Here is a 144,179-nt window from a genome sequence, read left to right as displayed (position 1 = left end):
CCATTTAAAAAACAATGGGATTTTCTCGGTTTCACTTACTTACTTAAAAAATTTGAAAAAATTAAATTTTCAAAACTTACTCAAAAAGATTAATTGGACCTATTTTGGGTAAAATTTATCAATGATTTTGGCTAAAATCGATCAATTTTGGTTAAATTTTAACAAAATTTGGGTAACCGAGAAAATCCCATGTTTTTTTAAATGGAGAGGTCAAAAACATTTTGGGTTGCCAGAGGAAAACTAAAGCCCATTGCAACTTTTCCCTTTGGCATAAGGTCTACCGAACATCCGAGTTTCAACAAAATCGGTGATAACCACCTCGGGTAGTCTCCTTTGTTAGAGGTATCATAAACTTATGTTAAAACTTATAGTCCAGTAACTTAAGTAAAAATATTGGACAAACTTCGGAAAAATTGCAACCGAGCTGAATTTTGCAGACATCTTCCTTTAGTCATAATATATAAAATGTATAAAGTCCCCATCATTTAGTTGTGTGCACAATTTATAATGGTGGGAAATAAGCGCACTAAAATGGGTTTTGGCTAATTTCTGAGTTTGTAAACCCAATAGTTGATTTTATAAAATAAAAAGTGGTCTTCCCCAGCTTGTTTTACGTCACAAGACCCAGCTTTATGACTATATTCTTCGCACGAGCGATTTGCACGCGCGCTAGAAAAAGCTATATTGCTCTGGCGATTGTAGCGCGCGCTCGTAGACTTGGCAAAGTAAGAGACTGTGACGTAAGAGCAACATTTAAACAAGAAGGCCAGGTTACTTTTTAAAAAGCACTATTACTAAAATTAGGGCCCAGCTATTTCCTAGAAATTCCTATAGGTTTTTAGTTAAATAAGGCGCTAAATTGTAAAACCAGGAAAAAATATAGATATACACTTAGAATGTCTAAGGAAGATTTTTACGGCCGTGATGAAGCTCGTAGAAAAGGGTGTGTCTTAAAGCGGGAAAACTCACGAGAAAACCTCTCGCGCCTCGCTACCCTAATTCGACGAAAACTCTTCATTAAGCCTAGTCATGGTTATTATATTATTAGCTTACCTGATTATCTCTTTTATAACCATACAAATACCTGAAATTAGGTATCACTACGCTTCTTTCGCGAAGAACATTATAATTACTTCCAAATATTAAGTAAGATAACAAATTGAGGTTTTTAAATCCATTGTTTTATAAGCCTATTTTGCGCCGGAAGATCGCCTATTTGTTACCATGACGACGCATTCTTTTCGCGTCAAACCTCGAGCCAATGAATTTGAAATGTCGCGTTACGTCTAACACTTGACGTAGTTAAGCCCCGCCTTTTTCTCGACGCGCTTTCCAGGGGCGGATTAACCCTTTCGGCGCCTTTAGGCACGGAAAAATTAGGCGCCCCTTGGCATTGGTCAGCTAAGGAGAGGCGTATCGGTTTTTAATAAATAAATAAATATATTTTAGTTTCCCCAAACCTTTTCAGCGTTATTTTTAGTAGGGGAAAGCCAAGTACATGGACCGTGGGGCTTTATCAGAGATTTGGCGCCCCTAGAAAAATGGCGCCCTAGGCACGTGCCTACTTTGCCTAATGGTTAATACGCCCCTGGCGCTTTCGTATCACCGTCCCATTGGAACCTTAGACATTCCAAGTGTATACCTCTATAGTTTCCTGGTAAAACGCGTTTCGGGTACAACGTTCAAAGTGCGATTACGCAAAAACGATGGCTCGTTCCGAAATATTCCTTAAAACCGTTTTTGTAGTAAATAGCCGGGTCCTAATTTTCGTAATTATAGCCGTAAATACAATACAAACGGAGATATCAGATAGAGACCTTTTTTGCGCGCCTATTTCCCGCCATTAATAATTGTGCCCACAACTGATGGGGACTTTTGGCCTTTTTATACAGGGTGTCTCAATTTGCACGATCAGGCCATTGTTCTCAAAATGTATTTATGCTAGGGTTCTGAAATTTTCAGGGTTTATTTGTTAGGTATGGAAGGCTTTGGTTACTAAATTTCAGAAAAATCGAACGATTTTGTGCCGTTTTGGAAAATTTAATTTTTCACCGGTAGGTGTCACGCAAAATGTTTCAATAGAAAAGTTGTAGGGCATAGTCGAAAGTGTAAAAATAATTTTGGTTCGGTTGAAAAAGACCTATTTTTCACTGAGTTTGGAGGTCGGGGGGAAAAACAAGTAGTACTAGCAGGCAATCGCCTTTAACGTAAACAATCGTACATAATCACAACACACATGTACATTTATTTTAGGGAACTTATGCTTTCAGCTATGTAGTTAATAATCAGATCTGCAAAAAGTTATTGTTAAAGAAAATTATTACGTTCAACACCTAATTAGACAAAGTAGACAAAGACCGCGTCTTCCATTTCGACGTGGTTACGAGTAAGATCATCAAACAAAGATTTGTAGACCAAAAATTACGCTTATTTTTCTTTTGTTGTTTTTTAACGTGAAATATCAATTGTCCGAGTAGTATTTAAAGCGTTTACATTTCAAAGTTAAAACATTATCTCAGCTTGGCCGATTGTTGTCCAGTATGCCTCTTTACACTCGAGATCAGCGCGCTCATATGCTAGAATTATTTTACGGAGAAGGTCGTCGTAATGCTTCTCTAGTAAGTCAGTTATTTAGACGACGGTTCTTAGAGTGGTCCGCGACTTCGACAACTGGGGTAATATCAATCCGAGGTTTCGTGGTCGTGGTCTCCAGGACATCGACATGGAAAACACCATACTTGCCTACTTCGTCGCCTATCCTCGAGCCCAGGACTGCCAGCTTTGACTTAGGGTTGGATCGAAACTACGTTTGGAGAACACTCAAAAGACACCATTTTCATCCTTATCGAGCGACACTTCACCAAGGACTGCATGACGGTGATAGACAGCGCCGACTCGACTTCTGCAATTGGTTTTGCCTCATGGCTGACGCACACCAGGATTTTCACGATCAACTACTGATGTCCGACGAATGTTCATTCGGAAGAGATGGGCCTTTCAACCGTCAAAACCAACATATGTGGGACTACGAGAATCCACACTGGGGATTTCCTCACCGCCACCAAGTGCAGTTTCGCTTAAATGTGTGAGCTCGTCTGTTAGGTGACAGAATTATTGGCCCGTTCTTCCTGCCAAATCGTCTGAACGGTCAAAACTACTTGGAGTTCCTTCAAAATGAAATATCCAACGTGTTGGACGACATTCCTCTGGCCGAGTACAGACGCATCTGGTTCCAGCAAGATGGGGCGCCACCTCACCAATATCGTGACGTGGTTGCATATCTAAACGACGAGTTTCCTGGAAGATGGATCGGAAGAACTGGTCCTGTTCGTTGGCCTGCAAGATCCCCTGATCTAACACCACTCAACTTTTTTCTTTGGGGATTCATAAAGGACTACGTATACCAAACACCTGTGACGAGCGTTGAAGATTTACGACAAAAAAACATCGAAGCATGTCGCCGGGTGACTCCAGAAATGGTTCGGGGAGCATTTCGCAATTTGCAACATCGTGCATATTTGTGCATTGCATCAGAAGGTGGCATTTTTGAAAACATTTTGTAGAAGTCATTAAAAAACATTTGTCACTTGGGCTAATTATTATTTGTTTATTTTTCGAAATCTTATAACTGAAATGCATGTTACCTACAATTCGTTAAAGGCTATTGCCTGCTAGTACAACTTGTTTCCCCCCCCCCGACCTCCAAACTCAGTGAAAAATAGGTCTTTTTCAACCGAACCAAAATTATTTTTACACTTTCGACTATGCCCTACAACTTTTCTATTGAAACATTTTGCAAGACACCTACCGGTGAAAAAATTAATTTTCCAAAACGGCACAAAATCGTTCGATTTTTCTGGAATTTAGTAACCAAAGCCTTCCATACCTAACAAATAAACCCTGAAAATTTCAGAACCCTAGCATAAATACATTTTGAGAAAAATGGCCTGATCGAGCAAATTGAGACACTCTGTATATTATGACAAAATGGATGTGCCTGTAAAAATTCAGCCAGGTAAAGTTACTGGACTGGGACGGTTTGATAGAGCCATATGGAATCACTGGAGCAACTGTGGAAAAAGAACTACAAACAACAAGTAAGGGTGGCATCAAGCTCTGAAGGAAGAAGAAGTAAAGGTGGTAGACGATTTGAAAGGAACTTAAGGAAGAATAATTCGTGGATGTGACCCAACGTACATCAAACTGGATTTGCACCTTGTGGGGTTGAAGAAAATGGTAGAAAATTACAACTTATCCTGGTTAGAATATTTAGACGCGGCAAGCCATCTTATCAAACATTGTGAATCATGTACTGTAAAAAAATAAAGGCAAATAAATATTGCTTGCGGTAAAACGCTTCTATGATTCTTATAATAAGGCGGCGAAATGAAGCGGCGGCTAAATGGGACTTTTGCGGCGGCAAAGTGAAAAGCGGCGAAACGGGACTACTTGGCGGCGAAATGAAATACTCAAATTCCGGACGTACAAACGTTTTGACGCGCGTAAAGAAATATTCATTATGATGCCTTCTAGTGAAAACCAATCATTGCGCCTCACGGGAAGTTTCGGCCATAGCAGGGCTCCCACTAGGTCCCTCAAATACCTCAAGCCCCTACTTTCTTTCGAGGTCCCTAAAACACCCTATTTCTAGTAAATTTGGTGAAAAGTACCATCATCTTATAATATTGAAATAGAATTGTATCGATTCACGTTTATAGCTATAATTTACTACATTAGGTGGCGCCACGAACCTGGTTAAATTGAAATATTCGGTATATTTCATAACTAACCTCCCGGTCGTAAAGTTTAACTATAATTTTTAGTAAAGATTGGTCAATTTAGTGATAAAATATTTTAAATATTTATAAGTCGCTATCGACTTGGCCCTCAACCACCAAATGTAAACAAAAATAAATAAACCAAAATTGAATTGAACTAATTCAGTTTTAGAAATATCCAAATTTAAATAAAGATCTAGTTTTTTATTAAAATGGACCCTATTTGGTTCCTACTTTTCAAAATTTGGTTTCAATTTCACCCTATTTCTAACCTGAAAAATCCCCTATATATTTTTTTTAGGTTTTGGTGGGAACAATGTTATAGCCAAGACCAGCAATAATAAACTAAATAAATTAATTCTATATTAGATAAAAATGTTACCCGAAATTAGTAAGATGGTTTTCTAGCCTTTGCTAGTTTTAACTGGTAGATTTTTAGTATAATTGGCATCCCGCTGTCCCACTACATCATTCGTTTTTCCCTATTTCCCACTCTCAATTTAATCCTAAAAACATTCGATCGAAAATGGCTATTTTAGCTGAATTTCGTTCCCACCTATTTAAATAAAAGCATAAGCCTATCATAGGGTCTCATTCATCACGATAGGCTTATGGTAAAACCAATGTAAGGCAAGTGTCGCTATTGAAAGCTCTATAATTAGGCGGCTTTAAGCACGACGCGTTGAATGGAAACGATATAGGCTATAATAGAAAGCTTCGTAGATTGATTACCGATTGGCGTTTAGAGGCGTGGTACTTAAACTCTCTATTAACTTAGCTTCTATTAAGCGTAAAATATCCGATGGGGTCTCTTTTTTTTACTATTAATCACCATTTTAATAGACACGTTAAGCTACGGCTCGAAAACGTGAAAGGGGGAACCTATGAGAGTTCTATACGTCTGCACTCCTACAAGTTTCTCGTACACGTTTCCTAGCGCGAGCTTAACCGGCGTAGTGCGTACGTTAGAGGAAAATATATATGCCTTCAAAAACAACTCGGACTTTTAATAGCAACGGAGTTTTTAATGGTAAAATTTTGTAAGCCTAATTGAAGATTGGTTAAATATGCCTGTTTTTCAGACCTTTCGCGATGAATTCCGTCATTAATTTGGTACCTTTTTCAGCTAGAAAAATCGATGCGGTATTTTAAACAGATATTTTCTTCTTCTGTTTGTCCCACGGGTGCAGAAATTTCAAATTTAAAAGATCGCAATTTTAAACCGGGATGATTTGATAAGGTGGTTTCTTTTCGCCTGTTCTCGGACTAAAAGTGTACTCTTTTTACCCTAAAACGTTTTATTCGCCTGTTCCGGGGATGATAATTACTCCACCCCCCAAAAACTATTCGCTGGTTCCGGAGTATTAGGGCTACTTTTTTTACTCCTTCTGAAATACAGGTGTAAAGAAAGTAAATCGGATTTTGTCGTCTGTAGCCAAAGTGTATCCTAGGAGGATGAAAGTGGACTTCTGGAGTGGAAATCGGGCTGCCAACCTAAAACTCTTGGACAAAAGTTAAAAACTGACATCTAGCGTAGAAAATTTGCAACTTTTTAAAATTTTCCGCTTCGGTTATTTTAATCGAGCTGGGAGTCCGGAACAAGTGGGAATGTTTATTTGTTTTTAACGGATTATTAATTAAAAAAGCATTCTCATATTGAATTTGTTTCCGCTATTAAGATCCGTTCGGAGTTTATTCGCGACTAAAATCATTTACTGCCTGAGAATTTCAAAATTCTAAAGTTTAGAACAACTGGCAGACGAAATTCCAAAAAAAGTATTTGCTCTGGCTGTTATGGGATGGCGCCTTAAAGAGATCGGGGAGCCCGCATAGTGGGAATACAATTTTCTATTCCAGGATGCGTAATCTTCATCTTCCTAGGTGTTTATCTGCTAAAAAGGCCACTTCGACTCGAACTATTCGCCACCACAGAATGACGTCATAGCTTTACTCTTCTTACTCTACTCCGAAATCCCGGAACAAGCTAAAAGAGACCACCTATTGGCATTCTCCCGAAGTATAAATAAATACATTATCGGTAGATATTTTGAAGGTTGAGCTGACCATTTCCTAGATCAAGATCACTATTTACTAAAGATAGCCGTTTTGGGCACCCTGGTCTGTTCTCTTTTAAATTAAAAGGATAATTTAAACAACTTTCAATAAAACGTACCCTAGTAATTGTTACATTTATTTGGTGTTAATTTACGCTATTTGTTTTCCGTTTACAAACTATGCCATACGCAGGGCCGTATTAAGGTATGGGCCATGTGAGCCATGGCACCGGGGCCCCCTGAGGTTAAGGGGTCCCGCTCTTAGAGATAATTGTTTTTTATTTTTTTAATATTATTATTTTAAGTCAAAAAGTAAGGTCTGAATTTTTTAGGGGCCACAAATTCTACTTTGCACAGGGCCCCCAATACTGTTAATCGGGCCCTGGCTATACGAACCATCTATTAAATTCTCCAAAATTCACAGTTTATTCGAAATCCTCGGGGTATAAAATTCGAAATGAAACTACGCTTTTCGGTGTGGGAGTTTGATCATCACAATCGCCTCTCCTTGTAAAATAGCATATATTAGCATAATATTTCAATATATATAATATTGAAATATGGTTTTAATGATGTCGTAGACATTTTAATATCCCCAGCGGAAATCAATAATAGAAGTTTAGTCCAGGAAAATATTTGAGTAAAACTTGGCCTAAAGACTGCGGGGAACCATTATTGGCGCATTTCTCACTTTATCCATTGGGCGAAGTCTTTGGGACAATTCGAATAAATCAATAACTCATGGTGAGACGGCCCTAATAAAATTTTACGCGCGTAGACTAGGTACGACTATCTGAATATTCAGCGAAAATTACCAAAGCAAAAATATATCACTTCTACCGTGCTCGTCCAAACAAATCGTTGAATTAGGATAATTTCCACCACAATCTCCGAAGATAATCTATTGAGGTGTAAAAATAATTATCTCGTATTTCATTTTGCGCTTGGCTAGAATTAAATTACTGCGATCGCTCGGTTTTAGCAATTCCATTATTTTTCGATAGCTGATTAATAAAAAATGTCGTAAAATTGAATGTAGAAGTTTGCCCTGCATGTGTCGTCAAATATAACATTAAATATTAACAAGTTGGCAAGCCAAAATATACCTCTCCTCGGAAGAATTGTCCATAGTGGTATTAATTTCTCGAGATAACCCTTGAAGATATATCTCCGCAATTTAGAGTTATTTGTTAAAAATATTAACCCATTTCTATCCCGCCCGGTATAAAATTTTAATTATAATTAAAATAATTGAGACGAAACGACCAATTTTAATTTATTCAGAATATCATAAGTTAAGTAGTTACAACAGTAAGTTAGACGTACTATAACAATGCACAATTGAATTAAACCCTTTTACAGAACAAGTTTATCAGTTAAATATAATACGAAGCAAATTTTAATGAAAGAAATATCTACAGAGGCTTTTTGGAATTACTCGCTTACGAAATACTTGCCGCATCTTTAACGCTCATTTTATTTCAACACTCGCCCTTGATGAAGATACCGTAGATATCTGGTAGTGGACGACTCGTTCACTTCCTGTTGACGTTGTGACGCATACCACATGAAAAAGACCAATGCCGTCCAATTTCCAATATCATATAATGACTCGCACACCCAAGAAATCATTGACTGCGTTAGAAATCGTAGATATCCAAATATCCACACCAAATGTATTTACAAGAAGCAAAAACCTTACCATCAGCAAAGCACAGAGAGCCACTTGACTAACCGCCACCTCATAAAGCAATTAACGTTAAATTATCTCCTTTGAATTAACAGAACTATATATAGGTCGTTAAGAAAGTGGACCACCCACAGGGTCTACCCTTTAACCCTCTAATCTCGGCTGACTGCGCTAAAACAAGATTTAACCTTTAAAAAATACCAGATTAGGCCTTCATAAATTCATTAATAAAAAAAGACTTTATTACCTATTATGCTTACGATGCCTGTCTTAATTTCAGTGAATCTAAGCAGCTATCGGTGGTTCTGTGGTAGAGCGCTCGACTGCCAAGCCGAATGGTCTGGGTTCGAAACCTGGGTGGCGCATTTGTTTTTAATCAATAGAGAAACGCTAAATTAGAATTTCTTCGATGCAATAATTTCAATTTCAATTCTATTTCAATTAAACCAAAATTTCGTACTCTATTAAATACGCTTCCGATAAAGCTGAAGGTCTAATTTTCAATAAGGCGTAACAAGTGTCGGTGGTTCTGTGGTAGAACGTCCGCCTGTCAATCAGGAGGTCTCGGGTTCAAATCCCGCCCGATGCGATCGCAAATTGATACTAAGACGAATACCGTGTACAACTGGTGGAAACCCTGCCATTGGACGTTGAGAGGTAGCATTACACTCAGCACTCGGTCCGTCCCAAAGTCATTAAGAAGAAGTTGGAGAGAAAACGCCCATATAAACACAACAGACTCAACATGCACAACCATCAGAACACAAACACAACAAATTCAACACTCACAACCTACGCATAAACATTACAAAAACGTAATACACCAAACCGTCACGACGGTGAGCGAAAAAACACCATCCAAACCAAAACGCAAATGCATCCGTTAACGCTCACCGTCGCACGGTGGTTTTGCCAACCCTTTGAGAAACTGCGTACGCAGTGATTACACTTTGCACCGAAAATGCGAACGCGTTCGCAGTCCTGACAGACAGACAGACCCACCCACAGACCCACCCACAGACCCACCCACAGACCCACCCACAGACCCACCCACAGACCCACCCACAGACCCACCCACAGACCCACCCACAGACACGGTCGTTGTATAACCCCTTTGTCCCCTCGGAGAGGTAAAAACAAATTGAATTAAATGGTTATTATTAACAATAGATGAACATTTTCTTTGAAATTATTCATCAAATAAAAAATTTCTCAGACTAAAATCCTATTAATATTATAGTTTTGTGACTTTTTTTTTACATGCTCTAATTTTCAGGCCGTATCGTAGATATAACCAAAAATCATTTTGTCCCTACAATTTACCTCGTTAAATTTCATTTCGCTTACCCATGGTCTTCGATTTTATCATGAAAAGCCACTATAATACTTTTATAATGTTTAATAAATTTAAAGTTTTTTAATTTCTTCAAATTTGTTTAGGATTTAGATATATTATCCCTTTTAATTATGGACTAATCTACTTTTTCGCGTATTTTATCACCCTTCTCACAGTCCATAGGTGGTCTCTTCTAACTTAACTTATCGTATATACTATTCTCCACCACACTCCCCCCTTTTCGGCTTTCCGTTGCTATGCAACGCGTTTTGAAATTTTTAATGTTTAGGCTTAGTTTCTCTTTTCGATATAACAGTCGCCAGCCAGATTTCCCGCACGGTACTGATGAGTTCCAAATAGAACGAAACCGGTCTACCGTTGGAATTTCTGGCTATTTTATTTAGTTTTTATGTAGTTTATTACTCGAAGATCTATATGATCCGAGATTCGCTCGAAGACCTATCGGTACGAGTTATTAGTAATTTTTTTAATTTCTTCAAATTTGTTTAGGATTTAGATATATTATCCCTTTTAATTATGGACTAATCTACTTTTTCGCGTATTTTATCATCATTTAATAAATTTAAAACGATTTAATAATTTAAAACGATTTAATAATTTCCATCACGATTTAATCATTTCAATCACGATTTAATCATTTCCATCATGATTTAATCATTTCCATCATGATTTAATCATTTCAATCACGATTTAATCATTTCCATCACGATTTAATCATTTCAATCACGATTTAATAATTTCCATCACCATTTAATCATTTCAATCACGATTTAATCATTTCCATCACGATTTAATCATTTCAATCACGAATTAATCATTTCCATCACGATTTAATCATCTCAATCACGAATTAATCATTTCCATCACGATTTAATCATTTCAATCACGATTTAATCATTTCCATCACAATTTAATCATTTCAATCACGATTTAATAATTTCCATCACGATTTAATCATTTCAATCACGGTTTAATAATTTCCATCACGATTTAATCATTTCAATCACGATTTAATAATTTCCATCACGATTTAATCATTTTCATCACGATTTAATCATTTCAATCACGATTTAATCATTTCCATCACGATTTAATCATTTCCATCACGATTTAATAATTTCAATCACGATTTAATAATTTCCATCGCGATTTAATAATTTCCATCGCGATTTTATCATTTCCATCACGGTTTAATCATTTCAATCACGATTTAATCATTTCCATCACGATTTAATCATTTCAATCACGATTTAATCATTTCCATCACGATTTAATCATTTCCATCACGATTTAATAATTTCCATCACGATTTAATCATTTCAATCACGATTTAATCATTTCCATCACGATTTAATCATTTCCATCACGATTTAATAATTTCAATCACGATTTAATAATTTCCATCGCGATTTAATAATTTCCATCACTATTTTATCATTTCAATCACGGTTTAAAAATTTCCATCACGAGTTAATCATTTCAATCACGATTTAATCATTTCCATCACGATTTAATCATTTCAATCACGATTTAATAATTTCCATCACGATTTAATAATTTCCATCGCGATTTAATAATTTCCATCGCGATTTTATCATTTCCATCACGGTTTAATAATTTCAATCACGATTTAATCATTTCCATCACGATTTAATCATTTCAATCACGATTTAATAATTTCCATCACGGATTAATCATTTCAATCACGATTTAATAATTTCCATCACGATTTAATCATTATCTTTTAATCCATGTAATCAATATTATCTTTTAATCCATGTAATCAAGATTATCTTTTAATCCATGTAATCATGATTATCTTTCAATCTTGGTTTAATAATTTAATCTATGTAATCAAGATTATCTTTTAATCCATGTAATCAAGATTGTTTTTTAATTTTGGTTCAATAATTTAATCCATGTAATCATGATTATCTTTCAATCTTGGTTTAATAATTTAATCTATGTAATCAAGATTATCTTTTAATCTTGGTTTAATAATTTAATTCATGTAATCAAGATTATCTTTTAATCTTGGTTTAATAATTTAATCCATGTAATCAAGATTATCTTTTAATCTTGGTTTAATAATTTAATCTATGTAATCAAGATTATCTTTTAATCTTGGTTTAATAATTTAATTCATGTAATCAAGATTATCTTTTAATCTTGGTTTAATAATTTAATCCATGTAATCAAGATTATCTTTTAATCTTGGTTTAATAATTGAATCTATGTAATCAAGATTATCTTTCAATCTTGGTTTAATAATTTAATCTATGTAATCAAGATTATCTTTTAATCTTGGTTTAATAATTTAATTCATGTAATCAAGATTATCTTTTAATCTTGGTTTAATAATTTAATCCATGTAATCAAGATTATCTTTTAATCTTGGTTTAATAATTGAATCTATGTAATCAAGATTATCTTTCAATCTTGGTTTAATAATTTAATCTATGTAATAAAGATTATCTTTTAATCTTGGTTTAATAATTTAATTCATGTAATCAAGATTATCTTTTAATCTTGGTTTAATAATTTAATCCATGTAATCAAGATTATCTTTTAATCTTGGTTTAATAATTGAATCTATGTAATCAAGATTATCTTTCAATCTTGGTTTAATAATTTAATCTATGTAATCAAGATTATCTTTTAATATTGGTTTAATAATTTAATTCATGTAATCAAGATTATCTTTTAATCTTGTTTTAATAATTTAATCCATGTAATCAAGATTATCTTTTAATCTTGGTTTAATAATTGAATCTATGTAATCAAGATTATCTTTCAATCTTGGTTTAATAATTTAATCTATGTAATCAAGATTATGTTTTAATCTTGGTTTAATAATTTAATTCATGTAATCAAGATTATCTTTTAATCTTGGTTTAATAATTTAATCCATGTAATCAAGATTATCTTTTAATCTTGGTTTAATAATTGAATCTATGTAATCAAGATTATCTTTCAATCTTGGTTTAATAATTTAATCTATGTAATCAAGATTATCTTTTAATCTTGGTTTAATAATTTAATTCATGTAATCAAGATTATCTTTTAATCTTGGTTTAATAATTTAATCCATGTAATCAAGATTATCTTTTAATCTTGGTTTAATAATTGAATCTATGTAATCAAGATTATCTTTCAATCTTGGTTTAATAATTTAATCTATGTAATCAAGATTATCTTTTAATCTTGGTTTAATAATTTAATTCATGTAATCAAGATTATCTTTTAATCTTGGTTTAATAATTTAATCCATGTAATCAAGATTATCTTTTAATCTTGGTTTAATAATTGAATCTATGTAATCAAGATTATCTTTCAATCTTGGTTTAATAATTTAATCTATGTAATCAAGATTATCTTTTAATCTTGGTTTAATAATTTAATCCATGTAATCAAGATTATCTTTTAATCTTGGTTTAATAATTGAATCTATGTAATCAAGATTATCTTTCAATCTTGGTTTAATAATTTAATCTATGTAATCAAGATTATCTTTTAATCTTGGTTTAATAATTTAATTCATGTAATCAAGATTATCTTTTAATCTTGGTTTAATAATTTAATCCATGTAATCAAGATTATCTTTTAATCTTGGTTTAATAATTGAATCTATGTAATCAAGATTATCTTTCAATCTTGGTTTAATAATTTAATCTATGTAATCAAGATTATCTTTTAATCTTGGTTTAATAATTTAATTCATGTAATCAAGATTATCTTTTAATCTTGGTTTAATAATTTAATCCATGTAATCAAGATTATCTTTTAATCTTGGTTTAATAATTGAATCTATGTAATCAAGATTATCTTTTAATCTTGGTTTAATAATTGAATCTATGTAATCAAGATTATCTTTCAATCTTGGTTTAATAATTTAATCTATGTAATCAAGATTATCTTTTAATCTTGGTTTAATAATTTAATCCATGTAATCAAGATTATTTTTTAATCTTGGTTTAATAATTTAATTCATGTAATCAAGATTATCTTTTAATCTTGGTTTAATAATTTAATCCATGTAATCAAATGTGTTCTAATAATCACGAAGCTCATCATGATAATTATAAATAAACAATTTGCCATACTAAATTGTTTGTTTGGTATTATTCAAAAATAAGGTATACTGGTGTATTTTTGATTGTGTTTAATTTTATTTAGTTCTTTTTACATTTGTTGCATTGTCCTGGCATCCAGCCTGCGTAGGCTATGCCTGAGTGGTTTGTTTTTGCAAAAATAATATTATCATTAAAGGACCGCAAAATATGTTTTTTGGTTATGGGCGACGAAGGTTTCAAAACTCGATCTTAAATATTTTACTTCACTTTTCGAAGTAGCTTCACTAACAACCAACTTAGGTATTGTGTCGTGGTATGAAAAGTTATACCGACCTTTTTATTTTTTTCTTCGAATACACCAATAGATGGGTTTTTTATATCAAAGGAGAATTCGCTTTTATTTTATTGACCTAGAAATAAAACGTCGAGGGTAGAAATAACTTTCAAAATCAAATTCGGAAACTCTCAATATAATACCGTATTGAGAGAGTGCCACGAATTCTGGGATATAAACAGAGTTGCCAGATATAAATGACGTCCTACAGCCCAAACGGAAGTTAAACTAGCCCGAAAACCCGCCCATCGTTAAAAATGTTTCTTCAAAAAAATAGCCTAAATTCTAGCCCATTTTACAGCCGAATTTTAACGAAATAAAGCCCCGTTTTCAATTACGAAACATTTTAGGCTTTTCGCTTTTGCTTTTTTGACGCGCTTTTATTTCAAAATAAGCCTATATCAAATCCATTTAGATATCTGGTTCTCGTGACAAAAAAGCAAATAGAGAAGCTTCTTGCGGTTGGTTTTGACGCCAAAGCGTGAATTTTCTTCGGAAAAATTGTGATTTAAAATGGGGCTTTAGAGTACAAAATTTTATAGAAGCGTGAAGTTTTTGTCAATTAATAACTATATATATATAGTTATATATTTATATAAACAATTTTAAAACCATAACAAATATTTTTCAACATAATTATGTTTTTTCACAAATTATTATTCGTGTTTGTGTCTTTTAAACGTCCACTCCAAAAATTCGCATCCCGCCAAAGCCTTTGAAAAGAAGCCCAATCGAGCGAGAAAATAGCCTCACTGGCAAAATTTTCTGGATATAAATTTGTACGGCTGCCTAGTCACCTTATTTCCGCGCCATATCACTCTTGATAAATAGCGCGGGAATTCCCTGGTTGCGCCGGAAACACGTATGCCGAACCATGAATTTCTGATTTATTTTATCGATATTTTTTTGCTAACTTTCACGTCGTTAGGTGAAATTTTGAAAAATAAATATCGCTATGCCCGGGATACAAATTTGCTCTTCCCTGTACGGTTCTATTCGTTTTATTTTTATTATAATGTTTTTATATAGAAGTGACAATTTTACAAAGCTGTGGTATTTTTAGAAATTATCATTCTGAATATCCTTTTAATTTAAAAATCCGTGAATCTGCTACAGATGGTAGAATAATATTATGTTGTACGCTTACTAGTAAATAACAAAAACATTTAAGGGGGAAGACTACAGTGGCCATTGTCTACTTTCACGCTATTTCAAGCTGAACTCTTTTAATTTTGTACTTTAACTTATAAAATTAATAATTCAGTGTAAAACAGCTTCTTGTTTCGTGCCTAAAATAATTTTTACAATTTTAAATTTAAAAGTAATTAAGTTATTACGTTTTAATTCGGAACCCCGGAGCTAAACAAGTTGGGCAAGCGCCCAAACTACCCTTTTGTTAGGACCTTATATCTCGTTAGCTATTAATATTAGAATTATCAAAATTATTTTAAGCACTAGAGGAAGGTTCAGCCTAATAAGAAAAATATAATTCAATTATGTAATTGTTAAAACAGAAACGTTCAGCTTGAACTAAAAAGAGGCTTTTACTGTATTTTTAAATAAAATAAATAAATAATAAATAATCAGCTAGGCTAATACCCAAGGCACCACCTTAGGCCTAAGTCAGCAAGCGACTTTTGAAGCCTTTAATTCAGGGGGCCGGGTTACAATGCGTAGGAGGGTGGTGGCAAGCCTTGCATGCCACGCGATCGAGCCAACAGCTCCCTACACTAGCTATTACCGTTAACCTCAACGAGTTTTTATGGAAGCATTGTTTTCATGGTCGATTTTTTAGGGAAAACAGCGGAAACGGAAGTGGATTGTTTATTTTTCCACTTAGGCTTACAACTTTTTTATTTTCATGGAATACATAGTTTGCATCCCTACGTCATCAATGACGCAGTTCCAAGTATAGATATAAGAACCAAGAATAAATATTTAATTTGAGCAAGAATGAACGATTCTATGCCGCCATTTTGCCGGTGTAGATTTCTTAGTATAACGGGAGGGTGAACAGTTTCAATCGTCTGTTTGCGGATTTTAATTATTTTCAAATGATTAAGAAATTAGTTTCACGTTAAAAATGGTTATCTGCCTGGTTAAAAATTGTTCGAGTAGTTCAATTACCAAGGGAGAGCGAAAATTGTTTATTTTATTCGATAGTGAAGGTAATTGTAAAAAGGATGACCGCAAAGGCCTAACTTTGATAAGCTTTGTCAACTTCTTTTAGTAGATATTTCTGTCGTAATTTGATATTTTATTTAAATAACCCGGCCTTAGAATCTTATCTGACTTTGTTTAGGGCCCATTTAAAATTTTAAAGCATAAATCTAATTAGTTTTGTAGCTTTGACGAGATTACCAACAAAATGCCTACCTATTTAGTAGCTACGCGCGAAATGGTTTGAATTTTTGATCGCCCTCCCAGTTTCCTTGGAGACCATAGGTCCCTCCCTTCGGTGCAAACTATGTATTGAAAACTCAATGAACGTAGCGTATTTTTGGTTCCATCTTCGATTTGACGTGTGCCGGTAAATAACGTCTGCTACATATTGACACGCAATAAACGTCGTCTTCGAGTACTCACTTCCATTTGGTTTCACCTAAAATAAACAAAATACCGGCAATTTGACAGGTTCAAAATATTATATTTAATAACAAAGCGTAAGATTAAGTGTCGCCGGAGCGGAAACGAAACTCGGTTGACGTTTTCCCGTTTCTCTCGAGGCTAGTATATTCATTAACAAGTTCGCTAAGGCGATAATATAATTTCGTTTACCTCTTGGTCTATTTTTAATAACTGGCCGCATAAACCCCTTGCTTAAACTAAATTTAGGATCAAACTGTTCAGTATGAACCATTTCCCGTACTCATAAGGAGACTACCCGAGGTGTAACACACCTATTTTGTTTAAACTCGGTTGTTTGGTAGACCTTCATGTAACTTGAAAAACCCCAAAGTGAAATGTCTCCATAGGCAACCGTTTTGCCATGGCAACCAAAAATGTTTTTGACAACACAAAATGGAATTTTTCGTATGGAAAATAACATGAGAATCTGATAGATTTTAAGGGTACCCTCCTGTAAAAATGTTAAAAAATTTAAAAATTTTGAAAATGCTAAAAACAAAAATAAATAAAAAATAATTAAAAAGTTCGAAATTGATCAAAATTGATTAATTAGCCATTTTCGTTAATTTTCACCCATATTGATCACATCGATCAAAATTAATCAAATTTTGATCAATTCCGAACGTTTTAATTATTTATTATTTTTTTTTGTTTTTAGCATTTTCAAAATTTTTAATTTTTTCTTAAATTTTTACAGGGGTACCCTTAAAATCTATCAGATTCCCATGTTATTTTCCATAGTAGAAATTCCATTTTGTGTTATCAAAAACATTTTTGGTTGCCATGGCAAAACGGTTGCCTATGGAGACATTTCACTTTGGGGTTTTTCAAGTTACATGAAGGTCTACCAAATACCCGAGTTAAACCAAATAGGTGTATTACACCTCGGGTAGTCTCCTTGTCAGTGCTGTTATGAGGGATATCATTAACCAGGTTAAACGAGCTAGGCTAATACCCGAGGCCAAAGTCATCTACCGACTTTTTTATTGCGTTTTATAGACGAAGGGCTTCCAGGAAATGTGCACCAACCACCCTTATATCGGTTTCAGACTATCATAACACAAGGCTCTCTCTCTTGCGAGCTCACGAATCTCTGTGCGCCGCGACATCTGCAGGCATACTGGGCCAGCTATTTAAAAATTTCAAGTAATATGTTAGTATCAAACAAAAAGTGAACAGGGGCGGATTAACCCTTTCGGCGCCTACTTCGACTGTGGGGCTTTATCATAGTTTTTGCGCCCCTAGAAAAACGCCACCCTGGGCACGTGCCTACTCTGACTAATGGTTAATACGCCCTGCATAAGAATCATAAGTTAAATAGTTGATAGTTTGTTTAGTACGCGTTTCAATGAACGTTTTTCGTTGTAGTGATTGTATATCTTACGCCGCGATTCTTAAGGCTCTTCTACCCCTAAAACGGCGTTTTTAGGCTTTCGTTATATCAATGTATTTCATTATTTATTTAAGTTAGAAATGCCGGCCTTACAAATATGATAGAAAAATGTGCACTCTATATATTGCTGATAGATTCGTCCATATCTGACATCAGGATCATTATTTATAATTATCCAAAGTTAATTACGTTTTTACCTCACATGGCTACATTCCAACAGGATGATTGAGATAATTATTCATATTTGACTTTAAATGGGAACAGTCAAGCTTTAACCAGTTAGATAGCCCTATAGCCCATTAAAAACTAAAATTTATGGCGAAAACCGCATAAAAATATTGAGTGGTTAATTTTTAATAAAATAAAGAAATTTCGGGAAATCGAAAAGCGCGCGTCCGCCGCGACACCTGGTGAGAAGTCGTTGAGACAGAAAGACAACGTAAAAGCGCGCGCTGCTGAAGACGCGAAAAATTTGTTCCAGTTATAAGATAATTAAGCCTAAATTGCGTGATTTTAAAAGTTAGGATAGTTTACAAATCGCTCATACGGGGTTAGGGGCGCTGGCGGCAGCCCCTAAGATGGCGGCGAAAATTCAAACCCAAACAACTTTTTGGGCCAAAAGCTATTTTTTCAAGACAAAACAAGTTGGCAAGCCAAAATATACCTCTCCTCGGAAGAATGGTCCAAGTGGTATTAATTTCTCGACACGACCCCCAAAGATATCTCCGTAATTCAGAGTTATTTACGAAAAACGTATTCTCGGTTCAAACCCTGCCCGGTATAAAATTTTAATTTTAATTTAAATAATTGAGACGAAACAATCGAGTTTAATTTATTCAGAATATTATAAATTAAGTAGTTACAACAGCGAGTTAGACTTACTAAAACAATGCACAATTGAAATTAACCCTTTTTACAGTACATGTTTATCAGTTGAATATAATACTAAGCAAATTTTAATGAAAGAAATATCTACAGATGGTAATTGTATTTTTCTCGCTTACGAAATACTTGCCGCATCTTTAACGCTCATTTTATTTCAACACTCGTAGACTTCCAGTTGACGTTGTGACACATACCGCATGAAAAAGACCAATGCCGTCCAATTTCCAATATCATATAATGACTCGCACACCCAGGAAATCATTGACTGCGTTAGAAATCGTAGATATCCAAATATCCACACCAAATATATTTACAAGAAGCAAAAACCTTACCATCAACAAAGCACAGAGAGCCACTTGACTAACCGCCAGCTCTTAAAGCAATTAACGTTAAATTATCTCCTTTGAATTAACACAACTATATATAGGTCGTTAACAATACCCGTAAATAAATAACAAAAAAAAACTAACAAAGTGGACCACCCACAGGGTCTACCCTTTAACCCTCTAATCTCGGCTGACTGCGCTAAAACAAGATTTAACCTTTAAAATTTAATTCGTAAAAAAACCAGATTAGGCCTTCATAAATTAATTAATAAAAAAAGACTTTATTACCTATTATGCTTACGATGCATGTCTTAATTTCAGTGAACCTAAGCAGCTATCGGTGGTTCTGTGGTAGAGCGCTCGACTGCCAAGCCGAATTGTCTGGGTTCGATACCTGGGTGGCGCATTAGTTTTTAATCAATAGAGAAACGCTAAATTAGAATTTCTTCGATGCAATAATTTCAATTTCAATTCTATTTCAATTAAACCAAAATTTCGTAATCTATTAAATACGCTTCCGATAAAGCTGAAGGTCTAATTTTCAATAAGGCGTAACAAGTGTCGGTGGTTCTGTGGTAGAACGTCCGCCTGTCAAGCAGGAGTTCTCGGGTTCAAATCCCGCCCGATGCGATTGCAAATTGATACTAAGACGAATACCGTGTACAACTGATGGAAACCCTGCCATTGGACGTGGAGAGGTCGCATTACACTCAGCACTCGGTCCGTCCCAAAGTCACTAAGAAGAAGTTGGAGAGAAAACGCCCATATAAACACAACAGACTCAACATGCACAACCATCAGAAAACAAACACAACAACTTCAACACTAACAACCTACGCATAAACATTACAAAAACGTAATACACCAAACCGTCACGACAGTGGGCGAAAAAACACCATCCAAACCAAACCGCAAATGAATCCGTTAACGCTCACCGTCACACGGTGGTTTTGCCAACCCTTTGAGAAACTGCGAACGCAGAGATCTCGAGAAACTGCGTACGCAGTGATTACACTTTGCACCGAAAATGCGAACGCGTTCGCAGGCCTGACAGACAGACCCACAGACCCACAGACAGACACGGTGGTTGTATAACCCCTCCTAGGAGAGGTAAAAAGGTACGTGTTAGTATATTGAACGTCTTGTTAATCTTTTGATACGGAAATAAGGCCATATTTGGAAAAGCTTGGCCGTTCCCCTTTAATACTCCGCGTAGTTAAGATATCGTGGGGAGTGTGCGTATTATGACTACTAGGGCGTCTTTTTTTCTCCCCTCTCGCGCGCAGCGGCGCTGGCCAAAAAAGGACTATTACTCGCCATTTCCGTTAAATAGCTTTAGCCAAGTAGATGTATAGGAATTTTAAGTAATAAAATGGAAACTATACTGACCGCCTCCTGGCCCGAGCCGCCCGACGGTTTTCAGATACATTTGCCCGAGGGGTCCGACATTTGCAAATTTTGCGTACGGGATTTTGAGAAAATGATTTTGAGATTTCGGTGCGCAAGTTTCTTGTTGATTTCTTGTTTATAAGGCTGATTTTGAGATTTTAGAAATTGGAACTAACTTTGGCCAGATTTCAGGATTATGAAGTGGATTTCAAGATTAATAAAACCATTTTTCTCTAGAGTGTACGGGATATGCATGAATGTCGGACCCCTCGAATTTGTCCTGTAAAAGTACGCGTAAAAGCTACCAACAATCTCAATTATATCATCAGATTTTTTTATTATTTATTTGAATATTTCTGTGGAATTTTGGTGGTTTCAGAATTTGCCTCCGATGAGTAGTTTTTCTCTAGATGCGGGGGATTAAATAAGTGTAAAATTTGTCACCCCTGCAAAAACTTTCAGACTAAAGATTCTGCAAAGATTAAAGCTACGCAGGAGGGTAAAAGCTTCAAGATCCTAGGAGGGGGGGGGAAAGCACTAAACCTTTAGCCCCTCTAGAATCGAGTCCACAAAGCCCCCGCCCCACGTTGAATACCAGTGGCTTCCATCGCCAAATACGGAAAAACTCGAAAGTTATCTACGAACCCTAAGAGTTATGGCACGCCAAACCGGACAAAATTCGACTTCCACTCACTCGCGCTCAGAATACGAACACAACGTAAAGTCGTTGCAAACATCAGATAAAATTAATCTCTCTCTCTCTACATCGTGTAGCTCTATAAATATAACGTAAAGTTGCTTCATACATAAGATACAAATTTCTATACTGCCGTCAATTCGCCGAAATAGATTTCAACTTAAAAATGTTTTCGAGAAGGTAGGGCTCGCGACGACTGAAATAAATATAAAAAGTTGCTGGACAAAACTAAATCGAAAAGTTACCCAAATCTCGGGGTATTCGTGAAATTATCGAGTTTGCTGACAATCGCCACTACGCGCCGCTTATTATTTACAGCAGCGTAAATTCGTGGCGACGAATCAGTCAAGGAGTTGCGGCAAGCCCCGAGAGATTAAAGCGTGCAAGCGATCTTTTAATGGCTCCGTATAAAGTAGCGTTACGCGCCGTCACAGACGAGCTGGTCATTGATTTACGGTGAACTTTGTTGACTCACAATTTAGGTCGCGGCTCAGTCAAGATCGGGACCGAATGACGAACCTTTATAATTGACTTTGTTTGTTCATGGCCACCGCCGTTGCCGCTATTGCTCCACACTACATCCGTCATTGTCCCACACTATATCCGCTGTTGTCCCGCACTATATGCGCCGTTGTCCCACACTACATCCGCCATTGCCGTCATTCCTTCACACTATAGCTTCCATTGTCCAGCACTATATCCGCCATTGCCACTATTGTTTCGCACTATATCCGCCATTGCCTCCATTGTCCCGCACTATATCCGCCATTGCCACCATTGTTTCGCACTATATCCGCCATTGACCCCATTGTACCGCACTATATCCGCCATTGCCGCCATTGTTTCGAACTATATCCGCCATTGCCTCCATTGTATCGCACTATATCCGCCATTGCCGCCATTGTTTGGCACTATATACGCCATTGCCGCCATTGTTTCGCACTATATCCGCCGTTGCCGCAATTGTCCGGCATAGTATACGCCATTGCCGTCATTCCTTCACACTATAGCCTCCATTGTTCTGCACTATATCCGCCATTGTCCGGCTTATTATACGCCATTGCCGTCATTCCTTCACTATATAGCCTCCATTGTCCCGCACTATATCCGCCATCGAAGCCATTGTTTCGCACTATATCCGCCATTGCCGCCATTGTTTCGCACTATATCCGCCGTTGCCGCAATTGTCCGGCATAGTATACGCCATTGCCGTCATTCCTTCACACTATAGCCTCCATTGTTCTGCACTATATCCGCCATTGTCCGGCTTATTATACGCCATTGCCGTCATTCCTTCACTATATAGCCTCCATTGTCCCGCACTATATCCGCCATCGAAGCCATTGTTTCGCACTATATCCGACATTGAAGCCATTGTTTCGCACTATATCCGCCATTGCCTCCATTGTCCCGCACTATATCCGCCATTGCCGCCATTGTTTCGCACTATATCCGCCATTGCCGCAATTGTCCGGCATAGTATACGCCATTGCCGTCATTCCTTCACACTATAGCCTCCATTGTTCCGCACTATATCCGCCATTGTCCGGCTTATTATACGCCATTGCCGTCATTCCTTCACTATATAGCCTCCATTGTCCCACACTATATCCGCCATTAAAGCCATTGTTTCGCACTATATCCGACATTGAAGCCATTGTTTCGCACTATATCCGCCATTGCCGCCATTGTTTCGCACTATATCCGCCGTTGCCGCAATTGTCCGGCATAGTATACGCCATTGCCGTCATTCCTTCACACTATAGCCTCCATTGTTCTGCACTATATCCGCCATTGTCCGGCTTATTATAGGCCATTGCCGTCATTCCTTCACTATATAGCCTCCATTGTCCCGCACTATATCCGCCATTGTCCGGCTTATTATACGCCATTGCCGTCATTCCTTCACTATATAGCCTCCATTGTCCCGCACTATATCCGCCATTGAAGCCATTGTTTCGCACTATATCCGACATTGATGCCATTGTTTCGCACTATATCCGCCATTGCCGCCATTGTTTCGCACTATATCCGCCATTGCCGCAATTGTCCGGCATAGTATACGCCATTGCCGTCATTCCTTCACACTATAGCCTCCATTGTTCCGCACTATATCCGCCATTGTCCGGCTTATTATACGCCATTGCCGTCATTCCTTCACTATATAGCCTCCATTGCCCCGCACTATATCCGCCATTGAAGCCATTGTTTCGCACTATATCCGCCATTGCCGCCCTTGTTTCGCACTATAGCCGCCATTGCCGCAATTGTACGGCATATTATTCGCCATTGCCGTCATTCCTTCACACAGGAATCCATAACGCTACTTGGTATGAATAACGGCTTCGATTCCCCGCCGTTGTGGCGGAACATAGTAGGCGGAGCTTATAAGCCTTTGTTTGTCACTGAATTTGACGTCATTTACGGCGGTATAAGCGTTTTTAGCCCCTCCCACAATGTTCCGCCACAAAATACCACAGGGGATATGGGGAGATACTCATTAAAAGTAGCGTTATGGATTCCTGCTTCACACTATAGCCTCCATTGCCCCGCACTATATCCGCCATTGCCGCCATTGCTTCGCACTATATCCGCCATTGAAGTTAATGTCCCACACTATATCTGTCATTATCACCCTAAAAACAGTGGTTGTAGAAAAATTCCTCAGATGTTCCTACATTCAATCTGCTAGAGTGCTTTCTTCCTTTTGAATCTCCAAATAAAAATATTCTATTGATACAAAATCGACCATCTGACTGGTGAGTTAGAAAATTCAAAAATAAAAGTTTAAAATGCATAATTTTATTACTTAGAATGACTAAAAACATGATTATTTAGAAATCAGTTTGTAGGGTAACATTCAGAAATTTGGATATCCCAAGGAACAAATATTGAAAAATGGTTTAGATAAAAAGAAATATTTATCGAATCATTTTGGCAATTTTTGGAATAATTTTAAACGACTAAATATATTTTTAAAATTGCCATTGCCTTTTTGAAAACTGGTAGTCATAATATTATTTGGAAATGCGTGTATTTAAAAACCCATTTCTAGATTAATCTAGGCGGCTATGCCTGAACTTAAAGGGTGTATGAATTAATAATAACCATCGTCTGCTGACACGCGCTGACTTTTTTGTCAACGTAACTAGTGCCAATCACCCCTAGCTTCTGTTAAACCTGGTGGGATAAAAGTGAAATTCGTTGAACCACCATAAACATCGAAGTTCATACTCCCTTTAAGCTGTCAATAATTTAATTAGTTTTAGCTTTAATTTATACATATACTTGTTTTTTATTATGTCAAATTGAATTTCTCCGCAAAACGTTCACAACTGGTACTCATTTCGTCTGAGAACACCAATTTTTTTCAAACTGTATCATGATCTGCTAAACCGGAATTTCCAACTGTTGACTATCGTTAACTGGTTCAGAGCAAACTGAATACAAACAAGAATGAATTTATTTTTACTTCGGGATAATGATTATGATGATTTTTAGCGTTGCTATCTTATATGCTCGAAGAGCAAGATCCTTCCCCTTCAAACAATCAAATCAGTTAGGTATCTAGAAAAACCTTTCTCTACAAGCGTCGTTATCACTTGTTCCACACTTAACGGAAAATTTTCAGTGAATTTCGGTTACGCTCCTGCAACACTTTCCTACTTTACTATTTCCATAGAAAATATTTTGACCATGCGGCATTTTGTTTATTAAAGGTCACACAAAATGGATGTGATAATTTCATAGATATATGATGGATAATACTCGAAAACGATGTTTATTTTTGATGAATATGAAGCAGACCACATTCTTCGGCAACGTGTTTCTTATTCACGGCCCGCGCAATATGAAGTCAAGCGTAAAATCGAAGATTGGGCCAAAACATTTTAAATTCATTCATTCTCAATACCACGAATATAAAATAAACAAATCAATTTCAAAAATCGACCAGGAAAACCAGGCTTAACTGTTTTTATTATTTACTAGTAAGCTTACATAATATTATTTTACAATCGGTAGCACTTTTTCAGATATTTGTGTACCGGTGCTCCAAGCGCAATCAAGGCAGCCTACTACACCGGTGGGCTCATCATTATGCCCTACGCCAGCGTCCACAAGCCCGGACAGGTGACAAAAACAGTCATGGTAGCAGAATCCTACTACTGACGGTCTCACCCTCGACGCGAGCCACTGATCCCGACAAAAGGCGCAGCAATGGGGTGACCAGCATCCACTTCGCGTACAGTTTTGGGATAGAGAGTGGATGCTATAGCCGACACCCTACCTGTAGACTGCCAAGCTCTTGATTGGTGAATTTTTAAATTAAAGGGAATAGAACCGCGGTTATTTGGTGTGGAACACAAACACTTCCAATATTTGCCTCTCCATTATTATGGCTTTAGATATTTCTGGCGATAGCTAGTGAATTCTTGCTAAAATTGTTAGGGGTCTTCCATAAATAACGCGTTAAAGTTATTCCCTTTAAAGGTAATATAACCTGCAAAGTTATCTTTATGGAAGACCCCTTCAATTTTTAAAATTTCCATTTACAGTGGCGCCAAACCGTTTTAAAGCCAAAGGCAAGAGCGGCCAGAGCTGCCAACGTTGGTGTTCCACACCAAATACCTGAGGTTATATTCCCTTTAATAGATATTTTGTGTAGTACTTTAGGTGTAATTTGGAATAGCATCCAAGAGGATTTTTTTTTCAGTCGCGACTTGGTGACTTGCTTTAAATAAACCTTAGATAATCATAGTAAAAAAAAGATGTATAAACTTTGTTCAGCGCCAAAACGTGGGATCCACCATTTCCGCTCACTTCGCAGTGATTGCAGCTGTGATGTTTTTACCTCTCCGAGGGGACAATGTGTAATGCTACCTCTCAACGTCCAATGGCAGGGTTTCCACCAATTGTACACGGTATTCGTCTTAGTATCAATTTGCGATTTAATAGCGCCGGCCGGGAATCGAACCCGGGTCTGCCTTGTGCAAGAGACTTACTCTAACCACTCAGCCACCAACGCTTGTTAAGTTACGGTGTTTTTCAAAAAAACAGCTTTGGCGAATGCCATTTACAAAGTTATAACGTTAGGTACTATAATTTATTCTATATCATTTTAAATATTTATAAATTATATTAATCTTATATTTAATGAAATATTTATAAATTATATTAATCTTATATTTAATGAAATATTTATAAATTATATTAATCTTATATTTAATTAAATATTAATAAATTATATTAATCTTAAATTTATTTAAATATTTATAAATTATATTAATATTATATTTATAAATTTAATTAAATATTTATAAATTATATTAATATTATATTTATAAATTATATTAATATTATATTTATAAATTATATTAATATTATATTTATAAATTATATTAATATTATATTTATAAATTATATTAATATTATATTTATAAATTATATTAATATTATATTTATAAATTATATTAATATTATATTTATAAATTATATTAATATTATATTTATAAATTATATTAATATTATATTTATAAATTATATTAATATTATATTTATAAATTATATTAATATTATATTTATAAATTATATTAATATTATATTTATAAATTATATTAATATTATATTTATAAATTATATTAATATTATATTTATAAATTATATTAATATTATATTAATAAATTATATTAATATTATATTTATAAATTATATTAATATTATATTAATATTATATTTAATTAAATATCTGAGTATTTTACTTTATTTGAGCGTGTTCAGGAATTGAACTCGGGTCGCATCGTTACAATGCAGATAGTTTACCGCCGAGCCATTGACTTCTTTTAGGAATATGAAAAGTAAAGAAACCATTATGATAAGGCGGGTTTTTTACCTTTTAATAACGCTTAGAAAAAGGATAATTATTCAAAACTCCCGCGGAAACTATATAAAAGTAATAATATAGCGCCACCGTGTGGAGAACTATCAATCAAACCGGGTAAAAAATATAATCTCTTAAATTTTTCGAACTTTAGTCAAATCTTGACGGGACTAAAAAACATCAAATAAACGTATATAAAGCCGTTGCCGTCAATATGGCAGATTAGTGTTTCTTAGTTCTTGGCGGTCAGACGAACTACTACAGGACGGGGTCCTGGTGTCGGTCAAAAGTTATGAGGTAACTTTGCGGTTTTAATTAGTATGTTCGGTCTTCGGTCAAGGAAAGAGTTAAATTGTGTTTCGCGTTTGGAACGTGAGCGAATGGACTTAAGTGTATGAACAGTGCGTGTTTAAGACTGAAAGTTTTGAAGTAATTGTGAACTAACTCAAGTCAGCTGTAAGATAAAATTGATTGTTTTTATTGGAATAACCTAATTATACCCTTGAAATTATCAACTCAACCTGTGAGGCTAATTAAGTAGATTGGAAGATATTAGTAGCGAACAGCTCTCAGCTGTTAATTAAGATAAGAGTTTATAGTAAGGTAGTTTGAATTTAGTTAAAATTACTCAGTATAATTTATGATATTTACGTAAGTGTAAGTGTGTTTTGGTTTATTTTTCAATCACGATGAACTAAGACAAATCTAGTCTTGGATACTTGAGTACCAGTTCTGCACAATTACGTAGAAGGGATATATATTGTTGGGTTATTGATGAAAGTTAAATCTAGAACGTTACATAGACTGTTCTGAATAAAAATAAACATTTATAATTATGCATAATTCTGGTTGCCATTTTATTTCTAATCACTCGCCCATAACATTAAAGTTCTGGCAATCCCGAATCAATTAAATTTTCGATATAACGGCGACGGGAAATTATTCTCGTAAATTGATCGCGCGGCCTTAGGGAATATTCTTTTAACAAAATTTCGATAAACTATCGTTTAATTAAAATCTGCCCGATTCCGTTAAAATTATAAACCAAAAAGCGAACGGTCGTTATAATACCCTTTGTAGCTATTTCTTTCATTAAAATTTGCTTTGTATTATATTCAACTGACAAACTTGTACTGTAAAAAGGGTTTAATTCAATTGTGCATTGTTATAGTACGTTTAACTCACTGTTGTAACTACTTAACTTATGATATTCTGAATAAATTAAAATTGATCGTTTCGTCTCAATTATTCTAATTATAATTAAATTTTATACCGGGCGGGATAGAACTGGGATAAAATTTTTAACAAATAACTCTAAATTGCGGAGATACATCTTTAAGGGTTATCTCGAGAAATTAATACCACTAGGGACAATTCTTCCGAGGAGAGGTATATTTTGGCTTGCCAACTTATTAGATAATTAATCCCACGCTTCTACAGTCATTCTGTAGGAGTCCGTTCTCCCTTTTGGGTGAAACCCTACTCATTTATCGGTTGACTTTTCAAAAATAATCCATTGAATGCAATGTAATAACGATACCTCAATGCCCATTGATGGTCATAATTACTCTTATTAAGATATTTTTAAAGCGAGTACATATGGAGACTTCGTTTAATTAAAAAGATATTGTTACCATATCACAATTCTTACATTAAACAATGGAAAATATTTTTAAAATGTTCAACGTGAATTAGACAAATTATTTCTGTTCATAATAAAAGTTTAAAGCTAATAATTTTAATATTTGGAATTAAATTTATTACTTTCCGTTCTAAAACAGAATAACTGGTGCTCATTTACTATGCTAACACCTACATTAACCAAATTTTCGGAACATCTGCAGCTACCAGTTGCTGGTTCAGAATAAACGGAATAATATATATATATATAAAAAAAAATACAAACGCCGGTTAAAAGTCATATAATGACTTAGCCGGACCATGGAAACGTTTTTATTTGACGTCCGAAATAAAGAACTTAAACTTAAAACTATATATATATATATATATATTTCTCAAGATGGGGAGGGAGGGAATTTTCACCCGACGACTTTCGGAATCCACCTATTGATTTCCTACAGGTATTCTGCACCAATTCTATTATTTATATCCTTAAAATACCACTTACGTATTTCGCAGGCTCTAAAGCGGATTGTGCTGAATTTTTAATTCGCGTTTTACCAAACTTAGATATTCACACAAAATGGGGGCGCTAGCAGCGTAAGTTATACATTTTTAGTGTACCAGAAATTTTAAACAGTGACGTAGGCTGGAACTTTGATGGTGTAAATGCGCTTTTGAAATTTTAATATGTTTCTTTTCAGTCGTATTTTACCATAAGTCTATGATATTAATCTATAAGTATGTCTCTTTAGGATATACTTATATGAGAGCTGAGCACGTTATCAGTTAAAGGGGAACGGTCAAGCTTTAACCAGTTAGATAGCCCTATAGCCCATTAAAAACTAAAATGTATGGTGAAAACTGCATCAAAAACTATTGAATGGTTAAGTTTTAATAAAATAAAGAATTTTCAGGAAATCGAAAAGCGCGCGTCCGCCGCGACACCTGGTGAGAAGTCGGTGATACAGAAAAACAACGTAAAAGCGCGCGCTGCTGAAGACGCGAAAAATATGTTTTGCACGCGGGGCGCGTTCCAGTTATAAGAGACCTAAGCCTAAATTGGGCGATTTTAAAAGTTAGGATAGTTCGCAAATCGCTCATACGGGGGTTAGGGCGCTGGCGGCAGCCCCTAAGATGGCGCCGAAAATTCAAACCCAAACACCGGCGCTATTTTGCGTTTCAACTTTTTGGGCCATAAGCTATTTTTTCAAGACAAAAAATTTACGTGTTAGTATATTGAACGTCTTTTTAATCTTTTGATACGGAAATAAGGCCATATTTGGAAAAGCTTGGCCGTTCCCCTTTAAAGAAAATTTCCCCCTTCATGAGACGTGAGAGTGAGATAACGCAAAACGTAGTTTTGCTTGTGAAGAACAGAAAGTGTTATAAATAATAATAATAATCAGCTAAGTTAATATATACCCAAGTCATCTAGCGACTTTTATTGCCATTTATTTAGGTGGCCGGGTTACAAATCGTAGGTGGATGGTGCCAAGCCCTTCACGCCACGCGAGCCAACAGCTCCCTGCACTTACTATTACCATAAGTGTATAATATTGTTACATAAGTGTGACCCTTCCTATTCTTCACACGCAAAAGATTTACTGAGAGCTATTCACAAGACAGACTGCATTACGGGCTTCGTCGCCGTTTTGCGTACGCCTCGCTAGGGGGAGATTTTGTTCTTGTGATGTCGTCACTCCGTTACTAGCTCTCAGTAAAATATTCCCCAAAGTAACAAACTTATAGAATAATATTATAGACTTATACTATTACCGTTAACCTCATTAAGTATTTATGGAAAGGAGAAACCGATGGACTCATTGGAAAATCCCTTTATCCAGTGAGGAGATAACTTGCACAGGGGACCACACTATATTTCATTTGTCTTTCTACAACTTCCCTATATTTTCCTATTTTTCGATATATATTTCCTATTTCGCGCTTTGCTTTCAATATAGTTTTAAAGTTCGATAGACGGCGCTCAAAAACCGCCAGCGTTTTACTAAAGCACTAATTTCATTGACTTCTACTGTTGGCTGGTGTTTTAAAATGAAAATGTAATATTACTTTAATAATACATTTATCTAGTCTCAAAGTTTGTGATGCTTTCATATTAAATGTAATATTATTATTCAACTAAAGCTCCTTTAAAAGCATTTGTTTTATCTTTATTAAAATTATTTATATAATTTCCTTTAAATTCGCTGAACATAGGGCCGTCTTAAGGCCCCCAGTCAGTTTTGGGCCCCCGGAAAGGCCAGCCATACAACCACTACTCTAGGGATTAGGGTTTAGTTAGTTAAATATTATTTATGCTCATTTAATATTATGTATCTTATACTTACGTCCAAAGTAATTTGACTCATCGCTACATCGCGTATCATACGGTACCAACAATTTCTAAAGCCTAACGTCAGTAAAAATCTAATTTTCAGTGGGCCTATGTTATACTTTTGAAATAAAAAGTTTTGGTTTGATTATTAAATAGTTGAATTTAGATAACGGACATACAAAGGCTGAACGTTGGCGATCGCAAAGGTCTTAAGAAATAATTTAGCCCAGGGCCCCAAAAGGTCTTAAGACGGGCCTGGCTGAACATTCCTATAATTTCATATATTTACCTAAAAATTACTCCTATAATTTCCTATAAAATGACTATAAATTTCCTATTTTTACTATTTAAAATTTGAGGGTTTCCTGTGGTCACCCTGCTTGCAAAATCAACGCGGAAGGAGTTGTTCGGAGATCTCACCCAGTGCCACCAAATCGAACCCGGCTCGTCTTGTAACGAGACGAAAGTGCTAACCACTCAAGACCATTATAGACTTACGATACGTAGAGCACCATGGCGAAAAAAACGTTGTACAAAGATAAATGCTCCAGAAAGGGAATTAAAATTTTCAACGCGACCCCTGGATTTCATCACACGCTGTACTTACTCCTCGGAGTGAGATCTATAGGCCGTGTATTCTTATAAGGATAACTAACCGTAAATTTGCATACGGGAGCTTATGGCAGTATGAAGAAATATTTGAAGTTCTCATTAATATGCTAATTTTAATCGAGTTTAGTTTTGTTCGAAAGCGTTTCGGTTTAGATTGTCCAGTCAAAATTAGCCGGCAATTTATAGGTTTTAATAAATAGACCCAACTTTATACAGCGCAGAAAATCTACACTAAGACTCGAATCGATCTACCGGGATTTCACGAAAGTTTGGAACTTTATACGGGGGAATTGTCAGATAAATTTTATAATATATTTTTATACACATGTATATAAATTAAATACGTACTATATGAGGAAGTATGTTAGAGTTTTAATATATAAAAATGATATTTAAACCTTAATTTTGGTTGTCTCATTATTACGGAAGATGGACTTCCCGGATACGGCTACTAGAGCTCGGTGATATTGGGAAACGCGGCTTCGTCTTTCGCTCGGTGGAGTGGAATAAGGACGAAGAGCCCCACTGCCGCGTAAAAGAGACGATGTATCGAGGATGGAGTGGAATAAGGACGAAGAGCCCCACTGCCGCGTAAAAGAGACGATGTATCGAGGATGGAGTGGAAAGAGAAAGTCCAAACGGCCCTTCAGTGACTCGACGCTACGGACATGGCGATTCTTCGCAACGTGACGAGTAAGGGTAGAATTTCGGGTCCATCCGCGCTTGCGGCTCTCGTTAATATCAAAGAGATATCGAAACACGTATATAGACTTTACCTTAGCCTTACCTTTAAATCTCACAGTTTTCAGTTTGTTTAGTCCGGTCGGTTTTCGGGACTACCACCGGGGATCGGTAAAGAAAACAATGTCGGAGTTTGCGTAATATTCCCCTAACAAGAGACGGAATGCAGCGTGGAACTCTTTCCGACGAAGTTTATCTAGGCGTCCTATTCTCCTTTTTCCCTCTGTTTACGCTCGTTTTAGTGGCGCTCTGTTCAGATTCCCCTCCTGTCTAGCGAGATATTGGCATTGTTTTCCGTACAGATACCTTTGTTAATAAAGCTAAAAGACCCGATTGATTTAAACGAGTTACTGTCGCGGAAGAGACGGTCTTTTTGCTGTTGGCTGATGAAATTATACGAAGGTTCTTCGTAGATTGGCGTCAAGCATCTCGCGTTGTTCAACATTAGTTGGTTTTGGGGAATATATTGATTTTTGAGGGAACATCGGGTTTGGTTGTCCCAACGAATGTTTTGGAAGTTGCCCTATTTGCTTATTGAAGCGAACTGTTTTGGAACAGACTCAAATGGCGATATGTATGACATATCGTTAGTAAGCGTAATAAAATTTCACCGAATGAAATATTGAACGCGAGTTAAACTATAGTAAGATACTATATGGTCGTGCTGAGACCTTCTCGAGTGCTTTATTGGGATTTTATAATTAGCGCTACGGTTTCAGGTTGAATAATTATTGCTATCCTACCGAAATATAATTGAAATTTACTAAACTCTACATTAATTGATTGAAAATTATATTTATAATTCTTATACGCCCCTGAAGTCGTGACGAAACCAAAATTTAAAATTTCGTTTTATGATTTGAGATATTGGAGTTCACGCCATGTAAAAACGTAACATTGATCCAATAGTTCTTTCTATAAATTTTTTATGCTTGCCCAGATTGTGAGAGATGAGTCCCAACACGTCACGAAAACGTCATTTACTACTCGTCTAGTCTACTATAACAGGCAAAAAATCGAAATACCCCGCTAAGCCGCTTAGAAAGTTTTTTAAGAATTTGGTCAAATTTGGTCGAGTTTTAAAAAATTTCCATAACCCCATTTTCTTGCCCCCCAATTTTATAGAAAGAACTATTGAAAATTTGGACATATCAAACGTGGTGTCAATTACTAGATCAAGGGGAAATCAGAGTTTAAGATATGACCTTGGAATTGAGATGTTCACCGTGCTAAGCCAGTAACTGATGATATAATCGTCTATTTATACTATATTGCTACTATGATACCAAGATGAAACATGTACCTTTGCAGGCTCGAGTGGACTACATTGGGCGATAGCTAATGTTAATCACGGCTCAAAATTTACTGTAATATGTATACATTTTCTCGAAGTAATAGTTTTTATTACTCTCTACATCGTGTAGCTCTATAAATATAACGTAAAGTTTCTTCATAGATTTCAACTTAAAAATGTTTTCGAGAAGGTTTTTATATAACGTATTTCGCCTGACAATATAAAGGGAATAAAACGTCAAGGCATTATTTATAGAAGACCCCTAACAATTTGATCCAGAATTCACTAATTAGGGCCAGAAATATTTAATGGAGAGGCCAATATTGGAAGTGTCCACACCAAATACCCGCGGTTCTATTCCCTGTAAGGTATTTGAAGATTAAGTTCACAGTAGTTAATCTATTGGAAAAATGGTACTTAAAATTCGCCCATAATATCTTGCTTCGCTTCGGTTTAGGGCCGCGAGAGACTATCTTGACAGTTTGTAGCGAGTATATCGGCTTAACATTAAAGTTTTGTATTATACTCAGGCAACGTGGCGTAATGGTTGTCGTAAACTGGTGAAGCTAAGACTTGGACAATCGTCTAATAATTGCAAATTCTAAAGACCCCTACCAGATATGTATGTCTAGCAAAATTTGATACCCTAGAGTGAGGGCTTTTCGAGTTATTAGCTCTTCAACCTGGTCTCTGGTACATTATTTTCATAACGATCTATACCGGTTTTTGGTCAAATTAGGTGGGCCTAAAGCTATTTAGTCCTAAAATGTGACGGGGAACACGTTTCAAATTGAAACCAACTTTGTATCTCTAATGGTTCTCGAGACAATTTTTGAATGACCTTGAAGGTCATCGAAATTTTCGTTGTCAAGTGACCCCCTGCACGTTCTATGTGCCCTGAAAATTTCAAATTAATATATATTCTAAATCACGAGAACTCACATTTCCAATTTAAAAGATATCTATTTTGAAGGTTTCCAGATTAAGATTTTGAAAATTGAGATTTCCATTTAATAAAAATCGCTCTATGGATCCCCGTTTCTAAACAGTACTAATCGGCCCATTTTAATTTCGTAATCGACTGAATAAACTTATAAGAATTTTTCATGATTTAGAGCATACGTATTTGGAATTATATCACAAACGATCCTGGATACGTCAATTTGTTAAAACGTGAAGTCAAACAAACCAGGAGGAATGATCTTTTAGTATGACACTAAATGCCCCAAATAAGCCAATAATTTCTGCCTATCATCTACTTGTAATCGAAATATTAAAATCTGGTGATGTTAAAGACACTCGATGGCAATTGCACACTTGAAGACACCTAAAAGTATTTTCCCGGATGGATGCTTGGATATAGTGCTTCTTATTTTGAAAAGCACGCCAGAATGAAATACGAGTGTTAAGGAAACTGTTGAAGACACGGAACGGTTCTGATACAGTCTGATTTGCGTAAAGCCTGACCATTTAGCCTAGGTGGAAGAAAATATTACACTAACAATACCTCACCGAACGTTTTTGCCTTAGCTGTACTTAATGAGACCTAACACTATAGATGTGTAGGCGTTATCTCATTTTATCTCCTCTGAACGCATTAGGTCAGGGGGATAAATTTCAATTTCGTTATTTGAGTTTTTTGAAAGTCAGCGAGGCCCTTTAGGGGATTGACTATTTTGCTGAATTTTTGAACTGTCTGAACTGCTGGATTTAGAAGGAAACCTTCTATAAATCCTATTATCTGAACTTTTTGACTATTTTGCTGAATGCTGAATTTCTGAACTCGAAATTTCAAATCGCTTCATTTCGGCTTCTGTACGGTTTCTGAACGGTTTCTTTTCGGTTCTGTCTGAACTTTTTGACTATTTTGCTGAATGCTGAATTTCTGAACTGTCTGAACTTTTTTACTATGACAGTTCAGAAATTCAGCATTCAGCAAAACAGTCCAAAAGTTCAGATAATAGGATTTATAGAAGGATTCCTTATAAATTCAGCAGTTCAGACAGTACAGATATTCAGCAAAATAGTCAATCCCGCCCTTTAGACTTTGTTCTTTACTATTAAAGAACAAAATAAAGTGGGCTGTATCTACAATTCATTATTTTTTATCCAAATTTAATATAAGTATGGCACATTTTACTAATTCTAAGTACGTGGATATGCAGCTAATCTACGGGTGGGCTCAGGCAAATAGTGTTGAAGCTCAAAGATTGTAGGAGATCGACGCACATTTTCCGCTGTTGACAGACGCTTTAGAGAACACGGACAAATTCAACCAGGAGAGAATACAAAACGTACCAGAAAACCTTGAGGAATAGGTACTTACACCAGTTTAATTCAACTAGTTTTTGATTTAAACATGTTATTCGATATGATTCGTTTTACTTTTTAGTTAAGTAAATTACTTTATCAAAGTTGATTTAAACAATAATTACTTTAGTCTCTTACCATTGCCGAAAACGATCCTGGAACAAGTACCCGGCGAGTTGGGAGGCAATTGGGTGTAAATCACATTATATTTTGGTGAATTCTACATGGTCATCAATTTCACCCGTATCACCTTCAAAAGGTTCAAGATCTGAACGACGCTGACTACATGTATCCTAGGCGAGTTGACTTTTCTCCGTAATTTGCTGACTAAGTAGGTCGTGACCATCAGTTCTCGAGTATTCTGTTAACAGCCGATGAAGCCAATTTTTCCCGTGAAGGTATACTCAACCTGCACAACACTCACCAGTGGAGTCAAGATAACCCCCACGGAACTAATGCTAGATCTCTCAAGCGCAGTTTAGCCTAAATGTTTGGTGTGTTATTGTTGGTGACCCTTTAGTTAGTCCTTTTTTTCCTTCTGCCTAGGTTAAATGGTCAGGCATACTTACAACTTATACAAGATAATTTACCCGAGATACTCGAAGTGGTACCTTTAGAAACGAAAAGGCGCGTGTGGTTTCTGCACGATGGAGCTCCACCCCATTTTAGCAGCGACGTAAGAGCTCATCTTGATGCGAGTTTTGCTTTAAGGTGGATAGGTCGTGGTGGACCAGTTGTGTGAACAGCACGATCTCCCGATTTAAACCCACGCGACTTTTTCCTCTGGGGCTATCTGAAAGACTTAGTTTACAAAACTGAAGTTCGCGACGTTGACGACAACGCATAATTGATGGCTGTGAAGCTATCCGCGACACAGTTGGAATCTTTGAAAGAGTTCGAGAATCATTTGTACGACGAGCTCTTACCTGAATTAGGGCCGGAAGTGACTGAAATTTGCATATGTAACTTCAATTCTAAGTAATTATAGCATTTATGTCGATTCTTTAAGAAACTTTATCCAAGTGTTATTAAATCCATTGTAGGACTTATGACACTTAATAATCAATTCTATTAATGACATCAGCTATGGTCATTATCATTTCACCATTAAAAAACAAATGATTACTAAATGGAAGCAATTGTAAGCATTCGCAAGTACCATTTCGAGTATTCAACACTAACAACTACAATTCCGTGTCTTCAACAGTAAAAGTACCATTCCCTTTCATCTTGTGCACTTTCCAAAATAAGAAGTACTATCCCAGCATCCATCGGGGAAATACTTTGAATTGGCATTCACCTCGTACAAGTTGCTTATTTCCAAAATTTCTGACCATGTTTAACAGTGTCGATTACAATCGATTCTTTGAAATAATGGAACTTGGCATTAATAAAATCATTATAGGATTTAGCACACTTTTGCTAGTTCAATAATTAAATTTTGGCACTTGCTATTGTGTTAATCGCTTCACCATTAAAAATAAACAATTGTGTTCAATACAGAATACCGAACTTCACATTACTGGTTATTTCGTTTGTTTTCGGCCAAATTTTTGTGGGAATAAAACTCTGAAACAAAGCATTTTAGGACCCATGTTCATGGGACATTTTTGACTCATTAGGACCCAAAGAACACGCGGTATGATTTATGACATACTTATCCATAACACCCTGCATAGTACCCTTTTCTCGATGATTGGTTATTAGTGTACTATAAAATCGATGATTTGTTGGCCCAATGACCGTTCTAATTTTTATCACGGTTAACATATTTCTTATCATCGATACGATATTATCTACGAGATAAACAACGTTACGATAAACCGTGTTTACACCATGAAGATTCTTGGTTGTCGTAGTATGGAAATATCTAAAGTGGGCGTCCCACGTTAATTATGTTGGAAATCGTGCTGCGACGCTAATTTTAAACAACTCTACTAAAAGTGTATTTTAATTATTGGTTAATTATTTTTGGCGCTAGGGTTTCCCTAGCGTCAGCAAAGGTAAGAAGGATTCTCGTTTTGGCCGTTCAATACTATTCCAGATATAAGAATGTCTAGGACTATGATTATACGTTATAAATACGCGGATGTCGGGTGTCCAAGTAATATAATTTAAAAAGCAATGGTAACAAATACACTTGAATAAAATAAAAGCCCCTTAATAAAATATACACGACATTAAAATAAACTGAGCATGCAAATAAAATTCGTTTCGCGGGAATCACGTGGGGGAGTATCGCGGGCTCTCTCTCAAATTAATATAAAGCCTTTCTTGGCTTTGGCTCCCCCAAGATGAATACAGTCTGTTCGCTGGGTCGGTGTCCGGTGACCTGGAATTCGTTGCCGGGCTACTTTGGACATGGACTGGCTCCAGCTGACTCCCGTTTGTTCCGCAATGTAGGCTGATGTCCGCGAGCCTCGAACTCTACTTCGCTTTTTTTAAAGTCTTTTATAATACAAACTTCTAATAACTCTCCCTGCTACTCGGCCGGAACTCTTTGTTGACAATCTCGACCTTTTTGCCTTTACCCCGGGACTACTCGTCTCCGAACTCTTCCTACAAGTTCCACTCAGTAACCCTGAGAGACTCTGACTCAAAATTGGCCAACTCTCTGGTTTTGTTCTTCGGGGATGTCACGTGATTATAATTTCAGGTTAAGTTAAGTTTGGAAGATTTTAATTCTTCGGTTGATTATTGGAGAAAGGGGTGTTTCGTTGATAGGTTTGGATGGAAGCTAATAGTTGATAGTCGGTAGTAGAAATTTGTGATGGCCGGTGACTTGTTTCCGCATGTGGTACCACTTTTTAGTTTCACATCGAATATATATTCGAAGTGACACTATTGCTATGGACGGAATGTCGTTAAGTGTTTGTTGTTGTTGTTTGTCGTGGAAAGCGATGACACGGTAGATGGAGCTGCGAAAAATAATTTCTAATATTGACGACACGGGTATTCGAACCGAGATTTCTGACCGCGTAGTCTCCAAAACCGACGCCTTATTCAAGTGAGCAACGCCGTCTTCTTCGGAAATATTGCTTGAACTTTTACCCTTGAACACTTTCATAGTTTGTATAGTTGGTCCAGAGATGTAGCTCTTGTCCGAAAGTTTCAGCGCGTTTTTTTGTTTGAATATTTCATCGAGCAGTTAGTTTGGCGGGAAGTTTGAATTAAACCCGGGTCTCCTGAGGGTGGACGGGTTGGTCTCATTCGATAGAACTCTTTTTTCCGCCCCTTCACGCGTGCCGTTAATTTACGCCCCCTCCGGCCAACCCCCTTAAAAGTTGGTCTCATTCGATAGAACTCTGTGACGCGCGCAATAGATTTATTTGACGCGCACGCAGTGCCATTAATTTCCGCCCCCTCCGACCAACCCCCTTAGAGGGAGAGTCACCGAATGGTACGATATCGTACGGCACGAAAATTGTAATACGCCCTTAAAATTGCGATGAAATCATCGCACTGACGCGTCTTCAACTGATTTCCAATTTCCTATAAAACAAATCCGCCGCAAGTATGGTGTTGATTAAAGTGTTTCCTTTTTGTGACCCAGTCCAAAGCACATTTGCCCCTGCTTATAGCCAATGTCAAGGGCAGAGTTTTATCCCCGGATGTTTCGTCCAAAACGAAACTAAAAGTGGACAAAAAACCTCTCGTCATCATAGCTTCCACAGGTTGGACACCTTCTTTCCTCCAAGGGTCAAGTCTCATTTTTCGCGCCGAACGATACCCTTCCGCATCTGTATTTCAAAAATTACTACACCTATATTACTTCTCTACCTCTAACTGTGTGCAAGTTTCAGCTCTGTCAGGTAAACATGGCTAGGGCTTTTGCAACAGGCCCTTAAGCTGCAAAGTATCCATCTTGTCATATTCTTAGTACATAAATACATTCTTGCAATAATATGATTTATGCAGTTGTTAATAATCCATATTAAATATCTGCTCTAAGAAAATACCAATTTAATCACAGAGATAATATAAAATTCGAGAATGACATATTCTATTAATTTCTGTTCTGCAAAATTACATTCATTGGTATTTTTTTTATGAATTTGCGAATTTACATGATTTTTGGTGCCTAAACTACCCAAATGTTTGATATAAATTTCCTAAAATAAACACATTTGAATACCAGCTTAAGAATTTCTTTAAATCATATTTCCACTAATTTCAATAATTTAAAAGAATTATGTTCGTCGTGTTTTGATTACCTATTTCACCTTTGATACTTTCCGTCTATCAAACGATAGGAAATCACATGGCCCCAACAGCTTTTGTATTGTTTTGCCCACCCGCCTATCCTAAGGGTGGGCGGCATCCACTCTTTAACTTAGGATGGCAATTTATATATCAAACGATAAGAAATCACGTAGCCTCAACAGCTTTTGTATTAGTTTGCCTACCTGTGTCTACTAAGGGTGTATGGGTTTGCCCACCCGAATACAGCGATGTGGAACTAATATTACGGCCTGGGCCGACTTGTTGGTTCCACAGCACTTTCGAGAGAGCAGAAGTAGAGTGTCTTTAAAACATAACGTTTGTTGAAAAGTCAGATGTATAAAGAGGGGCGAATATCGAAGAATAGCGAGAGAGGGGGGGGGGGGGGGTTGGTGGTGCACAATAGGACAAGATGTGTACCGCTCATAAAACACCGTATGTAGAGGAGAGCCATTCGAACACTTTTTGGGGTAATAACACTTTCGCGAACAAGAATATCTATAACTATAAGTCTTAAAGTTTGTCCTTTTATTTATTTGTATGTCATGTTCCTAAAAACTCGAGAACGGTTAGTTGAAATTTTAACTCAATGTTCAGGGTCTGATTTCCAACTAACATGGTTATTAATCTAATTCAATTTTACTCATAATTCAATTTTCTTTTACTCGACTTTGGACTTTCACCTATTTGCTTCCCTTATCTATTTCTTCGGCTGGTCTCGGCGCGCCCAGTTTGTTTTCCTCTCTTGAGTTCCTTGCGCCCGTCCCGACCTTTAAACTTTTTTAACGGGTAAGTGTGAAATTCGTAGAAGGGGAGTTAGTGTGAAAGAAAGGGACTTCATAGAAGGGAAGGTTTAGTTGGGATTTTTAAGTAGTTCAGGACTTTTTGCTACGCGTGTTACGTGTGTTACGTTTTTGCTACGCGTGTTACGTTTTTGCTACCGTTTTTGCTACGCGTGTTACGTTTTTGCTACGAGTGTTGCGTTTTTGCTACAGCGTTTACCTTTCTTACGTACAAATCAGATCTAATTCATTAAAACTAAGACCCCGGGCGAAGCCGGGTATTAAAGCTAGAACTTTTGTAAGAATAAGACACTAATGAGAAGCATTTGGACTTGGACACCCGTACGGGGATAGCAAATATAAAAGGTCTGAAAGTAAAATTTCTAGAGGATAATGAGAATGCTTTCTGCATGTGGGAAAACTTAAAAGTCAAGATGGTAGGAAAATATACGAAACGTTAAATTAAAGTTCCGCCAGATGTTTTAAGAAATCAATGATGACGTTAAGAATATAGAAAAACTAAAACTATTTTAATAAATTAAGAATTACAAAATTAAGTGTCGCAGTGCTCTCCGACTATGCGGCCTTATTCGTCGAACCACGGGTTTCACGCGCGCATCCATACACCACGCTTTTTCGTTCGATGTGCTTGCCAGTTCTCGACTACGCGTCTCCGAAGTTTCGAATCCTTTACATCAATGGAACTCATACAGCGCAACTTTTCCCGTTTCTTTCTGAAGTCGCCTCGGACACATTCAGCTGGTCATATTCCTTACGGAAAACGCTTGCAACTACTCCATATACGTCCGTTTTCTGTGACTGGATAACGCTATGGAAACTCGTATGATGTACAGATTTCGATCTAGACAATTGCTTGAACATGAATGGCCGACGGTCTTGCCCTACGTACTATCTGAAGTTCGCTAGATGCTAGGCTTTGGAGAGTTCGTTTTTCTTCAGGTGTGCTCGAACCTGGAATAAATTGCCCGCTGACATCCGGGACTCTCAATCCAACAACTTCGTTCGATGGCCTCGGATTGCTTATTTGCTGATTCGATTGTTAAAAATTCCTAATTTAATTTATTTCAATTTCTATTTTAGATTGATTGGTCTATTGTTGTTTAAAACGTTTTCTCTTAACTTAACTTAACTTAATTTTACTTCTTATTGTTATTTATTTAATATATGTTTGTAACTACTCACAATAAGCTTTGCCTCTGTGGTTGCAAATTATTTGCGAAAAATATTAATATTATTATTTTTATTATTTTTGAAGCCTTACCAACCAGGTTTATTTAAAACTTAAAATTGTCTAAAATCATATCAGTATCTACAAACCAAGCAAACAAATTCAAAAAACAAAACAGTTTACTAGAACGTAAATAAGTTGCAAAATTCTGGATTTAAACACAAGGCTCCTGTACTATTAATTTGACGCATGTTACATTCCTTGAACATAGATACATAATTTATTTTCGCCTTTCTTTTCCATTTCTAAATGGTAAGAGCATATTTTGAGTAGCTTGAGGAAATAGTATTCGTTTATTTTGTTTGTAAGATTTAGATTATCCAAATTCATGCCTTCATTATAGCCAAAATAAATAATTATTTTGCCTATATTTATTAGCAAAAGAGTTGCGTTTAAGAACTTAATTTCTTTCCAATCATTAATATTTTACTTAACTAGGCACAAAATCTTTGTCATAGCTATGAATTAGTTTTAAAATTTGTTCTAAGAACCATTTTGTTATTTCACATTCCAGATACATATTTTTTAAGGTACCATTTACATTATTACAGAAAGGATATTCGCGTGACATTTCCAAAACTCGATATTGCCCTTTAATATTCTATATAGAATATTTTATTCTTTTATTTTAACATAGTTTTTAGTCAAATTAAATATTTTCAGGGCTTTATCATCCAAACTTTCTGTGTTTTTGGTATTCACTATATTTTTTAACAACACATTTTCACATTCCATTATTGTTTTAAATTATGTTTTTAGTTTTTAATCCTTAATTGCTGTAATATAATTTAAACGAATCCGGCAGACCTTCCCACAAATGAATTTCATTTAAAGGAAATGTTTTCGTAATCATCATTGTAAAGATCTTGAATTCTCGATTAAGAGCCCTTTGCGTAGGAGCGCTTGCATTTAACTACGTCGACAAAAATTGATTTACCCATTGTTATGTTTCTATATTTAAAATTTGGTGGATAAATTAAACATATAAATCGTACCATTTGCTATTAAACGTCATTTCGGAAATAAAGGAATTGTATTTTATTGTATTGATAAACTTACCAGCTGCTTAAGTTCTATTGGATTTTGTTGCTCAAAACCAAATTTAAAAAAATTCAAAACATCACAATAACATTTAGGTAAAATTTTGAAATCGAACTCTATATTTTTAAAACAAAAAATACCAGCTGCGAGGCCAAAACAATTAGTTTTTCTTAGATAAAATGAAAAAAACACAATTTCCGCGCTGTGAAGCTGCTTAGAAAGTATTTTTTTTAATCTAGTAATTGTAAAGTATTCCCATTGTGTATCTATTGTTTTCATTCCTAAGCCGCCTTCATCTATACTTTGTGTGACGATATATTTGCTCACCCAGTGTTTGTTTGAGTCCCACACATAATTTAAGCATATTTTAAGCGCACTTTCTGAGCATTCAATATGGCGTTTTAGAAGGGTAAATGGTAATAAACTAATAATACTTGCTCAACTCTACATTACGTGATTTTAATTCTAAATAGCTGTGTAAATTGTCTGTAAGTTCGGTTATAACGTTTTCATAAAAATGTCCTGTCAAGAGCTTTCAGTACTGAAATTAACACTAAGTATTCCTATTTCAGTGCTACTCCCTTTTATGCTAAGCGGGGTGTCCGTCCGATTCCACCAACCACCCAGTCAAAGACCACTAATTTGTTTAAATTAATTTTTGCGTTGCTTAATTGAGAGTATTTAATACATTCATTATTTAAAACCGTTAGTCCCATTTCACTTGATACAAAATTAATGCAATAGTCAGCGAACGAAGTATTGGTTAAAGGGAATATAACCTCCAAAGTAATCTTTATGGAAGACCCCTTCAATTTTTCAAATTTCCCTGACATTTTTTAAGTCAAAGGCAAGAGCGGCCAGAGCTGCAAACGTTGGTGTTACACACCAAATACCTGAGGCTATATTCCCTTTAATGGACGTGGTATAAATGGTAGATTTAAACAGTGGCGTCGCCAGGGGTTGAAGTTTGGGGGCGCTTAAGCCATAAACCCTGCCGGGATTTCCGTTTGGGGGGAGGGAGGGGGAGTATCACCCCTAAAGTTTTCGACGAACCTTTTTTGTAACAATTAACTCTTTTCAAGACGAATTCCAAGATTTCGCCAAAATTAAGATGGAGTTGGCGCATAACTCGAATCCTCGGTACGCCCTGATTTATGTGGTTCTTAATATTTACTTTCACCGGGTAAACCGGCATTACAAAAAATAATTTCATTTTGTTTAGAATAGGAGAGTTACGAGAGTAGCCAGTAAACATAGAAATAAAGGTATATAACGACACATTTGAAAAACTCAAGAGCGAAGCGGGACAGACTTTTGATCGTTTTACTAGAATTTTTCGGAAATTTTAGTAGAAGCAATAGTTTCATTTTAGGAGGCGTTTATAAGAAATTTTAGGTGGCGATTCTGAAATATTACAGGTGGCTCAAGCGCCTCCTAAAACAGCCTAGCGACCCCCTGGATTTAAACTATGTGCCCAAGCAAGTTCTTTCCTAAGGTAACATAGAAATGGCTCAAGAGACAGCGCAAATACAAACTCGACAATGGATCACCTTGGCGTATATCCTTTTTAATAGCGAAACTTGCCGTAATCACATTGTTTACTTTAATTCGTGCTCCAACACATTGGTAAGTGAGTTTTATAAAATTCAGAATAGTTTTACGGATATTTATGTAATCTAGTCACCCTGTTGGTTTTATTTTATATTTTATACTCTCCCACCATTTTAACTTGCAGTATCAACCTCTGAAAATTTAATACATTTTATCCAAGTCTCCAAATAGATTGATTTACAATTTTTAACGGGCAAAGACGACTTTAAAGGGGTAAAATTCATCCGAGGTAACGTGGTGATGGCGTTATTTGTTAGTAGATGGCGCTCTGATAGTAACATGACGTCATAATTTTGATTTTCAACGATTGGTTGAAAGTTTTCAGTTTTTAGTGGAGAACGGTTTTGTCGAGATTTAAAATACAAAATTATAAATTTTTAATAAGAATTTAAAGTACTATAATTTAGTAATTTATTAATAACTTTATAAAACAGTTTATTTTTCATAAACTTTATAGTGTCGCCATCTACCTCAAACATTATTAAATAGGAAGGTACTTCGGGTGGATTTCGCCCCTTTTTGCATATTTCCCTGTAGGCAATATGTAAATGCGTCTTTAATTATATCATAAATTTTTTTGTCTTTTAGTAATGCATTATCAAAACACCAGGTTTCCCTAGTGTTTATAATATTTTCATTGCAAGGTAAATCTAAATCGAGGTATACGCCAAGATGATCCGATCTTGAACCACCTAATCTAGTTTTAATGCAATTAACAAAGGGGACCAAACCTGTAGATAAATCAAATCTATCAAGCCAGGATTTATGGGTTGGCTCAGAGCTTTTAACCCAAAAACACATCTTTAACTTTCTGGTTCCTAAGTCTATAAACATCTTCCATTTTATAAAAATTAACTAAATTTAATTAATTAAACTTATTACATAGTATTTTCTCTGTCTAAATTACTTTGTAGCGTAAAATTGAAATCGAAAGTTAACATTGTATTGGTCGAGTTAGTATCATTTTCATCATCATTCCCACTGCTTCTCGCGCTTCCTTGTCGCATTATTTTCATTTGGAACATTATAATATTCAGTACGATTTTTTTAAATAAAACCGGTACCATGTGAGAAACTGTGATATTATAATAAAATTTCTTGTTATATAAAAAACCGTCGTCGCCTCTGTGGTTACTAAAACCACGAAGGAAGTTAAAGTATGGATTTCGTATTCCGAAAATTAACGGAGAATTAATAATGAAAGTCTCTTGCCAGCAAGCAAAGGTTACTCTTTTATGTGACATATTATTTATCTCTTTTAAAAATGATGTAGATTCTGTTATCTAGGAGCAACAAACACAAGGAGAACGCAGCTAGCCTTTAAACACGCTAACGAAGGGTTGTGTACGAATTTCATTGGACGAGCGTCACGAGCCTTTACGCTGAACGTTTTACGGGCGGGGGGGGGGGGAAGACAATTTCCGAATTTTTCCCTTCCGACGGCGGCAGGCGCTAAAGCGTCTAGCCAATGAAAAACGTTCTTGTGTGTTTGTTGCTCCTAGCTGTTAGTTACCTATAGTATTATTCCTCATAAAAGAAATTCGCATGAGTATTATTACTTCTTTAAAAAATTCGGCAAGGAACCAACTACCCGAATTCGCAGACTAGTGCTTACCAGTGGCGTAGCCAGAAATTCGTCAAGGGGGGGGGGTCGAAGTACGTAAATGTTAAGAGGAGGGTCGAGAAGAGGGTGCAAAATTAGTACAGTCAAAGGTAGGCCCAAGGGGGGAGATCTGGACCCGGAAACACCCCTCCTTGTCTACGCCACTGGTGCTCATTGTTAATTTGAATTTGGCAATCTGGCAAATCCGAATCGCGTTTTGTTAATGTGACATAATCGTGAATGCCATGCTTGATGTTGATGGTAACCCATGAAAGTTATACATTTATGGTATCGTATGAACCCATTAGTACTTTAGCGTTATAGATGTTGAGATAGCTTAACAGTGTGGATTTGCTTAGTAGTAAGATAGCCTAACATCGTTCATATGTTTAATAGTAAGATAACTGAACAGCGTGGATAGGTTTAATAGTAAGATAGATTAACAGTGTGGATATATTTTTTTAATCTTTTTTAGTAGCGTTAAATAAATTATTTGTTTAACCATTACCATTCCCTTGTATTTGTTTCTGAAAATTTTATAATATCCACCACATTCTAATTCATCACCTAGGCAACTTAATGATAATTCTAAATCCTTTAGGGTACTCGATTTAATACTATTTAGAACTATTTTTTGGGAAAATTCGATTTTTAGGAAACTAGACATATTGGCAACTGGACTTTTTATAAACCACCCAGCCTGGTAACTGATCATTTTATAAACCGCTCTAATTGAGATCTAAGATAGGGGAACAGCGCTTGGATGCTCTGCGCTTTAAGGGAGCTGGACACTTTGGTATCCAAACTGAATTTATCGCGAACTGTCCTTTGGATCTTAAGGGAATTTCGAAATTGGATCTGTAATACTAATAGAAGCATTTTCGCAAATGGTGTTGTAATTTCAATAATGATATTCGAATGAATTTGTAATTCCAATACTTAATCAAATTCTTTTAGCAAAAATTTACATGGTTAATATTTTAGTATAGAAATAGCTGTTCATTGTCGGAGTGGTTCAGCTATGGCTCGATAGCGCTGGAAATTCATAGGAACTTTATAATAGTGACTTGGATCATATTTGGGTAATATTTGTACGAACTAGAGACGAGCTTTGGTTTGATATGACAGTGGCGGCGATCGGCTTGTTCGTATTATTAATTTGGGTTCGAATTTTCGCTACCCAACTCATTGTTTACAAAACGAGGGATCATTACGCCCTCTAGAAACAAACGCTTCAATTAGTGAAGGATCAAAACGTCCGGTTGCGACGTGAATTAATCCGTGGAAGCAGTTTCGCGGAATGACCAATTAGGCCACGCTCCGGAAAACATCCTTCCCATATTCTCGAAAGTGTTACTTGACCAAGCCGCGCAAATCTACGGAAGCAGGGACATTAATTTTTGACCGCTCTCTTAAGACTCTCGCTCATTGCTTTTTCCGTCTAAAGGCGTAGGATAAACAATTAGGCGTACTTTTAACTTCCCGCTTCAGTCGATTGAGTCTTTTACTTTTTTGTTACAGACGGCGGCAATTCCTATTATGATGTAATTAACATTTTTTTGCGGTCGTTGGCTCTGTTTATACTACAAATTGGGTAGCGGTGGTCCTTCGGGAGCTGGCATTTGACGGGGTGGTGTGTCACTCGACGCGTAATTTCTTCTAATGGATGGTGTAAGGTCGCTTAAAGTAGTTTCGGACACCTGTGTCTCTTATCTGGCGCAATTTATCCGCGGCCGTAGACCCCGCGTCCTCGGGGACCCTCCGCCCGCCGTCTCTCGAGGAGACGAAAACCCCTCGCTTCGATTTGCCGAGTGAACTGGAAGCGCCGCGATTCGAGCGGACGAAGATTTATCGAAGTTCCTTCTTCCATCGCTGGCTCTGTTTTCTTATTATTTTTCTCCTTTTTCGTCCTTCTCTTCGCGAACGTTTGTCCAGATTTCAAAATAAAGCATCCCCTGCGCTTTTTCTAGCGACCATCCGCCGTTTATAACGAAAGTACGATACGTTCTCTTTCTCACCGAGAAAACTTTTGTTTTAAAAGAATTTCACGTTTGTACGATCGTAAATATAACGGATAATTTTGAGATTTCTTCAACCTATCTCGCCGCTCTCGAGAAATGGGATAGAAATAGTGGACTAAACTATCAGGGATTACTTACGCGTTGGGATGCTGATACAGTTGAAATGGTATTACAGTGAATAAAGGAGGCATCCCGAAGCGAAACCCACCAATTTTGTTCAAACTCGGGGCATTGGTAGACTTTCACGTTACTTGAAAAATCCTAAAGGGAATTTATTCAATGGGCAACCGTTTTGCCATGGCAACGAAAAATCTTTTTGACAATAAAAATTTTAAATATTTTATTTCAAACTATTTTAAAGTTTTTTGTTAAAATTTAGTCATTTTTTATATATTTTTTAAATTTAACATTTTTCCCATTTTGATCATTGTTGACCAAATTGACCAAAATATTTTTTTTTCAAATACACCAATTTATCTATATATTATTTCGATATTTCACAAATAATCTATTTCAATCAATTCCAATCAATTATAATCGTTTTTGATCAAATTTACTGCTTTTGATCAAATTTACCTCATTTGATAAAAAAAAATTAAATTTATTAATATTTTTCAATTTGGAAAAAATAATTTATTTCAAACAATTTGGAAAAAATAATTTATTTCAAACAATTTGGAAAAAAAAATTTATTTCAAACAATTTGGAAAAAATAATTTATTTCAAACAATTTGGAAAAAATAATTTATTTCAAACAATTTGGAAAAAAAAATAATTTATTACAAACAATTTGGAAAAAATAATTTATTTCAAACAATTTGGAAAAAATAATTTATTTCAAACAATTTGGAAAAAAAAATAATTTATTACAAACAATTGTTAAAAAATAACTTATTTCAAACAATTTGGAAAAAATAATTTATTACAAACAATTGTTAAAAAATAACTTATTTCAAACAATTTGGAAAAAATAATTTATTTCAAACAATTTGGAAAAAATAATTTATTTCAAACAATTTGGAAAAAATAATTTATTTCAAACAATTTGGAAAAAATAATTTATTTCAAACAATTTGGAAAAATAATTTATTTCAAACAATTTGGAAAAATAATTTATTTCAAACAATTTGGAAAAAATAATTTATTTCAAACAATTTGGAAAAAATAATTTATTTCAAACAATTTGGAAAAAAAATAATTTATTACAAACAATTGTTAAAAAATAACTTATTTCAAACAATTGGGAAAAAATAATTTATTTCAAACAATTTGGAAAAAATAATTTATTTCAAACAATTTGGAAAAAATAATTTATTTCAAACAATTTCGAAATATTTTTTCAATGTTTGTACTTTTTGTTCAAATTGATCAAAAGTTGATCAATTTTAATTTTTTTCGGCAATTTTTATCTATATTGTCTATTTTTGGCATTCTATTTTTTTTTTAAATTTGTTCAAATTTTTCACATGGGGAAAATTAAATTTTTTTGTTGTCAAAAACATTTTTCGTTGCCATGGCAAAACGGTTGCCCATTGAATAAATTCCCTTTAGGATTTTTCAAGTTACATGAAGGTCCAATCCCCCGAGTTTGAACAAAATTGGTGGTTTACACTTCGGGATGTCTCCTTGTTAGCGAGAAGTAATGTGTTGGAGTGGGGTTGCGGAGTGGTTAGCACTTTCACCTCGAAGCAAAAGGAGACGGGTTCGATCCCAGCTGGTGGCACTGGGTTTAAACTCGGAACAACTCCCACTGGTTAAAGGGGAGCTCATCGGTTGCCCCTTTCCATAAAACTTTGTTGAGGTTAACGGTAATAGTAAACGTAGGAATCTGTTGACTCGCGTGGCACAAAGGGCTTTTCATCACCACCCTACGCATTATAAGCCGGACATCTGAATTAATGGTGGTAAAAGGCACTCGATAGCTTGGGTATAAAAAATATCCTGGTAACACATTGGTTCCCTAAAACTGACTTCGTACGCCACTATGGAATCGCGACGTTTCCTTTGCCCCCCCCCCCCCTTCGTGATTGGGGAGAAAGTCTTCTTAAAGACCAATAAATTAATTCTTGGTATTACAGCAGCTAGTTCGCCTTGTGATTCCTAGAAGAAAAACCACGCCCATTCGCATTTCCTCGCATAATGTTTACCATTTACCATGGTAACAGTGGGAATACCGCGTGAATGGGCTGGAATTAGATTGATATCTTATTTTCGGTTAGGGAATGGATGGAAAAGTTGATTTTGAGAGTGATATGGGGAATGGATGGAAAAGTTGATTTTGAGAGTGATATGGGGAATGGATGGAAAAGTTGATTTCGAGAGTGATATGGGGAATGGATGGAAAAGTTGATTTCGAGAGTGATATGGGGAATGGATGGAAAAGTTGATTTCGAGAGTGATATGGGGAATGGATGGAAAAGTTGATTTTGAGAGTGATATGGGGAATGGATGGAAAAGTTGATTTCGAGAGTGATATGGGGAATGGATGGAAAAGTTGATTTCGAGAGTGATATGGGGAATGGATGGAAAAGTTGATTTCGAGAGTGATATGGGGAATGGATGGAAAAGTTGATTTCGAGAGTGATATGGGGAATGGATGGAAAAGTTGATTTCGAGAGTGATATGGGGAATGGATGGAAAAGTTGATTTCGAGAGTGATATGGGGAATGGATGGAAAAGTTGATTTCGAGAGTGATATGGGGAATGGATGGAAAAGTTGATTTCGAGAGTGATATGGGGAATGGATGGAAAAGTTGATTTCGAGAGTGATATGGGGAATGGATGGAAAAGTTGATTTCGAGAGTGATATGGGGAATGGATGGAAAAGTTGATTTCGAGAGTGATATGGGGAATGGATGGAAAAGTTGATTTCGAGAGTGATATGGGGAATGGATGGAAAAGTTGATTTCGAGAGTGATATGGGGAATGGATGGAAAAGTTGATTTCGAGAGTGATATGGGGAATGGATGGAAAAGTTGATTTCGAGAGTGATATGGGGAATGGATGGAAAAGTTGATTTCGAGAGTGATATGGGGAATGGATGGAAAAGTTGATTTCGAGAGTGATATGGGGAATGGATGGAAAAGTTGATTTCGAGAGTGATATGGGGAATGGATGGAAAAGTTGATTTCGAGAGTGATATGGGGAATGGATGGAAAAGTTGATTTCGAGAGTGATATGGGGAATGGATGGAAAAGTTGATTTCGAGAGTGATATGGGGAATGGATGGAAAAGTTGATTTCGAGAGTGATATGGGGAATGGATGGAAAAGTTGATTTCGAGAGTGATATGGGGAATGGATGGAAAAGTTGATTTCGAGAGTGATATGGGGAATGGATGGAAAAGTTGATTTCGAGAGTGATATGGGGAATGGATGGAAAAGTTGATTTCGAGAGTGATATGGGGAATGGATGGAAAAGTTGATTTCGAGAGTGATATGGGGAATGGATGGAAAAGTTGATTTCGAGAGTGATATGGGGAATGGATGGAAAAGTTGATTTCGAGAGTGATATGGGGAATGGATGGAAAAGTTGATTTCGAGAGTGATATGGGGAATGGATGGAAAAGTTGATTTCGAGAGTGATATGGGGAATGGATGGAAAAGTTGATTTCGAGAGTGATATGGGGAATGGATGGAAAAGTTGATTTCGAGAGTGATATGGGGAATGGATGGAAAAGTTGATTTCGAGAGTGATATGGGGAATGGATGGAAAAGTTGATTTCGAGAGTGATATGGGGAATGGATGGAAAAGTTGATTTCGAGAGTGATATGGGGAATGGATGGAAAAGTTGATTTCGAGAGTGATATGGGGAATGGATGGAAAAGTTGATTTTGAGAGTGATATGGGGAATGGATGGAAAAGTTGATTTTGAGAGTGATATGGGGAATGGATGGAAAAGTTGATTTCGAGAGTGATATGGGGAATGGACGGAAAAGTTGATTTCGAGAGTGATATGGGGAATGGATGGAAAAGTTGATTTTGAGAGTGATATGGGGAATGGATGGAAAAGTTGATTTCGAGAGTGATATGGGGAATGGATGGAAAAGTTGATTTTGAGAGTGATATGGGGAATGGATGGAAAAGTTGATTTTGAGAGTGATATGGGGAATGGATGGAAAAGTTGATTTCGAGAGTGATATGGGGAATGGATGGAAAAGTTGATTTTGAGAGTGATATGGGGAATGGATGGAAAAGTTGATTTTGAGAGTGATATGGGGAATGGATTTTCGTTCTATTTCTAATACTTGAATCGGAAATGGAAATTTCAGGAATTAGCGGGAATGTAAACGTTTTGCCCAATAGAATGGGAATGGTTGGAAGACAAAAATTTGAACGGGAATGGATACTGTTTCAACGGTAATAAGCACGAATAGATCTCTCTAATGGAATCAGAGGATATATTGGCGGCAGCATATTATCTGTTAATCCGAATACATACTCGGTATGAAATATCCCTTCAGCCTGAAATGTTTAAAAATAATGGCGTGGATTAAATGGATATTTATTTCCGGAAAATCCGATTAGGCGGCAATCGAGGAGAGAAAGTGGAAAGCAGCTCGCGGCTATCTCGGACCAGCGGAGAGAAATCGCTCCTCGCGAGTTGGTGTATCGATTGATTCTCTTTCCTCGGAATTCCGACTTGTCTTTCACGGTGTCGAATAAATGTGGCCTACTAGCGATTGTCTCACCTATTTCGCCCATCGACGACTCTCAATCCGGTACAAATTATAAACGGGCATTCAAATTATCTTGAGCTCGACGTCATCAAGCCCCGACTTTAAACCATGGTTGCCATCTTGACCAAATTTATCGTAATGTACGTAATATTAGGCTAATCACTAGAAGGGGTCGAGCCCCCTTGCAATTTGTTTGGCCCCAACTAGGATTTTGGGAAAAATTTGGAATTAGGGCCTTTGGGGCCACCTAAATCTTTCAGTATTTCATTTTATGTTTTCCAGTTTAAATTATGGGTTTAATGTCATCTAAGAAAACGAGAACCACCGTTGGTCTAAAGGTAACAATGAACACGGTTGAAGAGGTAAAAAAGACCAACAACGTTTGGGGAAACTAAAATATATTTATTTAATACGTTAATCCCGATACGCGGTACTTCGGCCGATAGGCCTTCAGGGCGAAGTTTCAAGTGGAACTTGTAACTTCGCCCTGATTTGTAAAAATTTAAAAGTAATTCATTTTATGATTGTCAATTTAAATTATTTGTTTAAATGTCATCTAATTTTACTTTTACACGAAACTGAAACATCAGTTTACCCTTGCCAAATATGTAGTTAGTAATTGTGCCCCAGCTACATTTTAAGGCTGGTGACGGCGCTGTGTAATATATCGGTTGAAAGTGAAATTACATCCCCAGGCTCTCGACGAAAACATAGTCGTGTTCATTCTATATTTGAAAATCCTCCGGTTGCTTTTCAACGCGAAATACATTTCCCCTCCCCCCTTTTCCAACATCTTTTTTTATTTCGGGTGGGCTACGCTGGTTAAGCCCGTACCAGTCCCGGTAACGCAATTTCCTATAATTCGATCAAAATGACAAATAATAATAAAAAAGCCGCGGCCCTTCGCAGAAAAAAATAAAGTTGGGACCTTTCCGGAGTCGATTTTATTTTATTTTACAGACCCGAATTCTAAATGTAAAAAAGGAACCGTATTCCGGGGGCCAATCGAATATTTTTCTACAAAAAGGTTTTTTCCACCTAGACTCGAAATTTTAAAACATTTCTTCCAAAATTACCATAGAATTGTACAACTTTCTGTTTCCCTAATAATATTTAAGTATCTTGAGAAAAAGGGGATGATGTGCGACTGATACGTTCCTACATAAGTAACGTAATAAGCTAAAGTATGACACTTAACGATTTAGGTTAATGATATTTTGTCGCGGAATGACTGCGTAATTACTACCAGGCTACTGTGGATAAATACGAGTGAACACGTTTAAAATTCGAAAATAACTAACTTTAGAAAATAAGGTGATGTTTTTAATAGTGAATTTTACGTTGCAATCAGGGTTGGTACAATTGTGCTATAGAAGGGTGGAAAAAACCGGCTGGAAAAAACTAGATTTTTCCACCTATTGTTTTCCTGTTAAAAACCGTGTGGAAAATCGTACTTCCATGGTTTTTTCCACCTCTAGTGGCAAAATTCAATAAAAAATAAATAATAAAAGCAGTATATTCTTCTATTCTATTCACTCTTCTTCTGGCTTTTTTTCATCTTTCCTATTTGCAATGACCAAATTAGTCACTTAATAGATATATCAATGATTAATTTAGCATGAAAAGAGTTTTTTCAATTTTTTCCGGTTTTTAGTAGTTTTTCCTACAGGTCCCGGCAAAAACAGGTTTTTGGCAACCCTGGACTTACAATTCAATAATTTATCATTATTTTGGTGAAGTAATCGTTATTTTTATTGTTGAAATAGCCTTGGCTGATCATTCGGATAGGCCCAAGTCATCTAGCGACTTATAATGCCTTTAAACAGGTGGCCGGGTTACAATGCGTAGGAGGGTTGTGGCAAGCCCTTCATGCCACGCGAGCCAACAGCTCCCTACACTCGAGCGTTTTCCATTTGATTGCTCGAGATTCGCTCCGAATCTGTCTCTGACGTCATAGATCTCGCCCCAATCGACTAGAGTAAAACCGCAAATGGAACATAACATTAACATATTCCCGCGCTTTGTTGTTTTTCATCTGCTAGTAATATTAATTTTCACGTCTTGGTCTGCCATTTTGCCAACCAAATTAAAAGGAACACGCAAAAATTTGCTCCGATCTCGATCTCGATCTCGATCCGTTGATCTGTCAAAATCGGCAGATCAGTTTTGGGCGATCTTGGAGCACCCGAGAGCGGGAAATGGAACACGCGAAAACTTGATCGGAGCAAATCCGAGCACGCAAATGGAACATAAAATGTTGATCAGATCGTTCTTGAGCGCTCGAGAGCAGTCAAATGGAAAACGCTATAAGTATTACCGTTAACCTCGACAAGTTTTTATGGAAAGAGGAAACGGAAGAACTCGGGGGAAAACCCCTTAAATCAGTCCTTAGTCATTGGCGATACAGAGTATCATTAAGAATCGTCGGGAGAATAGGAAGTGTCATACTAATATTTAATATGTTACTTATGGTCCCTACAATTTTGGGATTTCGCGTTTATTTTGGAAATTGAAAGCGTAAATGGGTAAAACTATTTTTCATTTGAAATTGAATTTGAACGTCGGTCCATATCACCCATGGTTATCTTTAGCTTTACCAAATTCAAACCCCGGTTTAGTTTACGGAGCTGATAAAGAAACCCAATACTATGAGGTTACTACGTAACTCGGCAATGCGGGAATAAATTGTGTTTGCTCTACGATAAGTGTAAAATAGCGGTAATCTTGGGGGATGGAGGGCAACCTTAAAAAATTCAAATTGCCGCTTTCCGAGATACCACGCGATTATTATTCAAGAAGGTATACGCCAAAAAAACATATTAAAGGAAAAATGTTGGCGGAAAAAAAAACATATCGCAATTTTAATATTCAGCCTGCTGATTTTTTTTATTTACCTAAAATTAAATATATTTTTTTATAGGCAGTATATAAATAGAATACCTTTACCGAATTTTTTCTTTTTCTTCAATCTAATTAATTAATTCCGTTTATTTATTTTTTACCTTTCTATAGGGACCGTTTTTTTAAATAAGAGAGTAACTAGATCGAGTTACTGATATAGGGGCCTTTCACAAATTACGTAAGCGTTAATAAATGTTACAAGTGGGGGGGGGGGTGGATATCGTTCAAATGTTACGTCACACATCATAGTCTTATAACGAAACCCGAATTCTCAATAATTTTAAGAACTTAGTTGTTGTTTTTTTCATTTATAATAGTACGATTAGTTTTGCAGACGTAAAACAAATAAATAAATAACCTTAAATAAAGAATTTTAATACTTTTAAGACAAATTTCTAATTTGAAAAATCCACCTTTTGAAGGTCGAGATCACCTTGTGTTAAAATTTAATTTTATTATTCTGACTTTTGAAATATTTTGAATCTCAGAAGTGATTTAAGGAATCAGAAACTGATTTTGAGATTTCAAAGAACGATTTTCACGTTGATTTTTCGTTTTTTTGAGCTGATTTCGAGATTTTGGAACTAATTTCGGGGTTTCAAATTGATTTCAAAATTTGTAAAATCATTTTTCTCTAGAGTGTACGGGATTTGTACGAATTCATGTTGGATCCGTCGCCAAAAAAAAGGGTCCAATAAGTGTATACACTTTATCTTTCATGTACAATAAACTTCTATTACTCTCCTATTAATTATTTTGTATTATAAGATTTTGGTATATTTTAGAGATAAAGCTTTTGAAGGTCAATATCGACCTTTTCAGGCTAAAGAATTTGGGCAGCCATGGGTTTGGGCAGTTCTTAAATGTTACTTTGCATTAGGAGGGGTAGGGGTATGGAAAAAGAACTTTGCGTAATTTGTGAACAGCCCCACACCCTAGAATATATGACACTTCCGGTTGCTGAGAACGTATCTCGCGTCGAAATTGGAGTGAAGAAGTACAAGTTTATTTCGACGGCAGTTCGTGTTTACATCTGACTTTAGCGCTTCAATCTCGCGAAATCTTCAATATGTCTCTAAAAAAAGAGAGGAGATCCAGTCCGGGATATCCATCATAAATCTATCTGGCGCGATGTCTAGAGATAAAATGGGCAATATTCCCCCGGATCTACGAGTATAGGCTGGAAATAAAATCCGGGAAATTCGTGCTGAGAAAGTGTATTCGAATTCGCTTATCTTTCTTTCTCTATCTCTCGAAGGCAGACGAGCGAGGTGACTGCGAAACGTACTTTTCCGCCATTCGTAGATGTCTAAAGAGCCGAGATAGAAACGGTTAGGCTTGAAGAGTCTGTTTTCCGCCTGGCACGAGGTATTGTCTCCTTTACGAATCCCGGGGCTAGCGGAAGACAAGACCAATATAACTTAATATATCAAATCAGGGCATTCGTTTCCAATCGACTCTGAAATTCCGAGAACCGTCCGAAGCGATAGTCCTTCAACCCGATAAAAATACGAACTCGCTTTGGAATTCCAATATCAAAATAGAGGAACAATAAATTTGATCAATCGCGTTTTAACCTACATTTAACGCCCTTATCGAATTTTTTAAGGCTTAAGGGGGGATCCGACGAAACTTTCCCAATATACCGAAACACCAAAAAGGTTTCTAATATAAATCCATTTTTGGGTCTATACCTTTGTCCCTATTCAGTCATTTCTTCCATCTAACGTTTCGCGTCAACTGATAGTTTGACTCAAATGGTGGTCGCGATGATCGCGTAGCCCGTACCGCGTCACGCCACATTTGGGCGAAAAGGCCGCTAAGCCTTTGTCTGATTTCTTCCAAGCGGCGTTTACCGGCACCGGGCATGATGGGGATGCTGGAGGAGACGGAGGGGGGCTTCTCCGCGTGGAAGCGCCAAGTGTGCTGGCGCTCCGTCTCTCGACAAAGTACAGCAAACATTGTGGCCGGTCGGACGTCTCCGATCCCTCTCCGCAGCGCTGTTCTCTACACTCTCTTCGTTTGGACGCTTTCTCAGTTCTTCAACCCGCCATCTAGTTTGCGCAAACTAAGTCTGCTTCTCGCGGGGTAGAGTTATAAAAAAATATCTAATTCGGCGTGTTATGCGTCTTTCATCCTTTTCCCACTTGTTTATACGATAAACCGGTTATTTCCGCGTCGATAGATCGACCATCCCAATTTTTGAGAGTGTTTACTCAAAAATTTCGACCCTCAGCGTCAGAGGTGAGATATTGTTTGTACGTTGCATTCGCTTTCGTTATTTTCACTTTTCCCGGTTGTCCGTTCTTCGCTCGTATCGTCGCTTACAAATATGTTAAAGAATTAATTTAGAAACGTTTATTTTGTATTTATTTTCTCTTACGAAATTCTCCTTCTAAACGTTAATTAATTAGACTGGAATTCCCGAATTTAGCTAATGAAATTGCTTAAAATTTCCGCCTTTATTTTCCATCATTTGAGTGTTTCGGTTTTAGCTTTCTAAACGATACTTTAGGATCATTTAAGCCGTGTTCAAAGTAAAATTGAACATTTTCGGTGTCAACTGTATTAAATAGCCATACAATAAATGCATTCGATAGCTAAATTTTACAATTTGATCTTTCGAAACCGTTTTAAAATGGTTCAAAAGTGTCTAGTGTGAACGCGGCTTTAGTCGGTAACTTTCTTAATTTGTTTACTATATTGTCTCGAAACGTTTCGTCGGCATTTATATAATTTCCCGTTTCTTCGTAATTATAAACGTATACATTTCGAGGGTATTGGTTGAGTTCCTCAAATTGAAACGCATTCGAAATGAACCGCCGCTGAAAGCTCTTTGGAAACCTGATCTGTCTCTCAATGCTGTTCCGATTAATTCCGACCACACGCCCCGCGTTCTTATTAGTAATAACTTTAATGACTTCGCAACGCCGGACTTTGATGACAAACATCTGACTCTGTTTTTACGTTCCTTTCGCTCGGTTTTTATTTTATTGACTGGCTAATTTTAGCGCGTCTTATAGTTGAGTTTGAATTGTAAATGACAGTGGAGACGAAACAGTTAACATGTTTGTTTGATTTTAATAACTTTATATACCATATATACTCGAGTCATCAAAGAAATCAAATTAATAACCGTTTAACGCGAGGGATCAAAAATTCGTACCAATTAAATACACACTCCAACGATAAATGATTTTAGAAATCTTGAAATCAAATTGAAAATATCGAAATCTGGGTGAAAATCAATTCCAAGATCTCGAAATCAGCCTAAAACACCAGAAATCAGCACGAAAATCGTGTTATGAAATTACTTTGAAATTCCAAATCCCGTATGGAGACATTTGCAAATGTCGGATCCCTCGGTTTAATGCCTATTTTAAATTGATGTATATTTATGAATGTGACGAAACCCGCCACGAAGCCTATAGGCCTTAAAAAATATTATTATTCGCGTAACGCGACAAATTTGAAATTCTATTAATGGCCGTTTACTGTCTATTTTAAGTTGATATATATTTATAAATGGAGTGTCTCAAATGGCTTCAGAGCCAGTTCACTTTAGGTTTGTTCCACCTTATCCGCGAAAGAAAGTTAGCCTTGATTCAATTCGCAACCGTGGTTTTTTGGGCCTAATAATCTCGTTTCTTACGGGCACTCGCCCGTGTAATAAATGCCTCTGCATATATCATCGTAGTGACGGTTGGGGCGGCTATTCAACAGATAGAGGAATGCATTCGCGGATACTCTATATATATCTCTCTCTGTGTGTGTGTTCCCTTAATCTTCTTAGCAAAACCTCCTCGTAGTTGGCGCTACCAAGAAGAAAAAGAAGAGCCATTTCTTTTCTGTAGCCGCCTTTCGTGATAAACCGCGAAGTAAGCCTCCCGCACCCCCTCCCTTCACCCCTGAACACGATGTACCACCCGAATAACTTTCTTCCTTTTGGTGGACGCAATATTAACGGGTTGCGAGGGAAAGCCGTCACCCGGATGCTCAGGGGCGAACTACATCAAATCATTTTTAACGGGGCAACTCGTCCGCGCTTCTTCGGGATCAAATCCGTGGCGAGACTCGAAGATACGAGTTGAAGGGAGGCGGCCCTCATCGAATAGAGAAGGGCGAGTGGCTGGGAGGGTGACGTCTGCGTGGGCCCGAGCCGGCCGTCTTCGACCCTATTGGGAACCGGTGGTGTTGAGGTCCAAGATCCCGGACCTGAGCTATTTTTAACGTTCGGTTCCTGTATGTGGTGGACTGTCCTCTTCGCGTCGCGTGAGAAGGATGAAACGGAGGATGGCAGGGACGGATAAAACACTTTAATCACCTGACAGACGCCTCTCGAGCTGCTGACGAGTTTTAGCTCTAAAAAAGAGACCCTTGGCTTTGTCTTTAACGATGCCTTGGTTCAGTTTGCAGTAGCTCCAAAAATAAAAAGCATTTTCATTCCTTTGTTTTAAATATAGTAGAACGCTTTTTATTTTGGTATATACGCTAATAAACGTAAACTAATTTTTACGTATAAACTCTCCTTTTCAATATAGCTTTAAACAAAATTATGCCTCATTATTTAACTAAAATTCACAAACATTTTTTACGCGCTAGAATGAGGAAGTAAATGTGAAATCAAAGACGATTTACTGGAGAACAAAGACTCTATGATTAAATTTAAGTTCAAAGCTTTTATATTTAAGTGCGTCATAAATCCCTCAAAAGTTCTCGTTCGCTTTTAAACGGCGTCCGGTGTAGACCGGACGCGAAAACTTACTCACCAGACACGACTCCTCTTTTGAAGCATTTTCTTGGTTTCTAACCAATTCGGAGTTCCGTTCGGCGTCGAGCGGTTTCAGCTGAATTTCGGTGATTTCGAAGTTAGTTTTGAATCGGACACCGTTCTCGGAGAAAGAGGTATTTCCCGAAAACGAGGTCAAGCCGTCGTAGCAAAGTACGGACGAGCGGAAAGATAATCCGTGCATTTGGAAACGTCGCGGAAAAACGAGCTAAAAATGCGAAACCTTTCGACGAGAAAAAAGTAGATCCGGATACTCGGTGACCATGAAGAGGAGCCTCCGAAAATAGACACGGAATAGAGCAACTTTTTTACATCCTCGCGTAATGGCATACGTAACATTTTCCTTCATAAGTATACTATAAAAGTATTTTCTTTAATGAAACCTTGTTCCCGGGTTATGATGTAAATTACGTCACTTACAACTCCGTAACGAAATACGCGTCATCAGCTTTATTGAAGGGAAACTAAGGTAAAGCCTAGTGTTTGTACGGGGTCAAAATAAAGTCGGGGTCTAACCCCGCGAAAAACAAGTCGGGGTCGGGGTCGGGGATGGAAAATTCTTTGTATTTATTAAGAATAGAAAAATTATAAAAATACCCCAATTTTACGATTTAAGGTTAGATAGTGTATCTTGTGTAAGCCAGCCTATGAGCCTATGGACTATTAGTAATAGTCTTAGTCGATAGCTACGCCGCAAAATTTTCGTTTTCAAAACGAAAACATTTGAGAGAGTTGGCCGTTTTCGATCTATCGAAATCTGCCAGCCTTGCCTGCCTTCCGGCCTGTATCTCCATACCGAAAATGGCCGACGATTACGCCGCCGAAAATATTTTACAAAACGGATCGGCGGCATTTTTTACCGTTACTTTGAATTATCGACTAGGACTATAGTAATAATAGATAAGATAGGTAGATTTTAAAATAGAGGTCTATAGCTTAGGCATTGTTATTGTTTAAATAAGTTGTTTTATAAATTCACAAGTTATTTACAAACGTTGTAACTCCACACTCCTTATCTGAGACTGAGAGAGTCCGAAACAACGGCAATTATGAAACTAAAACTTAAAAAAGTGACTCAAGTCGGAGTCAAGCGTCAAGCGAGAGCTACGTCAGCGGCATCAGCCGAAGGTCATTCGGATCATTCTATTGTCGCCCACGAAAAAAGGGAAAAGAGGAACCTATCTATTTTATATTTTTAGGATTTAGCGGGGTGCGTCGGCGCGAAAATTTAAAATTACACTACGAAAACATAACCCCGAAAAATGGAAAACCCCGACTTGATTTGCGACAGTCGGGGTCGGGGTCGGGGCCGGGGTCGGGGCCGGGGTCGGGGTCCCCGTACGAACACTACTAAAGCCCCATTTTCACGCTCGCTGGTAGCGGGTAAAAATCGACAAAATCCGCTTCCGACACACTTTTTAACTTTCCACGTCGATCTGTTTCAAACAGATATTTTTTTTTACGCTTGCGAGTGGCGGATGCGAATTTGGACAATTTTTATCCGCTACCAGCGAGCATGAAAATGGGCCTTTTGTGAAGCGGATTTCGAAAACGCGCAGAATTCCTCGCGTATTTCTAACTTTAACAACTTTTAGTTTAGCTCGCGCCTCGGGATCACCTGATTTAGTTTTCAAGGTTACCTTCTAAACATAATAAAAATTTTCAGTTTTTGAGTCCCCTGATTGTATGTTCCGTTTGAAACGAGGTCTCATTGAAATATTATCTATGTAAATGTTACGCAGAGGCACACTTACGAGTAAGACGAAAAAGGGAAATCCACTATTATCCAGCGGGCTGTAGCGACGCCGTGTGGCGTAAATCAGCGTAATGTTTCGTTTGGAAACGTTTTAAAAGTCAGCTCGAGATGACGGTAATAGCTTTCCGCTAAGAGACTGTCGAAAGTTGGCCGAGTCGTTCGCCACGTTATTGAACGGATCCTATGGTTACTTATCTCGAGAAATACGCGGTAAAGATTGTCACCGCGGTCTTCAGGCGCGGCGACTCCTCGAAATCGCGCTCCCGTATTTCAAACGAAAGTTGCCCCCGCGAAGTTTCTAAAGAGTTGGCCATATTTACCGCCTTTAAAGATTCGAGAATGTAATAGATATTGTATACGTGTAGCGCGGTTCTCCTCGGAAATCTTTTAGCGAAGTTTATTCCGTACGATTCGAAATGGAGATCGTAAATCCCCTCCAGCTTTCCATATCAAGGCTTCCGACAAAGTCCCTTTGATCGCGTAATGTCCACTAAGATTTAGGATGGTTTAGTTTTAGCCGAGACTTTAGAACATCTTTCTCTTTCTTTTCGTAAAGCGGTCATTTGTGCTTTTTGAGAAAATAAACCAATTTATTTCGGATTTTCGAGTAGTTTATTCGTTATTGTTTAGAATTTCTTAGCCGGTAATTGCGCGGCTCAAACTCTATTGGGAGGATTTTCGTTCAGCGATTACGATGATATTTCTTATCTAGCTCAAATCGTATCGTAAATCGATCCTTTTGTCGTAACTAGGGAGCTCACTCGTAACCGCGGCCGTATTCAGAATTCGTTTGGTTGGATCATGGACCAAATAATGATAAATCCAGGATATGACTCTACGCGAAAAACCCGACCAACAGCGCTAACACCCGACCACTATTGCCCCCTATTGGAAAAATGCGCGATCGCGGACCTACGTCATTTTAGGGGCAGTTTTCAAATATCCTGGAATATTTATTCACAGTTATCATATCTAATGTGGTTATTAATGTAAGTACTTTTTTTACGTACTAGGTTCATAATTAGTATAATATATATAATTATATAATATTAAACATATACTTTCCTAGAATCGTTAACATTAATCTAAAAATGAGGGCCAATATGGCAGGATTTTCGAATTACAACCGCCACTTATTTCAAAATTTCGACTTAGTCAACACAAGATGGCGTTCGGGAAACCGGAAATTTCTGCTTGATTTTGCTCCCAATTTTTTTTATTTGCTCCTTTTCCCCGCCTACTAAAATGGCCGCCCGTTACTTTTGGTGGACGACCGATTTAGTACGTATGAAGGTACCAGAGGCATGTCCTGGATTTATCATTATTTGGCCCATGGTTGGATCACGAACAAAATTCGGAAAAAGCCGAGGCAAAGATAAATTCCGTGGCTATTCGATAAACTCCATTATTCGATTCGAGTCAACATTCTTCGGGGCGAATTCCAAACCAAACGAATTCTCGCTAGAATTAGAATAATAATATCAAGTCGGTTCGAAAGTTCGTATCATATTTTAGAAGGAAATTTCCAATTAATTCGGATAGTAGCTCTTGTCTGCCTCCCAGAAATAAAATGTTGACAAAATTTGCGCGCGTCGTGTTTATTTCGATTCCTTTGCTTTTAGAATTCCCCGCGGAATTCGTTTGCACCGTAGTACGCGAAGAATTTGCGTCCTATACCTAAGATATTCAAACGCTACACGTTCTTAGTCCGAATACTTTCAACTTTTTTGTTTTGAACGGAGATAAATAAATGTAACAGGAAGTCGGTATATTTCCGACCATTTACCCGCGGGCCCAAGGGACGCTTTTTTGGGGCGAAATGGAAGCGAATTCGCATATTTGTATGGTCCCAAAAGAATAAAGCAATCTGCAGATGTCGCCGACTGATTTAATATTCGATGTTTTAGATGGCTTTTAATGCACTTCAGATCCAACATCTTCTGGTTTTCGTTACTTTTATCGTTCTTCTAAAGTAGTATCAAACCTTTTATGACCACATTTTTTCTACAAAATATAGCGTACTTTTCTTATTTTAAAGGGGCACCCTGTGAATATTTTGTTACTTTTTCTTCCAATTGATGGGGTATGGGCTCTCTCGGCATCGCACTTTTATTGAGTAGTGAGGCTCTAACCACATACAGGATTCTAAACATCGTCTTTTAATTAATTCATGTCTCTACCGGAAAACATGTAAATAAAAAAACAGCTGCGTGACCGAGGGACAGATCACTAGGCCTTACGGTGTCCTAATAATCACGATTAATTTAATGAAAATTTAATCGTGATTTAATCATTTAATTGATTTAATCATTTAATTGATTTAATCATTTAATCGATTTAATAATTTAATCGATTTAACCATTTAATCGATTTAATCATTTAATCGATTTAATCATTTAATCGATTTAATCGATTTAATCTTGATTTAATCTTGATTTAATCTAGATTTAATCGATTTAATCTTGATTTAATCTATTTAATCTTGATTTAATCTATTTAATCTTGATTTAATCTATTTAATCTTGATTTAATCTATTTAATCTTGATTTAATCATTTAATCGATTTAATCTATTTAATCTTGATTTAATCATTTAATCGATTTAATCTATTTAATCTTGATTTAATCTATTTAATCTTGATTTAATCTATTTAATCTTGATTTAATCTATTTAATCTTGATTTAATCTATTTAATCTTGATTTAATCTATTTAATCTTGATTTAATCTATTTAATCTTGATTTAATCTATTTAATCTTGATTTAATCTATTTAATCTTGATTTAATCTATTTAATCTTGATTTAATCTATTTAATCTTGATTTAATCTATTTAATCTTGATTTAATCTATTTAATCTTGATTTAATCTATTTAATCTTGATTTAATCTTGATTTAATCTATTTAATCTTGATTTAATCTATTTAATCTATTTAATCTTGATTTAATCTATTTAATCTTGATTTAATAATTTTAATAATGAATTATTCTTTGGAGGGTGTCCTAATAATCATGATAGTGACCTGTGCGTGACTTAAAATGCCTATTTTAAATAAATTATGTAAAATAATTAAGGGCTTAAATTATCTATTTAACATAATAAATTAAGCCCTATTCATTTATTTTATTTATTTAACATAAAATCAATGGTTTTGCGTGGATTCACCAAGTTTAAATTTATTAAAACAATAACTGGATAAACTTGCTCTGAAATAATTCGAGAATTTTCAGTTTTATCTCCAAAAACCAAACGACATAAATTATGTTCCTCAATCGTACCATTCAGAGAGTTTCCCTTTAAGATAAATATTCAGTGTTCGATAGTGTTTCGATAGTGGTATATCACGTGTATTCCGTTGAATCTATTTGTAATTACCTTTTATACATTAGTGAATAAATTATTTTTCTACTCATTATCCTTTAAGGTTTCCAATGGTATACTTATACCCGTAAGCCAACATCCCCTCCCTCGGGAGTACTCAAAAGTTTCTCTAGGAAATGACTTAAGCGAATAAACGTATAGTATCGTAAAGCTGAAACTCAATTTTTTCTCGAAAAGTTCTTCCTTTAATTAGAATTAAGGAGCGATTTAAAGACTCGCAAAACGGAGTGAAAGAGAGAGTAGATCTAAAAATGCTTCTCCTTTTCCCGAGTCTCCTAATTTAGTTGAAAAGGGGCTAGACGGAGCTGCTGGAGCTATTATCCGACAAAAGGGGGAACGGTACATCCGAGAAGGGGTTTCCCACTCTCATTTTAAGTCGAGAATGCGTTAGCTCATTTTCTTATTGGGCCTATTATCGTTAGATCAAGCCGGCTTCATTTTCAACCCATTCCAGCGACGCTCTAAACTTTTCAGACTTCAAAAATTAGTTTAGCGCGAATATTTTCTTACCTTCGAGACCATGTCAAATTTAATTGCGCAGCTGCGGTTCCTTGTTCAAATAATTTTACGATTATTTTAATATATAAACTATAAACGGTAACGTTATTTCTTATTGCCAACTGGGGCTAATTGGTTTTAAAGTAATTTATCCACTTGGTTTTTGGGGACCCTTCGCAAATTACGTCAATTAAAAAATGACTGCCATACCCTTTCTAACGAAGAGTAAAATTTGGAAAGACACCCACCCCTAAATTACCTCACTACTCCCTCAAATATAATAGTACCATAAACCTTGAAATTAAAAAAAATTAAATAATAATTCAAGTAATGACCGTTCCCTCCTACGGATTGGCCATTTTCGTGGCTTCTTAGTAGTTTGTTGCGTAGGTAATCCCTAAAATCATCGGGGTTTTGCGTACAGAAAACGATAGAGGTTATGCCCATGTATTTACTGTTTTAGCTCTAGAAATCTAATCATTATATAAATGAGAAAGGCAAGTACTAAATTATGACTGTATGCTAAAAAAGTCTATAATTTTGGTTCTGGTGTGACATGTTTCGTAACATTTAGTAACGTTTTTACAAATCCCTCCTCCTTACTACATAATTGCCGCAAGAATATGAGAAAAGTTACAGGGAAAACTTTAAAAAATGGTTAGTCAAAACTGGGCACATTCAAAATCAATTTTGTTTGAAAATTGAAATCCGAAATCTGTTGCATTAGATCCAATTACAATGAACGAAATTTGACTTTATTCCGATTTGATCGAAATGAGTTGATCCAAACAGAACTGGATAACCTGGAAGTGTTTTGTTTTCAGAGGGATTCAAATTTCGCCAATGGATTATTGTTAGGTTATTCGCGTGTATTCTTCTTCTCTTCTACGTTTTTTTGGTCGCTGGTTTTGAGTTTTGGTTGCAAGCATTTGAAGTTTTTTTGCCTCCCCCTTTTTGGTATTTGACTTCCCCCTTCGGTTTTCCCCGTTCCCCCCTTTTTTTACATCAAACTTATTGTGAACAACCTACTTTTTGACAGTCCTTTTTAGTTGGTTTATTTTTGCGTGTCACGTGGTTATTTTCGCATTGCTCTTGTCGCGTGTTTTTAATTACTCGCGTCACGTGTTTTTATTTTGGAACTTCGCCTTGAAGGCCTATCGGCCGAAGTACCGCGTATCGGTTCAATCATATGAAACATAATTACTCATAAGTATGCCTCTGTATAACATTTACATTGAAAAAAATTCAATGAGACTTTGTTTCACACGGAACATACATTAAGCGGACCCAAAAATGCAAAAACTCTTATAATCCTTGCGCTATTGAAAAGGTTACCATGGAAATGAAATCATGTGATCGCGAGGCACGAGCTAAACTGGACATGGGCAAAGCCAGAAACGCGCGAGGAATTCTCACTAATTTCCGTTTCCCATCAGTAAAGTTGATGACGCGTATTTCGTCACGGAGTTGAAAGTGACGTAATTTACGTCATATCCCGTGAACAAGGTTTCATTAACGAAAATGCTTTTATGGCATACTTATGAGTGATTATGTTACATATGGTTCAATTTAATAAATAAATATAGGCTGCGTTCAGTAACTCTAAAAAAGCTCAGAGTGAGCTCAACGTTCAGCCGTTTTTTACTGAACGGGTTTTTTAACTTCCGGTCTTGACGTCACGTTGCCCGTCCGTTGAGCAACGAAGTCATAGGCTGTACGAGCAGTTTTTTCCGTTGCTCAACGGTCACGTGACGTCGCAGCACGGAGTAAGGCTAGCTGCAGACGCCGCCCGCAACAGACGATATTAGGTGGTTTTTTTTCGCCTGTTCTGGGTTTTTTGAGCAGGTTAAAAAGTGTAGCCATATGACGTCATTTTACTTCAATTCTGTCTTGACGAAAGAAACGAGTTGGAGTAAGAAGGGAGTAGTTAAAGGTTAAAGGTTATTTATAAAAAGTTTCCCGTCATGTTTTCGTGAAACGAAATTTAAGCAGACGACAAAGCTAGATTACTCCCTCTACACCTCCTTTCGAGGAGGAGTAAAAAGTGTTACGTTTGAGCTCTGGAACAAGTGAACAAAATTCGGGACAGGGTAAATCTTACCCCGAGAACAGACGAATAAAACGTTTTAGGGTAAAAAGTTTACACTTTTTGTCCTGGGACAGGCGAAAAAAAAATATTTTACAAAATTTACATGAAGCGTAAAAAGCGTTCAACAAGATTCTACGTCCCGTTAGCAACAAAAATAATTTTTCAAATACTTCGTTGAGAGTTACTGAACGCAGCTATATTTTAGTTTCTCCAAAACGTTGTTGGTTTTTTAACATCTTCGCCGTTGTTCAATGGAGGGTCAGTCCATGTCAAATCGAGAGTTTGGGAGGCACTACCTCACCGATTTGTACATAAAATTTTGGTGCGTAAGTAGCCTTGAAATAATGACCATTTCCAAAATTTTGGCCCTCTATCGATAAAATTGGCCATTTTATGAACAACTGAAATTTTCCCACACCAAAGGCTCCGCCGACCCAAAAATCAAAATTTTTGGCCATATCTTCCAGCGAAATACCTTTAAACTATCGAAAATTTGTTTTCTAGGTGTATTTCGGACAAGGAATCGTATTCTTGCATCAAAAATTACCTGCAGATATTGGTTTAGAAGATATTAACGTTTTCGGGGGGTCTAAGAAACCCCCAAAAAACGGAAATGACGTCACCTTCGATTTTTTTCATTTTTTTATATTTTTTAGCTATTGACCAAAGAAGAACACATTTAATGTTTCAATAATGAGAAATGTTTGGTTAAAAATTTATAAGAAAAATTCTAGTTCGAATTGAATTTTTGATTCTGTTGATAATAGAGATAATTTGTGAATGACCTTGAAAAAGATGTTGAAGGTCATCAAAATTTACATTATCGCTGAGGCTTTTAAATGGTTAATGTGCCCTGAAAGTTTCATTTACTTGACATTATTAGCATTAGAATTATTGACCCTTAAGTGCGTCTTCTTGGACCATGTCTGTTTAACATAAACTGAACAATGTTCAATGTAAAGAGTTTATTTCGAAATTATATTAACTCTAAATGAATCATGTCTATGACCAAACACTTCAGGTATAATAAGTCTGAAACTAAAAGTGTCATATAATTCAAACTTTCAGGGCACATTAACCATTTAAATGGCCTAGCGATAAAGTAAATTTTGATGACCTTGAACACCTTTTTTAAGGTCATTCACAAATTATCTCTATTATCAACATAATCAAAAATTCAATTCGAACTAGAATTTTTCTTATAAATTTTTAACCAAACATTTCTCATTGTTGAAACATTAAATGTGTGCTTCATTGGTCAATAACTAAAAATTATAAAAAAATGAAAAAAATCGAAGGTGACGTCATTTCCGTTTTTTGGGGGTTTCTTAGACCCCCCGAAAACGTTAATATCTTCCAAACCAATATCTACAGGTAATTTTTGATGCAAGAATACGATTCCTTGTCCAAAATACACATAGAAAACAAATTTGCGATAGTTTAAAGGTATGTCGCTGGAAGATATGGCCAAAAATGTTGATTTTTGGGTCGGCGGAGCCTTTGGTGTGGGAAAATTTCAATTGTTCATAAAATGGCCAATTTTATCGATAGAGGGCCAAAATTTTGAAAATGGTCATTAATTCAAGGCTACTTACGCACTAAAATTTTATGTACAAATCGGTGAGGTAGTACCTCCCAACGTCTCGATTTGACATGGACTGACCCTTGATCAAGTCATTTCCTTACATATTTGGTCGATTGTAGGAAAAATCTTTTAGGTTTAGGATGGTATATTACTAACAACACTGCTAGGCCTGTAATGCGAAATATCAAATTAATAAGAAATATACCATCCCCTTTCCCCCGAAATAATTGCTGGTCGAATATTTTGGCGATTGGGTGATTCGGTTGTTTGTGTTTTACCCCAGGTAAGGGAAGGGCCCGTCCTTTTACCGGGAGATCTTTGTTTTTGTGGGATAGCGAGGAGATCACAGCGCCCCTTTGACCCCTTATTGATATGCCGACGTGTCTAAGACCAGTTGTTTGATAGTCATTTATATTTCTTATACATTATATATATTATAAATTACCCCTATAGTTCGGTTCGACAATACAGAATTAATCACCGCGCAGCGAGCTGATGAAAAATTAGGAGCGTTAATAAGATATATGGAGGATAATGAAATCCCAGCTAACGGTTCAATCAGAAATTGGGTTGAAAAAGTTGCGCCCCGTTGCGATATCCGCGATAGAATTTTATACCAAGACATCGGTAAAGCCAACCCAGTCGAATGGGAAACATTTCGAGTTTTAGTACCTACATCCCTACGCGCTAGGATTTTGCATCTTAGCCACGATATCCCATCCGCGGGACATTTCGGCGTCAAAAAAACATTAAAACGCATCCAAAGTCAGTATAGTTGGGATGGTATGACTCTGGATGTTCTCAAGTACTGTCGTTCGTGCGATGTTTGTCAAACGCATAAGGTTTCTCATCAGGCGCCCCCGGGTCTAATGAAACCCAGCGCTATTCCCCAGCCATGGGAAGTAATTTCTATGGACCTTAAAGGTCCTTACCCGCGTTCCAACCGTGGCTTTCGTTATATATTAGTCATAACGGACTACCTAACCAAGTGGATAGAAGTCTTCCCTCTGCGTAATGCGAGTAGCCCCGGGATCGTTCGACATTTAGTCGACGATGTATTTTCTCGGTTTGGACTTCCCGCAGTCGTTGTCTCGGATAATGGAAGTTCCTTCGCGTCTAAGTTAATGGCAGCTGTTTTCAAAAAGCTCCATGTTAAACAGCGGTTTACTTCATTTTATACACCCCAATCGAACCTCACCGAAAGGTTCAATGCGACTATAGGTATAAAAATTTCGGCCTATGTGACAAACAATCATAAAGAGTGGGATAGCGGATTACAGCAATACGCTATGGCTATGCGAACCGCCCCCTCTGAAACCACCGGATACACTCCGGCCGCTTTGATGTTCGGTCGTGAGCTCCGAACTGCACTCAGTATACAAAGCGAACACGATCCCGACCACTTTTTGAGCGCAGACGTAGAAAAAGTTCATTCTCTTAGGGTTGTTAAAGATGTAGCCAAAGCACTAGAAAACGCCCGTAAAAATATTGAGAAAGCGCAAGCTACTCAGAAGGCTTCTTACGATAAGCGTCATCGGGATGTCGAATTAAACGTTCGTGATTTAGTATTAAAAAAAACGCATTTTCAATCGAGCAACGCGGATAATTATGCCGTGAAACTTGCGCCGAAATTTGATGGACCGTACAGGGTGGCCGCGAAGTTGTCCAAATGGACATATAGGTTAGCGGACGGTAAGGGAAAACTTTTGAAAGGGACCCATAATATCCGCCAGTTAAAACCATATGTACAGCGAACGGATTGTATTTTAAGGGATTCAGATATAGATGGAAATGTCGATGCCCCTGTAGTTACTAGCTCCCCGGCAAGTTATGGTGTTCACAACCTTCGTCAACGAGACCCACAAACTGGAAGAGTCCGACGATAGTGTGCCTGGTATTTTTTTTTTTGGTTTGTTGTAGTTTCTAAAGGCCTGTTAAAATGGTGCACCAGAAGATTTGTAGTTATTTCATTTGAGCTCATATTTTTTTTAACTTTATTTTTTTTTGTTTATCTATCACTGTTAAAAAAGTGGTCTCACGGGGACGTTCGACTTAAGTAGGGGGGGAATTGTAATGCGAAATATCAAATTAATAAGAAATATACCATCCCCTTTCCCCCGAAATAATTGCTGGTCGAATATTTTGGCGATTGGGTGATTCGGTTGTTTGTGTTTTACCCCAGGTAAGGGAAGGGCCCGTCCTTTTACCGGGATATCTTTGTTTTTGTGGGATAGCGAGGAGATCACAGCGCCCCTTTGACCCCTTATTGATATGCCGACGTGTCTAAGACCAGTTGTTTGATAGTCATTTATATTTCTTATACATTATATATATTATAAATTATTTATTGTGTTAAAATATGCTTACATGTATTATACATATTTTTACGTTTATATTTATTCTCAAAATTGAAGAGTTGGAAAATAATACGCGAGATAAATAACGCGAGTTTTTTTAATAACGCGCGCTCGGACGCGAGCTAAAAAAAGAAATAGTAACGGTTCGGAATTTGATTTGAAAAGGACTCCATTTTATGATCGGAGCAAAATAATTGATATTTCAACTAATTTTGGACGTTAAAGTCGTGTTTTGTTTAACCTTCGAGCTGTAAACGTGTTGACTTCAAGATAAGGACAGGAACAATCTATATTGGCCAATTCGTTATGCCCAACCATACAGCGGCTGCATTCAACATATTGTACGAGATACCATCGCCACCAACATAAATTCTGTGTTCCGCTGTTCCGAAACGTCAACAACGTCGCTCAGATTCTTCCACGGCTCCAACCGGACTCTGCCACTTCGATAAAGTTTCCGCAGTTCAACTGAACATTTCGGGATGAACTTTGTTAAGTAATGGTTGCAACCTAGATTTTACATTTCGTTAATGCCGCGAGCACTGGCCAGTTGCTTAGTTTGATAATATTTCATTTAGTTTAATTAGTGTTTAGGTAGTTTTAAGTTAGCTTAAATGTTTGGTTAGGATATTGAGTTTAAATTAAATCAATTAGTGTTTGGCAATCTAACAACTGGCTTGATACGTTTAATAACAAATTTCTCCTAGACACCAATTTAATACTGAGGACCCTCGCTAACCCCACCATATCACGTTACGCGAGTAGTCCCGGGCGTATTCAGTCATTATTATTAATTGTAGACGGGTACCTTAGGGGTTCGCTTAAGTCGATTGTCCCTAGGTTGAGATCTCCAACATTCGACACCCGCGCTACAGGCCTGGTAACGGTTTTCTAATTTCCCCACTCATTACTACTCTTAAACTGATTTATACATCATAAAATACAACGGACGTGATTAATCAGAAGATCAGTGATTCATCGACCTAATTTAGAATGGGTAGGCAACTATCTAGATCCCAGTTTCTTTTCTTCTACTTCTGTAGTTATCTGTACTCATAGTGTCGATCCGAGGCTTACCTTTAGGATAGCGGCTATATTGCTCGCAAAAGCTTTGGTTTACACAGTGGTCATCGTTATCATGCTTCATCTTCACAATTCTTCAGCAGTAAGGTGATGGCATCTAAAACACATAATGCGGTCTCACCTACGGCTGATTTAAACTATCATTTTACCAACAAGATGTAGAAGGACAACGGCTTATGATAGAGGCACAGAGTGATCAGCTCCCTCTATTTAATGACAACTTAGATGCCCAGAGCAGATAACTTATTTACCTAAAAGAAACAGTAAGGAAAAACCATAATTGTGTAGCTAAGAGCCTTTCTGACCTAGATGTAGGTGGTAATCACCTTGCCAACTCTGTGTCAACCTTCAAAACTGACATTGGTGATCAGCTAGCGGCCCATGAGACAACAATGGATGGTTTGCGTAAGCAAGTCGAGGTTCCATCATTTCCACCTGTCCTTGAGAACCATATCAGGGAGGTTGTCTTTGATCTCGACTGGGATATAGATGTAAAGATTGTAAAAATAGGGAAATAATCAGTTACGTCCCTCTCTCATGAACGTGACGGTAACTTTACTTGTCAATTCAATGTAATGTTATACAATCTTGCGGATCCAAATGATGTGGTCACTATCCAGACTCTATCGCGCGACGTTGGGCTTACCCCCGAAATTATTTCCCAAACAAAGCATTCCCTCTTGCTACCCTACAAGGAACAGACTGTAAACTCAAACTATGTTCACCCTATTAAACTGGTCTTTCCCACACTAGAAATAAAACATTAATTTATCGCTGGTGTAAAGGCTTTGAAGATTAAAGATTCTGCTCTAAAACTATCATGTTCTTTCGGCCCATCTCCTGTTGAACTCAAAAATCGTAAGAGGGGGGAGGGGGGAGGGAGAAACAGACGTGTATCCACAATGGCTGAGTACTTCCTCGCGCTGGCCTAATGCAGCAACAGTTTTGCTCAGCACACCAAGAGGCCCCAAACAACTGACGTTAGACCTGGAATTATTGTTTCCCGGTCCCGCTTTAATTTATATTGTAAATACTACTGTACATATTTTAAAGAACATTGTCAATGCCATTATCTATTCCGAACTAAACCATCTTACTCCTGAGTGCTCCACGGTTCAACCTGGTCTGAGGTCATAGCGCGATTGGTATATTCCACGATAGCAACTCAAAGATGAACCCCTTGGCCAACACTTTTTCACCACCCAGCTTAATTTCTCCAGCGAATTGCCCACTAAAGTTGACCAAATATGCTCTGAATTCTTAACAAATATTAATACATTAACTTCATACAAACTCTCCGAACTACTAGTAGTGATACAAACTAATGACACAGACGTAGTAGCTCTTACTGAAACCAGTCTTAAACCCCAGATTTCACGATCGCTGCGGTCCTCCAAAAGGGGGTGGGGTAGCAATAATTTTCCCCTCCAAATTCAACGCACAACAAGTAGATATTCTGCCTGAGGTTTCTATTGCTAGTTATACTTATGATCTACAAAGTTGCTGGACCACATTCCTAGAAATCCTGTATCGTGGAATCTAGGAGCAACAAACACAAGGAGAACTCAGCTAGCCTTTAAACACGCTAACGCAGTGTTGTGTACAAATTTCATTGGACGAACATTTACGCTGAGCATTTTACGGGCGGGGGGAAGACAATTTCCGAATTTTCTCCTTCCGACCCAAGAAAATGCACGACTTTTGACGGGTTGCGTTCTCCTTGTGTGGTGCTGTTATTGTTGCTCATAGGTGGAATTGACCTTTTTGTACCGTATCGTTGCCCCCGAAATCATCTTCCTGACCGTTTCTCTGGCCACTTTGCCGGGCGATATAAGACTGCAGCTTTGGAACGATATGCCAGAGCAAAGACACATCAGTATTTACCGGCACAGATTGATTTTGCTTTGGAATCTTATAAGAAAGCCAGGAACGCCGTAACTAATGTATCACGGAAACATAAACGAAAATTCTAACCTGCCAGATAGCTAACAACCCCAAATTCTTCTATAGCCATGTAAACAGCCTTCGTAAAACATCCTTCACTATCAATGAAATGAAAGCTACAGATGGTACCTTGACCTCCAACCCTCGAGAGATGACCAACATTCCCAATAAGCACTTCATAACTGTCTCATTTAATACGTTCACGCCAAAAATTGGTGTTGACAATCCCTTCCAAGATTTGGATAAGGTCATTACTGAATTATCCTGCACTCCCAACTCGGTCTTCAAACCGCTGCTATCCCTGAAGCAAACCTCGTCTGAAGATTCCGATGGTCTTCACCCATTTATGCCGAAACAACTAGTCCTTGCACCACCTGTATCGATCAGTATTAGCAAGAGCTTCAACAGTGACCCTGTGCCCTATTGCTGTAAATACGCCCCTATCACACCCATTTATGAAGCTGGAACTCGCACTGAACCTTCCCATTACCCTCCTATAGTCAAAACAGGTCATGTTGCCTGGGTAGCTGAGCACCTGGCAGACAAATCCATTAGGGAATTTTTACATGAAAGAGACTTCCTGCACCTTCCACAGCATGGGTTTCAATCCGGCACCACCAACCTTCTCACCGCAACGAACGACTGAACCGTGTGGCTAGATGAGGGTAGACCAGTTGACGTCATCTACTTAGATTTTAGCAAGGCTTTCGATACCATTCTTAATTTAGGGCTTATTGATGCATTGAAAAAGATAAATTTAATGGACAAGGCCATCATCTGGCTCATTAACTTCATTGCCCCTCACCGCCTTAGTGGAGTACCTCGAGGGAGCGTGCTTGGGCCGATACTGTTCTCCATCTTTATTAATTCATTGCCCAATGTCGTTCATCATGCTGGGCTCATATCTATTTGTCAACGACTCTAAACTGGATCACTCTGTCGCCACGACACAGGAGCGGATTCAGCTCTAAGAAGATTTATATGCGGTTGCGAAGTGGGCTACTGACAATGGAATGCTTTTTAACTTAACCTGAGCTCTAATTATACCATGGTCGGCACTGTGGTTCCTAACGCGGACTCTTCAGTGCCCACACCTCAAAGTAGTCAAGAGGATCAATCAAAAAATATTTGATAAAATTTGATTAATTAATCGAATATTTTTTCTAGACATTACACCGATTTCACACAGTAAATCAAGTTTAATAAATTTTTATAAAAATTTATAATTTTTAATCAAAATTAATAATTTTGATCAAAATTGGTCAAATGTATTCAAATTTATTACTTTTGAAAAAAATTCACACATTTAAAGATATTGTGTCATTTTTTTGCAATTTTATTCATTTTCTCTTACATTTTTGAAACCTTAGCCATTTTCGTTCATTTTCACCCATATTGATCACATCGATCAAAATTAATCAAATTTTGATCAATTTCGAACTTTTTAATTATTCTTTATTTATTTTTTTGTTTTCCCATTTTGTGTTGTCAAAAACATTTTTGGTTGCCATCTCAAAACGGTTACCTATGGAGACATTTCCCTTTGGGGTTTTTCAAGTTACATGAAGGTCTACCAAACACCCGAGTTTAAACAAAATAGGTGTGTTACACCTCGGGTAGTTTCCTTGTAAGTCTAGACTGGGTTGTTGGAAGTATTTTTTTATTTCGAAAGTCATAAAGAGACTTCGTGTTAAGATTAAATTCATTGTGAGCCTCATTATGAATAGATTTATAGATAAGAACCAGAGAGATATAGTTTACAATTTGTGGTATTGTAAGAATATTTAACATTTGAAAAATAGGAGCTGTGTGTTCATACTCATAGTAAGGTTTCTGATCAATGATTCGTACAATTCGTTTTTGAAGCAGGAACAAACGATATATATTACCTTGCGTAGTATTTCCCCAGTCGAACGTACAGTAATTTAGGTATGAATAGATTAAGGAATAATACAGATTAACCATAATTTTTTTGCTCAGAATATGTTGGTTTCTAGAAATAATATAACTATTGTACGAAATTTTCCTAGCAATAGAATCCACATGTTTAGACCAATTAAGTGATTGATCAAACCATAGACCTAGGTATTTATAGAAGCCAACTCTGTCGATATGATAATTATCGATTATCACATTTACATTCGGAACGAATTGTTTATTTGAGATATACATGGAGACAGTTTTTGAGTGATTTAATATTAAGTTATTGATTTTAAGACAGACATTAATTAAAGCGAAGTCTTCGTTAGATTTTTCAATTGCTCGTTTTAGATCGGAATCACTGTTTAATAGTAGGGAATCATCCGCGTACAATGTTAAGGGGTCATCGTTAAATAAAAATACAATATCATTAAAATATAAGTTAAACAGAATTGAGGACAATATTGAACCTTGAGGGAGACCACATCGTAAAGTTTGATTACTAGCGAGTTATTTATCTTTGTTTTAATATTTCTATGAGAAAGATAAGATTTTAGCCATTCATTGGAAACTCCTCTAATTCCCGTAATATGGAGTTTGTGTATTAAGCGATCATGATCAAAGTAGTCAAGAAAAACAGCTATCGTAAATTTAGAGGAGTAAAATGCTGTCATAATTTTATTGTAATTGCGTAATCAACACCGCTATTCTGCCTAAAACCAAATTGCTCATTAGAAATCAGATTATATAAAAATTTGTTCCCTAGTGGTCAGGCATGCCCTAAATGATATATTTCAGGTTTGGAGTATGTGGAAACAGAGCTCGGACCCGAGGGGCTAACCACTCTTAGAAAGTCTGTACACCGGATTACACTTAGATTACCACTGCCAAAGGCAGGGACTTCAAAGATTACGCGTAATCCCATTAGTACAGTCAAAGGTACGGCTCTGTACACCGATTACGCGGAGTGATCACCCCCTCGCTCGGACCTAACCAACAACGAATTCTTCTATTTCTCCAAACAACGAAAAACAAGTGCCAAAATTTAAAAACCTCGGGTTAAGACTATTGTCGAACAGTGGCACTTCACTCAACGAACAATATCCAACTGGAACTATCTACCGGAACAGGTCTTTACTTACAGTAGTCGAGCGACGGTCCTTCACCTAACTTCATAACTCTCCTTTACACGGTTAAAAATAAAGGTTTTATTTTAGACCTCTAAAGTGGTTAAAACGTTTTCCAATATTTAAGACCATTCAGGGTTTTATCATAAAACATATTTAAACCTTCTGCTCCCCAAATTCAGTTATTTCGCGGAGTGTTTAAATACTTTTTTTACACTCTTTTATCCATTTTACTTCGTAAACAGTAAGAAGTTAATCCTTTTGAACTTTATTTTCAGTCCGTTATAGGCCCTTATTTTTTTTTATTATTCAATATATTAACCATTAACATAGCCAGATTAGGCTGGTTTTCGCTCGGGGGAAATAGCCGAATGAGCGTCCCCGAAGTCGTTGAACGAAAGGAATTGATCACGTAAAGTATCATTTAATACTTTAAGTTTTTGATATACACATAGCAAAAATTATTTACTGCCGATATTTGGGTTATCATAGCCTTAATCAATATCGCCTATATTTAAAATCTGTTATCAAATTTTTAAAGACTTAACCTTAGTTAAATATTCCTGGTGATTGGAATTTCTTCGCATTAAGTTATTTTAAAGAAAATATTAAAAAACGAAATAACGTAGTATTCAAATACTAGTCTCGAAATTGGTCCATATAATTGTTTTCTCCGTTTAAGGGAATTAAATGGCTATTCAAAAGTACTAAATGTTAGAACATAACTTTTTTATACCTTTACCACCAGGACTGGAAAAGGTTTATTCTTAGGGCTCGGTCCCTTTCAATACCCCAAAAGGTATTGTATTAAACATGAAAGAGTAAAATGGGTCTAAAATAATTGATTAGACCCTTTTTAGTAACCAAATGGTTTGAAATAAATTAAAAGTCCAATTTTGGTGTTTTATAAACCTTTATTTTTAACAGTGTACATAAAAATTTAATTCCTAATTAGACCTGTAATTACTACTCCTATTTGCACTACATTTCAAACTGTTAAATTAATCCAGTTGTAAGCCTCCTGTAACTGAGTAACCTATTATTTTGCGCGTATAAATAAATAAATACATATTAGTAGCGTTTGAAATCCAACTATACCACGAATGAAGAGTCCTAATATAAATATTGGTATAGATCCGAGGTATCTTTGGTTTTTTATGGGTCGCATCGTAGGTCACCCAAGGGTCTTCGGATACGTGTATAAATTGAAATTGATAGTCCAGAACGTCGCGTTGATACGGATCTATTTACATGCTTTTTCCAGTTATAAGATAAAACATTTTTGGCCGAACCGATCTTCCGGCCTTTTCCGAATGTCTCTCATCCATCTTCCGCGTATTTTTATAACTTTCTCCTCTCTCGCTTTCTGCGCCAGAATATATGGTCGGAGCCGGTGATGGCATTGAAAATACCCTATTGTTGAGGGCCAAGCTATAAATTGTACCTGCCGCTGATAAACAGTAAGGTTTCCTCCCTAGAAATGCCAAGGCCCCCATCTTTGTCCTCCTGCTTGTGTTCTAGCGCAAGTACTACACATGGGTGAAAAAATATGCTCCATATTTTCAACGGCAACCTCTATTTGTGGATGGATATTAAGACTATGGTATTTGTAATACCGTTACTCAATTTTTTTTGGAAGGATATGTTCTGGACTCGATGACTCGGTCAGAAAATGAACGTCAAACCAGAAGGTGCTTTATAGAAGTTATCTTTCTATTGACGTTTTCCATTTAGCACTCACAAAGCCACGCCATATTTTTCCCGCGCGAGTGTCGGAAAATGTATTATTTTCACATTTTCGCTGTTTTACATATTCGCGGTCTCTTTTGTTTCACGCGGAGGATATTTATACCTTTATAGATATGAAGTCTCGAAAATGGCCAAGCTCTCGAGTTATACTTTTGGAAAGTAGTCCCAGACTGCGCGAACAGCATCCAGCCTAGGTTTTACAACGAGCGAACATACTCCTTCACAATCTCATTTTCTCGGTTGTCTTCCCAAATAAAATGCAATATCAGGAAACTTTTTGATAAATCTTCTTAGACTGTGATAGAAAAATTAGATTCACGAGTAATATATAATCCCCTAATATTTTCACAAGGGGGCGGGTTAGAGGTCGGCAGTCGATTAATTTTTATCCATGAATAAAATAAGCTCGGCTATATTTAAATAATATTTATTTAAATAACCAATAGTTGAATAAAAATTGTAAAATGTTTAAATAATCGAAAGTGAATAAGCCTATTATTTAAATAAAACAAACAATTATTTAAATAAATACCACTTTTATTCAAATAAATGCTTGGTTGCGTAAAAAACATCATTAAATAAGTTAAAGTGATATTCTTTTGACAAACATTTTTTAAATAAATCGGAAAATTTGTGGATAAAAATTAATCGACTGCCGACCTATAGGGCGGGTTTCTGTTTCAACTTCTACCGCCTTGTACTCCACTCTATCCTTGAACCCCTTGAGATTAGCACGTTTGATAAAAATGATTTAATCCGTTTGGGTTAAGGATACCAAAGACGGAATACTATTCCAGATTATATTAAAATATCCTCTGAGATGGCATCGCGCCTTATTTGGAATAGTGGCTTCTTTGAAAAGATATCTTTCGGATCGGCTTCGCAGCGGCGGCAAAAGTCAGGCGGAAAGAGATCTGACGTTTCTCGTCACTAAAACGGGATTAGCCGTAGCAATCGAATTCCAACATAATTGATGAAGCTATCGCGGAGAACTGTCGTACTTCGAGTCGCCGAATGTTTCCTAAAATAGCCGGGGGATTAATGATGATAAGGGATCAAAGAGAAACTTCGGGTGTTCGATGACGTCATCGAGTTGCCTAAAGGTGAGGAGCGGAGGACTTTGAGGCTTACTGGAGGACGCGACTAATTTATGAGCATCTCTGGGTTTGAAATCGACGCTTCCTCTCTCGCGTAATTAACAAGTTTAATCGGTTACCTTCGTCAAGGTAAGCATTTCTCGACTGCCTGTTTATAGGGGCTGCGTTCAACAACTCTAAAATAGCTCAGCGCTGAGCTCAACGGTCAGCGGGTTTTTGTTGAACGGGTTTTTTGACTTCCGGTTTTGACGTCACGTTGATCATCGGAGACTCAGCGGAAACATCGGCTGAGCGAGATGGTTTTTCCGTTGCTCATCGGTGTCGTGACGTCATTCGACAAAGTTAAAGGAGGGGTAGCAGACGATATTTTGTTCGTTAAGTCAGCGAACTATATAAATCGTACAACAACTTTAGATTTTTGTGACGTAGCGTTGATTAAAATAACTCAACGATAACTCAACGGTTTTTCTCCGTTGATAGTTGTTGAACGCAGCCATGGTTGTTCAAAATGCATTTTGATTTAGAAAAGTATTTCGTATTTTGAGTTTCTGGGAAACTATTTCGCATTTTGTATTTTGTGGGTTTGATATGTGGAAAAACATTTTCAAAATGTTTTTACTCTGGTACGATCATTACGGCTCTTGTAGAGAAGGTTCGTCTGCTATTTACTCCCAAGTAATCATAGATGGCGATCATTGAATTGGGATTAATACTGCTAGAATTACAATTACGATTTCGGTTGTCATGGTTACGCGGGACCTGTTCTGTACGAAATTCATCTTTATAATTAGGTGGTAGCGCCATCTATATTTTGTAAAGTTACATGGCTAAAAATAAATAATTATTAGCTAACTCACCGTAACTTGATTTAAAAAGGATCGTGTTGACAGAATAAAATTATTTTTAAACAACTTCAAAGGTTTGTTTGTTACGAGAAATCATACATTTCAATTTCGCGTCAGATTCGCGAAAGAATTCAATTGCAATATAGTTGCCACCACTTGAGACAGATGCCGCCACGGTAGAACGATAAAGTTGATAAAGCCTCCTTATTGAACGAAATTGGTCCCGCGCCAGCCAGATTTAGTTGTACCTCTTTTTATTCCCAACTCAATGATGGCGATACTCAGTTACTCACTTACTTAGAACATCGAGAAAGAACCCTTAGGGTTATTTGCCATGCTTAGAAGCAGACGAACATTCGTACAGTGCCACCGCTTTATTTCCCACGCAATTATTATTAATTACTAATTACTAATAATAATTAATTAGTAATTAATTAATTATTATTATTAGTTAATATTTAATTAATTAATTAAAAATAATCGTTATTATTATTAATTAATTATTATTTATTTAACTAATTATTAATAATCATTATCATTATATTATTTTTAATTAATTAAATAAATAAATAATTAATAATAATTATTAATTAGTAATAATTTCAAATTAACTGTGGTAATTAATAATTACTTACCACAGTTAGTTTGTAGATAACTAGATAACAAATTAACAATGGAAGATAAGCGACTAATAAAAAGTAAACCGTGTGCATTTGTAAAAACATTTTACATTTTGAAAAACCATTTTCAAAATACATTTTGTATTTTTATTTTGAGCTGCGAAAACCATTTTATATTTTACATTTTGCATTTAGAAAAACCAATTTTCAAAATGCATTTTGAGTTATGAAGAAAGTATTTTGCATTTTACATTTCATTCTGAGTTATGAAGAAAGCCCATTTTTAACAACCCGGCCTTTTTATTCAAACTATCTCGTTGGAAATTAATATCCAAAAGTTTTCTAAATTCGCATATTTACCGTTGACATTTTAATTTATTGAAGATTAACAATTATATTGTATTTATTTATTTTCTGGGTTTTAATCGTTTTTTTTAATAAAATTCTATTCCTATGATCATTAATTTATATATAATCAAATTGTGATAAAGTTCAGACTATGTACAAATTAGGATTTATCTTGAGTATTTAATGAGCTCCGACTATCGCAAAGAAGAAAACGTAAGTTTCATGACTTTGTAATGATATGGCTGGCAGGGAGTACAGTGGGATTTAGAGGCTCAACGCAAATATGTTTCTCCCTCGGGTCATTTTGACGAATGAATTTTGGCAGTGGAAAATCTCTAAGAAAGATTAAATGGGGCGTGGTTCTTTTTCGGGGAATCACGAGGCTAACTGGGTACTCTTGTCCAAACTCTATTAATAGTTTAAATTATTCGCCAGCGCTTGTATAGTCTCGAGCAAACTCCGATCGCCTCTTTCGTTGAATAGTCTATTGAAGAAATTGGCAGTGAAGATTAACTTTTAAGTTATGAGTTTCTATTTATGCAAATTGCGGGTCGTTCACGAAGATATTTCGTATTTTGTTTTATTAGAATTGTAATTTCTTTTTTTTTCTTTTTTTCTGTTTAAGCCTACCTGTCGACGCAGGTAAGCGTTTATTTAACTCTTACGTTACAAAAACCGGAAAATAACAAACAATAAATGTTCAACCAAATTTGAAAAAAAATACAAACTACATTTCAAATACAATGTTTCCTCTTTTTTGTATGCATATATATATATCACATTTGAAAATTCAAAACCACATTTTTGCCCTGTAGACTATAAACGCCGCTATTTAAAAGTTCTTTAAACACAGCTTTTTCATTTTTCTGGTAGAAATTCAATTCAATTTCGCTATCTCGGATATGATTCTAATCTAAAAATCTGAAACGTTCCTCGTCCGCTTGAAAAGAAAGATTTAATCTCGTTAAGATCACTTTGCTGTATACTTCATTTGTCCCTCTTTCAACCGGTTGGGTTCTCCATCTTCTCCTAAACGCTGTTTAAATACTCAGAGCCTCCTTAACTTAATATACCTTAATCGAGGATTCTTGTATTTGCGAAATAAAAAGGAAATGCTTTTCTGGCTAACCCTGAGAATTAATTAGATTGGAAACATCAATGGAATTTGCGCTGGGATTTCATCAATCGAATAAAGTCTCCTCGTTTTATTTATACACCAAATTAATCCCTTTTCCGTAAGTTTGTCTAAAGGAGTCACTGGCTCAAATCCTTGTTTGGGAATACTTTTACTTTTCCCAAAATCTACTATTGGTGAGATATTATATAATCTTATAAAGAAATATCCTTCTCAAAAATAAAAATGAAATGAAGTTAAATGAAGTTAAAAGAAATTAAATGAAATGAGATGAAATGACATTAATTAAAATGAAATGAGATGAAATGACATTAATTAAAATGAAATGAGATGAAATGACATTAATTAAAATGAAATGAAATGAAATGAGTAAATGAAATGAAATTAAATTAGATGAAATGAAATGAAATGAAAATAAATGAAATGAAATTAAATTAAATTAAATTAAGTGAGATTAAATTAAATTAAATTAAGTGAAATTAAATTAAATTAAAATTACCTGTATAATTTAAAATATATTACAAATGAATTAAAGAAATATTATTTTATATTACCTTTGATAATTTTTTTGACCGAAACTGATACTCTCGCCCCGCTCCGAAATGAGTTGTATATTTGGTATATTTTTCCTGGGGCATAATTAGATACTAAGAGGCTGTATAATCAACTAAACCTTGATTGCGCAATAACTCTGAAAATAAATTCAGTAATATTTGCTAATTGTAATACTTATAATTATTGTTACTTAATAATAGAGTAACATGATAATTGATAAAGACATAGTTTTTTTTCTTAAATTTATTTTTTCTTATTTATAAACTTTATTTTTCCTGTACTTAGGTAAATAAAAAATAAGGTATTGCTTTTGATAGTATTTTTACTAACGCGTATTGCGTTTTGGGCCATTGAGAAGCGAGGAGATCGAGTTACATTTTACCGGACTTTCATGTAACGAGCGGAAATTAATTTTATCTTCTGAAGGAGTGAACGAACAGCGCGTGTAAAAATGCAAATTAGGTATCAGCTTTCCAGGATTAAGAGTATATGCACTCGTAACGCGAGACTCAAAGTGAATGCCGGGTTATTGTTTCTTCAAGTACCCGCAAGGAGACTACCCGAGGTGTAACTCACCGATTTTGTTTAAATTCAGGGATTAAGTAGACCTTAACGTAACTTAAAAAACCCCAAAGCGAAAAAATGCGATGGGTTTAGTTTTACCATGGCAACCGAAAACGTTTTTGACAACTAAAATATTATATTTCTCTATGTAAATTAACATAGGAAAATCGAAGATTCTAAGGGTCCCCCGTTATGAAATTATTCAAATTTTTTTTAAACCAATTTGGTTAATTTTGGGTAAATATCAAATTTGATATTTACCCACAATTTGATATTTACCCACAATTAACCACCTTTGTTTAAAAAAATTTTGAATAATTTAGGAATCTTCAATTTTCCTATGTTAATTTACATAGAATATTTTAGTTATCAAAAACGTTTTCGGTTGCCATGGTAAAACTAAAGCCCATCGCATTTTTTCCCTTTGGGGTTTTTTAAGTTACGTGAAGGTCTACTTAATCCCTGAATTTAAAGAAAATCGGTGAGTTACACCTTGGGTAGTCTCCTTGTAAGTTATCTTCATAGTTGGCTTTTCATTTGTTCGAAAACTGATTTACGGAAAATGAAACGATATTTCATCGCCCAAGTGAGCGATTGATTGGCGTCCCTGTGATCTACGGTCGTCTTCAATCCCGAAGGATCCGTTGATGTTTGCCCCCTGCCCCCGACCACTGATAAAAGAAACGCTATTTGCACCCTTGATCGATTAAATCCGATTAAATCATGATTAAGATGATTGAATGGATTAAATCATGATAAAGATGATTGAAGGGTCAGTCCATAGACTTTCAACCAATGATGTTACCATGGGTCAATGGATTTTTTTCAAACTTTACATATACCTTCGCATGCATGAAAAACCTTGTACTCCAAAGTGTTAGTCCAAAATAAAATTAAGTTTTGGAGATATGGGCTCTTAAGTGTTACCCCTGGTTTTGAGATTGGCAAAAATACTAATTTGTCACCTAATTACCATATTGCCAATAACTTCTTTTTTATTTATGCAAAGCTCTGCAAAATCGGTCTTCTAGAGAACCTTTGTATGGGGAATTCATTAATTGCCACCAAATATCTCTATTGTAAAGCGTTTCTAAGTTAAAAAGGCCTAAAGTCGTTTTTTCTTTGTCTTGGGGGGTCCTATTTGGGCACCCGTAACGGTCTGTGGGACTAATGGTAAAAGTAAACTGAAAGCAGCCTTGGAAAGCCATTAGGCTGGCCTAAAAAAGATGCAATAAAATTAGGGTATGTTTGCACTTTTTAAAATTTGGCGTGCTAAAAACTAAATTTAAAAACAATTGTGGTTAAAGAAATGGAGCTTAAATTATTTAATACTTCTTTTTGTTCGTCACGAGTACGGCGCTACTATAAATATTACGAGTGGCTGTTTTCGGGCTTTTGCACTATGAGTATATTTTATAAGTGAAAACGTTCCCTAACGATAGTCAAATAACCACTGGAATTAATTGAAAAATATATACAGGAGGAACAACTATCTGTTGTCAGTAAATAAAGCTTTATTATTCACCAAATAACCTCCTTATTTAAAATATATCAGTAGACGAGGCTTAGTTTATCCACACTGGGTATAAGGTTTCTAAAATAGAACTGTGAAAATTAAAGAATGGCTATAATTTAAATTTTGTCTAGATCTAAATTAAGCGCACATACACTCTTTTTCGCGGTCTTTTCGACCACTCTTTTTGGCCGCCCGCTAGTCGGCCACTACCTGGAACCACCGGTGGGGGGTCTAGGCTCGGGTCTTTGGTCCCAGAATGGGGGTAAAGGGGGGTAAACTCAACATGAACTTATTTATTTTTGCATGGGCTTTCTAAGTTACAAAACGTTTAATTAGATTGGAATTTTTCTTTAAATTTTCATTACTCTTTCAAATTACTTTTTAGCAAGCTATATACGCCACAAAGGAGTAAAATGGCTACCAGTGATTGCAGTCCACCAAAATGTTCAATTGGATTAATTAACATGGATTCTTGCCACAAGTTACTTTATAGTCGAAAGGTGGGTTGTTTGGATTATGGTGAGATAAAAAACGAAGACAGATCGCTTATCGCTGCCAGATCAAGTATTGATGAAAATCTAATAAAAACTGTTTGTCATCATCATTTCGCAACTTTAATCACTCGATATGTAACGTTGCAAAAAAAATGTTGTGATCCATTCCAAATTCATCAAAAACCTATCACGGGGATATCTCTGAAGAAAACTATATCACCGGAGGATTCTATTCTTATAAAGGCACAAACTGGAGTAAATGTTAAACCAGGACAGAAACTTTGTACAAACTGCTGCTTAAAAATGAATTCTATAAAAGATAATGATGATAATGAAATTCCCACAAGCCAGATGACAGAGAATGAGAGTGTATCGGAAGCAGATAGTCAAAGCCAGTCGATAACGTCTGAGGTTCAGCTGTGTCATTTAAACGAATCACTGGTAACCTTAGAAACGTCTCCTCTCAAGTTACACAGTCTACAGCCACATCAACGTGCAGCGTATGCCAAACGGAAAGTGTCGGAGATCACGGAAGGAGTGAAAAGTAAAGTTTCAAAAATTCTTAATATAAGTGAAGACTTATGCAATCCAGGCTCTTCTTCTGAAACTGATTTGAGCGCATTTATATTGGAATTGAAAGAAAAAATTAGCAAATCTTCCAGACAAGAAAAGTGCAAGTTTCTTACTTTAGTTCCAAGTTCTTGGTATATTTAAAAAATCGCTGAAGAATTCCAAGTATCGCAACACATGGCTAAAACGGCTAGAAAATTAAAGAAAGAATACGGAATTTGGCCAAATTTAGAAAGACGCCACTGGAATGTACTTTCAGCTGAAACTGAAAATAAAGTAATAACATTTTATGAAGATGATGAAGTGTCCCGAATGTGTTCCGGCAAAAAAGAATTTGTCACTATTCGTGTGAATGGCGAAAAAGTTCAAAAGCAAAAACGACTTTTACTGTCAAATATTCGAGAGATTTTTCTTCAGTTCAAAAGTAGTAGCCCTAACATAAAAATTGGATTTTCCAAATTTTGTTCTTTGCGGCCGAAGTGGTGTGTAACGGCCTCCTCAAAAGGAATGCACAGTGTGTGTATCTGTGAATTTCACCAAAATCTGAAGTTAATGACTCTTGCATTGCCTATTAAAATTGATTATAGAACCTTAATGTTGAAACTGGTTTGCGTGACAGATCGCCGTCAATGTATGTTACACTGTTGCGACGATTGTCCGGGAAGGGGATCTCTTGAAAACTACTTGACGTCGTTGACGACCATATTTGAAGAAATGGAAATCGATTTCGATGATGAGGTTTCGTTTAAACAATGGGTTCATGTTGATGGGCAAACCAAATTATTGGATATTCATGAAACAGTTGCCGATTTCATACCTTGTTTGATTAGATGTCTCATTCGTACCGTTCCGCATCATTTCATTGCAAAATCACAATCAACTTACCTAAAAAATCTCAAAGAACAATTACACGAAAATTATGCTATTATTTTAATGGACTTCGCAGAAAATTATTCGTTTCTCGTGCAAGATGCAGTCCAGGGATTTCACTGGGATACTACCCAAGCGACAGTGCACCCGTTTGTAACTTACTACATGAAAGGTGGCCAGCTAATGTGCATTAGCTGTTGCATAATAAGTAACGATATGGATCATGGGACTGCAACTGTCCATTACTTTATTTCGCTCGTTGTGAAATATCTAAAAACCCTGCTTCCAAACTTGGCACACCTACCTTATTTCAGCGATGGTGCTGCCTCCCAATATAAAAATTGTAAGAATTTTTATAACCTTTGTAACCATCAAAAAGACTTTGGCATCTCAGCTGAATGGAACGTTTTTGCCACTAGTCGCGGTAAAAGTCCCTGCGATGGTGTAGGAGGAACTGTTAAGCGCTTGGTTACGCGAGCTTCACTTCAAGCGCCAAATAAAAATCAAATATTAACACCCCTACAATTCTTCGAATGGGCCAAATCAAACATTTCGTCTATAACGTTCTTCTATGCAAATCGAGATGAAATAAAGCAACACAGAGATTCCATAGAAACTAGGCTATCGAAAGCCTCCACAATAATTGGAACTCGTAGCCATCATAAATGTTTCTCTTAACAGAATAGAACTGACTATGTATAAAATTTCAGTTGATGATTTTGGATCAAAAGTTAAAGTTGTACGAGCTAATGAAGACGTTTTGTCTTTCGATGAAATAGCTGTTGGTGAATACGTTGCAGCTATTTACGATAAGGAGTGGTACATCGCCTTAGTTTTGAACACATTCAGAGAAGAAAACGATTTTCTCTTAAAGTTTATGAAGCGAGACAAAAATACAAATTACTTGTCTTGGCCATTAGTTGATGACTCATGTCATGTACCACTTACATCAATTTTATGTCCAGTTTCCAAACCAACTGGAAAAGGCACCAGAGCTAGAATATTTACTATTAGTGAAGTTGAGTTAAAAAAAATTCACAATTTATTTCGAAAATATGTTTAGCCAACCTATAGCATTCTTGAACATTTTACTAAACAATTCTGGTTGTAAAGTAAATGTTATAATGTTATTTGCAAACAATAAAACATAAAAATAAATTACACATATGTCATTTTTTAAATTTAGTTTTTAGCACGCCAAATTTTAAAAAGTGCAAACATACCCTAATTTTATTGCATCCTTTTTTAGGCCAGCCTAATGGCTTTCCAAGACTGCTTTCAGTTTATTTTTACCATTAGTCCCACAGACCGGTACGGGTGCCCAAATAGGACCCCCCAAAACAAAGAAAAAACGACTTTAGGCCTTTGTAACTTAGAAACGCTTTACAATAGAGATATTTGGTGGCAATTAATGAATTCCCCATACAAAGGTTCTCTAGAAGACCGATTTTGCAGAGCTTTGCATAAATAAAAAAGAAGTTATTGGCAATATGGTAATTAGGTGACAAATTAGTATTTTTGCCAATCTCAAAACCAGGGGTAACACTTAAGAGCCCATATCTCCAAAACTTAATTTTATTTTGGACTAACACTTTGGAGTACAAGGTTTTTCATGCATGCGAAGGTATATGTAAAGTTTGAAAAAAATCCATTGACCCATGGTAACATCATTGGTTGAAAGTCTATGGACTGACCCCGAATGGATTAAATCATGATTAAATCATGATAAAGATGATTGAATGGATTAAATCATGATTAAATCATGATAAAGATGATTGAATGGATTAAATCATGATTAAATCATGATATAGATGATTGAATGGATTAAATCATGATTAAATCATGATAAAGATGATTGAATGGATTAAATCATGATAAAGATGATTGAATGGATTAAATCATGATTAAATCATGATAAAGATGATTGAATGGATTAAATCATGATAAAGATGATTGAATGGATTAAATCATGATTAAATCATAATAAAGATGATTGAATGGATTAAATAATGATTAAATCATGATAAACATGATTGAATGGATTAAATCATGATTAAATCATGATCAAGATGATTGAATGGATTAAATAATGATTAAATCACGATCAAATCGAGTTATTTACTAAGCCTATTAAATCACGATTAAGCAGATTCAATCACAATTAGGATGATTAAATAACGATTAAGATGATTCAATCACGATTAAGATGATTCAATCACGATTAAGATGATTCAAACACGATTAAGATGATTAAATAACGATTAAGCTGATCAAATCACGATTAAGATAATGAAATCACAATTAACGTGATTAAATCACGATTCAGCTGATTAAATCATAGTTAAGCTGATTAAATCGTGATTAAAAATAAATATATTCCAAAAATTAGATTGGAATTAAATCTATTTAATACCGATTAAGTCTATTAAATCTTAATTAAAATTATTAACTTGTGATTAAACATATTAACTTGAGATTAAATCAATATTAAGTCTATTAACTCGTGATTAAAATAATTAACTTGTGATTATACATATTAACTTGAGATTAAATCAAGATTAAATCTATTAAATCGTGATTAAAATAATTAACTTGCGATTAAACATATTAACTTGAGATTAAATCAAGATTAAGTCTATTAAATCGTGATTAAAATTATTAACTTGTGATTAAACATATTAACTTGTGATTAAATCCAGATTAAAAATATTAAATCAAGATTAAAATATTAAATCGTGATTAAATCGGATTAAAAAATCTGATTAAGTATACACCCGACAGAGGAGTGATTTGCCCCTCGATTTACACTAGTGCCACCTTCAGCGCCGTATTAACCCATGGCAGGGCTCCTAGCCTTCGACATTCTGTGGGCCCCACAACCCCCAACATCCCCCTCCCCCTTGTAATGTATGGGCCCTTGCTTGACCCCTGCTATTGATGGGCCAGTCGGCTTCGACCTAGTCAGCCTTATGGATAATGCGCCACTGGCTGCCTTGCTAGAAACATTTTACTGATAACCCATAGTAATTTTTCGGGAATTTTCAAAAAGTGTTGAAAATTGATATACACTTTTCTTGAAATATATTTCTAATTTCTGTTGAGGAATCTTCCGAAAATCTTAGCGCCGTCATTTTTATAGAGTTAAAGTAAGAAACGACTCGTTTTTATAATGAATTAATCCCAATAGGCGCTTCAATAAAAATGCATTTAACAATTTGCAAGGAAGTACCAATACATTCCTGGACGTGCAAGCTACTTTTTATATGGTCCTTGTAAAAAGGCAGAAATGCCACGATGATGAGCGTCGAGAAGGAAAATTTTCGTAAGCCTATCAGAGATTGTTTGTGTTGAAAAATTAAAATTAAGGAAAAAATTGCGTTTATAAAGTGAATGACGAACCTAGAGGTGGGCAAAACAGATAAATTAACTGCCAAAATATCGATTAACCATAAAAAATTGCGGTTAACTGTTTATTTATAGATATTATCCACGGATAGAAAGGGATTTAACATGCAAAAAATAATTTTATTTTTCGGATAATCGTCGGTTGTGGATAAAAAAAAGATAAAGCGATTAATTCTTACTAAAAAAGTAATTAAGTCTTATACATGTAAATTTGGGAGAGGCTCGAAATTAGTTTTTTAATCTTATACGCCTCTTGGTTCAGATTTGAAGGTTAATTTAGCGATATTTGGTAAGAGCACGTTGAGACCAATCGAATGATACCAATATCAGGTCCTATCAATTTTCAAGGTCACCGGAAGTGACGTCACGTGGTTCGTATTTCCGGAAATCCTCCATTTTGACCCGTAAGACAAACAGTTCTTTGTTACAAATCACTAACCTAATTAAAAAATACCTTGAACCATCGTGTACCTTATCACATGCTTATTTTGTCATGGGCTCTTGGACTATTACAGGAATGACTTTCTCCGTTACCGAACTGGATTTTCATACGGAAATCGCTATGACAAATTGCAATGGAAAAGCGACAAAATAAGATCACGGTTCTTTCTCTCCTTGTATAGGGGATAATATCATTCTGGAATCATGAAAACATATTTCCTTCTTGCTTGAGCTTTTATTTTGTTATCTCGCTATCCATATATTTATTAAAATATAACTAACAAAGAAATTACACTAAATTGAAACACTCAGATTTAGTAGAAAGTTGTGGTTGTCTTAGGTATTTCATAGGTCATTTTTCGATTTATTTTTATAGAAAGTTGATAAAATTTTGTGTAGAAACTATTTTATAGTTTGTGTGGAAGCTCTATTAAAGTTTGTGTGTAAATTGTTTAATGCTTGTGTGGTAAATCTGTAAATTTTGTGTAGAATCTTTATTAAAGTTTGTGTGGAAGCTCTTTAATATTTGTGTAGAAACTTTATATTTTGTCTATAAGAACACAATTGATGTTTGGGTTCTACAGGCACTTGTGTAGAAATTATACTGGAATATGTATAAATATTAACTTACGGTTGGTGTCGATATTATACTGGAGTTTGTATAGATACTACATAGGCTGGTGAGATATCTTCATCTATCGGGATGTACGCGTCTTTATTTACCCAAGAGATTCGATTATTATTCAATTCGATATTCGATTTAGTATTCGAATTTTCCGAATAGGGGTGATTCACAAATAATAAGAAATTATTTTGTGGATTTTCTGGATAAATATGGAATTTCTCTACTTATGACAAACAATAGAAATTTACTACTTATTAAAAGCAGTGGACATTTTACTACTCATTAAAAGCAATGGAAATTTTTCTACTTATTAAAAGCAATGGAAATTTTACTACTCATTAAAAGCAATGGAAATTTTTCTACTTATTAAAAGCAAAGGAAATTTTACTACTCATTAAAAGCAATGGAAATTTTTCTACTTATTAAAAGCAATGGAAATTTTTCTACTTATTAAAAGCAATGGAAATTTTACTACTCATTAAAAGCAATGGAAATTTTTCTACTTATTAAAAGCAATGGAAATTTTACTACTCATTAAAAGCAATGGAAATTTTACTACTCATTAAAAGCAATGGAAATTTTTCTACTTATTAAAAGCAATGGAAATTTTACTACTTATTAAAAGCAATGGAAATTTTACTACTTATTAAAAGCAATGGAAATTTTTCTACTTATTAAAAGCAATGTAAATTTTACTACTCATTAAAAGCAATGGAAATTTTACTACTCATTAAAAGCAATGGAAATTTTACTACTCATTAAAAGCAATGGAAATTTTTCTACTTATTAAAAGCAATGGAAATTTTTCTACTTATTAAAAGCAATGGAAATTTTACTACTCATTAAAAGCAATGGAAATTTTACTACTCATTAAAAGCAATGGAAATTTTTCTACTTATTAAAAGCAATGGAAATTTTACTACTCATTAAAAGCAATGGAAATTTTTCTACTTATTAAAAGCAATGGAAATTTTTCTACTTATTAAAAGCAATGGAAATTTTACTACTCATTAAAAGCAATGGAAATTTTACTACTCATTAAAAGCAATGGAAATTTTTCTACTTATTAAAAGCAATGGAAATTTTACTACTCATTAAAAGCAATGGAAATTTTACTACTCATTAAAAGCAATGGAAATTTTTCTACTTATTAAAAGCAATGGAAATTTTACTACTTATTAAAAGCAATGGAAATTTTACTACTTATTAAAAGCAATGGAAATTTTTCTACTTATTAAAAGCAATGGAAATTTTTCTACTTATTAAAAGCAATGGAAATTTTACTACTCATTAAAAGCAATGGAAATTTTACTACTCATTAAAAGCAATGGAAATTTTTCTACTCATTAAAAGCAATGGAAATTTTACTACTTATTAAAAGCAATGGAAATTTTACTACTCATTAAAAGCAATGGAAATTTTACTACTCATTAAAAGCAATGGAAATTTTTCTACTTATTAAAAGCAATGGAAATTTTACTACTCATTAAAAGCAATGGAAATTTTACTACTTATTAAAAGCAATGGACATTTTACTACTTATGAAAAGCAATGGAAATTTTACCACTCATTAAAAGCAATGGAAATTTTACTACCCATTAAAAGCAATGGAAATTTTTCTACTTATTAAAAGCAATGGAAATTTTTCTACTTATTAAAAGCAATGGAAATTTTACTACTCATGAAAAGCAATGGAAATTTTACCACTCATTAAAAGCAATGGAAATTTTTCTACTTATTAAAAGCAATGGAAATTTTACTACTCATTAAAAGCAATGAAAATTTTACTACTCATTAAAAGCAATGGAAATTTTTCTACTTATTAAAAGCAATGGAAATTTTACTACTTATTAAAAGCAATGGAAATTTTACTACTTATTAAAAGCAATGGAAATTTTACTACTTATTAAAAGCAATGGAAATTTCACATAGAGATTTTACAGTATCTCTGATAAATATCTAGAGAATCGTCTTTAGAACAGTCTATACGGTATAGAAACCCAATTAGAACCCATTGTGCTCTTTACGATTTAGTATAGTTTATGTAAAACATTTTTGTACAGATACCAAACATCGAGCCTACGCTTAACGCACACAGAAAGTACGCAAATATGTATAAAAACTTGAAATAATCAATCAATTAAATAAATATTATTTCTAATTTTAATGATTAAACTGTTTGTGTCTTACATTTAAAAGTTGAGTACTTGCCCCCCCCCCCCTACATTTTCTCGGGGCAAACTTTCCGCAGAGTTGTACTTCACTCATTATACTTATTTGCCACTGACGGACTCTTACGGTATCAGATTTGTAGCCCGGTGTACCGCAAACAGAGTGCACATCAGAATGTCCTACGCCAACTTCCACAGCCCGGACAGGTGACAGAACAGGCAAGGCAGCGAGATAACCCTACTGCTGACGATCGCACCTTCGACGCAAGCCGCTCAACCCAGCAGAAGGTGCAAGAATGGGACGGTTGAACCAAGTTATTATGCTACAGAAGAAAATGGTTTATAGTCCTCCACTGGGTTTTTTTTAATTAGTACGATAAATTTCCAAAATAAACAAAGACATACTTGACCTACTTCCCGATTAAAAAATTGAGAAAGTTTTGGAGTTTTGAATTTGTATATAATATACTTGCTTAAAAAAACTCCGCAAAGGGAATATTTTTTTCGTCACTAAATCGATATATCTTGGAACTTTAGCACTATCAACCGTGAAAACTTGACAATTTCAGGGTAGAAACCAACCGAATTCTCCTGTTACAATGTCTATAGGTCAGGTCAAAAGCATTTAAAGTGGAAATTGAAACTTTCCTATATATGCTGTCAGTTTGGATATTTGATCGTACTTGTTATGTCCAAGTCGATTGATGAAACGGCACATGATAGTCTAAAACACTTTTATTAACTACAGATATTTACATTTAAAAGTACTAAGAGCTTAATACATTTGATCAAGACTCAAGAGGGAATGCCTCTGATATTTCGGTAGACGTTTATATATCTAGCTGATCTAGTTTTTTATTTACCTTATCAACATTGATTGTTTGTTTTCGCGTACATATGTTTTATGTATACAACACTACTTAATAAACTTATTCGTCTAATATATAGAGGTATAAGCAGCCAAATCGGGAAATAGGAGTAGCAAGTTGTTGCCGGAAAAATAACGCGGTTAACATTACTCTAAGAGAGTTACTTGCAGTGCTGTTTTAAGACCTTCGTAGGACCAGGCCACTAATACCTTCGTAGGCCCTATTTCTAAGAATAAATTTATGAAATTGAATTTTTTCTTACTCATAAACTTTAGGCCCCTTCAAACCTTCGTAGACCCTAGGCACAGTGCCCATTGTGCCCGTTGGATAAAATGGCCCTGGTTACTTGAAAAAAAAATTTATTAACCAAATCTTTTGATCTCTTTAATGATTAAATTATGTTGATGAATATTGATGAAGCTAAGCTGACTATTAAATATCGTGGTAATTAAAAGTCAAGCTTGTAATTGTTCTTCAAACCGGTGGCGTCCACCAATGCGAGGTCTATCATAGAGAGGTTATTCGTAAGTTTTAAGGAAGTAACTTGGCAAAACGTCCGCGAAGCTTCGAGGTCAGTCCCTTAATCTCGGTAATATTCTAATCTTAACCCGCGACCTGTAGTGAGAGGTGACGTAGGGGAAAACCTTAATCTAATATTAATTAACTCGTTGACAAGTAGAGAAAAGCAATTTATTTTTTGTTAATCCGCCGCGGTCGCCGCTTTCTTTTCGCGTCACAAAGAGAGATAACGGACGCGAGCCGATACTTTTTTAATTAAAAAGAGGCGCTTTAAATACGCTCTTTTCTTTTGTTATGGGATAGTTAATCATATCTACTAAGGATCATCATCCGCTATATCCTTTCTCGATCCCCACCAGAGGGCTAAAAATAAACCCAATTATTTGTTTTTTATTATTTCCATTCAATTTCTCGGAAGAGACACTTTAATTTAGTCTATTAATTGACCTACAAACGCCTGTAGAAGTGTTCAACACGCAACACACGCGTGTTCAGGGAGAAAACAACAATTAGGCTGCAAATTTTTTTTACCCGATTATTGCTATTGAAAAAAAGGCGTTTAAAGGAAAACACAGGATTTGACGAGAATAACAGTGGCTGTGAAGTACTGGAATCAAATTTATTGTAAAGGTTATAATGTTTAAAGGGGAACGGCCAAGCTTTTCCGAATATGGCCTTATTTCCGTATCAAAAGATCAACAAGACGTTCAATATACTAACAAGTACCTTTTTTTGTCTTGAAGAAATAGCTTTTGGCCCAAAAAGTTGAACCGAAAAATAACGCCTGGTGTTTGGGTTTGAATTTTCGCCACCATCTTATTGGCTGCCGCCAGCGCCCCTAACCCCGTATGAGCGATTTGCGAATTAGCGTAACTTTTGAAATCGCTCAATTTAGGCTTAGGTCTCTTATATCTGGAAAGCGCCGCGCGTGCAAATTAAAAGAAAATTTCACATCTATACAGCAGCTGTTTTTTTTTATCAATTTTAATGGAGCCGGGAGTGTCTCACCGGTTTCTCACCAGGTGTCGTGGCGGACGCGCGCTTTTCGATTTCTCGAATTTCTTTATTTTATTAAAAATTAACCATTTAATATTTTTTGGTACGGTTTTCGCCATAAATTTTAGTTTTTAATGGGCTATAGGGCTATTTAACTGGTTAAAGCTTGAACGTTCCCCTTTAATGATAATCAAGTACCTTAACTAACTTCTCTTGACCGTTTTTATTTATCATTTAAAGTAAGAAATTTGGAACATGGGACACGAAGGATTTTATTTATTCTTTTCTTTAAATAAGAGAGTAGAAGCTAGCGAAGAAGTTGGCTGAACGGTCTGGACCTTTCAAGTAAAACGACGACGGAATTTCGGATCATTAAGCTTCCTTCGAAAAGCTCCGGCAAATTTCGGAATAATTTATACTAAAAGTCGCTTCGCCGTTTCGGAAATCTTTTTAAGTCGGTCGAGAAAAACGTCTCTCGGTCCATAAAGAAGGTGATTGCGATTGCAATTTTTGGACTAGAGATATAAAGTATAACCTCCGTTAAGGAATTGCGACGTACGTATAGCGTATCCCTTACGGACGAGGTCCTACTTATATTTTACGTAACTAAGTCCAGGTTCGAATCGAGCCGCGTCAGCCTAAATTAAATATGAACGAAACGGAGAAGAGCAAACTTTAGAAAGCCTAAAAGGCGAGGCGGCGCTCCCCGCAGATATTCCCTTCTACGAAGCGCCAGATTACAAACGAACTCGACGGAAAAAATCTTCTTTTCATTCGACCTAAGTTTTGGAGGCGCCAAAACGTTTTTTCTTTCAGTTTTTCAATTTCAAGTCGAAAGTTTTTTCCTCGTCTTCTTTGGGGAGTGGCTTTAGGGAGTGTAGAAATTAGACGGCCTCCCGAGGGATATTTGTCCGCCGGCTCTTCTATATTTATACCCCCGCCCTCCGGTTGATTTAATTTGTCCAATACGACCCGGTTTCGTTACATTTTGGGGGTTATACGTTCCCGTCTGGTTTCTACGACAATGAGATTACGTAAGCGGTTCCCTGGTGGTTTTGAAGGAATTTCTTCTTACCTATTCCTCCCGGGGTAACGCTTTTTCGCAGGACAACGGTATCAAAATATTCTCGCTCTGTCTTCCCCCTTTTTTTGTTAAAGCACTCTGAAAGAAAACTTAAACAAGAATTCTTTAGTTTGCTTTGATCTAGAAACTGTAATTATTTTCATTCTAAATAAGACCTTCAAAGAGGGGCAATTTATTTTCAGTTTGAAATCCCGATTTGTCATAGTGGAAACTATGGGCTACACTCGTGTCAGAGTGTAGGTCAAAGTGGAAACTATGGACTACACTAGTGCCGGAGTGTATCGGAAAGTGAAGTACATTTTTATTGCGTTTTTCTCGTATATTACACAATTTAAATTAGGTCCAAGGCTTACATTTTATGTTGGTTTAATTTATTTTAGAAATATCGTAAGTAACGCAATTTGGTTAGATATAAAAGCTTATTACTTTATTTACGTTTAGTAGTTCACTAACAGCCATACTTTATAGTTGGAATAGGTTAAAAATTCAAAATACTTTTTGAAGCGTTTAAATTATTTTTTCACTTTCTTTAACGCTAGGTGTGATACGGACCATAAGTCTAGCACTGGTGTTATTCCTTACTAAAAACTGTGTAAGTATTTTCGCGCTATATTTGGCGCCAATACTTTGATGTCGTGCAACATTACCTAAAGGTTTTAGCAATAGTGGAGCCAATAGTTTAATGTCGTGCAACATTATCTGGAGGATTTCAGCACTAGTGGAACCAATAGTTTTATGTCGTGCAACAATATCTGGAGGTTTTCAGCACTAGTGGAACCAATAGTTTAATGTCATGCCACAATATCTGGAGGTTTTCAGCACTAGTGGAACCAATAGTTTAATGTAGTGCAACATTACCTGGAGGATTTCAGCACTAGTGGAACCAATAGTTTAATGTCGTGCAACATTATCTGGAGGATTTCAGCACTAGTGGAACCAATAGTTTAATGTCGTGCAACAATATCTGGAGGTTTTCAGCACTAGTGGAACCAATAGTTTAATGTCGTGCAACATTATCTGAAGGTTTTCAGCACTAGTGGAACCAATAGTTTAATGTCGTGCAACAATATCTGGAGGTTTTCAGCACTAGTGGAACCAATAGTTTAATGTCGTGCAAGACTAACTGGAGGATTTGGCACTATTGGAGCCAATAGTTTGAAGTAGTGCGACATTACCTAAAGGCTTTAGCACTAGTGAGCAAATAGTTTGATGTCGTGCAAGTCTATCTGAGAGCTTAGCACTAGCGGGGCCAATAGTTTTCACTAAATTGTGGTAATACCCAGTGACAGTTTCGACAGTGGCGCCGATCCCATGGGGGCCCCCATTGGCAAAAATCAATGGGGGCTTTGCCGATGTTAAAGGCCGTTTACTTTTAAGCATCCGTAGCAAGAAAGTGTTGCCAGCAGCCTCATTCCAAGTTTATTAGTGAGCTTCGGCCCCATTGGGAAAAAAAGCGATCGGCGCCACTGAGTTTCGTGAGTTTTACCAGAGGTTCAAAATAAACCCCTTCGGGGGAATTATTCCATTTCTCATCGAACCCATGTTATTTTGATGATAGATCATTCTGCGACAGTTCAAAAACCGCGGGTGCTTTCCATTGGTTATTAGTATTATGACGTGTTTTAAAAATAAAATGGCGTCCACAAATGGAGGCCACAATTATAAATTGATTTACTGTTTTTCCTTATAAATTAAATTTACAACTTAATGTAATGTAATTTTTACGTTATAGGTAGTTTAACTATTTAAGTTAAATAATAAATATGAAACAATGACAGGGATCTTTGTCAGAAATAAAACTTGAACCTGCAGTCTAGAGGATAAAGTATGTAATTTTTTAGCTTTGGCTGCATGTATTATATTACTAATTTTAACTAGTTTTCATTAAAAATTGCGATAAATTTATTGTCTAGGAAATAAATGTTATTGTTGAAGACTGTTTCAAAACTGAAGGAAAATAAATTAACAATATTGCACAACCTGAGACAACGTCTTGTTTAGAAACAAGCAGACCTGTTTCTGTTTTGTATCCAGAATAATGACAATAATAATCTAATAGTGGAAATATATTTTAAAATATTAATTAAAATATTTTCCAAAAGTCACGTACCTTCAAACCAATTAAATATAAATAAGAAATAATTTTGATGTGTATATGATTTAAGTTTATTTTACTTTCAAAACAATTATATTTGAAAATAGATTTTGGTTTTAATTAAACTACAATTTATAAGAATAAACTAATGTAATTACATAATAAAACAAACACAATTATAAACAGTAAGGTAGAAAATCCTATGTTTAAAGTCATCTGAGCATTTTTTCATTGTTTTTATTTGACATAAATTTAATATTTATATGAAATAAATTGATAAACCAATAAAATTAAGGTTTATCTCTTTATCACAGTGGTTCTAGTAGGATAAGAAACATTTGTACAAACTAAGTTTTAAATATATAAATAATCTCATAATTAATATAATTTTTCTGGATGTATTCATTCACATTAGAAATCTTGAATTATTTACCTTGTCAATTCTTTCACTAATGATTCTTTGTAGAATTCCTATAAATTGTATTTGGTGATAAGGTTAAGTTTTTAGAAAAACAACCTAATTATTTCCCCAATATATTTTAAGATATATTAAATATTTAATTTACTAAAATATTTTAACATATTAAAAGGTATACCTTTCATAATTTTATCGGCAAGGTAAAACTCCCTCCCTAGAATTTTTCTGGGAGGGGCAACTAATTTTATTGCTCCCTCCAACCTTTTGGTCAGTTGAAATCTTCAAAAGGCTCAAATTCTCATTTTAAAAGCATATAAATCGTATAGAACCTCAACTGTGTTTAAATTTCAGTCTTTTCCCGCCATTTTGCACAGTAGTAAAAAGTACACATGCATTCGAAGAAGGTACACTCCATTAAAAATTCAAAACAATTCTCCAGACCAATTTTCGTTTCTCTTTGCCCCCTCCAACTTCTAGAACGTTCCTTACTCCCCTATCCAAGAAGCGTTATTTTAAGCATCGTTACGTATACCGACCGCAGACGACGGGTGGCGAACACGCGTATGCTGTAGGATTATCACCATCCGCGGTTAGTTTGTATTCCGCCGCGTTTAAGTAGAGCCCGTGAGTGCTGCTGAATGATCTATGAATAAACCGAAGTGGAATACTTCCCCCGAAGGGGTTTATTATGAACTTCTGGTTTTACTTATTTATTTTTAATATTTTGATACAAGTCATAAAATATTAAGCCCATTACCAAAATGGAAAACCTCATGATGCGATGAAGGGAGTTTTCTCCTACGCCTTCCATCGAGTTCGAGAACAGCAAATTGATTTGAAAGTAAAACCAAATTAGGTTTCTGGTAACACTGTCCACCCGCCTTTTGAGAGGAAACAAAATTGCGCTTCCGGTAGCGCAACATTCACGAGAAAGTCTCATATTCTGGGCTTAAATCCTTCAGAGAATCGACGTAGGTAAGATAATCTTGCTTCAAACCGTGTTTTGATGGTACTTGGGCGTTTTTTGGTTCATTGTTGTAGATTCTTTTAGGCACGGTTCATTCGAATCGAGAAACAAAAGCCTTCCTTATCCTTTACGGATGTCTTCATTTTCTTTTCTCATCCCTTTTGTTTATTTCGAGAGCGTATGTAACCGCGCTTAGACAAGATAAATGTTTTCTCTCGAATATCCGTTGGACGCGAATAAAATCCCTTCGCGAGGCTTAATTTTTCAAATGAAGGCTATTCAAAGTCTTGGGCGGATTTTCCTCTCACATTTATACGAAAGAAAAATAACTGATTGACACTAGAACGTACGATTTCTAGGAAATTTTATTGAAACTCTTGCAGATTTAAATCCCTTACATTCATCATGAGTTCAAATATTACGTCTCATAGACTACCATTTGAAAAATGGTCGAGTTTATCTGACCATATACAGGGTATTCCAAATTGCGTGATCCGGCCATTTTTCTCCAAACCCATTTACGTAGGAAAGGGGTTATTTTGTAAATTTCAGAAAAATCGATAGCTGCTTGTCGAAAAGTTTCAATGATAAACTTGTAGAGCATACTCGAACACCTAGCAGTTGGTTCGGTCGGAAAAGGTCAATTTTTCACTAAGATAAGAGGTCTTGAAAAAAACCAGTTGGTAGTAGTAGGCAATAGCTATTTTGTTAGAAAATTGTAAGTATAATGGTCGGTTCTTATTAATGATTGTTTGAAAATATTAAATTGAGGAAAACAATGTTTGTTAAAAAACGCGTTGAATTTAAATTAGAATAAAATTAATTGATTGTTTAAAGTTAAATTTTAGTATTAATAGTGTAATTGGAATGAATCAAATTAATGGTTATATGTATATGTGTTTAAAAATAAATGTTAAAAAGAAATAATTCATTGTAAATACTGTAATATATTTTTATGTATTTGTGAAAGGCCAAATATCCTTTCTTTTGTATTCGAAACCATTGTAACAAGCTGGATAGGAAAATTGGCGACGTAGAATCCGGTGGGTTTAGGCATGGGCCAAATAATGATTTATCATTATTTGGCCCATGGTTTAGGTATGGAAAGTTTCTGGGAATAACCCAAACATACCCCAGCTTGAGAACCACCTCGAGGGGACCTGATATTCAACTAAAGTTTCCCAGTAAAAACAAATAAAATTCTTCAGTCTAATTAAATATAGCGGGTCTTGATAGATACCCTGAAAGAAACCTCTAAAATTCTACAATGTTGTTTATTTCTAAGCTCTGAAATAGCTCAAAATTTACATCTTTTGCTCCTCTGTCTAAACAGTGACGAATTAACTACCACCCAGACCCTTGAGCTTTAAAAGGCCCACCTGGACCTTGCTCTAGCCTCGTCTCGCGCCACCCAGCTACCCTAGGCTTGAACCTACGCCGCCTATTGGTTAATCCGTCACTGCATCTAACGTTGTAAAATGTATAAATTACATTCCATAGGAATACATATACATATATATATATAAATGTTGCGGTATTAAAAATTATTTATACTTTGGGGAAATGAATAAGGCTTGGCGTCCACTTTCTTTCCGTTTCGTATCCGTCCAGCCTTCCTTAAGGCATTGTCTCCGTTACGAAGTATAAGTTAATAGATTCTTTTTTTTTTCTTACTATTTTTCTTCTGAAATTTTTTTTGTAAAAGCGGAGGAACATTAGCGGGATATTCAGTGATTTCAGTCTCACGTGATACGATGTCATCCATGCTATTTGACATAGAGAAAAAAAAACCGCCATAGTCAAATATACGAAGTACAATTACTCTATGGGTGGTTCTCTCGCGAAAGATCTATTAAATTCTTCCGCTTTTAGTGATCGTAAAATCTTCCCATTTTTTGATACACCTAAATTAAAACTAATAAACGCGATAAAACAGTTGTTCGGCTAAAGTTTCGTCGAGTTCGGAAGCAATTAGCCACTCGTCATTTCTAATTCCTAATCAAAACTTTCGCGAATAAGAAAGAAATTAAAGCGAGCCGACGCGCCCACTTTTGAAAGCTAATTTACAAGGCCGCTCAAAGGAGCGGAGAGGGTACGGGCTGCGAGTCCGAAAGGGGGACGCTTTGATTAACCCAACTGCCAATTTGGTCTTTCTTCGTCAATGTAATCTTTTTCCATCCGAGCTCCGGAGTTCGGCCAATTGGCTTTCTTTCCATGCTAATGAGATCCCGCGGCGATAAGTGACAAAAGTCGGCTGTCGCCCGTTTCGGGAACACTATACGACCGAGTCCTTAGTCATCATAAACTTTGGACCACGTCGGACGCTATTAGCCAAATAAATTCGCCCCTCTTCCGTTTGTCCCTTCTTTCTTTGCCCCGGCTCCTTTTCTCGAGTTTCGTCCCCGCTATCGAGTTACACTGATTTCGCCGCGAACAAGTTCTCTATAAGGATGAATTAAAAAAGAAAGGCTAAGAAAAAAACTAGTACCGCCGTGGAAAGAGTCGCTACTTTGGTTTCTTTGTCTCCGGGGATAAAAGGTCTCGATCTTTCGGGCTTCTTCGACAAAGAACTAATCTACTCGCTTCATCGAAAATGAACGCCCGCGGAAAAAAAGTTCCCGCGTATATTAAAAAACTAAAAAAGTGGAGCAACTGTTGGGGATCATTTTCTATTTAAAATGCCGATGATGACGCTTTGACTCCTGTTTCTCTTTGAAAAATTGCTTTATTCGATGAACTTGCCCTATGATTTCATTCATAATTCCCAAATTATAACAGAAACAGTGTTTTAAAAGTCACAAAAAGGGCCCATATCGGCTGAATTGTAAATGTTTTTCATTTCTTTTATCACGAAATGTTGAACTCGTGATATCATCTCAAAGACCGATATTTTTCGTTTTTCGTTACGTAGTTTGACTTAAATCCCAAGTAATATAATAACAATAAGTATGACAATTGGCGTAAATGAAAATACTCAGAGCTATTGCGCGATAAAGGTTTTGTTCAGCGCCTTATAGCCCAGGACTGAAACTAGGTTTTGATCCGGAACTAATTTCTTACCAATTCATTTCTGCAGAAATATGTTCATCAAAAGGAAATATAAGGTCTAAAAATGGTGACTATTTTTTTGACTTTGGCCAATAACGCGGAAAACGCTTAAGATAGTCATTGTTTTATTTAGACCATTGTTATGTATATAATAATGAGGGCCATAAAAATTGTACAAAAATAGTGAAAATGGCCCAGCAGTTCATATCTGGAGTTCCAATAGGAAATAATGCTAATGTTTATTGTTCTACATATCTCGGGTCTGATTGTTATTTGTCTAGGTTTTCTGATTATATTTACATATCGCGGATTATATTATTTGTCACGGATCTTTTCTACTTGTCACGGATTATATTTACAGTGTAAATTTGATTTATATATACATATATGGTTGTTAGTTTTCTAATTTTTAGTTGTTTTGACAAAGATCTTCGGGTTGAAAGCTTAGTCTATTTTAAATTGTGGGCTGTAAACACCCCAATAAATAGTATTTAAAAGTTCCATGCGTGTCTCTCTTGTTTTTTATAATATTTTTCAGTTAATAATTAAACAAAAAATTCAATTTATATAATAATGACATAATTCACTTTTATTCAAGGAAAAACCTACAAGCAACATGTTAAAATAATGGTTTTTAAAATATTGAAATTTTAATTGTTCTTATTTTAATATCCGGATAATATCAGATTAAGAAAGCATTTTTTCGTAATTAATATGGAAAAAAAAATGTAATGATCTGTAGATTGTTTTTCAGTTAACTCAAACACAAAAGCTAAAATTTAAGAAAAGTAGATTGCTCTATATCATAATTGCTATATCTCCCTGTCGTCTTTACCCTTTTCTGATAAGCATTTAGCAGCTCAATTTAAACTATCCGTTAAATAGAAACAGAGTAACTGGTAATTGTATTAATGTTGTCCACCATTTTTCAAAATGGCGGAAATATCCAAAATAAAAAAACTTTCGAGGTCACTCCAAAAAATATATAAAGTAACAAATATTCAGTTAGGTTTCAATTTGTTAGGTATCTAAACCTATTTATACGGTACTATAAGTTTGAAATGCCATATGTATCATCAAAAAAATAATTGCTATTATGTTACTTATATTTAATTTTGTTTGTGATGGGTCAGTGAAGTAAAATTTTTCTTGTTCGTTATATTTTTTCCCTTAAATCCCAGGTTTTATTTATAATCGTTCGTTTTGATAAACGTTCCATTTTTTATACTAAATCGTGATGGTATGATTACCTCTTTTTTTTAATCTAAGCGTATCTAATTTTAAAACGGTAGCTTTCATAGAGAAATAGGATGTAAAAAAACGTGAAAGGGTTTTAAGCTAGATCATTTTACTCAAGCGATCTCTTTTAGGAAGGGCACATTTTGACAGAGCAATTAGCGTTGACTGTCAAGCCTTAGGCCGTTCCTCTCCTCGAGTTCCCTAAGAAAGCAATTACTAACAACCGAAGAAGGCTGGATTTGCGGGAAGATGCCAATAAAGCTCGACGAAAAAAGATCTCTCTTACAGAATATGAAACCCTGGAAAAGATAACATCGGGAATTTTAACAGCGCGGAGGAGCTGGAAGCAATTTTTAAATCGGGATTACGTTTAAAGAAAACAAATTTTCAAAAGCGGTTTGATGTAGTTCAGTTGGAAGGTGGTTGAGGCGGCCTAAGATGCCAAAGTAAAGACGCGCTTCTCGATGGCACTATTGAACTGGAGGATATTTTCGAGGGGCAGGTCACTTCCTTGATTAACGACGCACCCCTCGAAAGATTAAATCCGATTTAATCGTGATTATTTTGATTAAATCATGTTTAATTTATTAATAGAATGTTTAAATCTGATTATATCATGATTAAATGATTAAATCTGATTTAAATGATTAAATCTGATTTCAGTGATTAAATCCTGATTGAAACGATTAAATCGTGATTAGTATTATTAAATCTCTATTAGAAATTATAATTAAAATCAGAATGATTATATTGGTGATTGGAATGATTATAATTGTGCGTGATTAGAACGAGCTGATTAGAATAATTTAATATGTTATTAAAATTATTATTTCGTATTTACCGCGCTCGATAAAATCTTTATTCGACCGATTATGTTGATTAAATTGTGATTAAAATGATTAAATTGTGATTAAAATGATTAAATTGTGATTAAAATGATTAAATTGTGATTAAAATGATTAAATTGTGATTAAAATGATTAAATTGTGATTAAAATGATTAAATTGTGATTATAATGATTAAATTGTGATTATAATGATTAAATTGTGATTAAAATGATTAAATTGTGATTAAAATGATTAAATTGTGATTAAAATGATTAAATTGTGATTAAAATGATTAAATTGTGATTACAATGATTAAATTGTGATTAAAATGATTAAATTGTGATTAAAATGATTAAATTGTGATTAAAATGATTAAATTGTGATTAAAATGATTAAATTGTGATTAAAATGATTAAATTGTGATTAAAATTATTAAATTGTGATTAAAATGATTAAATCTAATTAAAATGTTTAAATCTGATTAATATTATTAAATCCTGATTAAAAAGATTAGATCACGATTAGAATAATTAAATCCCGTTTAAATCGTGATTAGAGTGATTAAATCGTGATTAGATTTTCTAATCTTGATTAGATTTTTTTAATCTTGACTACCCTGATTTAATCACGATTACCCTGATTTAATAATTTTACTATGATTAAGAAGACGCACCCAAAATGGAAGTGACCTGCACCTCGGATATTTTAAATTCGCCGCGATTCTTACGGCGTTAGCGCTTTCTTCTCGGCTTGGATTTAAAGCTTTAAAGTCATAGGCCTTACTCTGGAACAAGCACCTTTATTAATATTATCGATTATTGTCTTACCCGTAGAGACAACGAAATTATTCCTTAGCAAAGGCTAATACTCTCTTCCGACGATCGTAAAATAAACTGTTTGTAAAAAAGGTCGAGTCTGATATTGTACCCAATTCCAGTTCCTCACCTTCGAGGGCTACTTTGAGGAGACGAAAATGTTAATACGGGTTAGCTGTCGTGGGTAATCTTTTTTATTTGTCTATGGTGCTACCAAGCTCTCTTACCGTTGGTGAAAGGGTTTTCCACTGAGTTCTTCGGTTTCCCCTTGGGTTCATTCGATAAACAAATTGTTGATGTTCACGGTAATTAGTAATAGCACGTGTAACATAATAAAAGTATGCCATAAAAGCATTTACTGAAACGAAACCTTGTTCACAGGATATGAAGTAAATTATATCCCTTCCAACTCCGTGACTAAAAACGCATCATCAATTTAATAAAAGGTAAACGGAAGTCAGCGAATCGGATTTTGAATATTCGCAGAATTTCTCGCTTTTACAATTTTGTTGCTCGGTAACCCTTTTAATAACGCAAGGATAATAATATTTTTTTCATATTTGTGATTTCCGTGTGAACCCAGATCTTATTGAATTTATTTACAGAGGCATACTTACGAGTAATTATGTTACATATGGTAAGGTAAGGTTTTGTTGGCATGAATGACTCGCCACTAGCCTCCTGCGCAATATAACTTGTTATTTAAATTCGCGTGGCTTGGCTATTAGCATAGCTTATTATTATTTATTTTCATAAAAGCAACCCCCAAGTTTAAAAGTGTACTTTGGTTAACTAGAGTTACTAGACCGTGTTAAATCCGCTTTAAAATATGTCTTTTCGGTAGAAGGTATTAGGATCTTTATGTTTTAAATTCTCAGAAAATGAAATATCCAGACATATTAAAGGGACATATTTACCCAAAGTAAGGATTAAAACTCGAAATTCCACCTATATTGGTTGATTAGCTAAGTTAATTTAAGTCGCGACTTAATTATCTTTATTTACCTTTAATTGGCCGCTTTGATTAGCAAACACGAGTCGTAAAATCCCCCGTTGGATTCTCGTAAAATCCAGGTAACAAACTGAAAATGTTTCTGCTAATTGCCTTTCTAACTATCCGAGTGTCTTTGTTCGCGGAACGAACTACTATTTTAAAAAGGTATAGACTGAGTCGTTTATTTCAAATTCATTGGGGACGTTTTCGGACAAAGAATGCCCTTCTATTTATGAATAACGCGGTGAAGCGTGTTCAACCAACGATTTCAAAGGTTGGACCTCCTTAAGGCTAATGTCGCGGATCGTTTTATAGTCTTCAAAGGTGACTTAATACCACGAAGTACAGTTTCTATATTGAACAAAAAAAATTGTACATTGTAATAATAACGTTCATTTACGAGCCGTCGGCAAAATCGACGCGTAATTGATTCTGATCCGAAGTGCTTTTGACTATGAATCATATCTCGCCATTGGAGGAGTCCAAGCTGGAGAGAAATCCCAATATAATAAGAACGACAAGAGCCCGGAGTTTACAACGGGAACGGTTAAGCTTCCACGATGCTTCCCAGACGTTTGGACGATCGAACGTGCCAGTGCGTGTCAAATCATTACGAAGCTCGCGTTAAAACTTTCACGTTGCTTGGCTTAACCTCGCTAATATCGAGATTCTAGAGACTAGTAGCGCTCGGACTCCTTCGAGTATACGCTTCCTGGATACTGACGCGGACGAAGACATGTTTATGACAGGATATTGACGTCACTTTTACGACGTGACACGTCACCTCCGATTCATTTTGAGGTCGACAAAGTAAATTCGGGTCGTTTCCCAGCAGCCGAGTAGAAATGTATTCTCGAATAAAACACAATCAACTTCGCTTTAGACTTCCCCGCGTAATTTCAATCCAGAATATTTCGTAACTACCCGTCACTTTTCATATTCCCCGCTATATCGTTTACAAGCCATTTTTTTTCTGGATCTTCTCATCCTTAGGCGTCATCTTATTCTTTTTTATCCATCAATCAAAAACTCTTTCACCTTATATCCCGTAGCTGAAAAATAGACCAAACTCGTTGCGCCGGCATTTTCAGGATTGCAATGAGAGAATAAAGGCAGCCATCATTAACCTTAATTACAAAGTTCAACAATAGGCATGTGGGTGTGGGGAGTGAGAGGAAAATGAAGGAACCCGCATTGGTTAGCGGTTATAATTAGAAATATCAATCGATGTATTGGAAAGCAGAATTTCATAAATACATTCTTTGAGTATCATCATCATCATAAATCACGGGTTAAAATGGATAATAGCGGAAGAATATTTTATTTATCTTTTCGGAGAATTTTCCTTCTATACCATGAATATGAAACATTCGCGGGTACAAATTAATCTCATTAGGCCTCAAATTGTACCCGCCTAACGATGTTTCGAGCGACTACCATAAAATCCTATATTTTTTAACATATCCTATATTATGCTTCAATTTCTTGAAATTCCTTATAAAGTCCTATTGAAAGTTGGCACACATATGCTCGTTTCTGTCACAATAGTCGTTGTCAGGAATCCACACCTCTACATGGAATGCTAATCCTGCCGTATCGCGTATAGTAAGATTAAACTGACGGCTTTTGCACCGCCTACGAGAGAAACCATCCCCTCTGCGCGTGCTCGCCTCTCACGTAGTGCTTTGTTTAGTTAACATAGTGACGTCAAAAAAACCGTCAGCTACATCGAGACGAAAATCTGCCGCGATAAGCATTCCAAGTACAGGTGTTGATTCCTGTCGTTGTATATGTATATAAAATTTTCATTTCGTAAATTTTTAAAGCACTATTTTGTTTTTTTTTAACCGGAAATTTGGATATAATATCAATTGTATCATATATTTGAAAAATTTTAGTCCAGTAATATCCTATATAAGAAATTTTTGTGTACTGTATAATTCTATTATTTTAAAATATAATCCTATTTTCCTGTGAGGAATTTCAATTTTTAGCTGGGTTTCCTGAGTGTATTTTTTCTCTAAGATAATAGGCGAAAACTATTCGCTAGTTTGGGTTTAATTTTTTAGGAAACAGCGCGCAACTTCAAAATACAGTTTGGCTGTTATAGTATGGAAGAAGTTGGTAGTTTGGGGTTAAAGGTGTACTCTTTTCGTCCCAAAGCGAGCGAATAGTTTTGGCCTAATATAATACATACTTCTGGTAATAATAAAAACTTAACAATACATTTTAATAATTTATTTAAATTTAATTTAACACTATTTGACATTTAGCGAAAACTCGTTTACTAGGGACCAGCGGTATAGAAGAACAAATCAAATCCTTCCTTTGTTCCAACTTAGCAAAAGCAAACGAAGCACGAAGCTCTTCGAAATATAACTTTGTTCGCTCTTTGAAGATGTAACCACGTTCTAAACGTACATTCTTTTCTCGAACTAAGCTTAAGGCAAAATGGGCGGATGGATGAAACGAGCGAGCTAGATGGAGAAGAAAATTCCGTTATTCGTTAATCCTCGGAAACCCTCGGGGTCACGCGTACTACGAATTTACTAAGCCTCGCTCAATCAAAGGCTTAGAAAAATCTCGTTAAATTTTCACCTCCCGCTCTTTCCTTCGCTTTCAAAGTAGCCATTTAACCCACGTTTTCAGTCTTCGTTTGATCGCGCGTTTTTTTTTGCGCCGCTCTTAATCCTTTTTATTGGGCTCTCGATGTATTTGCCTTCTAACTGACGCTTCAAAGTTGGCCGAAACCTCTTTTGGGGAAGAGGAAAAGATAAAGAAAAGGGATTTAGTGGTGAAATACTCAAAATGGAAAATAGAAAAAACAGCCGCCGATTCAATTAACGAAGAAGTACAGAATATAGCCAATGGTTGATATGTAACAGACATAAGCAATTTTATTTTCCAAACGTATTATGTCGAAACTGCGGATAGCCTATGTACTTCAAAGGATGATTTCTTTAAATCTAATGGTCTTTCAATCGAGATACGTGTCTGTAAGGAATAGTTTTATTTTTCAGTGTGATTTAAGAATCGCGATTGACGAGCTTATAAGAGCAATCGGTTAAACGCGTGTTTGCTGCTTTGTCAGTTACGTAAAGACATACGTTTAGAAAACATATCTTGCCAGAGAAGCGTCTATTCTAGATCATTAAAATGAGACGTACTTTTTAATGGGAGTGAATTTCCCATCAAATCACGGATATATGACCCGCATCCGGACTCAAAATCGAGGGGTGTATAGTTAATCGGATCTAATCCAATTAAATGTATTAATCGCGATTAATTATTTAACCCGATTTAATCACGATTTGATCTATTAATTTTGATTCAATATTTTTAACCCGATTTAATCACGATTTGATCTATTAATTTTGATTCAATATTTTTAACCCGATTTAATCACGATTTGATCTATTCATTTTGATTCAATATTTTTAATCTTAATTTCATCAGAGGTTAATATGTTTATTTACGAAATAATCTTTTAATCCCGATTTAATCGACTTAATCGTGATTAAATTGATATAATCCTGATCGTATTTTTGGGATATATTTATTTTTAATCGCGATTTAATCATGATTAAATTGATATAATCCTGATCGTATTTTTGGGATATATTTATTTTTAATCGCGATTTAATCATCTTAATCGTGATTTAATCGGCTTAATAACTAACTCAATTTAATTGTGATTTAATCATTATTTAAACCATTTAATCATCTTAATCATGATTTAATCGTATTTAATCTGTCAAGGGTGAAAAACTTAACAATCGAAGTGAACTGCCCCTCGCTCAAAATTTACATGGTTGTTTTCTCCGGGTAATGATACGTAGTTATTTATACATAAGATTTAATCGAGGTAATAGTTTCAGAAAATGGCTATATTATTATTTAACTATTTGAACCCGCGAAGGTTAATGTTTCGATCGGTATAGGGAGACCATTACTTCTTTCGTAAGAGACATATTACGCGCGCCAATTGACACTGGTTGTTATCGAAGTATCGTTATATAGGGCGGCTAATGTTTAAAGTGGCTTATTTGAGTTTTATTTTTCAGTGTTGGGAAACTGGAAGCGGGATGGAGGGCAATCTCAGCAGCCGAGAACAACAAGAAGCCATCGTGATGGCTAAAGAACGCGAATGCTATCTGCAAATGCGGAGCGAGGAGTGGCGAGCTGGTAAGGCGACACCCGCGCGCTAACGTTTGATTGTCGATAAGTGATAAAATCCCGATATCCATAAATCGATTGCAGGTCTTCATTGCCGCATGGTGTGGGATGGAATCTTCTGCTGGCCCGAAACGCCAGCTGGTCAACTTTCCGTTTTCCCCTGCCCCAACTACGTTCATAATTTCAACCTCAACGGTAAGATCGATTCCGGAGGTCGTAGTTCATTCTTTCGATTCCTTTACCTCGCTTCAATCCTAATGCGAACGATACCGTTTAAAGGAAACGTGTCTCGGGAATGTACCGCCAACGGCGAATGGTGGTTTAACGAAGCCACCAACAATTCCTGGTCCAACTACAGCCAGTGTCTCTTTCACAGCGATTCCAGTTTCGACGACTCCCTTTACAAGGTAAAAGACCGTAATTCGAAATATTCTTACAGGGAAACAAACGTTTAGCGGGAAGGCCTCAAAGGTCGACTTTAACCAGGGTTTCCACTTTGGAAAATTTTAACTTACTTTCATCTGTACAAGGTAACCTCAAAAATTCCCTTTTTTCGCTCTTAAGGGGGAAGAATACAGTAAAAGCCTCTTTTTCGTTCAAGCTGAACGTTTCTGTTTTAACAATTACATAATTGAATTATCTTTTTCTTATTAGGCTGAACCTTCCTCTAGTGCTTAAAATAATTTTGATAATTCTAATATTAATAGTTAACGAGATATAAGGTCCTAACTAAAGGGTAGTTTGAGCCCTTGCCCAACTTGTTTAGCTCCGGGGGTTCGAATTAAAACGTAATAACTTAATTATATTTAAATTTAAAATTGTCAAAACTATTTTAAGCACTAAACAAGAGGCTGTTCTACACTTAAATATAAATTTTATAAGTTAAAATACAAAATTACAAGAGTTCAGCTTGAAATAGCGCGAAAGTAGACAATGGCCACTGTAGTCTTCCCCCTTAAAGGTTAAAAATTCCGCAATTGTTGAATCTTAACGTAATCTGCTATAATTCAATGTGATGGACGTTATATTCAGGTATAGCTGTTTGCCAAAATATATAATATTTTTTTGCAATGAACAACAATGAAAAATATGTGGATTTCATTGAAACGCGGTTCACTAACATACTACTGGTCCCTGATCGAAAATAGTGGTAATTTACATTGTTTTCTTAAAAATACGAAAATTCCCTCTTTTCCCTATTTCCCTTTTTTCGAAAACTATCCAGTTTTATAATTCTGAAACGCGAAAATTCCCTACACGTCGAAGCACTGACTTTAACCCTTTTATTTACGCGAGAACTGCTACCCATTAGATTTTATGGTGCTACTAAGTCCTATGGGTTAAGCGATTTCCACCAATGGGAAAGCGTGTGACGCTTTTTCATTACCCAATAGAGAAGAAGGGGAAATGGCAATAACCTTTAACTCACTTTCCCATTGGTGGAAATAGTTTAACTCCTCTAATACTTACGAGGAGTGTACCCGAGGTGTAAATCACCGATTTTGATGAAACTCGGGGGGGGGGGGGATATGTAGACCTTAGGGTAACTTGAATTTTCACCAAGGGAAAAGTTACGCTGGGCTTCCGTTTTGCTATGGCAACCGAAAATGTTTTTGACAACTTAAAATGGAAAAATCTACGTTTAAAAAAGCATGGGATTTTCTCGGTTTCACAGGGGGGAACGATATTAGTTGTTTAACACGATTAAATCCAATTTTAAACATTTTAGGTCATTATATATACCCAAATTTAGTTTTTTTACCAAAAAAATTATCATTTTACCCAATTGTAGCCGATATTAGTTGTTTTAACACAATTTTACTCGATTTTTGTGATTTGGACGAATATTGGGTATTTTACCCAAATTTTTTAATTTTACCCCAATTTTATCATTTTATCCAAATTTTATCATTTTACCCCATTTTAGACGATATTAGTTGGTTAACCCCGATTTTATCCAATTTTAAACATTTTAGGTCATTTTATCCAATTTTGGTCAATTTAGCCATTTTTGTAGATTTAGGTAAAATTTGCAAATATTCCTTTATTTATCAAATTCAATGAACTTTTTTCCTTTTTACCCAAATGTTGTTTAAGTTTACCCAAACTTGATGAATTTCACCCAAAATTGTTGAAATTTAGCATTTTAGATAAAAATGTTTTTTTTTATTTTTTTCAGTTTTCAAAACTTTTCACAGGGTACCCCCCTGTGAAACCGAGAAAATCCCATGCTTTTTTAAATGTAAATTTTTTAATTTTAAGTTGTCAAAAACATTTTCGGTTGCCATAGCAAAACGGAAGCCCTTGGTGAAAATTAATGTTGCCCCAAGCTCTACATACCCCCCGAGTTTCATAAAAATCGGTGATTTACACCTCGGGTACACTCCTCGTTAGTGGCGCCATCTAATCGGTGGCTGCTCTTAATAATTTCCGTTATTTAAGCCATTTGGTGGGATGGAAATAATTTCTTACTTATTTATTACAAACATTATTTTAATTCAGCGTAAAAAGAAATTAGAAAAAATATTTTATTTTTACGTTTCAAGCTGTCGGCGCCATCTGGTAAGAATTTGAGTATTTAAAAACCGGCCTCTAATGGCGTTATCCTCGTGAAAGGATCTTCTCCCTTTCCAATTCGTATCGGTCTATTCCATTTAGAAAAAAAAATCGATTCGGAGAGTCAACAACCGTAACGATATTGGTAGTTTTGTATCCGAAATGGTTGGCAAATGATAAATAAGATGACTCTTAAAACGTCTCATAAACGTGGGCAAGGCATGAGTGTGCGGGATTCTGTTGCCGATATGTAACTGCCACCTAGGAGCAACAAACACAAGGAGAACGCAGTTAGCCTTTAAACACGGTAACGCAGTGTTGTGTACAAATTTCATTGGACGAACCTTTACGCTGAGCGTTCTACGGAAAGGGGGAAGACAATTTCCGAATTTTCCCCTTCCGACGGCAGCAGGTGCTAAAGCCTCTAACCAATGAAAACTGTACGCAAGAAAATGCACGACTTTTGACGGGTTGCGTTCTCCTTGTGTGGGGTGTTGTGTTTGTTGCTCCTAGCTGCCACTATGGCTTCTGTTTTTATGATTTCCAAAAGATATTTCCCACCTACACGGAGAGAGAGAGAGAGAGCCTGAGATAGTAGCCCGGTTTCTTACCCCCTCTATCTGAGAGAAATGGGGAAATTTTATACTTAGAAAAGCAGAGGGGCGTGGTTTTTCTTCAGGGATTGACGAGGCGAACAGGGTGTTACGTTCGTATTCTATGTTAACACAAGTACATTAATTGACCTTACGTTTTATAGTTGTACTTCTAAGCCTTTTTCCTCAATGGAATGAGTGTAGTTACACTGAAAATAACGGCAAATAGGGTGAAACGTTGTCCCCAAATCAGGGTTTCTTTGAAGATGAAAAAGACAACTCTCAGAGTAGCAACGGGGTCGCATCGATCGCGTCAGAGTAATTTTATCGCTCTTTCAGCATCAAAAAAAAGGTGTATTAGCTGAGATTTAGACGAAGTTTTGGGAATTTTTCTTCCGACGGTTTTAATCGATAAATTCTTTTTTGTCCGAAAGTCCCGGGCTTCTAGAAAAACAAGCGAAGATCGAGATTTGAGAGGTTGGCTTTTCTTTGCCCGGTATAGACATTCAATAGTAAAGAAATAATATTTGATGGGTTAGTTCAACCCAGAGTCGTACCGATGGGGGGCAGATGGGGCATGTTGAACCGGTTGCCGCTCTAGAGGTTTTCTGGAGAGGTACCAAAAGACCCAAAATTATTCTATCTATATACTTGGCTTATATTCAAACTTTCCTAAAGGTTCTTTAGATGCGTTTGACGTTTAGAATTAATGCGCGCGAAGAATTTAGTATTTAACAGTCTTAATGACAGAACACTGTCGAAGCACGAACTTATCTGAATTTCGTTGCGAATTTAATCAGTATAGAACTCTCGGTAGAACAGAACCGAAGTCGTAATATGTAAGGGATAAATAAATATTTATTCCTAATGTATTTAATTAATGACGTATATCGGTCAGGGAAACATCAGTTCAATATTTTGTTTATATTCGTTCTAGATGAAATATTATATCGTAAGTACCATAATAACATAAGTATGATACTTCCTATTTTTTAATGATTGTATATTTGGCCATTGACCGTATAATTTATTACTTGGCTTGGGACTTACAACATTAACAATGGTAAGCGAGCACTTTCTAGTCTGTAGACGTGCGTTGGCCATGGCTTAACCTGAAATGTATCTGGGGGGTGTAAAATTCGAGAAAATAAGGGCAAAAATTTGGGTTAGTTGGTAAATGAGGTTCAATTGGCATATTGTCGTATTTGGCGACCTTCCTTATGAACCACTTTATTCAGACAATTAAATGACTCGGAAAGTATAATTAACTTATTGAATCATACAATTGACTTTTATAAATATTCGCTTCATTTCTAAAGGTAGTTATTAACGCACCTTCGTCCCGAAACCTCCGACTAGTTGACTTAGGCCTATGTGGTTCCTTGGGTATTAGCTTAGCTTATTATTATCATAATTATTATTATTATTACACAATCATGACGCAACGCGCTATATCAGTAACCGCAATCGTTCAGTGTCATACTTGGGAATATCATTTTACTTACGATTAAATTTATAAGTGAGGGAAATACGAATTTCCAGCGTTGCTAGTAAGGTCAATTTCAATTTCAGGACTTCTATTGGAGAAGCTATATCTCTGAGCAAATGTCCTCTAAAACGTGTAATAGTATTCCGTACAATCTAGATTCCACGTTTTAGAGGGGGGGGGCTTAACTTGTCGATTAATATCGTAACATATTAGATTATTACTGTTAGAATGATCTACGACTAGTAGAGATTGGGAAAGCTAAACACCGATGACGTCCTTATTTACGTGTATAGTTTATCAATGTCCTTAAACGTTAAATGGTGGCGATGTAATTGGCCGCCGACATGCTAATTATGGGACACGTTCCCCGCCGAATTATTTGAAAATGTTTCTCAATTTATCGGGATCCTCGCCAATGTAAGCTAGTTGTAAATTCCATGCACGTGAGATAAACACGTTCGATGACGGCAGTAAAGCTCAAACTGATAACGGTTTAGGGCCGTTTAAAGGGTTCAAGACGTATAGTGGAGTGGATATTTCGAGGCGCCATCTAGTGGCGGGGGGATAGGAGTAAGGGGAAATCTCGTTTAAAATGTAAATGGCAGCCTCCATTTCGCTTCGTTAAACCGTGGTTAAGCTAAAGAGTGCGGAGTACAGTGATTTATTGGCCAGAAGAGGGAAGTCTGTTATCGGCAATCGCTAATTTTGGAACAAATCGAAGCGACTGTCGGCAATGGTCCGCGCCTAGTTCGCGAATCCGAGATTTTGAAGCCTCATTGACCGCCGCGAATGTTTTAGAAGTCAGTTATTGATTCCCGGTGACTTTTTGCTCATTCGCAGCATCACGTTCTGACGATTAAAACCATCGCCAAAGCCGGATATTCCGTTTCGTTCATCACTCTAATCGTCGCCACAACCATCCTAGCGTCATTCAGGTATGTGGCCTTTCAGTACAATTACCAAGAATGCATTCGGGTTGACGAAGAATACGAAGCCGCGGCTTTAACCTCAGTTTCCATGATTCCCGGAAGGTATTGTCCGCCTACTCCTGTAGCAAATTAGAGTCGGGCCGACGTCGGCAAAAGGTACTAAACACTAAAATCGGCCGACGGTCGGCCGACCTTTGGATTTAGGGTCGAAATGTCCTAGGGGTAAAAACGTTGACTCATTACCGCCTTTTAATAGACCTATGAACCGACTCCGAAACAACGTCGGGCCGACTTTATATTAATGCTTATTTCCAATCCAAAACTGATCGAATTATTAGATGCCACGTTTTTCGAATACAAACTAGTTTGAAGAAAAAATGAAAGTTAATTAAAAATTATCTCAGAAAATCATCAAAAAGTCAGAAAATAATTAAAATATCCCCTTTTCCTAAATACATATGGTCTGTTTCATTAAGTTAATGTCGAATCCAATAATTAAATGTAAGGTCGATTTTAAGTCCGATAATGGTCGGCATACCGACCATAAATGGTCCCAAAAAAGGATTTACGGTTTTAGTACGACTATAAAGCGACTTTTCGACCGTACCGCGACCCTAAAACGACTTCATGTGCTACAGGGGTACAAGGAGAAAGAGCCCGCGAACCTATCGAAGTGTCTTCCTCCCTTTACCAGGATGAAGGGCGGAAGGGCGTGGTTTTGTTTACGGGAATCAGGATGCGAACAGGATGATGTCCCGTTAACCCAAATGCATTCTTTCAGTTATATAATTGCCAAATATAACAACGCTACCATCGTGGACGTAAATGTAAGCGAGTACCCCGACCTCTTTAACTTTAACTTCGCCGAAGAAGTCAATCCATGGATTGATAAGGGACGTGGAAAGTAGAAGGAATCCGAATGTGAAGAAACGTAAAACAAGCTCTGGAGAAAGGGCGGACTTGAGCTTTCCTTCGCGTTCCAGAGTTGGTCCGGAGTGTAGCGAAGCCGGTCATTAATTTTACGGTGGGAGGAGAAGGGGTGACAAACTTGCGGGGAAAGAAAACGCAGTTGGCTTTCTTTATCATATTATCGGAGCACTGTCACTGTTCGAATATTAGGCCTTAAATCCTTCCTCCCTCGCAGCCCCGAAACGATGAAAAGCCAGCTACAGCTATCCATCAGAAGGGTGGCCGAGAAAACCCCCAAAAAGGAGAGATTTTACGCGACGATAGATTGCCTAAATTTCCAAATAGAAAAGGGGTGGGCCTGGAAAGGGGTAATCAGTTTTCAATATTTCCTCTTCTCTTAGTTTTGACAACCTTCTTTTCGTTTTGTTTCGAGCTCACTTTCTGTTTTTAAATGAAATCGGCCGAAACTTTCTCCCGCGGATGCTAAACAACGTTGTAAAGAGTAATTACGCGGTCAAACGGAAGGATATTGAAATGTCGCGGATAATTCACTGAGACCTTACCACGATTTGTTTTGGTGTTGACAGACGTCTGCGATGTCCCCGAAACAACCTTCACCTGCAGTTGTTCTTGTCTTTCATCTTGCGGGCGTTCATGTTCCTCCTCAAGGACGCTTTGTACGGCTACTATCCCAGCGAGGAGGCGGACGAGAGGGAGCCGACCGTCTCCAACCGCCTGGCCAACGATCCGACGGACACTCTTCAAATATACAATGTTAGTTTCAGCCTAAAGTTACATTTTTAAAGCGCTCCTATTTTAACAATAGCAGGAGATAATGCGCATTTTTTATTTGGGTATATTTAATTATTATTATTCCGAGGCCAATAAATGGTTGAACGAAAAACCGTTTAAGCCAACACCAGAAATCGCGTAGGGAGAACGTCTTCTTGGAGGTGTGGGCTGTATTCCGAAAGGTACGTCAAACACTGCTTCAAGTTCCCTACACTTTTTTTGACGATGACTTAACCACACGCTTGGGGATGTTAGGTATTAGCTTTTCTTCAAAGCTTGTTTTCCACGACGCGTTTCTCAGCTTTGAAACGTTCAACCGTTTTTACGCGCGTAAAGAAAATAACATTATGACGCGCGCTAGTGGGAAACAAGCTTTAGGTGGCGTAGCTGCGTTACCACAACGAAAAAATACCAAATCTCTAAAAACAAATATTTTAAATAGTTATTATTTTTAATAGGGTTTTTTCGATAAATCTTATTTATACGATCTACGCATTTTACATGTTTTTAATTTTATTTTAATGGCTCTGGTTCTTTAAAATAGTTCCTTGTTACCGAAACAGAGTTTCCTCTTACCTATATACGGCGCCCTTTGTTGATGTTATTTGAAGCTTGGGTCAACAGGGAGAGTGTATCTTGCTTCTTCGTCCTTGAGTTATCCAACCCGCGAGGGAAACTCGTACGTTTATGTCAACAGAGGGAGCTTAAACCTCTAGGTTTAGTTTAAACGACGGAAACAGCTTTCAAAAGATAAAGGAAAAATTGCCAACGACAACCAGGCTATAGGGTAGTCAGCGAGGTCACTCGCTATGCAGTCTTACTCTATACTTTCTGACTTTGCCCTTTCCGAAGTTGAACAAAATCCAGATAAAAAAATTACTCTTTGTTTTCTCAAAAACCCGAAATTGATGGGATGTCTAGCACGCGTTGTCATTTTCACTTTAATATTTATCGAGTCCCTAGATGTACATACCTTGTCAAATTACTCACAAATGTGGTCTAATATTACACTGGACAGCTTTAGCGACCCATCAAATTAGGCAGTATCTAAAACTCAAGAAAATTAGTGAACGCGAACATATCTAACCGAGGTTTGGTTCAAAACTTTGTTAAAGGGTATACTGGCGTTTGACCTTTACTATTTTCACGTGGAAACAGAGCAAGAAAACCGGCAAAATATGATTGGCCGGATATGCTATCATGAGGTACAGAAAATGAGGAGCTACTGAATTTTCACCTAGATTTTTCAAACGCCGATGTGGTTCTTTGAGCAAAACAAGTTGGCAAGCCAAAATATACCTCTCCTCGGAAGAGTTTTTAATTTTCAATGAAGCGTAACTCTATCCGTGGTTCTGCGGTAGAACGCTCACCTGTCGTGCAAGAGGGCTCGGGTTCGAATCCCGACCGATTAAAAAACTATACTACAAACAATGACCAAAAGAGGGCGCTTTTGGAAAAACCTTTTCCCTGATTCTAAGAAACTGGGTACGCAGTGATTCCCCTTTGCCCCGAAAATGCGAACGCGTTCGCATGCCTGACAGACAGACCCACCCACAAACAGACAGACACGGTGGTTGTATAACCCCTCCTAGGGTACAAAGTCCCCTCTGAGAGGTTTGAACGTTTTCAATTGTTTCCAATTACATACTGCTTTTTTCAACACGACGTTATTATTTCAAGCTTTTAATTATGTTATGTTAGGTTATGTTTTATTTATTAAGCTATTTGATATATATAATCAGCTAATCTAATACCATATGTAACATAATTACTCATAAGTGTGCCTCTGTTTAACATCTCTGTATTAAAAATTTAAATGAGACCTTGTTTCATAGCCACCAAAGAAAATACGGACTAACGTCACGTAAAACTGGTTTTAACTTCCTTCCCTCTCCGCCAAAACTAGTTTCGATGACGATAAAACCGTCATCGACTGGGAAGTGACGTCAATTACGTCATATTCTTGCAACAAGGTCTCATTGTGAAAAAGTTCTTTCTGGCACACTTATGAGTAATTATGTTACATATGCTAATACCCAAGCCGCCACACATGCCTAAGCAGGGCCGTAGCTAGCGAGTAAAAATTTGGCACCCCCATTAAAGGCCGACTACATAAATCTTCGGTTTACTCTGTCATTCACTGGAAGTAGGCTGACTGCATGGCACACGTGTATTGCAGTAAGCCTATTTCCAGTGAAAGACAGAGTAAACCGAAGATTTATGTAGTTGGCCTTTAAACCGATAGTTGCTTAAATCTCTTTTAGAAAAATAATAATTCTAGCTACGGCCCTGGGCCTAAGTCAACTAGTGACTTGTAAGGCCAATTGGGTTAAATTGCGTAGGGTTATGGAAAGACCTTCAAGCCACGCGAGCCAACCGCTCCCTGCACTTACTATTACCGTTAAACTCAGTAAGTTTTTATGGAAAGGGGAAGCCGAATATCTTGGGGGAACCCCTCTAACCCGCAGGGAGATAACCTAAAAACTCAAATCAGAAGGAGTGGTTCCGAGGTTTCACCCAGTGCCACAAGCTGGGATCGAATCCGACCTGAGTGCTAATCACTTCACCACCCACTATTTTAAGTTACGATTTCAATCAATCTGTATCTAAAAAAATTCCCTAAACCTATGCCTGTTTTTTGGGATTAATACGTCGTCTGCTTTTCCAAACATCAGCGGCGTATGTTATTTGAAACCGCAGGCGATCCTCTCTTTAAAAAAATTCTCAGATCATATTAATTTTGACAAATAAGGACGAAATCCGTGTTTGAACTAGAATGTCGATTTTAATAAGATCGAAATAAGGTGAAACCAGGGTTATTACAATTTTAATAGTTTATATTACGACGCTATACCCGTAATTTTAACGCGTGTCCCACAATAAGTCTGACTTACATCGGTGATTTTATGTTTATTTGTCCACAGCGTCCTCTATTGTGGATAAATAGAAGTTTGCGAAAAAATAATTAAACAGTGTTGGGGTTGAATAATTATAAAAATAATTTACTAAAATTTATTTACTTTTATATATACTTGACACTAGTTGGAGTAAGAACTTCATCGGCGCTGCGCTGAATTGCAGTGTTAGGATGAATTAAATTTGGTCCGAGCAGAGGTGAATATGAACCTGTACGCGTTTCTTAAACCCAACTTTTAAATAATTTACATCTCTATAAAATAAAAATAAATCATACCCATCGAAAATGATGTCCAAAGTGTACAATTTACATTACTATACATGCATAAAACATTTTATAAAAAAATTATTTATTTGGAAATATTATTCCTCTTGATAATATTTAACAGAATAAACCAAGTCACTACCATCTATATTAGATCAGTCTTTCACAAAGTAATCTGTAAAATTGTGAAATACTTCGCTATTGAGTATTTCGGTCATCTTCAGGATTTTTAAATAAAATAATTAAAAAGTTAAACAAATTTCAGCTCTCTTTGAAACCTAGAGTGCCTATTTTAAATCTTAATTAAAATGCCTACAAAATGGGTTACAAAATATCAGAAAATTATTTTATCAACTATAGTTAACAAACAATAGCACAGCAAAAGTGACATAATTACGTCACTTTTGAGCACAGTGATGTGTATACACCTCTGCCGTATGTTTTACTACTTCGAAATGACAAGAAAGAAGAGTTATATTAATTTAAGTAGGTCGTTGGAATTATGAAATTACTGGCATTCAGAAGAAGGTTCAGTGGTTGCTGAATTATATAGCCAGAGAGTTCGTATTCTATTTCATATCTCTTAAGCCTAGGTACAAATGAAACAAATAACAAATTTAATTCCAAACGCGTCAGTGTTGCGAGACAAGTTGGGGCTGTTAGAGTCTGACCTCGATCTAACCCTTTTTCAACGTTACGGAGAAATGTCAAAGCAAACCATTTTAATTTAGCGTTCTACCTCAATGATAACAGAGCTTTAGGCTTCATATTTAGAAACAAATAGACGCGTTTTGTAATTCTAAGACCGCTAACTTTAATAACTTAAAATACTACTTAATGGAATGTCCTGTTGAAACAAAATGATAACGAACACTTGTATTTCGAGTGATGGAACCAAATTTACTAAAATACAAATCCCTCAAAGGTCAACGCGAGGGGTCGGACATTTGGCAAAATCCCATACAAAATTAAGATACAAATCCAAAATCCAAAAACGTCCCTTCCTCCCATAGACTTTTCATTACAAATCAACAATAAAAAATCCTAGATTTTTCAAAAATCCAAAATCCTATTCAAAATAATGGCAAATGGCTGACCCCTCGGGTCAACGTCATATTTTAAGTGTATAAGCTCACGGGGCATTACAAATCTGATAACTGATACCAATCGTACAGTTGAAAAACTAGATTAAGATTACCATTTTTAAGAACCTGACGAATATCATCAATGGTTTTACTTACATACGAGTAAAACAATTAAAACGAACTAGATTATTAACATTATCTCTCAGATGATAGACTTTTATGTCATCAATTCTTAAATATTAAATTTAATGGCATAAATAGGGCGCCGGGTTCAATTCCAGCTTGTGGCACTGGGTGAAAACTCAGAACCACTCCTGCATAGAGTTAGAAAGTTTTTTCCCCACTGGTTAAAGAGGTTTTTCCGAGTTCTTCGGTTTCCCCTTCCCATAAAAACTTGTAGAGGTTAAGTTAGTTAGTGTACGGAGCTGTTGGCTCGCGGGGCACGAAGGGCTTCCCACAACCCTCCTACGCATTGTAACCCGGCCACCTGAATTAATGGCTTTAAAGGCACTTGATGACTTAGGCCTAAGGTAGTGCCTTGGGTATTAGCTATAGCTGATTATTATTTTTTTTATAACTCGATTAAAGGTATTTTGATTTGAATTTGTTACTTAATGAATCGTGGGTTTTCAAATTTTCCCGCTTTACATTGTGCTGATGATCCAAACGCAGCGGTAAATTGCGATATAATTTGCAATGATTCGTGGGAAACGAAGAAAAATAATCTAAATTAAAATATATCAAAACATCAAAAGTAAATAATGCCTTTAAAAATCACTCCAAACAGAGGTTGGAAACATAACACCTAAAATTTCAGTTTGGGTTTGTTTACTGACTGAAGCCTTTGCTCTCATTTCAAATTCATCCCTCAAATAAAAATTACTGTGTAGATTGAACTTTCGGGGCGTTTAAAACTACAATCGGCGGCAAAGGTTGCTTACGTGGCATTTTTTTAACTGTATTAAACTAATCACTTAATTAAAATCTTTAAACGAGGTCTAAACAAAACCGTTTCTGTTTTCTTTAATTGGGGATTGTAACGTGTGGGACAATTCAGTCTGCTCGTCCACCTGATTAATCAGGGCGAGATATGTGTAACGGCCACGCCAACGGGGAGGATACGTAAGGACAGGAGTGGGGACAACCGTGGCGGAAGTATTCCGACCACCCGTTGGGGGTTTGGTGGTCGTCCTCACACGGCCATCCACAAACTCTGCCTCCCAAACGCTTGGGATTACAGGAGTACGCCACTACTCCCGGCTAAATAAAACCGTGCGCGAAGTAAAATACTAGGCTAGCGGTTCTGAAACAGAAGCGGACGATTCGAGACGTCGAAAGCGAGGACCGAAACAATGTGTCCCAAAGTTCCCCGGAATGCACTACTATTCGCGGGAAAATGAATCGAATAAAGTGCTTTTCTATTGGTGGAAAAAACCACGTGATCGATAGCTCTTTAAAAAGGATGTCAAGCATGGTGGAAGGTAAAATCTAAAGGCACTATTAGACTTTATCTCAATATTTACTTTTGAAATCATTCGTTGCAGTCAACAACTAATTATTACGTATTTTAAAATAATATTTTTTAGACGTATGACGTTCCAAACTTTTAGATATCTAGAAGCATTCGTATTGGTAAATTTTCGTGACTTGCTAAAACTGTCATGGCCATAACCATTATTTTTCATATTTGTATTGGCCAATTGAAAAATATATCGTTGAATGCAGTTTTAATCACCTATTTCAAAATTAATTTTCCACGTTAAAATACACTTACGCATAAGGGTAAAAAATTCAACTAAATAAGCCTACAGCCCAAACATGTAGAGGTAGTGTGCCATAGCCCATTCCTAACTCGGACGGTGGTCTTTTTGGGACGTCTAATTTCAGAGCGCCGAATGTAAAGTCTTTACCAGTTTTTGGCAGTACTCGCTAATGGCCAATTACAGTATGATCCTGATGGAAGGTTTGTACCTGCATAACCTCATTTTCCTCTCCATGTTCACCGATGCCAGCGGTATCGCCCGTTACGTCATCGCGGGCTGGGGTAAGCTCTCATTCACCACTAAGCCTCTAATCCGTTACCATATGCCATCATTATTTTCACTTTTTTTCCCGTAATAACCGCGTATTGTTTTTTCCGTATTTCAGGTATCCCTGTTGTGTTTATTGTACCTTGGGTGGTCGTTAGGGCATTATTAGAAAACACGCTGTAAGAAAAGATCCTCTTACAATCTATATTTTAGCTAAGGATTATAGAAAACAAAATAATGAACGCCTATTTTACTTTCCCAAAAAGATGTTGGACAACCAACGAAGTGAACGCTTATTTTTGGATCATACGTGGACCAATTACCGTCTCCATCATTGTAGGTGCACCATTGAAGGGCCACACCGAGATTGAAAATATACTTATCTCTCGCGCGAGCTCCACAAATAATATACATGATGGTACTCACACTGATTTTTCAAACCGCGGCGTGGCCCTTTAATGTACGAGAAAATCGATTTTGAGTAGAAGTTAATTAATAATGAGTTGTTCCCTAGTTAAACTTCACTCTGTTTTTAAACATCACCCGAGTGTTATTTCTGAAGTTGTTCGGTGCTCAGGGAAATCAGGCTCGCCATTACCGATACCGCAAGTGGTTCAAATCGACCCTGGTGTTAGTCCCTCTCTTCGGGGTCCATTACGCGCTGCTCTTGGGGATGGCGCTGGCCGCCGACATGGGCGTCCACGAGATGGTCGAAGTGGTCTGGCTCTATTTTGACCAGTTCTTCTCTTCCTTTCAAGTAAGCAATGCTACTAGAAGTATATGATATATCTTAAGAGCGAAGTATCCACCACCATATCTATGTTATTCTCTTGAAATATCTATCTTCACGGGTTGCCTATGATTTTTCAAAAATTTACGGAAGAAAAAAATTGGAATCTCATTGAAGTCTCTCATTTCAAAATATTTCATTTTAAAGGGCGTATATCCTTAGGAGCAAAGGTCAAGATTTCATCAATTAATATGATGCTGTGAAGTGTATAGAAATATCGTGGATATATATGGGGTAGGTACATTGGTTCTAATTTCAATCGTCCGAACGGTGGAAAAAATGTTCGAATTTCATTCGATCGAACCGCCGAAATAACAAATGTTTCAATTGTTCGAATTGGACAACTTGTTTGTTTCATTCGTCCGAATCGGTAGCGTCACGTGTCCGAATTCTGTCGCTAAATTAGTATTTCTTATTGCTGTTTTTTTTTACCGATATAGTAAGTGGGAATTGCGTTGAATGTTGTGGATATTTTAGGTTAGGTTAGGTTCACTTTAATGCTACTATTTTCTTATATTAACAATATTAAAAAAAAAACAACCAATTCCTAATGTTCAAAAAAACGGACAAACGATTATTCGAACAAATGAAATTCGCCAGTAAAGTTAACATACATTGAACGACTAAATCACCAACAAAAGTTGTGATAAATGTTTCGGGCAAATGAAATGCGTTTTCGGACATACGATCCTGTTTTCCGGCATTCGGACATTTGTACCACCGTTCGGACGAATGAAATTCGATACAAATGTACCCAAATCATATATATACCCCCACAACGTTCTAGACTGACGCGCCACGAGTGAATAAAGATTTTAGCTTGACCTTCAATACTAGAACTATACTCTCTTTAAAGAGCCAAAGAATCGTTTGAATTTCGGAAATATGGCTTGAAAGTTTCTACAAAGATAATTTAAACTCGTACCCTAGATTCAAATACTGAGAGCTTTCCCATTGACGGTTTTGTTACGAAGCGTTTACCCTTTTCCGGCACGTGACCTCAGAAAAATCGGGCTCCATCGGTTGCGGTAAGGCGCGAATGGAGCGAATTTTTTCTGAGTTCCAGCGTGAAGTGGGTAAACGCTATCGGCAACGCGCGAGAGAGTGATTTCGAATCTAGGGTACGAGTTTAATTTATCTTTGGTTTCTATTACGAGGTACGGAATTATGCTATGGCCTTTTATGGCTTAAATGGATACTTTTCTCGTAAGATGCGTATTATACATTTCTGAGGCTAAGTAACCCACTGACGATTATTCACTAAACATCTATACGCGGTATCTTTTGCAGGGTTCTGTCGTGGCGTTCTTGTACTGTTTCTTGAATGGGGAAGTACGTAAGGTTTTGTTGGGAATGTTAGAGGTGGAACGCTATTTAACGAACTTTTCCCGAAGGTTCGGACGGAGCTGAAACGAATCGCCCCCAAGTGTCCCAGGTCGAAGAATCGCGAGACGCCTCGCGGTGAACCCGAGAGGTCCTCTCACAGTAATTCCATGTGTACCCAGTCGTTGACGCTTTTGAGTCGTGCTGGACGTTGCTCAATTCAGTCTCTGCAATCGCCAGCCTCGCAATTGCCGTCAAATACTGGTACTGATGACTAAACTTTCTAGTTTAAAGTAAAAAGGAAATGGTAAACGTAATTAGAACGCCAATTTAATTTAGAAGTCAACAATCTCGGCTATCACAAATCACCCGGGGAACGCGAGTTGTCCAGTTTCCCTTGTAATAACGTCACTGAGCGGGGCTCCCTCGAACAACCCAAGTCGATCTCTGCGGATAGTAAATTCTAAAAGCATTTCTGTTTCTAGATTGTGGAGTAAATTGCGTGAAGGCGTTTGTAAATATATACATGTACAGATATTTGATTGTAATAAAAGTGAAATTAAACCCCTATTTAAGTTAAAACTGTCTTGTTTTAAACTTAGATATATTTGTCAAATAAATTTACAAACAATTTGGCTTAATTTTAGAACATTATTACATTGAAAAATGAAACTGGTACGCGCACGAAGGAAAGAACCGAAAGATAAGGAGAGACAATTCAGTTTTTTTATGTAAAGTGGCTGCTAGCACCGCTATAATTGTTTTATCCCTACGATAAAGATATGACAACAATTTGTGTTTTTCGTTTTCTCATCCATTCTTTTAATATTTTCATTAATATCCGTAATTACTAAAATATATTAATAAATATGACTTGTTTGGTAAAAGGTGCAAGTTTCGCGTTAGAGGAGTCCGAAATTCGTACAAATCCCGTACATTCTACAGAAAAATGAATTTATAAATCTGGAAATCAACTAGAGGCCCTTAATGGGCCACGGTGTGCAATAACTGGTGGCTTTATCGGGGAGTAGGGGTCCGGCTCTTTTAACCCATAAGAGTGGTGGAGCACTGCGATATGTTAGCCGTGGTCAAATAGTCCTATCTCTAGCTCCGACTTCAGTCAGGTAGGGGCCGGAAACTGAGTTTTGGCTTAGGTTAACGGTGAAGGTCCAGACATCCGTGCCATTTCGGAGTTTTGGGTAGCCTGCTGTGGGGTGGCGGGTCTCCGTATGAGGCGCAGTTACACTGTTTCCTGGCCTTTTAGAACCAAACCGGGATCTCCGGTGCCAGCTGTGCCAGGTTACGTGGGTCGCTGTGTGCCCGTCGTTCCCCTTTAGGAGCCTTTTCCGTAAGGCTTGGGTCTCTACCAACATAGGTAGGGTGTAGGCTAGAGGTGCTAGAGCATCTACTCTCTATCCCACAGCTGTGCGCGAAGTGGAAGCTGGTCGCCCCATTGCTGCGCCTTTTGTCGGGATCAGTGGCTTGCGTCGAGGGTAAGACCTTCAGTAGTAAGGTTCTACTGCCCATGACTGTTTTGTCACCTGTCCGGGCTTGTAGACACTAGCGTAGGGCATAATGAGGAGACCACCGGTGTAGTAGGCCATCTCGATTGCGTTTGGAGCACCGGTATATAAATATTTGACAACTTGGAAATCAACTAGAAAATTTCGAAATCTGGGCGAAAATCAGTTTCAAAATCTCGAAATCAGCCGAAGTACCGCACATTTTTCCCTATTAAAGCTTAGTTTTCCCCACTCTTCTTTGGTCTCTTTACTTCTTCGCATTTTACTGTTTACTTTTACTTTATCTAGTAAGCTTCCGCAGAAACGATGAAACGTATAGCATCGCATTATTTAAAAGTCTCAACTGAAATTCTTTAATACTAGACTATAGTCTCAGTGGCGGCACCAGGAATTTTCGCGAGGGTAGGGAAACCAAATAAATCGGCCCCCGACCTGGGACCCCCCTTTTCTCAACGAAATTCTTCAATAAAATAAAGTAGTGATGTACATGACGAACAAAAACGTTTTAACAACAGTAAAACGAGTCCAAATATAACAGAACTGGTTTTATTTACTAGGAGATACCTCCAAAATTTCTAAATACATTATCGACAATTGTTTCATTGTTATTTATAAATGATTTTATCTCTTGGGACAATTTTGAGACCCTTTCTAGATCAATTTGGGGCCCCTTATAGAGTAATTTTTGGGCCCCTCAAAATTTTAAGGTAGGCAGTAGCTTACCTGGCCTACCCCCTAGCGCCGCCACTGTATAGTCTTTGTGATTAAATTTTGATCAAAATATAACCTCATTCGAAAGTATCTTTGTACAACAGCTGAAAGTTTCAGGTTAAATCCAAAAGTCGTCCGCTATTTCTTCACAAACGTAGTTGACAAGTATTAAACCAGATGGAGCACGAAGCCTTATAAAATAGGCTCCTCTCTTTGAAGGGATAATAAAATGGGACATTCGATGGTTGAATAACGAAATTAATGTTTCTAGGAGTGCTGTTAATTGCCTTTTAAGGTGAAATGTTTGTAGAAGCATCTATTCGCACTGCCTCATACAAAATTCAGATGTAGGCGTTCCAATAATTTTACCTTAATTTCCAACCGAAACCGGTCTAGGTGGCGCTGCGGCATCGGGCTCCTCCTAGGTAGCGGCCACACATCGACAAACTACCCAAGGTTCGTAAAATGGTAGCGCCTATGAGAAAAAGGCCTAAATCTGCTCGTCGTATTGCTCTGTGTTATCATGGAGGAAACAGTGTAAAATAATAATAAAATCCAAATATTAACCTTTTAAGTGCCTTAATAAGTCCTTACGCTCAGAGCCTAGCGCCGCCGAACCGCCGCCACAGAGTCATTTACTTTTCATCGCGCCGCCGACGCCACCGCCGATAACTTTTCATCCCGCCGCCAATTTTTTTAATGAGATTTCCAAATTAACTAATTTGGAATTATTTTTCAAAATTTTTGGAAGGGGGGAGGGATAAACGTTTGGCCCTTCGCACCGAGAAAATTCAACGCCGCGCAGGATTTTTGAAAATTCAGCGCCGCCAACCCAAATCAAATCGGCGCTATGCTCTATACTGGCTGCCAAGCGTTAATACGCTACCTATCTAGTTTTCGATTATTACAAAAAGAGGGTGATGTGATTTGAAACGCTTTGCACATGCTGGATTTATTGCTTGATAAAATCGCTCTCTTTTAAGCATCAAATCCAAAACCATGGACAATTTATCATTCCATTATTTCGTCGTGATTTTAAAATTTTATTTTGACTATGTTTTATTGGTCAGGTTTTCTCCAAATGATTGTTAATTATTTTATATTCATTTGACGAGGCCCCAAAGACTCCATCGTGTGCAGGGAGCTATAATTCAAATTTAACAGTAAAACGTTATGTAAGTTTATATATTTCTGTAGCATAATTCTTCATCAGAATATCTGTGAACAATTTTTTCTATACATCCATCAATTTAAAATTTATTAACTTAGAGGTACTCCTCTGAACTGTCAAAATAATGATTAATATCCTAATAATAAGAAAAATAACCATTAAAAAGTCTTCTTGCCTGATTGATTCCATTTTATTCTCAAAACTTGCGTATTATTAATCAAAACTTGGCACTTGCAATGTATCCAAGACATTTTGTAATTTTGGGATTAAAAATGAACTTGGCCGTCCCGTGACGAAAGCTAATAAACGAATTTTTTTAAATTAGAGATAATTTAGATTTATTTTGATTTATATGATTATTTACTGTAACGTTTTTACAGTAGGTGTAGAATACACATTTATACCTGAATTTACTACTATCTAGACATTTTCCCAAATTGTCGTTTACTATGACTTGCATTGAAACAGCTGATGCATACGCCCAAGAGTGTCTGTACCAGGAACCTATAGATGTACAACCTTGGAATATCTAAGGGGCATTTTGCGCTTTTCAGATTATTTTATTGATCGAAACTAAAATTTGGAGCGCCAAAATTAATTGAATCAACCTGGGCGCCATCTGTATGTCATGGAGGCTGTTGTACGGGAATTTATCGGACTAGTCCCAAATGATTGGTAAATAGCGGCAGCCCAGAATTCCCAAAATATCTGGAAAACTCGCCGGACAGTCGATAAAAATTATGGCAAAGAGGGTTAAGAGTTCGCTGGGCTCCCCTAATATTATACGTTAAATAGCTTTATAATTTGTTTAGTAGTTTAATGGAAAACGAGTGCAGTTGGGAACTAAGGAAATAAAAATTTGGAAATAAGGTTGAGGCGGTGATTTCAAAAACTAGAAAGGAGGGTGACCTGCACTCCGAAAGAAAACGGTCGATAGAGGGGCTTCGTACATATCTTACTCTTTTCTTTTACTTCGAAATTTCCATCCGCTTCAAAAATTGGAAGGTTAATTCAAGTTGCGGATTGGTCTGAATGGCACTAACAATGTAAGTATGAGTCACTGTGGGAGATATCACTAGGTTCGATGCCACTAAAAGGGATGTCACTGAAGACATAGGCCTGAAGTAGGGCCTGGCGAGCCACGGTGAGAGCTGAAGTGCAAAATTAGTAAAACATTTGTTTGTAAGAAATGAAGTGGATTTCACGTTGCCCTGAAAATTCATGATTACGTTTACGTTTTCTTTGAACTACCAAGAGTACGCGCTGGGAACGCCTAAAACCAGTGTTAATGGCAAGTTTTTCTAAATTTCATTTGTCAAAACTGGCAATCGAACTGACTTAAATTAGATTTTAACTTTTGAATGTCCTACGAGATCATACGAAATGGAAACAATGTCTTCTGACGTAGTAGAGACGCGCACGGATAAACAGGTGGTCCGATTTCAAAAAAGAAAAACAGAACGAAGTCTGAGGGGTTTAAAATAAAATTCAAATGTCTCAGCGAAGAGGATAAAGTGTTAAAATTGGGAACATCTAACTGGGGAGTCATCAGCCATTTTTTACCACTTTGTGAGATTGAGTTCTTCCAGTTTACCAATATCTAAACCCCGCCGATATAATGCTCAGAGTTAGTAGCGTTTCGCTGGTCCTCGTTCGCGTCGATCACTGCGGCATTGTCTCGGAGATGGGATATCTGACAAAAAATGCTTCCTTTCCATCCAGATCGTCGTCGCTGGCTCAATTAACCATGTCCATTTTCGGGGGTGGCCTCGAATGTTCTGAATACGCTGAAAGGAAACGGAAGCTAAAAGAAACGCCTTTCAAAATCAAGAAAATCAGAATCAAAATGATTCATAAAAACCCACTTGACTTAATACTATTCTACTTATTCTACGATATTTTCTATAGAGATGGGAATGTGAGATGCAATTGTAGGGACTTGATATCGTCTGCTAGGTCGACTGCTTCATTTTTTTTGTGTTAGAAAAAGCGGAAAAGCTTGTAAAAGTGTACAGATACTTAACCAAAGGACTGGTAGAAATCTGAAGTCATACGTCTCAAGTCTCAACTAGTAAGTTAACAAGCCGGTTAACTTTGTAAATTACTAAATATATATATATATATATTAAAGTGGTCATTGCTCCTTGAAAAAATGCCTTTTCATTAAAATATGAAATTTCAAAGTGGGTTTTTCTCAGGTGGGTTTTTAAAGTGGGTTTTTTTGGAGTGGGTGGATCCAAAAAAACCCTCTGGGTTTTTTGGGTCGGGTTTTTTGTTTTCGAACCCTGTCGTCTTCGCAACCACCATGCCGTGTTCATCTGTAAGGTTTTATTGTTTATTGGTTCTATGTACATAGTTTACGTAAATACTTATCTTAATAATGAAATGGTTCATCATTTTATTGCTACGTAGCAACTGCTCGCCTCTCACATTTGTGTGGGCATTGTTTTTCATACCTTTAGTTAACGGTTCAATTATATTTTGCAACATGTCCTAGTAAACTGATAATATTAAAGGTCGAACGATGTACTGGTTTCCCAGAATTCCAGCACACACAGCGGATGTTGCGTAAAAGCTTCTCGAAAAACGTTTGGATTTTCATTAGCTGCAGGTAACAATTATGTCGGCTCACAAAGAAAGTGCATTCATCACTAAAACCCACCTTTTTGAAAAAAAAAGGATACATTTGAAGTTGGTTATCCAAAAACTCACAACCATAGAAATCTCATAGGTAACTAGAATGCTGCCGTGTAACTGGCAAATGTACCAAACGCCGTGGCAGACGATAGCCAGATATCAGCCAATCAGAGCTCAAAGAGTGGTTATTATCCTCCTTGGCGGAACCACTCTACGGCCTCTCATTGGCTGAAGGTTCAAGGCGAGCTGGCGTCAAGCTCAGCCGTAGGCGGCAGCATTCTAGTTACCTATGAGATTTCTATGCTCACAACAGCTCGAAGGTCCGTGTCATCTCTATTTAACTATTTAAGCAGTTTATTTTTTTTGAAGAATGGAATTTGATTTCGATTTTCCGTGAACAGAAGTTTTCGGACTGATGTGGAGTTTCGACAGCTTTGACTCCAGTTTTTGGTCTTTCGCAACTGCCACAGATTGTCAAAATTTGCTAAAACGTTTAGTTAAAGAGAATTAATCTAATCATATGCAATTCACTGCTCTTCACAAAAAGGCGAAGGAGTTAAGATAGTATGGACTATTGTTATGGAATTGTGTTAAACAATCAATTTAATGATCCATAACTTTGAACAGCTTGATCGATTGAAATTAATCTCGAGTTTTTCGCTCGCGACGGTGGCCAGTGATTTTAAAAATATAGCTTCTTGTTTAAAGCCTTTGAAGAGTAACGTGCAACCATAGAAATCTCATAGGTAACTAGAATGCTGCCGTGTAACTGGCAAATGGACCAAACGCCGTGGCAGACGACGCCAGATCTCAGCCAATCAGAGCTCAAAGAGCGGTTCTGCCAAGAATTTAATGTCACCGGATAGAATGACGTCACCTATCTCCCGCTATAGTAACGGAACCAAGGAGGATTATTATCCTCCTTGGCGGAACCACTCTACGGCCTCTCATTGGCTGAAGGTTCAAGGCGAACTGGCGTCAAGCTCGGCCGTAGGCGGCAGCATTCTAGTTACCTATGAGATTTCTATGCGTGCAACGCCTAATCGGGAAATATGGAAATTTATACAAAGACATATTTATGAGTGATTACGTAAATCGGAATGAAAAGAAAAAACACAAATACAAATTAAAGGAATTTATTTATCTTTTGAAAGTGACATTGACCTTTAAGAATATAACGAGGTCGTAAGACTTACCGTTCAACACGAATAACTAAAAATCCGCCCAATTAGGATCTGCAGCTCTTTGAGAAATGATTATTTAACTGGCGGAAAGTATTAGTCTATTACCCAACATGTTAACATGTTATTGCGTAGGGCCGTCTTTACCTTTCAGGCGCCCTGGGCTGATAATATCAGGCACCATTTTTCATATGGCCGGTTCTTTATTGAATACTTTACAATTAAATAATAATAAAAAACATAAAAGGCCAGACGGCGCCCCTCTGTAGCGCGGCGCCCTAGGGCTTAGCTCTACTTAGCCCAATGGTAGAGATGGGCCTGGCTACGCGTACCAACCATTGTGCGTGGAAATATCACGTAAACACCTTTTTCAGAATACAGTAAATTGACTCGAGATTCTCAACAAAGTACGCTACTCGCCTTTCAATAATCAGCTAGACTAATATCTAAGGGACCACCTTAGGCCTAAGTCATCAAGCGACTTTTAAAGCGATTAATCAGGTAGCCGGGTTACAATGCGTAGGAGGGGTCCCTACACTAACTATTACCGAAGAGCGCGTGGGAAAACCCCTTCAACCAGTGGGGAGAGAACTTGCAAACTTAACGCGGAAGGAGTTGTTCCGAGTTTTCACCCAGTGCCACAAGCTGGGATCGTACCCGGCTCCTCTTGCTGTTGCGTGGGTGAAAGTGCTAACCACACCGCCACCCCACGATCAGACAACGAGAACGAAGACCGGATGGTACGTCCCCTACTCTTTCGGCTGGCTGTTCTGCTCCATTTTGATTGTCGGCCTGACCTCTGAATTTAAAATCCACCTGTACCAGTCATCCGAAGGTGTTGGGATGGGATCTTTGTCATTAGGCACGTTAATCGAGTCTCTGTTTAGTCTAAGGTTTAAACGGAAACTCATGGATTATTGGTTTTACATAGCTGGAACTGTCGGAAACGGTACGTAACTTCACTCATTTACGTCTTACATTGCAATACTTTCAGTTTTTCTTGCCAAGATGGTGGAAGAGAAGGTTAAGGCTGCGGAAACGCCGATCACCCTGATCACAAAAGAAAAGACATCTAAACTATTCAAATCTGCAAAACACATTTTCAGAATGCGCAATCAAATATTATCCTCGGTGTTCTTCATGTGGTACGGCGTCTCTCTCATCGCTCTGTGCCAAGGAACAACATAAATTTTCACTCCTCTAAAAGTTGCCAGGTATTTCGTCAAAATCCCGGAGAACTAATAATATATTACGATGATATGTCGCGCAACGTTTTTGGAGAACTGATGAATATTTAGCTGCACCAGTTGAACTCTAACCCGAAAGGCATGACCGTAGGTGGATGTTTTTTTTTATCATACATGGGCTGCACATTGACTTACATTACTCCCAATTTGCTAGAAAAGCTGTTGGATGACAAATATTCATAAACGTTGAACGCAACGCTACTTAATAAGTGGCATTGCTTACAAATATGAACCCTTCTTTCAAAAACATTAGAATTTCAGGTTGCTCTTCCCATTCAGAGGGGGGTCATACGTAGTCTAATGTGATGAATTTCATACCGTTATTAGTGCATTCATAGCTCGGTAAGTTGTAGGAGGAAACAAAGAATATTCCGTAGAGCTGAACCCCTACTGTCATTCATAAGCCACGGGGAGCTTACAGAAATAGCAACCATATAGCTTTCCTCTTAGTGATATATTACCTAATGTCATTCGAGCCGATAGGTAATATCAATTTTACCTAGCTTAGCACTCGGTATACCGAATATTTCTGGAACTCATTTGAAAACATAGCCCTATGGCGGTCGGGTTTCTTTGCTAATATTAATAAAATATATATGACAAGCCGGGCTTTCAGCTACTTGAGTAAATTGGGGTTAAGAAAACGGAAACAACATGCACTATACTTTAAATATGCAAATTAAATTATTTTTAAATAGTAAAAAGGCATTTTTTAAATTACAAACATTTAATAGTGCAAAATATCATATCTTGTAATATTAACATGTATTTGTTTTCTTTGATTAGTTTAAGATGTAATTATGATAAAGCGTTTTTGTACGCAATATTTTTAGTTTCTCCGTGCGGAGTAAGTATGTACAGGTTATTTGCAGCTCCAACTCTTGAGCACGCCACATAAAGCTGACCGTGGGAAAAGCATGGGTTTTCTAAATTAATTCCCGCTGTTTTAAGTGACTACCCTTGCGCTTTATTAATTGTCATTGCGAAGCTAAGATTGATTGGAAATTGCAGGCGTTTAAAATCAAATGGCATATCGGTTGGTATTATGGGTATGCGTCGAATGAATACGTCTTCGCCCATTGAATTTCCAGTCAATGACGTTAGGTGATATGTCCTTCACGGCTAACCTTGTCCCGTTACACAGTTTTGGTGGTTCGAAGTTCCTTAGTAACATTAATTTGTGTGGTGGAGCTCCGGATGGGTTAAGGGAATTCAAAAATTCCGTTCGGTAATGAACGGCTTGATTCTCTGCCAGAACGGTGTCAATGGAGTGGTAAATAGTTGCTTCTCCGGAAATTTATTTCCAAATAAGTGTGTTAACATGGAAAACACTGTCATTTCTTGGCGCCAATATAGCTCTTTCACAAAGCCACTTGTGGGATTTATAATTCGCCTCTATTTGTGGGAAGACTTGTTTAGTTAAAATATTCAAAGCTTGCAAATTTTGGCAAAAATTCGAAGGTAGTTTGATGTTTTCGCTTTGCGGATCGATTGGCACAGTTCCGTTACCAATTTCCAAAAGGAAGTTTGCGAAGCGTTCTGCAAATTGTCTCCGTGCAATGAAACTCTCAGGTTGGTGGTTAGGGTTGTTTTCTTTACGTGTTCCCAGAGGTGTGAAGCTTTGAAGCAAGCATTTAGTTCGTCAGCTGGTGTACCCCTTTGAATGATAGGTAGGGTCTGCCTAAAGTCTCCGGCCAATACAACTACGACACCACCCATAATTCTTTCGTCACCTCTAAGATCTTTAAGCGATCGATCTAGGGCTTCCAGCGCTGCCTTATGAGCCATCGTACACTCGTCCCAAATAATAATTCGACATTCTTGGAGAACCCTGGCTTTACCAGTCCCTTTACTAATATTGCATGTTGGATTTTCAGCATAGGCTAAGTTTAAAGGAAGGGCAAACGTAGAGTGAGCAGTCCGACCACCAGATAGAAGAGTTGAAGCAATTCCCGATGATGCTACTGCTAGAGCAATTTGTTTTTCTTTCCTAATTTTAGCTAATAGTAAATTTATAAGGAAGGTTTTTCTTGTACCACCAGGAGCATCGATAAAAAAATGCCCCCAGTTTCTGATGAAACTGCATCTAATACCATTCTATAGGCAGCTACTTGACCTTCGACCAGTCGTAGTTCATTTTCGTCAATGAATTGTTTTAACTCATCGGTGTTGTAGTTGGTTTCGCGCAAAATATCTCTGCATTCAGTGATTATTTTGTCCCTCTGCGGCGATGGAAGACCTAAATCTTGCAAATTTGTTTCGACCATACTTCGAACTTTATCCTCCAATAAACATTCCTGCTGTGAAATCTCTCTCCATTTTGTTATTTCTCCTCGTCCTTATTAGAATGTCCTCGGCCAAGCTCTCTTTGTTCGCCTCCCACAGTCCTATTGGATTTGAGAGTCCACAAAATGCCAGGAGAACGGCAAACAGATTCCTTAATTTGAAAGGCGAATCCTTCGATGCGGCTTCTCTCATCGTAGCATCCCATTGGGCGTCATTTTCTAAAAGACCTCTAAGTTGGCATGCTTCGCGATAAGTGGTGCATACGGTGTCATCAACGGTCTTAAGAGCTTTAAATGATGTCGGACCTTTTATAGTGTGTAATAACAGTCTTAAGTAGAAGCATTCGCCGTTAGTGGGGTGTACTGATATACACGACCAAGGGCATCAGTTGCATATATGCCAGGATGATCAGTAACGGGTACACCATGCACTCTACGTTTGTAGTTTTTAGAGCTGATATTCCAGGTATAATATCTCGGTATCTCGCCGTAAAAAAGCGTTTTTGCAAAATCATCTCGTTGACATAGCTTGAAAAAAGAAGTCAGAGTTGTGTTTGGAGGATCTTGAGCTCTATCTTGTGCGTTGACTTCTGTGAAATAGACCCTTTGACCATTTTCCAAATGGACACTCAAGTGAGTCACTGTTGGGTAACGGTCGTGTATGGGGAAACCCAAAATCCGCCATACAGCTTCGTTCGAACTAATGTAACGGCCCATTTGATACCGTTGACTTCATCAATTGGATGACCAGTAGTTTCTTAGCCAAATACCGCTTGATCGCAACCCTTATTAACGTATTTACAAATGTACTTGATTGATTTTACTGAATTGCAAAATTCGACATTTATATGGGCACAATATATGCGCGACAATAAAGGGCAATAGGGAACAACCCATTTGTGGTCAATCTCAACTTCTTGACCTCGCATTTTAATAATGGTTGATAACCCCCCGTGACCTGGACTCCTTCTCCGGTATTGCGGATAGCCATCTTTTCCTGTCGAAGTCTCGTGTACTAAAGGGCGCGGGTATCGTTTAGTGCATTTACCACCTTTCATGCAAGGTGAATTAGGATTCAACATACCGCATGGACCACGTATCATATTTTTGACGATTACAGCATGCAGTGTGGAGTCTTCATGGGGATCAGGAAGCTCCGCGCTTATCACCTGATCAATCTGGTTTAGTCTTATTTTTTCTTTTAACCAAATCAAAACGTGGGCATGCGGTAAGCCTCTTTTCTTCCACTCAATGGAATACATCCAACATCGGACTTCTCCGAAACTCGAACCTTTAATTATTAAATTCATAAACCTAATCAGTTTTTGCCGGAAAATTCTTGCTGTAATATCATGGCGGTCTTGCGATGACTGTCCAGGAAAAAGAGCAGCGGTAATTTCAGACCACCCAGGATTGCGGGTGAATGTTAAAAATAAATCTGGGGTGCCATAATACCTGACATAAGTCATGGCGTCTTGCGTATATTCGTGCATGTGGCGTGGTCCACCCGTGAAAGATGACGGTAGAATTACTGTGCGTCCCACTTTAGAAGCATTTCCGTCTGTAACAATAGCATCTCTTAAATGTATGTAATCTTCGACTTTAAGTTTCTTTTTATTTGTGCGTACAAAAAGAAGTCTTTCAGTTTCTATTTTTGCATACATATCAACGACAAACTGGAGGAAAGTTGCCGGTAAAATAGAATGTGATTGAGGCATCGTGGCCTAATCATTAATCGGTATGCGTAAAAATCCATAGCAGAAACCTTTTTCCCATGGATTGGTTGACTTGTGGAATTTGGAAATGGTAGCCATCCTCGCCACGACAAAAGAGTAATGGGTATTGCAGCGAATCGTATGAGCGATGAGTTTCATTTACTCTTGGAAGTTCACTGTTTCGTTTGTGAATGATTATATCTCGTCTTTCAAAATCACAACCAACTATGACAATAGCAACTTCTTTCGTAACAGGAGCGTTGAAGCGTCTTATCCGCTTTTATAATAACTTTGTAGTCATCTTTTGGCATTTCTTCCAGTGCGGTTTTAAAATTCCTCACGTAAACATTATGTTCATCTTTATCAAAGTCGGGTTGGGTTCTTCGTTTTCTAGAGAAAGCAATGATCCAGCGAGGTGGTTAACCTGGCCCTGTACTTTAAAGGTTGGCATAAACCCCGGAGGCCGAATAATTTTCGTAGCGCCGAAGGACGTCATTTAGAAACTCGAGTTATATTTTCTGAGAAGTGAGAAGAGATTTGAGTGGTTCTGGCGGCTCAATTAAAGTAGGTAGCCTTACCTTACCCGATGAACAACACATGCCAGGAGTTTCGCCTTTCCATTTAGCAGCGCCGCAGAACTTACAAATTATGGACATATCTCCTATAGAGAGCAATGTTATATCCTCATAACGTTCATCCGCTTGATGTTTGAAAGCAGCTCCTTTCAGGCAGATCCATGTTTTAGATCTCGAGATTGAAGTTCTCTCTTGTTGAGATTGTAGCCATCGTCGTCGTTCCGAAGACGTTTCTCGCGATCGCGAAGTCGCTGCACTCACCCGTAGTTCCTCAAGGCGCGATTGCGTCTGCGAAGACGTTTCTCGTGATCGCGAAGTCGCTGCACTCACCCGTAGTTCCTCAAGGCGCGATTGCGTCTGCGAAGACGTTTCTCGCGATCGCGAAGTCGCTGCACTCACCCGTAGTTCCTCAAGGCGCGATTGCGTCTGCGAAGACGTTTCTCGCGATCGCGAAGTCGCTGCACTCACCCGTAGTTCCTCAAGGCGCGATTGCGTCTGCGAAGACGTTTCTCGCGATCGCGAAGTCGCTGCACTCACCCGTAGTTCCTCAAGGCGCGATTGCGTCTGCGAAGACGTTTCTCGCGATCGCGAAGTCGCTGCACTCACCCGTAGTTCCTCAAGGCGCGATTGCGTCTGCGAAGACGTTTCTCGCGATCGCGAAGTCGCTGCACTCACCCGTAGTTCCTCAAGGCGCGATTGCGTCTGCGAAGACGTTTCTCGCGATCGCGAAGTCGCTGCACTCACCCGTAGTTCCTCAAGGCGCGATTGCGTCTGCGAAGACGTTTCTCGCGATCGCGAAGTCGCTGCACTCACCCGTAGTTCCTCAAGGCGCGATTGCGTCTGCGAAGACGTTTCTCGCGATCGCGAAGTCGCTGCACTCACCCGTAGTTCCTCAAGGCGCGATTGCGTCTGCGAAGACGTTTCTCGCGATCGCGAAGTCGCTGCACTCACCCGTAGTTCCTCAAGGCGCGATTGCGTCTGCGAAGACGTTTCTCGTAACCTCGTAGTTTGCGCTCTTTGTTTTTCATGATCACGGAGGGATTGTGTTATACTGAGCGATCTTAGCTAAACGTATTTCCGTTTGCAAAGGAGTTTCACGTGACCGTAAAGACCTAACACGTTCGAGTCTTAATTCTCTTGCTTCGTCACTTTCGTTGTCCCTTTTCCTTTTAGCGTCCGTAGCCAAAGATGTATTTCTACCCAAATATTGCTTTCTTTTAGGTGGCATGGCTATATGAATTAAATGAGGGGTCATAGTAATGGCTATATGAATTAAAACACAATAAAAGAAACAGAAAAGTTACCATTTGTCGAACGAAAACCGAAGAGCAGATGGGCGAGTAACAAACGCAGCCGAAAGAACTCTGTGACCCG

The 144,179-nt window shown here is 36.6% G+C and overlaps 2 protein-coding genes across 2 annotated transcripts; one reads left to right on the top strand and one right to left on the bottom strand.

Annotated features, from left to right (window-relative positions):
* Positions 1-58,643: 58,643 nt before the first annotated feature.
* LOC149940852 (parathyroid hormone/parathyroid hormone-related peptide receptor-like) lies at positions 58,644-130,322 on the top strand. Its single transcript, XM_090177336.1, has 13 exons — positions 58,644-58,748; positions 113,972-114,092; positions 114,168-114,278; positions 114,363-114,490; positions 119,562-119,656; positions 121,147-121,333; positions 127,505-127,661; positions 127,766-127,826; positions 127,914-127,983; positions 128,162-128,404; positions 129,728-129,769; positions 129,832-130,024; positions 130,100-130,322. Exons 2-13 carry the CDS (start codon positions 113,993-113,995, stop codon positions 130,225-130,227), a joined length of 1,515 nt encoding a protein of 504 aa, XP_090033462.1. The 5' UTR covers positions 58,644-58,748; positions 113,972-113,992; the 3' UTR covers positions 130,228-130,322.
* Positions 130,323-141,273: 10,951 nt separating this feature from the next.
* LOC149940851 (uncharacterized) lies at positions 141,274-142,233 on the bottom strand. Its single transcript, XM_090179382.1, has one exon. The coding sequence runs from the start codon at positions 142,231-142,233 to the stop codon at positions 141,274-141,276; it is 960 nt and encodes a 319-aa protein (XP_090035508.1).
* Between the last annotated feature and the right edge of the window lie 1,946 nt (positions 142,234-144,179).

This window comes from Leiobunum rupestre, chromosome 6, assembly GCF_980474605.1.
Source record: "Leiobunum rupestre chromosome 6, qqLeiRupe1.1.hap1, whole genome shotgun sequence".
In the NCBI taxonomy this organism is placed as follows: Eukaryota; Metazoa; Arthropoda; class Arachnida; order Opiliones; family Sclerosomatidae; genus Leiobunum; species Leiobunum rupestre.
This window is presented reverse-complemented; position numbering and strand designations above follow the sequence as displayed.

Coding starts and splice junctions, on each gene's coding strand:
- LOC149940852 (XM_090177336.1), top strand. CDS start 113,993: ATGGAGGGCAATCTCAGCAGCCGAGAACAACAAGAAGCCATCGTGATG. Junction 114,093..114,167: donor GAGCGAGGAGTGGCGAGCTG/GTAAGGCGACAC, acceptor AATCGATTGCAG/GTCTTCATTGCCGCATGGTG. Junction 127,984..128,161: donor CAATTACCGTCTCCATCATT/GTAGGTGCACCA, acceptor GTTGTTCCCTAG/TTAAACTTCACTCTGTTTTT.
- LOC149940851 (XM_090179382.1), bottom strand. CDS start 142,233: ATGCCTCAATCACATTCTATTTTACCGGCAACTTTCCTCCAGTTTGTC.